General features: G+C 38.2%; 1 long non-coding RNA gene and 2 pseudogenes across 1 annotated transcript, besides 1 other annotated feature; 1 reads left to right on the top strand and 2 right to left on the bottom strand.

Annotated features, from left to right (window-relative positions):
• Positions 1-32,721: 32,721 nt before the first annotated feature.
• CDRT15P7 (CDRT15 pseudogene 7) lies at positions 32,722-33,504 on the bottom strand (annotated as a pseudogene).
• LOC100419925 (uncharacterized) lies at positions 41,201-41,704 on the bottom strand (annotated as a pseudogene).
• Positions 49,370-50,226: an enhancer, noted in NCBI's record as "H3K27ac-H3K4me1 hESC enhancer chr9:68298872-68299728 (GRCh37/hg19 assembly coordinates)". NCBI's record gives its function as "activates a minimal SCP1, AML or CMV promoter by ChIP-STARR-seq in primed H9 embryonic stem cells {active_cell/tissue: H9 hESC(primed)}" and the evidence as "EXISTENCE:reporter gene assay evidence [ECO:0000049][PMID:30033119]".
• On the top strand, positions 49,486-64,631 carry LOC124902167 (uncharacterized). The gene is made up of 2 exons (XR_007061531.1): positions 49,486-49,779; positions 63,807-64,631. It is a non-coding gene; the product is annotated as an uncharacterized LOC124902167 (long non-coding RNA).
• The last annotated feature ends 72,580 nt before the right edge of the window (positions 64,632-137,211 follow it).

The following is a 137,211-nucleotide window of genomic DNA, read 5'->3' as shown; positions in this document are numbered from 1 at the left end:
TCAGTCTGACTCCAATTTATAAGGGCATGTTGAACAGCAAGAATCCTACTTGTAGAGATTCTTCTTCTAGGCATGAGGAATGGTTACTCCAGGTAATGGATTCCTAATTTGCCCTTCTGTGGAACTAGATTCGCATGACAGATGACAGAATATTTGTCACCTTAAGATTCTTAAAAAAATTAATTTAAAGCCATGCTATTTCTAATTGTTTTGGCTTATGCTCTGAAGTTTTTTTGTTTGTTTGTTTTTTGTTTTTTGTTTTTTTGAGACAGAGTCTCGCTCTGTCGCCCAGGCTGGATTGCAGTGGCGCAATCTCGGCTCACTGCAAGCTCTGCCTCCCCGGTTCACGCCATTCTCCTGCCTCGGCCTCCCGAGTAGCTGGGACTACAGGCGCCCGCCACTACACCTGGCTAATTTTCTGTATTTTTAGTAGAGAGGGGGTTTCACCGTGTTTGCCAGGATGGTCTCGATCTCCTGACCTCGTGACCCGCTCGCCTCGGCCTCCCAAAGTACTGGGATTACAGGCGTGAGCCACCGCGCCCGGCCCTGAAGTTTTTCTAAGGCTGCCAAAATTGTAGTCACCAACATGATAGGTACCATTTTTCCATTATCCAGTATAAAATGTATATAATATGTTATATAATATAAAACTTAATGTATCTGCTGGTGCATATAGCTTTAATATCATATAAGCTATATGAAAGCAGAAATATGCATTTAAATTCAACATTTGCAGAATGTTTCCTTTTTTTTTTTTTTTTTTCTTGAGACAAGAGTCTCGTTCTGTCGCCCAGGCCGGAGTACAGTGGTGTGATCTCGGCTCACTGCAACCTCTGCCTCCCGGGTTCATGCCACTTTCCTGCCTCAGCCTCCTGAGTAGCTGGGACTACAGGCCCCCGCCAACACACCCAGCTAATTTTTTGTATTTTTAGTAGAGACGGGGTTCACCGTGTTAGCCAGGATGGTCTTGATCTCCTGACCTCGTGATCCGCCCACCTCAGCCTCCCAAAGTGCTGGGATTATAGGCATAAGCCACCGTGCCCGGCCTGCTTTCAGCTCTTACAATCGAGGGTAAATCTACTTATAGGGTGGATTGCAATATGCATATATTTGAAGAAACCTGATACACATTGCTTCATTTTTTCATACAGCCTTAAGCAGATTATTAAATTTACCTTTTTATTTGAGTACTAACACTTTTCCTACATAGTTAGAGAGAGCTGTTTGCTCAGTTAATGCAGCAAAGGGATGAGGGTAAGAATGTGTGACAGTTAGCTCATTCTGATTTGCTTATTGATTGTTGGACATATTCCCTCAATTACTTGACCTCAGCTCCCATACTGAGGCTTACATTAGGTGAACACCCAGGGTCTCAGGGCTCCACGTGGGTGTTTGAAATCACTTGTCTAGATATATAAAAGAGAACAGAATATACTCACCACTTGCTTGGACACATTTTACTGCCTAAACAGTTCATTTACACTGGCCAGTGATGCATTGCTTCTTGCCCCTAAGCGTTTCTCAATCTGTGTTTTGTATCTAAAATACGCCTTTTTATCCATAATCTTTTAAGTTGTCTTTTTTTGCTAGCATTGCTTATAAAATCTCATTTTCTCCAAGAAATCTCTCTTGAAGCTTAGAAAAACAAAATTGGGGTAATATTTTCTAGGTAAATAGGCACAATTCTATAATACTATATTCCATGATTTGTATTAAATATAATATAAATATCGATACATAGTCTTTGTCTTTCAGAATAGGTATGTTATGTTCATATGTGTCAGGTTGGATCAGTATTTAAATTTTACTACTGACATAAACAAAGAGTTATTAGCAATTTTTAAAAGTTGCTGTGCAATTTGTCATATTTCATTGGGCTCCTTAATGACAAATATGTCCAAGATTATATTGAGAGATGCCATTTTCTGTGCTTTATCCCCAGATTTGGGAATGATACTTATTACAGCTTTCAGAATTTCAAGAAATAGTAGCACTACTTTTAACTAGACTAAAGTCTTTTGTTTTTCTTTTGTATCACTTTCTGGACATTTGTAAATTCACAGGATGTCTTCCTCAAATCACAAAATGCCTATCTTCTAATTCAATTGGGAGGTCAGATACTGGTTTAATTCTGGAGCCATATGAATATTGCCTGAGTTAGTGTTATAGCTGAATATCATGCAAATGTGGAAGAAGTCTATTGAATCAATGTCATTTTATACATGGAAATAAGCAAACAGTTGTAAATAATATGGAATATTAAAAATCTTTCCAGTAAACCAATGTTTATGCTTTTCAATTGTCTTGCTAAAGAAACATAGCTTCTTTAGCAAGATGTAATATACCATGATGGAAAATATTGTGCTGGAAATAAAGAAAATAACAAATTTTGGGTCTCAGCTTAGGTTATCAGTTACCTAGTCTTAAACAAATGATATATCACCAGTGAAATTTAGCTTTTAGACATCAGTAAAGTAAGAAAATAAGCCTTGTTTACCATGAAATTTGATGCAAAAATTAGGTAATATTTAACTGGACTTATAAAGGACTTATTTTTTCAAGAAACAATAAGAAAATGACCTGAAATAGTATAAGTTTTTATTCATAAGTAAAATTATTGCTAATTCACTTTACAATAGTCTACTTTTATTAATGGTGATCCTTGCATATTAAGACTTACAATCCTATTAATAATTGCTCACCTACAAATGACATTTGTCAAGGGATCAAAGTCTTCATGTACCACATAAAATATTATAACAAAGTAAACCAGCTGTATGCCTTTGATCACTACATCAATATCTAGATCGTTTAGTTTCTATTTCTGTTCCATTCTGCCAGCCAAGGGTCTTTATAAAAATACAAAGGAAAATGAACAGCTAGTAACACATTTGATGTGCCACTCTGATGAACTTCAGAATGCTTAATATCGTCTTGTTTAATTTCATGTTTCAAAAAGCTTCTCAATGGCAGGATCAATTACTTTCAATCTCCACATCAATCAGTCTAGATGGTTCTCATGATTTGCTAAGTATAGCTGCAAATTGAACTTTGTGAACCCACGATGCATATTGTGTTAATTCTTGATATGGAAGGATCCTTCTGCAGAATAAGCGGAGCTGAAAAAGGTGTGCTTACTTTCACAAACTGAATGTTATTTAAGGAATAAAAGGTATTCTTTAAAGTGTTAAATCCAGATGAACACTGAAAAATACAGTCTTCAGAAAAATCAAGTGATTTCACTTCTGTATTCATTGCTGAAATGAGAACATCATTTCATTTCTAATTCTAATTTGAATTTTGATTTAAGGTTAAAAACACTTTAGGATTGTTTTGTATTGCAGAATAATCTGTAACTTGTTCTGTAAACACTAGTTGCTAGGCTAAAACAGTGAGTTATATTTCTTTGTGTATGATACTATTCCTTTATTGTCAATTTTTCCTGAACTCACCAGTAGAATATATTTTAATTTGAATAATTTAAGAAGCAATGTCACCAATATGGATAGAACAATAATTTCACTTTTGTTGCTAATTTAATTAAGAAGGTGATTTTTAGCAATATCCATTTCTATTTGGTTGTGTTTTTATCTATTTCAATTATTTTCTATATTGGAAGTAATTATGAATTTTAATTTTCATACAGCTCTCTTATCTTTTACTTAAAAAATTTAATGTTTAATGAATTTGGAGGGAGGGCCAACCTTCATTCTTACATTTATTTATACATTCAATGGGAAAGCAGTACTATTCTCCTGAATGTTCAAACAAGCAATGGAAATTTGCAAGAGAGAAATAATTTAAAATTTTCATCACATTGTATTGAAATTTCTTCTTTGTTTCCATTTTTTCACCAGATCTTGAGTTCTTGAAGATGCATTGCCCATAGATGGTCTTCATTAATTTAAGCAATGTTTTCAGGGAAGTTATTCTGTGAATATGCCTGTAGGATTTAACTGGTCTTTGAATTATGGATATTATTTGGAAAGCTGGAGAGGAGAGTGAAGGACACTATATAGGTGGGCAAACATCTTGAAATTTTGAAACATTGTGTAATTATTTTACACATAACTGGCTGGACATGACCAACAGGTATAAGAATAGAATCTGTTGGTTGCTAAAACTATACATTTTTAGTTAATGTCCAACATGTACCAATAGATGCCACTGAAGATCTTCTATGAAGTTCCTCCTAAGAGTCATAACTGGTGAACACAGTTCATCCATGGGGAATACAGACTATAACTTACTAATGGATTTAGGAAGGAATCTACCTAGCATTTTTGGGAAAATGTGAATAAATCAACCTGATCAATGTGGTGGGTTCCTCTAGAAAATAGAAAAATAGGGTTAGGCTAAGTAATGTGGAGATTTGAGAAGATAGATCTGGGGTGATTGATAGAATATTAGATATAACAAAGGCAGTCTCTTCAACTTTACCAACTTTTTCTTGTCATTTGTGCTGGTGTCTATCAAATTGTATGTGACTGCTTGCTTTCAATATGGCAAATGCATCTTCAGAAACATTATAACTAAGATAACTTTTCCAATAGAGTGCAAAATGTGCATCTCTAGAAAGGTTTACTCAGAGAACTCTGGCAATACAATGCCACATACATGCAGCGTTATGATCTTTAGTTTGATTTCTCCTTCCCTTGACCCGAATAGGACTCTACAGTCAAGGAAGTTGAATGGAGAGGGAATTTGAGAAGTCAGGCTGTGTTTGTTAAAAGGGTTTTATGATGTCTTCTCTTTGAGAAAATATACCGGCTATTGTATTTTCCTTCCTTCCTTCCTTCCTTCCTTCCTTCCTTCCTTCCTTTATTGTAACTTCCTTCCTTCCTTCCCTCCTTCTTTCCCTGTTTCCTCCCTCCCTCCCTCCCTTCCAGCCTTCCTTCTTTCCTTCCTCCCTCCCTTCCTTCCTTCCTTCCTTCTCTCTCTCCTTCCTTAACTCCTTTCTTTCCTTCCATCCAGAATTATTTTTGAGAAACACTGTGATGTGTCAGTTGGTAGCACATTCTCTGGAGCTGGCTGCTTGGATTAAAATCATAACCCTTCCTCCTATTAGCTATGTGACCTTGAACAAGCTACTAGGCTATAAATTAGGACTAATAATGGCATCAATATGATCCTGCTATAGATTGAATTGTATGAGTTAATGTATGTGAAGCATTTTTATATGGTAAGAATTGGATAAAATACAGTTACTATTTTATTTATTGAACACTTCACATTTTTTAGCTTTTTATTTTGAAAAGATCATAGATCCATAGGGAGTTTCAAATACAGAGAGGTCTCGTGTACTATTCTACACAGTTTATTTCAAGAGTTACATCTTGTATAATTTAGTACAATATCAAGACCAGGCATTGACATTTATACAATGTGAATGCATAGGTCTATGCCAACTTTATCACATGTTGATTAATGTGACCATTATTACAATTAAGTTACAGAACTCTTCCATCACTAAAAGTGTCTTCCTCACATTTTATAGCCATATTCATCTCACATTCCCATACCATCACTAACCTCTGGAAATCACTAATCTGTTTTCTATATGTATGTTATTTTATTAAAGTTATATACATGAAATAATATGCCATGTGTCCTTTTGATATTTGCTTTTTTTCACTAAGCATAATGCCCTTCAGATCTATGCAAGTTATTGCATGTGTCAAAAGTATATTCTTTTTTATTTCTGGGTAGTATTTAATCATATGGATATACCACAGTTTATTCAACCATTCACCTGTCCAACATCTTGGATGTTTCCAGTTTTTCTCTGTTAGAATTAAAGGTGCTATGAAAGATATTAAAGATCGCATATAGGTTTTCATTTCTCTTAGATAAATTTCCAGGGGTGCAGTTGCTGGATCTTATTATAAATATATGTTTAGTTTTTAAAGAAACTAATAAATTATTTCCAGAGTATTATAACATTTTACAATTCAAATAATGTATGAATGATACAGTTTCTTCATCATTGCCAGCTTTTGTTGTCACTATTTTTATGTTTAGTTGTTTTAATAGGTGTGTAGTTACCTAGTATTTTGATAAGAGCTGAGGATACAAATTTGAGTTGATCAAGAAATCAAACAGAAAACAATCATTAAAGATTACAATAAAAATAAACAAAGTGAGGAGACTGCTAGTAACCAAGGAAGGAACTTTAATTAAGGTATTTCAGAAAACTTCTTAGCCAAGATTTCAAAGAACAATGATCTAATTTTACAAAAAGCCATCGAAAGCTTATTTTAGAAAGAAAGAGAAACAAGCACAAAATTCTAGAGGCAGAAAAAGGGTTGACATATACAAAGACTGTGGAAATAATTAAGAATGTTTTGGGTGTGATAAGAAAAGAAGGGAAGTGTATGACATGTGTTTGGAGAGGTAGGTAGAAAACATCAAGCCAGGATCTGTGGTCATTAAAAAGAAGTTGGAAATTTTTATTTATATTAGCAGAGGAAAGCCAATCAAGGAGTTAAAGCAGAAAGTAGGGAATGAAGAGTCAAGATCTTGTGTGCTTTAAAAAAAAAAAGCCACTCTGACTACCGTGAAAATAGAGCATTTAGGGAGGAGATGACAAGTGGGGAGGCAGATTTGCAATGCATTGTGGTATTCTGACAGAGAGATGGGTGTGGCTTTGAGAAGTGTTCACGGAAGAAATGGAAATCTTGGAAATGGAGAGTCATGGGGAAAAAAAGAACCTAGGTCGACCTCTAGGTTTTGGGCATGAGTCATACAGGCACAGTGTAGTACCATTTATTGAGATAAGAAAGCTGTTGAAGGAATTTTGTTTTGCTTTGTTTCAGTGTGAACATGTGCAGCAGTCAGCTTGATTTCAGACATACTAAATTTGAGTTTTCTGTTAGACACGCAGGAGATTTCAAATAGGAGATTGGATATATTAGCTAAAATATTGCATCTGCAAGTCTCTTTTTTCAACTGATCTTAGATGGACGGATAAATAAGATAAACCAGTTGAAGTCCAGTGGAAAAATATTCCATTAAAATAAGACCTATTTGGGCTTCTCTTATGATATTTTGCCCTTTCTTATCTCTGTGACTAGAGTGAATAATAATAATCAGAGATGCAGTTTTCTCACCTGTGCAATAGTAATATCTATTAGATATGCATAGTGTGGAAAATTAGGTAAACTCATTCATACAAAGTAACTCTGACATTGAAGGTTCTAAAATTAACAACATTTAGAATTTTAATCTTCCATCTAGTTTTACCATTTGGAGTATATAAGGAAACCTAGAAAGAAACCTTATATCCACTTGTCTATCCTATAATGTTTGCACATTATAGGGTATAATCTCAGGGCATAAATACAACTTTTTATAATTCCTATAGAGTGATACTCTTAGGCCAATATTACTGATCTTCAAAAGTGGGGTATTGAGGTATTTTACTTGGTTGTAAGCCATCAACGCGTTTTACAAATGTGATATTATGTTTTGATATTAGTAAAAAAAAGAAGCTTCAAAATGTCCTCTCTTTCTTTGAATGCAATCACAATCATTTCCTTTTTGAATTTTAAATATAAGTAACCTAAAACTTAATAACTTGCTCACAAGTCTAGAAGCAGACAAAATATCACCCACAAACCTGATTTATAATACTACTTTAAACTGACTTAAGATTTTAGACATTCATAAACATCTTTTAATCTATTCCCTTTTTGCATGGATATGTAAATATATACTCCAGGAGGTATAATTTTTGTAGTTATTGTAGCACTTTTGTAATGAAGAACTAAGTCTATTTTCACAGTGATAGAGAATTGAGTTGAGTTCTTTTGACCCTGGATGGATTTGTCTATTTTTTAAGGTGCTACTTAAAAACGTATAGGAGAAAATAAAAATAAATTATCTCTTTCATAAGTTAAAAATATTTTACATTTCAGCATTCTGAAAGCACAGAGGATTCAACAAAAATGATGGTTTAGAATCAAATACAATAAAGAAACATCAGCTTGAGATCAGACTCTCTGAGGAATGTTTTTTTTTCCTGATGAATCTGAGCCATTCAAGGTCCTTATAAATACATGAGAGCACCTTTGATTTTTGACTTTTTATAGTTAACAATTTCAGTTTGCTAATATAAAAGACCTCATGCCTTTTCATCCAGAAAACAGAGAACACTTTCTATTATGTAAGAGTATTATGTTTGAAGGAATATGTTTGCTTCAACTATGCATGCTATGGTACAGAAAGCAAAACCACCTCCTTGTAGGTCTAAATCCAAGGGGTTTTCAATGTATTTGGGTTAAGTCATGTTGTAAGGTTATAGCTCACTAAGATTTTTACAAGATGCATTATTAAACATGAATCTTCTGTAACGTGTACAGCATATCTTGTATAAAACAATGCAATATTTTCTTCTAAGTATGGGATGGCTTTGGTCACCCATGCTTAAAAAAACTTTGAAGAGACAATTCATCTTTTTCCTATGAAGCAATTTTTATTAACTGACATAATTCTTCAGCAGTCAAGCTATTACTGTCATTAGGTAGTCCTTTCCTTTATTCAGAAGCCCAAGAAGTTAGTAGAGGTTTGTATACTACGCACCTTTCACCAGAAAATAAAAAGGGAGAACTTTAAGTATTTGACATCATCAAAAATTAGGTGTTATGGTGCTATGCTTAAGTTTTGATATTATATATTAATTACATTTCCCTTAGTACTACCTCCTCTGAATTCTTGAGCTTGTCAGTAGTTGAAAACATTTGAACCTAAACCATTTTTGCACATTCAGAACTAAATGTCTGGGTAACTTGAGAATTAATACTCTACAACCTGTGATGGAGCAGGGAGCAGGGTCAGCTGTCCATTAGCATCTCTTGTGAGGTCTCTCCATTTTCATAAAGAGGCTTGAGAAAATCTCCAGATTTGCCTGAGGGTAGACACAAAGCAATGCTCAGTTATACTCAATGTTATCAACCTACTGGACTTGGTATAAAATACTTTTTGAGCACTGTATTGCCTATTAAAAAACAGTAAAGTGTAAAAGATAGTTCTTTAGACAAATAGGGCCACGGAAATGCCAAATCATTACTTTTGGTGTCTGTAATGCCTCACAAAGTTATAAACTTTTATGAATAATTTGCTAAGAAATTAGCTCTAATGACAGGTAGTTTATGTATATACCTTGATAACATCTACAGGTATCTTATGCACATGACATTATAGAAATATTTGTTTGGGTTTTTCTCAACCAGTCATTTTCTACACCATAATTCCAGCTCAGCCCACTCCACTTGCAGTTGCTTGCTCTCATCTTCTAACTCCTGTTTATTCTTCTCAATTTCTGCTGCAATGGCTTCAATTAACCTGCTCCTCTGTATCTTGTATGCTTTTTAGTTCACTGCTTATTTCCTTCTTCCTGCTGGAAAACTTGGCTAAATAACTCATATTAATATTTTAGCCTCATTTGGCTTTAAGATTATCTCATAAGGATATCCTATATAAATGGTAGTTAATATTTCTGAGCACCAACTTCCCTTACTCCAGCTTTCAGACTTCTTCCCATTGTTATGACAATTGAAGGCTTTTTAAATTCCTGTTTTAGGAGAAGTGGCCCAAAATTTGCCACAGATCTATGATGTTTTAATTAATACTGACCTCTGAATGATCTAGAAAATAATGGTAAACCATGTATACATATTTGTGTGTGCACATGTGTGCATGTATCCATAGCATCTGTGTGTGTGTACATTTTATAGATTGTCTTTGTATGAAGAAATATACTGAATATCCAAATAAGCATAATTTCTATACAAGTGAGGTATGTGGGTTAAAATCTAGTGAACAAAATATAACTATACATTCATGATTTGGAAACTTTTTAACATGATTCTTGAGGAATTACTCAATTGTTAATTGTTTCTGCCTTCTCTACCAAAATGACTAATATTTGGACTGAAAAGAAAAAAAGAGAACCTCGGTAAGGAAAAGTGGAATTTCTGTAGGTGGTAACTCTGGAATATCCCACCAAGAGAATGAATCAGATTAAAATAATGACTGTAGAAATTTCCTTGTTAGTGAATATTCAGCCTGGCTTTAAGGAAAATGTAGCTCTCTCTTACTGCTTTGTATCTTATTTCTTTTACTATGTCAATTCTCACCTTAGTAGAAATACTACTAGTTCTAGTACCATGGCTATCATAGATGCAACCATTATATTCCATTTAGTTTCTTCCTCAGGTTCCCTAACAATTGTTTGAAACTGAATATATATGTTTATGTGTGTGTGTGTTCACTTTCACGTATATGGTGTATATGGGATGTGTGCAGTTTTCAGTTTTATATATATTCATATACATACATGCATATATATGTATAATATACTTTCAAAAACTAGGAAAAGAAAACCAAAAGTCATTCTTGCAGTGTCTCTGATTGCACTGACTTGATGCAGAATTGGTGCATTAACATATGTATGCATTACATATGTATACTTGTGCCATGCTGGTGTGCTGCACCCATTAACTCAACATTTAGCCTTAGGCATATCTCCTAATGCTATCCCTCCCCGCTCTCCCCACCCCACAACAGTCCCCAGAGTGTGATGTTCCCCTTCCTGTGTCCGTGTGTTCTCATTGTTCAATTCCTACCTATGAGTGAGAACATGCGGTGTTTGGTTTTTTGTCCTTGCGATAGTTGACTGAGAATGATGAATTAAAATAAAAATGCATGCACTTTCAAATGTACTTAGTGCAACATATTGAACTTACATTCCAGTTTTCCTGGAATTACTTGTGTCTTGAGCTAAAGGCTGTATTTGGTATAACAGGGAAGGAAAGAAATTATTTTTCCTATAAAATTAGTTTAAAAACACATATAATTAAACAAAATAAAAATATTATCCCATCTTTTAAAGAACATTTACTAAGTCACAGATATTACCCGAAGTTTAGAAAATCACCTAAGAACAATTGTTTAAAAATTATTTAGGGAAAATGAAGCAAAATTGTTTTTACAATCTGAGATTTTAACAGCCAGTGCACTCCTGTTCTTCAGCTGAACGTCCCCTTCATTCTGAATGTCTGCAGTAGAATTGAATTGGGGAGCAGTTAGGTTCCAGGAACATATTCACTCCTGTTTTGTTCTCTCCCCAATCTCAGCCTTTCGGTGACTGTTTGGGCAAAGCCTCCCTTGTGGTAGAAGATGCCTCACTTCTGGGGAGAGGAGACTCCTCATCTTGCAGACAAGAAGCAGCACCCACTGGTTCCTGCTCCAAAAGCCATTAACATTATAAACTGGCCAGGTGCAGTGGCTCAAACCTGTAATCCCAGCACCATTTGGGATGTTAAGGCAGAAGGATTGCTTGAGCCCAGGAGTTTGAGAACAGCCTTGGCAACAAAGTGAGACCCAATCTCTACAAAAACTAGAGAAAAAATAGCTGGGTGTGGTGGCACTCACCTGTACTAAGGAGGCTGGGCTGAGAGGATCTCTTGAGCCCAGGTGGTTGAGGCTGCAGTGAGCCAAGATCACGCCTCTGCACTTGAGCTTGGGTGACAGAGTAAGACCCTATCTCAAAAAAAAAATTATAAACTGATTCACAATAACTTTGGTTTTGTCACTAATATGCTGAATATTTTTGTTACAACTAATATGCAAAATGCAAACTGGCTATCACTACCATTCTGATAATGGAATTAGCTGTCCTACATACCTGATGACCTAATGCTTAACCTAATCTTCCTCTTTCCCACTTTGATTTGGAAACTTGTTACAAAAGAGTTCTTTACCTCAAAGTCTTAAGGAATTCAAGACAAGACTAGAGTATGTTAAGACACCACAAAAAAAAATATATATATATATATATAGCAAGAGCTTTCTTGAGTAAGCAAATTTTATACATTTAAAAATAATTTACATGCAAATGACCAAGAGGAAAGGTTAAGTGACTCTGGTGTAAATAATTAGTTTACTGATTCTGCCAGAGCATATTAAGAAAAATTCACTTTGGCAAAATTATATGGATTTAAAGAAGTAACAAGTGGGTTTCTCTAAAGCACAGTTTGGCTTTTTACTAGAATATCAAGTCACTTTTTTGGGTGAGGAGAGCACAATGGGAGTGGGCAGCTGGTGCAAATAAACATTTAAAATTACTTAAAACTTCAACAAATGGGATCTGTATTTAAATCTGTTTTGGTCTGTCTTCCCTTTGTTTTTTCTAATCCATTCCAACAATGCAAACCTCAGCCACTGTCAAGGGCAATCTCAGACTGGAGGTTGCTGCCTAGGGTGAGATTCTAGCAAGACTGACAAGCAGAGCTCAGAGAAAAGTCTGCATGGGAAAACAGAACCAGACTTAGAAGGCATTGCTGATGAATTCCATTTTCTTACTACAGAAGAGCTAGCAAAAACTGCAATATGATTTGTAAAGTCAGTGTAATCTTATGGACATTATACCAAGTCACAACATGAGGCATGAGATACCTCAGATGTTGTTCCCTCTAAATCTCATGTTGAATTGTGATATCCCCAATGTTGGTGGTAGGTCTGGAGGGAGGTGATTGGATCATGGGGGTGAATTTCTCGGAAATGGTCTAGCATCCTGTCCCTGGTGCTGTCCTTGTGATAGTGAGTGAATTCTTGCAAGATCTATTTGTTTAAAGGGTGTGGTGCTTCCCCTGCCTTGCCAGGTGATGTGCCTGCCTACTCCTTCTTCATCTTCTGCCATGAATAAAGCCTCCTGAGGCCTCACCAGGAGCTAGGCAGATGCCAGAATCATGTTTGTACAGCCTGCAGCTATACAAGCCTCTTTTCAAACCTCTTTTCCTTATACATTACCCAGTCTCAGGTATTTCTTTATAGCAATGTAAGAATGGCCTAATACAGAAAATTGGTACTGAGACATGGGGCATTGCTATAAAGATACTTGAAAATATGGAAGTGACTTTGGAACTAGGTAATGAGCAGGAGTTGGAAGAGTTTGGAGGGCTCCTAATACAGGAAGATGAAGGAAAGTTCTGAATTTCTTAAAGACTAGTTAAATGGTTGTGACCAAAATGCTGATAGTGATATGGACAGTGAAGGATAGGCTGATGCGGTCTCAGATGAAAATGAGGAACTTACTGGGACTTGGAATAAAGGTCATGCCTGTTATGCCTTTGCAAAGAACTTGGCTGCAGTCTGTTCATGTACTAGGGATCTGAGGAAGTTTGAACACTCAGACGCAGGAGCAAAAAAATGACTTAAAGTTGGAATTTACAATTAAATGGGAAGCAGACCATACAAGTATAGAAAATTTGCAGCCTGCCCATTTGGCAAAGGAAGATAAAGCATTTTCAGGGGAAGAATCTAAACAGGCTGTGGAGCAACCACTTATTAGAGACATTTGCATAACTGAAAAAGAGCTAGGTGCTTATAGCCAAGACAATTAAAAAAAGGCCTTGAAGGCATTTCAGAAATCTTTGCAGCAGCTCATCCCAGCACAGACCTAGAGGTCTAGGATGAAAGAATGGTTTCTTGTGTAGTGGGATTTTAAAAATTAATTAATTAATTAATTTATTTATTTATTTATTTTGAGATGGAGTCTCACTCTGTCACCCAGGCTGGAGTGCAGTGGCACAATCTCAGCTCACTGCAAGCTCTGCCTCCCAGGACATGCCATTCTCCTGTCTCAGCCTCCCAAGTAGTTGGGACTGCAGGTGAGTGCCGCCATGCCTGGCTAATTTTTTGTATTTTTAGTAGAGACGGGTTTTCACTGTCTTAGCCATGATGGTCTCAATCTCCTGACCTCGTGATCTGCCCACCTCAGCCTCCCAAAGTGCTGGGATTACAGGCGTGAGCCACCATGCCCAGGCTGTAGCGGGATTTTTTAAGGAATCAGAGAGACTGATGGGGTTGAGGAGGATATTTATTATTTAGGTGCACCGGCCCAGTCAGATTAACATCCAAAGGACTGAGTCCTGAACAAAGACTTAAGTTAACTTTTAAGCATTTTGTGGGGTGGTGGAGAGTGGGGAGATCTGTGCAGGGGGAAGCATATTACAGAAGTGAGAAACAAAGACAGTTATTCAATTAATTGAGACATGCATTATATCATTTCTTATTTTTCAAGGAAAAACATGTTTTACGACTTGAGTTTATCTGTCTAGTGACCTTGCAGCTGCACAGCTAGGGAAACAGCATCTTCACAATGCCTGGGAAAGGAGGAGAGATGAAGCTCACTAGCCACAGAAAAACAGGCAGTTAATTTTTAAAGGGCTCCAGCTCTTTCTCTTTCTCAGGGGGAATTGGGTTTTCTCACATACAACTGAGTTTCTGCTTACACATTCTTTAATTTCTTTTAATTCCTGTTCCACTTGGACCAGGGCCAGGGCATCACTGTCCTGTACCACCCCCAGGAGGGTGTTCCTTGCATCCTGGCCCTTCTAGCTCCAGCCTTGGTTCAAAGGGCTGCAGATAGAGCTCAGGTCATGGCTTCAGAGGGTGCAAACTATAAGCCTTGGTGCCATGTGGTGTTAAGCCTGCAGGTGAGCAAAGTGCAAGAGTGAAGGAGGCTTGGCATTCCCTGCCTAAATTTCAGAGGATGTATGAGAAAGGCTGGATGCCCAGGGAGAAGACTATGCACGACTGGAGCTCTCAAAGAGGACCTCTTCTAGGACAGTGCCAAGTGGAAATGTGGGGTTGGAGGCCCCACTCGGGGTCCTGACTAGGGGGGCTGCCTAGTGGAGCTGTGGGAGGGGGGCTGCTGCCCTCCAGATCCCAGAATGATAGAGCCACCAGCAGCTCATGCCTTCAGAGTAGAAGAGCTGTGGGGGCAGAGCAGCCCAAAGCCTTGGGAGCCCACCCTATGCATCATGGGAATGCTCTATGTTCCCAGGATGTGGGACATGGTTTCAAAGGAGATTATTTTGGAACATTGAGTTTTACTGACTGCCCTGCTGGGATTTGAACTCGTGTGGGGCCTGTAGCCCCTTTCTTTTGGCCAATTTCTCTCTTTTGTAATGGGAATGTTTACCCAATGTCTGTACCCCAGTTTTATCTTAGAAGTAAATAACTTGTTTTGATTTTACAGGCGCATCAGTGGAAGGGACTTGCCTTGTCTCAGAAGAAACTGCCCTTTTGAGTGATGCCGAAACAGGTTGAGACTTTTGGGGGACTATTGAGAAGGGATGATTGTATTTTGCAATGTGAGAAGAACATGAGATTTGAAGGGTCAGGGATGGAATGAAATAGTTTGGATGTTGTCCCCTTTAAGTCTCATGTCGAATTGTAATTCCCAGTGTTGGAGTCGGGGTCTGGTGGGAGGTGATGGGGTCATGAGGGCTGATTTCTCATGTTTAGCAACATCCTCTTGGCACTGTCCTTGCAAGAGTGAGTGAGTTCTCATTACATCTGGCTGTTTAAAAGTGTGTGGCACCTCTCCCTGCTTGCTCCTGCTCTGGCCATGTGACATACCTTCTTTTGCTTCATCTTCTGCCATGTGTAAAAGCTCCCTGAGGACCCTTCTTGAAGCCAAGCAACTGCCAATGCAAAGCTTCCTGTACAGCCTGCAGAACTGTGAGCCAAGTCAATCTTTTTTTTCAGTATAAATTATGTAGTGCTTAGGTATTCCTTTATAGTAATGCAAGAATGCCATAATACAAGGCATAATGGTTTGCATTTTAAAAATGAAAATTAAATTTTTGTAATTTATCATGAAAAGATGAAATGAGTTAATAATGAGCAATATCTACATGTTGTCTTAGAGGTGCTGACAATCTGTCAAGGAATTACATGCATTGATCAAGCAGTTTACCTTCAAGTTGAATAACAAGATATTCCTATCTAACATAACAAAATTTTGACATTATTTGGGAGACTGGAAATAATGCTAAATAATATCAGATTGTCAAAGTCAAATAAATATAGAGACAAACATCTGAAATTAAAATGTTTTATTTGAGATACAAGTATTACAGTTTCACACATACATGCAGAATGGGTGTCTTTAGTATGTCCAAAACATAAAGAGAAAGTTAGAGGTTTTATAAAAAAGGGAGACAGAGAGAAAAACGGTATGTATTTCTCTTTGAGAAAGTTCACTGGCACCAGTAAGGTTTTTGAGAGCTGGCAGGCTCTGATAGGTGAGGGACAGTGGTGGGTAAAGCTAGTCTTAGTGTTCAAGAGGTTGTTTCAGTAACCATTTGATAAAACTGGTTTCAGCTTAAAGCAGGTAATTTCAGCAGCCAGGCATGCAGAGAATTACGCTTTTGGAGTGGTGTTTTTGCCCTGAATGCCTCCTCCCCCTGGCTTGTTGATGGTTTTATTTGGTGTGATAAGAATGACCCAATTCATATGATCAATTTTTACATTTACCCCTTTCCATCAAGATCTTTCTCTTAAAGCATCAACCATGTTTATAGTTGTACAACAACCACAAGTTAGGTTTAATCATCCCTTAGTGCTAGGATGGACCTGTCCCAGTTGCTCCGTCCCACATCTGGGAAAGGTATGGAGGTCTACATCAGGTCTATGTCAAGATTTATGGCTTAAAATGTCTATCCAAGGAAAAAATAAAACTGACCAGTAATCCCAGGAGAGAAACATACCTTGGCAAATTCTAAGATATTTCTAATTTTATTTAACAATTTTAAAATTAATTAATGTATCAAAGATTCACCTAACTCATGTCAAATAAAATATGTTTGCACTAATTAATATATATTTTATATGAACATTCCTTTATTTAAACCATCCTTTTTTCCTAGAGTGATGGATTAGGGGCTTTCAGTGTGCCTCAGCCACTTGGAAGTAGAAAAATAAGCATAAAGATAAACTTTGTGAGCTTCAATTCAAGAAGAAAAATAGGAATTCACAGGAATAGAGAAGAACACTCCAGACCCTGTGGAGGGGGAGGTGGGAAAGCAGACTCTGTGATAGCATTTGGTTCATAAAAGGGAGTGAAACTCCAGTACGAGACAAGAGCAGCCAGTCTCCCTCTGCAACTCACCTTTTCACTGGGGATCTGTGCAATCCAGATTAAGGGAGAGCACTCTGTGTCTCCCAAGCCTTGGAGCTAGCACAAAAGTGGCTGAGAGATGGGGAAAGAGGAAAGACACTCAGAAAAGCTGCAGGCATTTCCCCAGACCTGGGACTGAGAGAAGGATGCCCTTTTTAATCTGGGCTCATACAAAGTCAATCATTTTTTGGTGCCTGGCAATGGTGGCCACTGCAGACACTTTAATCTTGGGCTAGGAATTGGAGTGCTTTCTCTGGAGCAGGGGAGCAGCCTCAACAGCCAGAATTGAGTGTTGAGTGTGGAAAGTGCCCCAGCAGTAAGTGTTGGAATTAGGCTCTCTCCTCTTGCAGGACTGTAGTGGGAAGAGAGTTGCTAAAGCAGAGGTTTCTCAAGGATGGTGAGACTTGCAGCCAAGAACAGCTTTGCAACCTGGAACTGGTCTGTGTGTGTCATTGCTGGGTGTCTCAGCCTGCTCCCTTGGTCAGTTGAGAGAGTACTCCATCAGCTCCAAGAAACAAGAGGGAGGTGAACCCCATCCCCCAGGAGACCTAAACTTTGGTGAGGACCAGCCCTAAGGGAAGGAGGAATACAGCTTGCCAAAGCCACCCCTTGGGTCAAAGGAAACACGATCACTATATCAGCTGCTGAAAGGGGCACACCAAAGCCTGGGAACAGATTCAGAGAGGTGGTCATCTCTTGTCCTCTGTCCCCTTCCTAGTGCACTGCTGCAGATCCAGCAGTGGTCATCCTGTTGGGGCCCAAGGAACGTGGGCTGAATGAGGCTGCTTCTTAGGTTTCTCCAGCAGCTCTGCCCCTGCTGAAGACTAGTACACACTGGGACAGGGCACTTTTGGCATTTTGTCACTTCTGCACCTGTCGAGGACAAGTACACAGAGGAGAAGACCCTGCAGCCAGCTGTTACTCTTAAGCACTGTCTACTGGACTGAAGCCTGAATTACACCACCAAACAAAAATACATCACCACACCAAGCCACCACAGGAGCCTATCTGCAACCAAGGAGCTTGTACAGAGCCTTGGTCCTCTGAAAGTACCCAGAAATGAAGCAAAATGATCCTATACAACATAGACCACAGTCATACCCTTAAGAGAAAGAAAGAATGAAAAATTAAAAAAAAAAAACTCCTTCCAAATGATAGCAAATTCAACAAAGGAAGCATCAAGTCTCTCAGATGAGAAGAAACCATCACAAGAACTCTGGCAATACAAAAAGCCAGAATGTTCCATCTCCTCCAAAGGATTACACCAGCAATCTAGCAATGAGTCCTAACCAGAATGGAACGTCTGAAATGACAGGTATAGTATTCAAGACATAAGTGGCCAAAAAAATCACCAAAATCCAACAGAAAGTTGAAATCCAACAGCAACCCCATAACAATGATCCTGGATTTGAATGACAACATAGCCATATTGAGAAAGAACCAAGCAGAGCTTCTTGCATTGAAAAATTTACTACAGGAATTTCAAAAAACAGTTCGCAGCCTTAGCAACAGACTAGACCAAATAGAAGAAATAATAAGAGCTCAAAGAGCAGAACTTTGAATCAACCCAGTCAGACAAAAATAAAAAAAGAATTTAAAAATAATGAACCAAACTTTTGAGAAATGTAGGATTATGTAAAGGAACAAAATCTATGACTTATTGGCATTCTTTTTTGAGACAGAATCTCACTCTGTTACCCAGTCTGTAGTGCAGTGGCATGATCTTGGCTCACTGAAACCTCCACCTCCTGGGTTCAAGCAATTCTTGTGCCTCAGCCTCCCAAGTATCTGAGATTACAGGTGTGTGCCAGCATGCCTCGCTAATTTTTGTATTTTTAGTAAAGATGGGGTTTCACCATGCAGGCCAGTTAGGTCTCAAACTTCTGGCCTCGGGTGATCCTCCCACCTTGGCCTCCCAAAGTGCTGGGATTACTGGCATGAGCCACTGTGCCCGGCTGACTTACTGGCATTTCTAACAGAGAAGAATAGAAAGTGAGCAACTTGGAAAACGTTTTTGAGGATATAATTCAGGAAACTGTCCTCAATCTTGCTAAAGAGGTCCACATGCTGATACAAGAACTCCAGAGAACTCCCGTGAGACTGAAGGTAGGCAGTGAAGCAAATGCTTGCATTCTTGTGTGGCTCTGATTAGCATCAGGATATCTACATTTTACATAGGAAAGGAGGGAGCAGAGGAAACAGTTATGCGTTCCTCTCACATTCAGTAAATCTCCATTTTACATAAGATAAAGTAAGCATGTGAATAGAGGGAGTGGAGTAGAGGAAAACTCAATGATTCATTCATCTCAGGATAGGCAGAGGGATGATTTCTGGTCCTGACCTTGTCCCAGAACTATGAAAATAAGCTGGTAATTGAGATTGTCAGGGTGAAATTGAGCCGACTCACTTTTAGGGATAGTTTACAGGTGGGATGTGCATTCTGAAAGATTTAGGGGTTCACAGCAAATTGTGAGGGAGGACATCTGAGGAGACATGCGGCCTTCTGTCACTGTGGGAACCTGGCTTATGGATGAGGCTATGACACAGGGTTGTGAAGTTATAGCTATGTGTTTGAGAACAAGGAAGGCAGTATTGCATAACTCAGTTCCCAAGCTTAATTTTCCCTTTGACACAGTGAGCTTGGGGTTGGGGTCTCTATTCTCTTTTCTCTCACAAAATCATATGGGAACATTCCAGAAAATGTGAGGTTCTGTGCTCACTATTAAATAAAAATGACCAGGAGAGCCATGGGTAAGCTCCCTCCTCAGTCATCAGGACCCCAACAGAGAGTTTTCCCCTGTGTGAACAGGGTCCTGAATTCTGCAGGATCCCATGGGGACACAAGTGTCAGGATAGAGGCACTCATTCAGCCAGGTACAGTGTCTCCTGCCTGTAATGTCAGCTACACTGGAGGCTGAGGTCACCTTCAGGCCAGGATTTCAAGACCAGCCTGGGCAACATAGCAAGATCCCATATCTAAGAATAAAATTAGCTGGGTGTGGTGGCATGCACCTGTAATCCTAGTTACTTGGAAGAGAGGCTGAGGTGGGAGGATTGCTTGAGCCTAGGCGTTGGAGGCTACAACGAGCTAGGATTACACCACTGCACTCCAGTCTCGGCAACAGTAAGACTCCATATGTGACAACAACCAACCTATCCTGTGTTTTGAGTGTAAATTACCATAGCCTTTGTAACAGAAATTAGGCAGCAACTCTTATCATTCAAAATGCATAAGAAATTTGGCTAAGCAATTGTACTTCTAGATTATTTATTTATTTATTTATTATTGGGACAGAGTCTCACTCTGTCCCCCAGACTGGAGTGCAGTGACAGGATCTCAGCTCACTGCAACCTCTGCCTCGTGGGTTCAGGCAATTGTCCTACCTCAGCCTCCTGAGTAGCTGGGGCTACACGTGCACATCACCATACCCAGCTAATTTTTGTATTTTTTGTAGAAACGGGGTTTTGCCATGTTGGCCAGGCTGGTCTCAAAACTTCCGACCTCAGGTGATCCACCCACCTCGACCTCCCAAAGTGCTGGGATTACAGGCACTAGGTCCCTAATTTAGAGCCACATTGTTTAATGTCTAAAACCACTCTTGCATATTTATTACTGCATTGTTTGAACTTAAATATCCACAACAGGATAACAGGATAATTAAACAGTTAATTGCACTATGGCATATCCATCTGTTAACAAAATGAAGTTGATCTTTTTGTACTGTGGTGGAAAGATTTTCTGAACATAGTTCAGGTAAAAAAATGACCACTGTTGAATAATGCTTCTGGTATAACACAAAGTGTTTGAAAATGTACACAATACACTGTAATATCCAATGCATACATCAAAGTAAATATATTTTATTCTAGGATAATTATTAAAACATTAAGAAATACTCTTTAATCATATATGTTAAAACTTGTAGAAAATCAATAACATACAAGTAAAGAAGTTCAAGAAGCCAAAAAAAGTAATTCCAAGTGTAGAAAGCATGGTGAAAAGTGATGGAAGAAAAGTGCAGAAATTTAAAATGTGAAATTAAAATATATAATTATTAATTAAAAAACATAATTCTTAATTAAAATACATAATTCTTCATTGAACCCCGAATCTGTCATATGTGTGATCTTGGATAACGCATTCAACCTCCTGAACACTGAATTTTCTTGACTGTAAAACGTTTTAGAGAGGTTCCTCACCTGGTTGCATGAAGCAAACCTCTGTGTGTTAAGGCACTTCCCACAGCATCTGCGACGCAGAACAGTGGAAGCTGTGCTCTTCGTAGTCCCTGAACACAGACCCACAGCAGTATATTGTGTGTGTTTTTTTTTATATAAAAGGCTTTGAAAATGTCCCACAACTTCCTCAGTAACTGTCAAAAGGGGCAGACTTCAAAAGTAGAATTCTGGCAAATGTCTTCAAAAGACACAAAATTCTGGCAATGGGCTCATTTCCCTCCCACCTTGCTCTTCTGGATGCATCCATTCTCTCCCACAGCATAGTCATTTTCTTCCACTCCGTTGTAGAAATTGTCCTTCTAGTGGCAAGAGTGACGTGAGTGATATGCGGAAATTTCTTTCCAAGCTTGTTGGAGAAGCTTCCTCTGCCTGCTTCTTTTTGGCCACCTCCTGCCAGGGTAAGAGCAGAGGGCCTCCAGGGCTGCTCTGTCACCCCCAACAGCATGGACCTCACTGCAGTCACTCCGGAAGCTTCCCTCTAAAGGAAGCTTGTGCAGGAAACATCATGCATCGAGCAGCATGGGGACAGGGGCTGGCCAGCTGGGTAGGTCTCACACTCCTGACACTGAGACTCCAGGATACTCCTCTGTCCCCACCCAGGGCAGATCCCTGCCCTAAAATTTTTCCCCCTCATGTCCAGCAAATGCTGCATGGAGCCCTGGATTTCTACGTGGAAAGCTAGGAAGAGGGAGAGCTGAAATGAGGATGTAATCACCCTTTCCAAAGAGGTCAGTCCAGTACTACCCTGTGCTCCTGGGCAAGCTCTCCAGGCTGAGGTAACAGGAGCAGGGGTTATGTCAGGTGAAGGTTGAAGTGAGAGACCTCCCAGGAGGTGTAGAATATTCCACTAGGGACACCTCATACCTTTCCAGGATTAGACCTTGAGGCCTGGAGATCCCCAGGCAATTAGTATTGAAGGTCGAAAGGCCAATGACAGGAATAGGAAAGCCCACTGTGTAATTCACAAAGCACTTCCAAACCCATCACCACAGGTGACCCTCACAACAACCCTGTGAGACCTGCAGGGCAGGGGCTCTCACAAAGGAGGAGTCGGGAATGTCAAGATTTTAACACCTTCTCCAAGTCAGGATCAGGAAAGGCTGTCCCAGCACTGACCTATATTCCCTATGCTTCCTCCCACAAAACAGCTTAGGGTGACTGCCAACTTGTGGGCAGAGACCCTCACTTCCAATCCCCACAAGGGGCTGGGCAGTGGGGAGGATGAGGCCCCCTCCTCTGACTGTCACCTCCAAGACCCTGTTTTCTGAGGAAGGTCACTCTGGGAACTGTTGGCCTCTGCAGATGAGGGCCTGGACCATGTGGAAAGACGATGTGAAGGTCACACCTGGCAGGCACCAGCACTGGAGGGCAAACCTCACCTTTAAAACTCACAGTTTTTTTAAAAATTTATTTCTATTTTTAATTTATATGAGTACATGGTAGGTGTATATATTTATGGGGTACATGAGATAGTTTGACACAGGCATACAATGTGTGATAATCACATCAGGGTAAATGGGGCATTCATCACCTCAAGCAAGGAAAATGCCAGATGCTTATAAAACCATCAGATCACATGAGAACTCACTATCATGAGAACAGCATGTGGGAAACTGCCGCCATGATTCAGTTACCTCTCACTGGGCCACTCCCATGACACATGAGGATTATTGAAATTACAGTTCAAGATGAGATTTGGGTGGCAACACAGCCAAATCATATCACCTTATAAAATGAATAATGTGGAAATAGCAGCAGGCCTGAGTCCTGACCCCTGCAGTGTGATGCCCCCTCTTGAGGAGGGCCTGGCTTCTGTGCCACGCAGAAACTTTCCTGTGCTTCCTGCTGGCTTGGGGTGAGCCAGGTCCTCCTGGGGGAGCTGGGCACTTGTGGGACAGGAGAGTCCCTGGCCTGGGGTCTCCATTTGCCTCCTTATCCCATCAACAAAACACCAGAGGAGCCAACTCAACAAACCTCAATGCACGGCACTTCCTGGACCCTAGGTGCTCAGGGCCCCCTGAGCTACCCTGGGGCAGAACACTGGGCAGTGGCCAGTGCTTCCCCAACAACTCCCCCATGCACAGATGCCTGGTGGACATACTTCCCTTAACCCTGCTCAGCTGGAGCTCAGCCCCTATCCTAGTACCTCTGCCTCCTCCTCCAGGGCAGGAAAAGGAAACCCAACTCCAAACCCGTGGAGAATCCTCATCTTGGGTGAGGCCCTGGCTGGGACTCAGCCCCTTGTCAGGCCCTCGAGGAGCTCCATCTTCCCTTGTTTCCCTGCCCCATGGGACCCTGGGCCTCTGGGAAAGAGTTGAGGGTGTCATCTACTCAGCAGGTACCGCATGATCTTTGGGAAAGATTTGTGTTATACCTGCTCCTGGTGGGATAGGAACCTCTGGAGCTGGGCAGTATTTGGGCTGTAGAAAAGTGAGAAGCCCCTGACCCATCATGCATCAGAGCCCACTCCCAAGATGTGGAGCCATCAGCTGGAAGAGCTGGGCAGTGGCAGGGGACCCCGGACCCTGAGGCCTTCCTCCCTTCCATCAGGTGACCCTACCATGTGGTCTCAGCTCTAGGGAGATGGGCCCTAGCTGGAGGCACTGCACAGCAGCATCCTGGGTAAAGGTGCCAGGAGGGCAGGCCTGCCTTTGAGGCTGTGAGGCAGGGCTGAGGCAGGCAGTGGCCAGTGGAGGGAACCGGGTGGGTGCTGAAGGACTACATGGCCATCTCCTGCACATGGAGTCTGGCTAGGGGACATGGGATGGGCAGACACTGCCATGTTGACTTCATTGGCCCATCTGTGGGCTAGAGGGGCAGCTGGGAGTGTGGCCAGCTGGGAGGTAGGAGGACTCTTGGGGAAGTGAGAGTCACCTGCATGAACTCAGGGCTAGAGGGCTGCGGCTCTGGGACACACAGGGTGGCCGGGGGAACTGCAGCGCCCTCTGCTGTTGGAAATGAAAGTTGTCTGCCTTGAAGTGAAAGGGTCCCTGTTCAGCTCTGGGCCCCTGTGGGACCCTCAGCAGGGATGTCCTGAAGTCTCCTAACAAGCTGGAAAGCAAGGAAGATGCCTTGCCTGGAAGTCAGGATCGCCCAGGCAGGGTGGCTGTCCCATGGCCTGGCTGTGTGAGTCCCTGGGGGTAGCTGTCCACCTACACTGCAGGGAGTGCCTCTCCTCGGCCATCAGCTGATTCAGTGCCCAGAAGGTGTCTTCCTCTGGCAGATACAGGAGGAGGATGGCAGTTAGGCAGCTCATGTCCCTGTAGTAGCCCACCTCCTGCAAGAGCCAGAGTCACCATGGAAGCATGTCACCTGAGAGGGCTGAGGCCATCTGGGAGGACTCATGTCACTGGAGAGGACAGAGGTCACCTGGGAGACCTCCCTTAGGCCCTAGGGGATTTAGGGTGCAGACTCTGCACCCCTCCCCTGACCCTGGGCATGAGGACTAAGCAAGTCCCCCACAACTCAGTTGAAAAGGGACCTGGAGGGACTTCTGCAGTGAGTGTCCAACCTCACATGGTCTGAAGGGGCACAGGCAAGAATCATTCATATCCCCTATCCTGGGCCAGGCTGGGAAAGCCAGTGTGCCAGGACTGGGGCAGCACCTGTGAACTGCACCAACCACAAGGGCAGGTGGTGGGCTACTGATCACCACACAGTGGGTCTTGTGATGGCCCAGGGGCTGCCTGCCAGGCACAAGAGGGCGGCTGGGTCCAGACCACATGTGAGCAGCCCATGGAGTCATCTCAGCCGCTCTCCCTGGCTGGAAGGGTCTGGGAAGTGGGGACCAAGCAGGAACAGCCACCTGGTTGACCTCCTCCCTGTCTACTGTGCTCCTACGGGGTTAAGGCAAAGGGGAAATTGGATCCTTGCCAGGTTTCCAATAAACAGGCTTCCTCAGGATGCAAACTCATTTCATGAAAAGAGCCTGGCCCCATCAGGCACCTCAGCAACTTGTCAAACAGGTCTCCTGCAAGGACTATCCTGTGTGCAACACTGCTAAGCTCCTTGTTTGGGGCGGCACCAGGAGGGGAGGGTCATTTCTTCTTCTGAGACATGGTGGTTGAGTCCAGGCGACATCAACAGTCTGGGCCCTGACCCCTTTCCATCTCAGCGGGACCCCTTGAGACACCAGCTTCCCTTCCTTGCTTGGGTGTCCACGCCAGCAGTTCTACCTACTACGTTATTACAGCCAGATCGGGATAAATGTCCTCTCTCTGGAATAAATGCAACGACCACTGTTCTTTGAGCATTATTTATCTTAAATTATTGTTTTAATTAAAAATGTATCTCACTTATATTAGCCAAATTTCCTTTCAATGTAACCAAATTTCTTTTAAGTGAAAATTAAATATTTACCTTCATCAAGCATTCTATGAATATAAAATGTTTATTTTTTTCAACTTTAGAAGAAATTGAAAATGTCTACATGCTACTAATCTAAAAAACAGGCTCTGGGTTTATATGGTGTTAACCTTTCTTCCAAATTTTAAGGAATAGATATTTAAATGCCATCCACTTTGTTTTAAAATACATAAAATGTTTTAAGCTTTTGACCTCAAAATTTACAGTGGCACAGCTACTCCGTAATGAGTAAACCACAGAATCAAAACAAAGAAGGATTCTACAGACCAGTCTAACCAACAATACAATTATAAACTAGTGGTTCAAATATCAAAAACCAATTTCAATGACAAATGCATGGTATGAAAACCCCGCAAATGTCAAGTAGAATATATTATACTTGAATGAAATTATGAGTTGAGAGTAGGAAATCTATGTGTAACCAAGCAAATTAAATAAAGTTTATGAGGAAATTATACTGCTAATATTTTATTATTTGGCAAGCTATTCAGTGGAACACAAAGATATTCTTAATGAAGTCGAAAATATATTTTAAAATGTGACTGAAGTGGATTAAAAAATAATGAGGATATGAATAACTTTAAAAAATATTCAGGGATAAAGAGAGAAAAATAAATTTAGATTTCATACATACATAAAATATATTTAAAAAGTTGTGTTTTTTGGTTGCTTGAATAAAAGGAGCAGATATTTAAATTCCATGCCTTTCATTTTAAAGTTTAGGAAATGCTTATAGCTTTCCACACTGACATTTATACTAACACAGTTAATCTAATCGAGGGATAACAAAATCAAAACAAGCAGAATTCTCTTGACCAATCTATTTTCTTGATTTTTAAAAGTCAGTGTACTCTCAAAGAAACAAAACTATTATTCATGGATTCTGTTATTTGAAAATATTTACTGATCATTTTTACTTTACACCAAGTGATCTCCAGCTCGTGGAAAAATATGTAAAGTTGCCCAGCTTCATTAAGCTTAAACTCTTCTGAAGGAGAAAAGAAGCAATGGAGTAGGGACATTAAAGGAGGAGTGTGGTGATACGGCTGAGACTTCTACTTGCACACTGTGGTAGCTGTGTGGAGACTGGATTGAAAAAAGGGCAATGACAGAAGCTTAAATTAGTATCAAATATGGCAATCTTATAATTTTAAGGGTCCTTGAAATAAGAATGTATAATAGTTCTCATTATTTCCTCAAGAAATCTCTGCACTTGGCCTTGTGAAGGAAGCGCTATAGTTACCAAGTGGTGGGGGTGGGAATGTGAATTTGGAAACAACATTTGGAATTATTACACTTTAAAGGTAAAGCTGGCAGGAATTCCATACACATCAGATCTGAAAATGTGTGTGTGTGTGTGTGTGTGTCTGTCTGTGTGTGTTTGTGTGTGTGTGAAGCAGGGAAAGAGAGCAAGAGTGAGAGTGAGCAAGAGAGGAGAGAGAGGGAGAGAATCAGACAGGTACAGGAAGAGAGTGACAGAGCTACAGAGACAGAATTAAAAGGGGACACCAAGAATATTGAGCAGAGAAACTATAAAATGGGAGTTGCCATTAAACAGAATGGGGAAGAGCAACTTTGGGGAGTTTCAGTGGCTCCATACAGACATATTAATTTTGAGATTCCTAACTGACATCCACGTGGATAAGTCAGGGAGTGTTGGGTGTAGTGTCCAGTGTTTAGGTGTAATATGAAATATCAGGAAATTAATGACACAAAAATTAGTAAGAAAGCAAAGATAAGAAAGATAAGAAGTGAATGTCCTGAGCCTAATGGTCCTCTAACATTTAAAAAATAGTAAAGATGAAACCTGCAAAAAAGGACTAGGGGTAATTATCAAAAACGTGGTGGGGGGAAAGTAAGTTAAGTGTTCTGGAATTCTATAAAAAAGTTTTACAAAGAGAAGGTGGAGATTGACTGTGTGAAATGCTGCTGATATATAAATTAAGATGAAGGCTGAGAAGTTATGGTTCAATTTATAATTTAACAATATGGATAGCACTTATATTTTGATATGAGCAGCTCGTTGGAATGAGTAGGTGAGAAACCATATTGGAGTGGTTGCTGAGATGAAAGTCTGATCCCTGGATTCTTAAGGAAAAATTTTATTGGACTGCAGAGGCATAAATTGGATTTTTAATTCTGGAGTCAGCATGTGCTCAGTAAACATGTGCCCATCAATGTCTCCTCGCATTTTTTTTAGCTAGGTATTCTGTCATCTTTTAATAATATAATAATTACCTGCAAAACCTACACCCACGTTGCAGCAAACCACCATGACACATATATACCTGTGTAACAAAACTGCATGTTCTGCACATTTATCCCAGAACTTAAAGTAGAGAGAGAGAGAGAGAGAGAGAGAGAGAGAGAGAGAAAGAAAACCCAGCCAAGTGCGGTGGCTCATGACTGTAATCCCAGCGCTTTAGGAGGCTGAGACAGGTGGACCATCTGAGGTCAGGATTGAGAACAGCCTGGCCAATATGGTGAAACCCTGTCTTTACTAAACATATAAAAATTAGCTGGGTGTGGTGGGGGGCACCTGTAGTCCCAGCTACTTGAGAGGCCAAGGCAGGAGAATCACTTGAACCTGGAAGGCAAAGACTGCAGTGAGCTAAGATCACGCAGCAGCACTACAGCCTGGGTGACAGGGTGAGATGGTCTCAAAAGGAAAAACAAAAACAAAAAAACACCCATTTAATTGACAAACTTTACAAAGACTGATACTAGAGGTTGTTGGAGAGGATGTTGTTCCACATATCTTATGAGTTACCGATGGACAAGTAAGATGGTAAAATGCCTTTGAAAAACTGACCATACCTGCTATACTTAAATATTCAGATACCAAACACCCAGAAATTCCATCTTGTCATTTATTTCCACAAGAAAAAACAAGAGACCTGTATTAAAATATCCATTTCTATTAAAAATAATCACACTAGGTTTCCTGAATTTTTTTTATTGGTAGCTCTTGTTTTCAGCAGTACAACTTCTAATATATATGTGTATATATATTTAATATATGTATATATGTATATATATTAGACTGATATATATGTATATATGTATATATATTAGACTGATATATATGTATATTATACATATGCATATATTATATATTATGTATATATGTATATTATACATATGCATATATTATATATTATGTATATATGTATATTATACATATGCATATATTATATATTATGTATATATGTATATATACACACATATGTATATATGTTATATATATCACATATGTATATATGTTATATATATCACATATGTATATATGTTATATATATCACATATGTATATATGATATATGTACACATATGTATATATGTTATATGTGTACATATATGTATATGTGTTATATGTGTGCACATGTATATATGTTATATATGTACACATGTGTGTATATGTTATATATACACGTGTGTATATGTTATATATACACGTGTGTATATGTTATATATACACGTGTGTATATGTTATATATACACGCGTGTATGTTATATATACACGCGTGTATATGTTATATATACACACGCGTGTATATGTTATATATACACACGCGTGTATATGTTATATATACACACGCGTACATATGTTATATATACACACGTGTACATATGTTATATATACACACATATGTACATATGTTATATATACACACATATGTACATATGTTATATATACACACATATGTATATATGTATCTATACATAATATATGTATATATATTAGGCAGAGTTTTGCTCTTGTTGCCCAGGCTGGAGTGCAATGGTGCAATCTTGGCTCACTGCCACCTCCACTTCCCGGATTCAAGCGATTGTCCTGCCTCTGCCTCCCGAGTAGCTGGGACTACAGGCTTGTGCCACCACCCTCGGCTAATTTTGTACTTTTAGTAGAGATGGGGTTTCACCATGTTAGTCAGGCTGGTCTCGAGCTCCTGACCTCAGGTGATCCACCTATCTTGGACTCCCAAAGTGCTGGGATTACAGGTGTGAGCCACTGTGCCCGGCCTATTTGTATTTTTTAATCTACCACACTCTAAGAACACATATTTTAAATCAATTTCTACATTCAGTGCCTAGAACAAAACCAGCATTTTGTAGATTCCAAAGAATTATTTGTTGTATAAATGATGAATAACTTAAATAAGTTATTATTTATAACATCTATATAAAAACCATATATTACCTGAGAATACAGTGATAATATTTGTTATGTATAAAATGATTGCAATCTCAGTTAAAAAATATTTTTTGCATGAGTTATTGTCATATACAGATGCTCACATTGTTTTGTTTAGATGAAAATGTTTGTAACTACTATGCACATTTTTGTTACTTAAGCCTTTTGGTCATGCTGCCGTAGCAAATCCTGTGCCTCTTAAGAACACGAACCTGTTTTACTTCATTCTTTATCAGATTTCTTAATGAAATATATACCATACTATTTTGTTTAACACATAAGCAGACACCCTGTCAGAAGCAAAGAGACATCTACTCCACCATTACCACCCATGCCTCTGCTAATGTGGCTGCTGAAGATGTTACCTAGAGCAGAGGACTTTGTGTTCAACCTAAGCACTTTATATCCTTTATTTTCAATTGGGTAGGAGATAAAATAATTCAGCAACAATAAAAGTCACACTTCTTAAAGTTGCAGTCTTGCCAATGCACCACAATGTAGCAGTCTCTCTTGTGAGGTATCACCTGGAGTTCTTCATCTCACCACCAAGATGATTAAGGGACGGGGACACAAGGGTGAGGTGGGAGTGAAAGTTTAATAATCAAAAGGAGGAAGCTCTCTGCAGCAGACAAGGGCATCCAAGTGGATTGCCGTTTTTACAGTTGAATCAAAAAGCTTTTATAAGGAACTCCTCTCAGCTATATATAAAACTGTCTGCACAATTCCCTTTATATATCCAGCTGTGGGTATGTCTCTAGTCAAGCACAAAGTGGGCTTCTCTTGTTTGTATAACTGTGGGTTTGTTTTAGGTAAGCCCCCCTCCTCCCTGTGCAAGTTCCCACAGAGGCCGCCATGTATATGCCTGAAAAAGGGAGGAAAATTTTACCTGGGAGTTTGCCAATTACACAAAGAACAGAAGGCATCTGTGCTGGACCCTGCATGCTTATCTGTTCAGGGCTTATCTGTAGGTGCAGTAGTTGTGATTTTTCAGGCAGACAGCTTCCCTGAGGACCAGTCTCTTACTTGTTTACCCAACTAATTTTCCTTTCCCTCTCCCTCAACATTATGCAGCAAAACAGAGTACACTTCTCTTTCCCAGTAAATCAGTGTTGGTACTCCACTCTGAATACTTGTATTATTGGATTTCTTAGGAAAAAAATATTTGGGATCATAATTTAGATGCCATCAAACAATGAACAAAAATATGCTACTTCGTTTCCCTTCTCTTCTCTTGTTACCAGACAATAGCTAGTTTTCTTTTCTCTCCAACTCCTTTTTTCTCTGCTTCTACCTGATTTTTAAAAAAAACTTCTACACATTTCCAATCTTAGTATAGCAGACATCAAATATGTGGTCAAACTACATACATAGGAAGAGTTGAATTATATTATTATATTCAAGCATTTTAAAATAATTCCCCTTCAGTTTGTTTTGCAGTTATTTTACATAATCAAATGTCTTCCTGATATATGTCCCAACCGAGTGGTTGTCAAGCTCTGCTTTGTTTTCTAATTGCATCAGAATTATCCACAATTCTTTTTTTTTTTTTTTTTTTTGAGATGGAGTTTTACTGTTGCCCAGGCTGGAGTGCAGTGGTGTGATCTCAGCTCACTGTCATCTCTGCCTCCCTGATTCAAGTGATTCTCCTGCCTCAGCCTCCCAAGTAGCTGGGACTACAGGCATGTACCACCATGCCTGGCTAATTTTTATATTTTTAGTAGAGATGAGGTTTCACCATGTTGTCCAGGCTGGTTTTGAATTCCTGACCTCAAGTGATCCACTGCCTGGGCCTCTCAAAGTAAGAATTATCCAAAATTCTTATGATAAATATGGATAAAACAGCACAACTCAAGATTTAATAAAAATTTCCAAGAGAAGAAACCCAGGAATATGCATTGAAAACGTCTCCCTCAGGTGATTCTGACGTGATATGTGGTCTGAGTTTAAAATGCAAGGAAAATTACCTTCCCTGTCCTCCAGTTGGCCCTTATGTCCAGATGTCCCTCTTCCCCTTTCTCATTGTGCTCTCTCCTGTGCCTTTGTTCTATTCTCCCTCCACTTCTCATCCAGATGCCAAGCCCTCTTCCATCAATTTCCTAAAACTCCAAATGGTCAGTTGCTTCTGTCCCATGAACAAGTTACTCAGGCAAACGTAGAATTTCGGCTTGGACCAAGCTGAATCAAGAGCTGCAATTAAAGATTTCCCTAAGCCCAGAGGGGACCAGCAAATACTTATAGAAGATTTTGGATTTCCTCCGAATGCATAAGGCTCTGGGTAACCTGATGCTATAGACCAAATGTTATTGTCCCCCTCAAATTCAAGTGTTGAAATCTAATTCCATATGTGATGATATTTGGAGGTAGGGCCTTGGGGAATGATTAGATCATGAAGGCAGGGACCACAGGAGTGGGATTAGTAGCCCCTATTGAAGGCACCATAGAGAGCTCCCTCATCTCTTCTGTCATGTGAGGACATGGTAGAAACATGGCTATGAACCACAAAGCAAGCCCACACCAGACATGGAATCTGCTAACCACTTGACCTTGAATTTTGCCATCTCCAGAACAGAGAGAAACAAATTTGTTTATAAGCTTCCTCATCTATGGCATTCTGTTTTGACCCCAGATTAGCTAAAAACACCAAAATATCAACTTGTACACCAAATTTTCAAAATGGATGCTAAAACTTTGATGGCAAAAGGTGACTGATCTGCCTGAGAAATGAACCTACATGATCCCTCTTTCCACAAAGCTGGAGGGAGAGTCAACACAAACAAAAATAGGTCAAAGTCTTCTAAAAGCCATACCTGAAGGGTTTTCAATATCACTTGATCAGATGGTAATTTAATCACCCAAAGAACCACAACAAAACACACAACTATCAGAGGTTTTCAACGTCACCTCAAAAACACCATCTACAATATTAGGGAGTGAAAGAAGTCATGGAAGTTTCAAAAAGTCAAACTTTATTTCAGTGTTGTGGTAGAAATTTGAAATTCTTAGTTAAGCTATAAATAAATCCTTGGGCAGGTGCAGGCATGGAGATTCTGGAGTGCTGCTGCTGAGTTTAAGAGCTTCCTTTGGAGATGCCCCCTGGCCCCCTCAACCCCTGTCCACCTGTCAAGAAGAGGCCATCCTGGGCAGCACATTAGAGGCAAATGGCCCAGATGCCCAGCTGAGGGCAAACCTCCATTCCTGGAGGAGGAGGTCACCTCTGGGAGCAGGAGGACCTGCTGGAACCCCTGCTCACAGGCTCCTTTTCTTGCTCTCCAGCACCTCCTGCAGGCAGGCAAACACCCCCAGCAGCAGTAGCAGCAGGGCCTTCAGCAGCAGGGCTGCTGCTCTGCTGAATGAGAGAAGTCCCTCTCCAGTGAGGCAGAGGAGCCCAGGTTGCACACCCTGGTCTCTGCCTCCATAGCTTCCACTGTGCCCAGGACTGGGAGCAGTGTGGGAGCTGCTGGCTGGAGCTGTGCTGGTCACCCCCTCTCTGCCACCTCTAGCTCCAGCCACACTTTCAGCTCCAGGGCTGAGGCCGGTGGCTCTACAGGAGGTGCCATGAAGTCAGGCAGCTTCTCACTGGGCTGGTCCTGTGCAGTCCCAGGGCAGCGGCAGGAGGGCTCTGGAGCTTCCTCTAGCTCCAGTGCTGTCCCTGGAAGGGGCTCTGCCCCTGGTGCTGGCACTGGCTCAACAGCTGGCACTGGAAATAGCTATGTTTCTGCACCTGAAGCAGGAACTGAAAAAGGAGAGAGGTCACCAATATCACTCACTTTCCACTGGAATTTCCAAACATGAAAACAACCTCACTGAATTTAAAGGAATTTCAGCCTGAAAACATTGTCCCTGGAAAGACTTCCAGACTGCAGGTGACCTCACCATGTGCCTGTGTCTCAATGAGCTCCAGAGGCTCCAGCTGGACAAGGACAATGTGCAGATGTGGCCCTGGTGGGATCACTGGTGAGGCCTGGCCTGGTAGCTCCATCTGGGGCCTGATGTCTACCTGGTGACTCCTGTCCTGTGGTACCTGGGGGGGCCTTCTGTCAAATGGCCAGAGGCATCTGGCGTGAGGGATGAGCCAACAAGGGCATCGTTGGAAAAGAAAGGCTCTCACTCCTGCCATTCCTGAAGCAGGAGCCTTGAGATGTGGGGATGCAACACAAGAACATCTTGCTCTCTTGAGCATCTCCCACCAAGTGAGCTGGCTATGGGGCTAACTCTAGGATGTGGGTGCCCGGTTATCGGGATTCTTTTTTTTTTTTTTTTTTTTTTTTGAGACATTGTCTCATTCTGTTGGCCAGGGTGGAGTGCAGTGGCATGATCTTGGCTCACTGCAACTTGCGCCTATTGGGTTCAATCAATTCTCCTGCCTCAGTCTCCTGAGTAGCTGGGATTACAGGCACGAGACAAGCACCACAACACCTGGCTAGTTTTTTTGTGTTTGTTTTTTGTTTGTTTGTTTGTTTGTTTGTTTGTTTTGAGACAGAGTCTCGCTCTGTCACCCCGGCTGGATGGAGTGCAGTGGCGTGATCTGGGCTCACTGCAAGCTCCGTGTCCTGGGTTCATGCCTTTCTCCTGCCTCAGCCTCCCGAGTAGCTGGGACTATAGGCGCCCACCACTACGCCCAGCTAATTTTTGTATTTTTAGTAGAGACGGGGTTTCACTGTGTTAGCCAGGATGGTCTCGATCTCCTGACCTTGTTTGCTTTTTGTATTTTTAGTAGACATGTGGTTTTACCATGTTGTTCAGGCTGGTCTCGATCTCCTGATTTCATGATCCTCCTGCCTCAGCCTCCCAAAGTGCTGGGATTACAGGTGTGAGCCACCGTGCCTGGCCTGGTTACCAGAATTCTAAGTTCTGTTAGGGTCTGTTGCCAAGGAAGTGAGGTTGCTTCTTTAAAGTTCCATCCCCTCAGCCTCCTCCTTCCAGAAGACCTACTCAGGACCCCAGTGGGCTGCTGACTGCTCATCCTCCCCACAGGTCAACTCCTTACCTGTACACAGTTATGTCCACCCAGGGCCTACTTGGACACCTGCACCTGATGTTCACCAGGGGCCTAGGAATCCACTTGGGGCCTGGGATCCTACAGGGGCCTAATGTTACCCTGCAGATTGAGTAGCCACCTGGGGACCAGGTATCAACCTGGGGACTGTGGTTGACCTGTGGGTTAATGTCCACCTGGGGACTGGTTATTCAGCTGAGGCCTGATGCGTACCTGGGGCCGAATGTCCCCCTCAGGGTGAATTCCACCTCAGACCTGTATGTCCACCTGGGGCCTGATGTCTGCCTTAGATCTATGTCCCACTGGGGCCTTGTGATCACCGGGGACTGGTATCCAGCTGTGGCCTGATGACCTACTGCATCCTGTTGCTCACCTACGGCCTGGTGTCTACCTGGGGCTTGGTGATCGCCTGGGAACTGGATATCAACCTGGGGCCTGGGTGTCCACTTAAGGCCTGATGTGTGCCTGGGGCCTGACTGTCCACCTGGGGACTGGATGTCCACCTTGGGTCTGATGACTACCTGAAGTTAGGTATCTACCTAAGGCTTGGTGTCTACCTGTGGCCTGATGTCCACATGAGTCTGGGGTTCAGTTGGGGCCTGCTGTACATCTGGGACCTTGGTGTCTATCTAAGGCCTGATGTCTACCTGGTGACTGCCATCCTCTTGAGGCCTGATATCCACCTGGGAATGGTTTATCCATGGAAATGGTTATCTCCGCCTGGGGCTGGATGTTGCCCAGGGGCTAGATGTCCACCTGTGGCCCTGTGTTCACCTAGGGCCTGATGTCCACCTGGGGCATGGTGTTCACCTGAGACCCGGGTATTTACATAGGGCCTGATGTCCAGCTGGTGCCTAGGTGCCCACTGGGGGCCTTGTGTTAACCTGGGGACTGGTATCCAGCTGGGTCCTAATGACCACCTGGGTTGAATTATTCACCTAGAGTTTGGTATTCACTTAGGGCTTGAGTGTCAGCCTTGGACATGGTGTCCACCTGGGCCTTGGTTATCAAACAAGGGGTTTGGTATCCAGTTGAGACATCATTTGCACCTGGGGTCTGAGTGTTCGCATGAGGCCAGATGACCACTGGGGGCCTGAATGTCAACCTGGTGTCTGAAATTCACTGGAAGCCTAGGTATCTAGCTGGGGCCTGATGTCCACCTGGGACTAGGTGTCAACATGTGGCCTGATGTAAACCTCTAGTTGAGTGTCCACCTTGGGCCTGATGTCCACTGGGGGACTGATGTTCCCCTTTGATCTGATGTCTACCTGGAAACTGTGTATTCACCCATGGCCTGATGGTCACCTGGGGTTGAATGTCCAACTGTGGCCAGATGTGCACCCGGATTCTGGGCATCCACCTGGGGCCTGATGTTCAGCTGGGGCCTGGAGTTCGCCTGAGGCATGATGCCTACCTGAAGCTTAATGTTCATCTGAGTGCTGGATGTTCACTTGGAGCCTGATATCCACCTGGACCCTTCTCAGGCCTGATGTCCACAGGACCCTTCTCAGGCCTGATGTCCACAAGTTGGCCTGGTATTCATCTGGGGCCTTCGTGTTAACCTGTGGCCTAATGTACTCCTGGGTTCTAGTGTCCTCTTGGGACCTGATGTCTACCAGGATCCAGGTATCCACCTGGGGCTCGGTATCCACCTAGGGCTTGATATTCACCTGGGGCCTAGGAATCCACTTGATAACTGGTGCCATCGGGGTCCTGATGTTCACCTTGGGACTGGGTAACCACCTGAGGCCTGATGTCCACTTAGGGCATAAGTGTTTATCTGGGGTCTAGTGTTCACATAGGGTCTGATGTCAACCTTGAGACTAGGTATTCACCAGGGGACTAGTGTCCAGCTGGGGCCAGATGTTCGCTTGGGGCCTGGTGTCAACTTGGAGCATGGTTGTCAACCTAGGACCTGATGTCCAGTCCAGTGTCCACCTTGGGCCTGTTTACTACCCAGGGCCTGTGTGTCCACATAGACCGTGGTGTCAATCTGGGGCCTGGGTATTTACCAGGCGCCTGGATATTCATTGGTACATTATGTCTACTGGAGTCTTTGTGTCAATCTGAGCTCTGATGTCTACCTAGAGATTGGGTATCCACCTAAGGCCTGGTGTTTACATGGGGCCTGTAACATGAGGTTCCAGATGAACTCAGATGTCCACCTGAGGCCTGATGTCCACCTGAGTTCTGAGTGTTCACATAGGGCCTGCTGTCAACTTGGGACCTAAGTGTTTACCTAGGGCCTGGGTGTCCACCTGGTGCCTGACTTCCAACTAGATCTTGTGTCAACATGGGGCCTGATGTCCACTTTGGGCCTAGGTAACTTCCTGATGACTAATGCCCACATGGCTCCTAAGGACCATCTGAGGCCTGGTATTAATTTAGAGACTGGTATCCACCTGGGGTCCAGGTATCCACTTGGGACCTGATGTTCACCTGGAGTGTAGGAATTCACGTGGGGCCTGGTATCCACCTTCAGGGTGTGTATCCAATTGAGTGCTGGTGTCCACCTGGAGTCCCGTGTATACCTGGGGCCTGATGTACACATGGAGCCTGGGAGTCCATCTAGGACCTGATGTTCAGATAAGGGCTGGCGTTCTCCTGGCCTGGTGTCCACATGGAGCCTGGGTGTACACTTGAAGCCTGATATCCCAGGTGGATACCTGGGCCCCAGTGGTCATCAGATCCTAGGAACCTCTCAGGCCCCAGGTGCACATAAAGCTCCAAGTGGCCACCTAGGCCACAGGTTGATACACAGGATCCAGGTGGACACTGGGTGCAAGATGAACACCAAGCCCCAGGTGTCTGCCTAGTCCTCAAGTGGACACCAGGCACTAGATTGACACACAGGTACCAGGTGGATATCAGGCCACAGGTGAACACCAGGCCCCAGGTGGTTGGGTTACTTATAGCATAGGTGGCCATCAGTTCCCAGGTCTATATCCACTCCCCACTTGAAAATCAGGATCCAGGTGGATACCCATGTCCTAGGTGAACACCAGGTTCCAAATGAACATCAGGCTCCAAGTGAACACACAGGCCCCAGTTCAATACCAGCCTCAGGTAGACATCAGGACCCAGGTGCACCCCAGGCCCAATGTGCATGCCTAGTCTCTTGGAATACATCATTTTCAAGGTGGACACCCAGATTCCTCAAAGACATCTGGTGCCAGGTGGATATCTGGCTGCAGGTGGACATCAGGCCCCAGGTGGAGACCCAGTACACAGGTGTAAATCAGGCTCCAGTATTTCATCAGGCCCCAGTTTAACACTTGACTAAAGGTGTGCATCAAGACCCAAGTTGACAGCCAGGCTTCAGGTGCACACTAGGCCCAAAGTGTACACCTGTGCCAAGGTGGGCATCAGACCCAAGGTGTACACCAGACCCCAAGTGGACATCAGGTTCCAGGTTGACACCAGTCTCTAGGTAGATCCTTAAACCCCAGTTGGTCATCAGGCCCAAGGTGGATACCTTGACCCCAGGGGGTCACCAGGTCTCAGGTCGACACTAAGCCCTAGGTTCAAGGTCTGAGATGGTTTCAGCCCCCATGTGGACTTTAGTCATAAGGAGCTTACCTAGGCCCTAAGTGGACATCAGGCCCCAGGTTGACACAATGAACCATGTAGATGTCAGGCTGTAAGTAGACACCCAGGCCCTAGGTAAATACTTTGGTCCCAAGCCAACATCAGGCCCTATGTGGACACCAAGACTCCAGGCAGATGTCAGGCCCCAGGTGAACACTGAACTCAGGGTGGTCATCAGGCCCTAGGTTGACACATAGGCCTCAGGTAGACAACAGGCACAGGTGAACTTCAGGCTCCAGATGAACGTCAGGCTCCAGGAAGAAGTCTGTGCCCCAGTTAAACACCGGGTCTTAGGTAAACATCAGGCCTCAAATGGATGCCCAGGCCCCAGGTGGATATAAGGCCTCAGGCAAACACCAGGCCCCAGGTAGACATTAGACACGAGATGGACACTCAAGCCACAAGTGAACATCTGTCCCCAGGTGGACATCCACCCAAGGTGGACATCAGGCCAGAGATGTACACCCAGGCCCCAGGAGAACCCCAGGCCCCAGGAGGACACTCAAGTGCCAGAAGGACACCCAGTCCCTAGGTAACTACAAGACCCCAAGTGGACATGATGTTCCATATGGATATGAGGCCCCAAGTGGATACTAGGCCCAGGTGGACCCCAGATCTCAGGGGCACACCAGGCCCCAGGGGAACACCAGGCCCTAGGTAAGCATGCAGTCCCAGGTGGACATCAGTTTCCAGGAGGACACCAGGACCCAGTTGCTCATCAAGCCACAGCTGAACACCAGTTCCCCATGAACACCAGTCCTCAGGTGGGCACCTAGTCCTCTCGTGTGCTTCAGGTGCCAGGCTGACACATAGGCACCAGCTGAACTCTGGGCCTCAGGTGAACATCAGATCCCAGGTTGTCACCCAGGCCCCAGGTGAACACCAGGTTTTAGGTGGACATGAGGTGCTAGGTGGATGTCTATGCTCCTGGTGAACCTCAGGCCCTAGTGGACACTCAGGCCCTTTATAGAAATCTGGCTCCATGTGCACTCCCAGGGCCCAGGTAGACATGAGGCCCCAGAGGAACACCAGTCCTTAATCACCTAAGACTGAATTCCCCTAGGGCTGGAGACTGAGTATTCACCTTGGGCCTAGGAATCTACCTGGGGCCAGATGTCGATCTGGGGCCTGATGTCTACTCAGGTTCAGCTGTCCATCTAGGGCGTGGTGTTTTTCTGGGACCCAGAGTCTACCTGAAATCTTGGTATCAACCTAGGGCCTATGTGTCCACTTGGAGTCTGATGTGCACCTGAAGCCTGAATTTTCACCTGGGATCTGATGAGCACCTGGGGCCCAGGTTTCCATCTGAAACATCAGGTTCTAGTTATACATCTGGGCCCCAGGTATACACTAGGCACCAAAAGAACTCCAGCCCCTATCTTAACATGAGGTCCTAGGTGAATGCCCAGGCCTCATGTCTACATTAGGCCTCAGGTAGACATGACTCCAGGTGGGCATCAGGCCTGATATTGGCTCTATGTCTCCACCCAAATCTCATGTTGAATTGTAATCCCCATGGGTTGAAGAATGGGCCTGGTGAATGGTTATTGAATCATGGGGGCAGACTTCCCACTTGGTGTTCTCGTGATAGAGTTCTTACGAGATCTGGTTATTTGAAAGTGTGTAGCACATCCCCCTTCTGTCTCCCTCCTCCTCCCACATGGTAAAAAGGGCTTGCTTCCTCTTGGCTTTACATCATGATTGTAAGTGTCCTGAGCCCGCCCAGTCATGCTCCCTATTAAGCCTGAAGAACTGTGGGTCAGTTAAACCTCTTTTCCTCATAAGTTACCCAATATCAGGTAGTTTTTTATAACTGTGAAAATGGACTAATACAAGGCCTTAGGATAACAACCATGCTTCAGGCCATAGGTGGACATCTGGCTGCAACTGGACACTATTCCCCAGGTGGATACCTAGGCTCAAGGTTGACATTAGTCCCCAGGTAAACAACAAGCCCCAGGTGAATACCTATGCCCTAGTAGACATCAGGCCTCAGGCTGACACTCAGTCTAACCTCAACATTAGGCTCCAGGTGGACGCCCAGACTCCAGGTGGATACTAGACCCCAGGGGTACACCAGACTCCTGGTAGGCATAAGGCCCCAGGAGGACACTAGAATCCAGGTGTACATAAAGCCACTGGTTGACACCAAGCCCTCAGATGAACACCAGGCCAATTAGTGGACGTTAGGCACATGAGAATACTTGGGCACCAGGTAGGTATCAGGCCCCAGGTAAACATCAAACTTCAGGTGGACATCATTCTCCATGTGAACTCTAGCCCCAGCTAAACATCAGGCTCCAGGTGGAAGCCCAGACCCCAGGAGCACTTCTGGCCACAGTTGAACATCTGTCTCCAGGTGAATATCAGACCATGGATGGATAGCAAGTCCCCAGGTGGACATCAGGTCAAAAGTGAATATAAGTCTCTAGGAAGACATCTGGCCCCAGGTGGATACTGAACTAGAGGTTTACATCAGGCCCTAGGTTGACAGCAAGGCCCAGGTAGACCGCAGGCCCCAAGTGAAGACCAGGCCCTAGGTGGATACCTAGGCCCCTAGTAAACCTCAGATTCTAGGTTGACATTCAGGCCCCCAGTAGTCATTTGGCCCCAAGTGGACACTCAGGCGCCAGGTTCACATGATGTCTTAACTGGACACCAACGGGCCAGTTTGATACCCAATCCTATGTGGGTGCCAGGTCCAAGGTTACACTCAAGCCCCAAGTGGACACCAGGCCCCAGGTGAATAATACAACCCAGGTGGTCATTAGGCCCCAGAATGACACCAGTCCCCAGGTTAACAGGAAGCCCCCAGTGGGTACCTAGGCCCCAGCTGGACATCAGGCCCAATGTGGACAAACAGGATCAAGATGGACATCAGGACTCAGGTGGACATCTGGTGACAGGTGGACAACAAGCCTGGTGTGTACCTTGTCCCCAGGTGGTCATCAGGCCTCAGTTCAACACCAGTCCCTGAGTGGATTCCTCGGCTCCAGGTGGACATCCGGTCTTCAGCTGAACATCAGACCCCAGGTGAACACCAGGTCTTAGGTGGACATTAGGCCCCTGGTGGACATAAAGTACCAGTGGACATCCATGCTGCAGGTGGACACCCAGGGCCCAGATGGGCATCAGGCCCCATTTGGACATTGAGGCCCCAGGTGGATATCAGGCCTCAGGTGAACCCTAGGTCCAACATAGACATCAGGCCTTAGGTTGACACTCAAGCACCAGATGGACTGCTGCACCTAAGCAGAAAACAGACCCCTATCTGGATATCTGAGATACATGTATACACCAAGCCCCAGGCTGACATCCAGACCCCAGGTGGACACCATACCCCAGGTGAACAGCAGGCAACAGTTTGTCACCAAGTACCTAAGTGAAACAAAGCCTTAGGTGATTACCAGGCCATAGGTAGTCATTAGTCTCCAGCTGGACAATAGTCCCTAGGTGGATACCCAGGCCCCAGGTGGACACTAGACCCCAGATTAACACAAAAACCAAGTAAAAAATCAAGCCCCAAGTGGACAACCAGGCCCTAGGTAAATACACAAATCTCAAGCTGACACCAGGCCCTATTTGGACACCCAAGCCCTAGGTGGACTTCGGACCCCAGGTGAACACTGAACTCTAGAAGGTCTTCAGGCCCTGTGTTGACTACCTGGCCCCAGGGAGACACCAGGCATAGATGAACTTCAGGCACCAGCTGTACATCAGGTTCCAGGCAAATGTCCAGGCCCCAGGTGGATATCACACCTCAGATGAACACCAGGCCCCAGGTAGACATCAAAAACCAGGTGGACACTCAGGCCCCTACTGAATATCCGTCACCAGGTGGACATCTGTCCCAAGGTGGACACGAGGCCACAGATGTACACTTAAGCCTAAGGCAGACCCCAGTCCCCAGGAAAACTCCAGGCTCCATGAGGGCACTCAGACCCCAGATGGATGCAGTGGTCCTAGGTAAATACAAGGCCCCAGGTAGACATCAGGCCCCAGTGAACACTGGAGCCCAGGTGGGTACCTAGTCCCCAGGTGTGCATCAGGCAGAAGGTTGACCCAGTCCCCAGCTGAACTCTGGGCCCCAGCTGAACATCATAACCCAGATGGTCACCCAGGGTCCAGGTGAACACATGGTCTTAGGTGGACATCAGGCCCCACATGAACACCCAAGCCCCAGGTAGAGATCAGGCCTTAGGTGTACAGCAGACCTCAGGTGGGCATCTGGCTCCAGATGGCCATAGGTGGATAACTAAGCCTCTCCTGGATATCAGGCCCCAGGTGGGCACCAGGCTCCAGGCGAACATCTAGCCCCAGGGGGACATCCAGCCCCTGGTGGACATCAGGGCTCACATGGATAAGCAGTTTACAGATGGACACCTGCCACAGGTGCCTCACCTCTACTCCCTGAAACCTCACTTTCCCTCATGGGCCTTCTGTCCGACTTGGGGTACCCCTAGCCGCCTTAGGTGCACACTGGACTAGAACCAGGGACACCAGGGTCCCTGGGGCTCAGCGCAAGTGTTCATGGGAATACACTTTCGTCCGTGGGGGACCCAGTCCCCGCTTCTCCGTGGCACAGTTTTTTTTTTCTCTGCCCCAGGTGCCTCACCTTCCCCTCATGGGCCTTCTGTCCACCTTGTGGTACCCCTGGCGGCCCGAGGCGCACCCTGGGCTCGAACCAGGGATGCCAGGGTCCCCAGGGCACAGCGCAAGGGCTGATGGGGAGACACTTTCTTCCGTGGGGGTCCCAGGCCCCGCTTCTCCGTGGCGCGTTTTTTTTTCCTCTGCCCCAGGTGGGTCACCTTCCCCTCATGGGTCTTCTGCCCGCTTTGGGGTACCCCTAGTGAACCCAAGCACATGCTGGGCTCAAATAAGGGTCGCCAGGGTCCCCGGGGCCCAGCGCAAGGGTTGATGGGAACACACTTTCACCCGTGGGGGACCCAGGCCCCGCTTCTCCGCAGCGCTGTTTTTTTTTTTTTCTCTGCCCCAGGTGCCTCACCTTCCCCTTATGGGCCTTCTGCCCGCTTTGGGTTACCCCTAGCAGGCCAGAGGCGCACCCTGGATTCGAGCCAGGGACGACAGGGTCCCCGGGGCCCAGCACAAGGGCGGATGAGAAGGCGCTTTCGTCCTTGGGGGACCCAGGCCCTGCTTCTCTGTGGCGCGGTTTTTTTTTTCTTTTATGCCACAGGTGCCATACCTCTCCTCCCTCAAACCTCACCTTCCCCTCATAGGCTTTCTGCCCGCCATGGGGTACCCCAAGAGGCCCGAAGCGCACCCTGGTCTTGAACCAGGGATGCCAGGGTCCCCTGGGCCCAGCTCAGGGGCTGATGGGAAGACACTTTCTTCCGTGGGGGACCCAGGCCCCGCTTCTCCGCGGCACAGTTTTTTTTTTTCTCTGCCTCAGGTGCCTCACCTACCCCTCATGGGCCTTCTGCCCGCTTCTGGGTACCCCTAGCGGGCCCAAGGCGCACCCTGGGCTCGAACCAGGGTCGCCAGTGTCCGCGAGGTCCAGCGCAAGGCCTGATGGGAAGGCACTTTCGTCAGTGGGGGACACAGGCCCAGCTTCACTGCGGCGCGGTTTTTTGTTTTTTTTTTCTGCCACAGGTGCCTCACCTTCCCCTCATGGGCTTTCTGTCCGCCTTGGGGTACCCCCAGCGGCCCGAGGCGCACCCTGGGCTCGAACCAGGGATGCCAGGGTCCCTGGGGCCTAGCACCGGGTCTGATGGGAAGGCACTTTCTTTCATGGGGAACCCAGGCCTCCCTTCTCCGTGGCAAGGTTTTTTCCTTTTCTCTCCGCCCCAGGTGCCTCACCTTCCCCTCATGGGCTTCTGCCCACTTTGGGGTACGGCTAGCGGCCCAAGGCGCACACTGGGTTCGAACCAGGGTCGCCAGGGTGCACGGGGCCAAGCGCAGGGGCTAATGGTAAAGCACTTTCGTCCGTGGGGGACCCAGGCCCCCCTTCTCCGTGGCGCGTTTTTTTTTTTTTTTTTTTCTGCCACAGGTGCCTCACCTCTCCTCCCTCAAACCTCACCTTCGCCTCATGGGCCTTCTGCCCGCCTTGGGGTACCCCTAGCGGCCCGAGGCGAACCATGGGGTCTAACGAGGGACGCCAGGGTTCCCGGGGCCCAGTGCAAGGGCTGATAGGAAGAAACTTTCGTCTGTGGGGGACCCAGACACCGCTTCTCCGCGGTGCAGTTTTTTTTTTAGTTTTGGCTGCCCCAGGTACCTCACCTTCCCCTCATGAGCCATCTGCCTGCTTTGGGGTACCCCTAGTGGACCGAGGCGCACCCTTGGCTCGAATCAGGGTCGTCAGGGTCCCCGGGGCGCAGCGCAAGGGCTGATGGGAAGACACTTTCGTCCGTGGCGGACCCAGGCCCCGCTTCTCTGCGGCGCGGTTTTTTTTTTTGTTTTTTTTTGTTTTTTTTTTTCTGCCACAGGTGCCTCACCTCTCCTCCCTCAGACCTCAACTTCCCCTCATGGGCTTTCTGCCCGCCTTGGGGTACCCCTAACGGCCCGAGGCGCACCCTGGGTTTGAGCCAAGGTCGCCAGGGTCCATGGGGCTCAGCGCAGGGCCTGATGGTAAGGCACTTTCGTCCGTGGGGGACCCATGCCCTGCTTCTCCGTGGCGCGTTTTTTTTTTTTCTGCCACAGGTGCCTCACCGCTCCTCCCTCAAACCTCACCTTCCCCTCATGGGCCTTCTGTCTGCCTTGGGGTACACCTAGCGGCCCGAGGTGCACTGTGGGCTCGAACCAGGGAAGCCAGGGTCCCTGGGGCCCAGCGCAAGGGCTGATGGGAAGACACTTTCGTCCGTGGGGGGGACCCAGTCCCCGCTTCTCCGCGGCGAGTTTTTTTTTTTTTTTTCTCTGCCCCAGGTGCTTCACCTTCCCCTCATGGGCCTTCTGCACACTTTGGGGTACCCCTAGCGGCCCGAGGCGCACCCTGGGCTCGAACCATGGAGGCCAGTTTCCATGGGGCCAAGCGCAGTGGCTGATGGGAAGGCACTTTCGTCCCTGGGAGACTCAGGCACCGGTTCTCCGCTGCGCGGTTTTGTTTTTTTTTTTTTTTTTTTCTGCCGCAGGTGCCTCATCTCTCCTCCCTCAAACCTCAGCTGAAACTTTTGGGCCTTCTTTCCTCCTTGGGGTACTCGTAGCAGCCTGAGGCACGGCGTGGGCTCGAACCAGTGATGTCAGCGTCCTCGGGACCCAGCTCAAGGGCTGACGGAAAGACACTTTCGTCAGTGGGGGACCCAGGCCCCGCTTCTCCACGGCGCGGTTTTTCTTCTTTCTCTGCCGCAGGTGCCTCACCTTCCCCTCATGGGCTTTCTGCTCTCCTTGGGGTACCCCTAGCGGGTCCGAGGTGCACCCTGGTTTCCAGCCAGGGACACCAGGTTCCCCAAGGCCCAGCGCAGGGGCTGATGGGAAGGCACCTTCGTCCGTGGAGGAGCCAGGCCCCGCTTCTCTGCAGCGCGGTTTTTTTTTTTTCCTTTGCCCCAGGTGTCTCACCTTCCTCTCATGGGCCTTCTGCCGGCTTCTGGGTAACCCTAGCGGGCGCGAGGCGCACCTGGGGCTCGAACCAGGGTTGCCAGGGTCCATGGGGCCCAGGGCAGGGGCTGATGGGAAGACACTTTCATCCGTGGGGGACCCAGGTCCCGCTTCTTTGCGGCGCGGTTTTTTTTTTTCTCTGCCCCAGGTGTCTCACCTTCCCCTAATGAGCATTCTGCCCGCTTTGGGATACCCCTATTGGGCACGAGGCGCACCCTGGGCTCTAACCAGGGTCGCCAGTGTCCATGGGGCCCAGCGCAGGGGCTGATGGGAAGGCACTTTCGTACGTTGGGGACCCAGGCCCCGCTTCTCCGCGGCGTGTTTTTTTTTTTTTTTTTTCTGCCACAGTTGCCTCACGTCTCCTCCCTCAAACCTCACCTTCCCCTCATGGGCCTTCTGTCCGACTTGGGGTACCCCTAGTGGCCAGACGCACACCCTGGGTTCGAAACTGGGACACCAGGGTCCCCGGGGCCCAGCGCAAGGGCTGATGCGAAGACACTTTCTTCCTCGGGGACCCAGGCTCTGCTCCTCTGCGACGTTTTTGTTTTTGTTTTTTTCGCTTTTCCCCAGGTGCCTCACCTTCCCCTCATGGGTTTTCTGCCCGCCTTGAGGTACCACTAGCGGGCCCGAAGCGCACCCTGGTTTCGAGCCAGGGACGCTAGGGTCTCCAGGGCCCAGTTCAGGGCTGATAGGTAGGGACGTTCGTCTGTGGGGGACCCAGGCCCCACTTCTGGGCGGCGCAGTTTTTTTATTTTTTTCTCTGCCCCAGGTGTCTCACCTTTCCCTCATGGGCCTTCTGTCTGCCTTGGGGTACCCCTAGCAGGCCGAGGCGCACGCTGGGCTCGAGCCAGGGATACCAGGGTCCCTGGGGCGCAGCGCAAGCGCTGATGTGAGGACAGTTTCTTCTGTGGGGGAGCCAGGCCCCGCTTATACGCGGCGCGGTTGTTTTTTTTTTTTTTTTTTTTTTCTCTGCCCCAGGTGCATCACCTTCCCCTCATGGGCCTTCTGCCCGCTTTTGGGTACCCCTAGCGGCCTGAAGCGCACCCTGGTCTCGAACCAGGAATGCCAGGGTCACCTGCGGCCAGCGCAAGGGCTGATGGGAAGACACTTTTGTCCGTTGGGGACCCAGGCTCTGCTTCTCCGTGGTGCGGTTTTTTTTTTTCTGCCACAGGTGCCTCACCTCTCCTTCCTCAAACCTCAACTGCCCCTCATGGGATTTCTGCCCGCTTGTCTTCCGAGGCTGCGGTGTGGATCTCGCACTGCGGCCGCCTCGCCTTGGCTGGGGAGAACCTCGGTGGGTAGGATTCAGAGGGGCTTTTGGTTTCCCGTTTTCCACACTGAACCCTTCTAACTGGTCTCTGACCCTGATTATTAAGGGCTGCAAACAGGAAGGATTTTATTCACCATCGATGCGGCTCCGAGTAGTCCCAAAGCGAGGCAGTGCCCCCAAGGTCTGTGCTGAGAACGCTGCTCTGCCTTCGCGGTGACCCCCGGGTCTGTGCTGAGCAGAACGCAGCTCCGCCCTCGCGTTGCCCCCGGCCCGCCCGCCCGGGTCTGTGCTGAGGAGAACATGCTGCGCTTCGCTGTATCTCCGAAGTCTGTGCAGAGGAGAACTCAGCTCCGCCCTGGCAATGCTCTCCGGATCTGTGCTGAGGAGAAGGCAGCTCCGCCCTCGCAAAGGCACACGGCGCCGGCGCAGGCGCAGAGAGGCGCACGGGGGTACCCCTAGCGGGCCCGAGGCCCACCCGTGGCTCGAACCAGGGTCTCCAGGGTCCACAGGGCCCAGAGCAGGAGCTGATGGGAAGGCATTTTCATCGTGGGGGACCCAGGCCCTGCTTCTCCGTGGCGCGGGTTGTTTTTTTTTTCTTTTTCTGTGACAGGTGCCTCACCACTCCTCCCTCAAAACTCACCTTCCCTCATGGGCTTTGTGCTCCCAAAGCTCCCCTTGGGGTGCACTTAGCGGCTGAGGCACACCCTGAGCTCGAACCAGGGACACCAGGGTCCCCAGGTCCCAGTGCAGGGACTGATGGGAAGACACTCTCGTCCGTGGGGAATCAGGCCGCGCTTCTCTGCGGCGAAGTTTTTTTTTTCTCTGCCCCAGGTGCCTCGCCTTCCCCTTATGGGCTTTCTGCCCACCTTGGGGTAACACTAGTGGCCCGAGGCGTACCCTGGGATCAAACCAGGGACGCCAGGGACCTCAGTGCCCAGCGAACGGGCTGAGGAGAAGACAATTTCCTCCGTGAGGGACCCAGGCACTGCTTCTCGGCGGCGCGTTTCTTTACTTTCTCTGCCTCAGGTGCCTCACCTTCCGCTCATGGACCTTTTGTTCGCTTTCTGGTACCGCAAGTGGTCCCGAAGCGCACCCTGGGATCAAACCAGGGTCGTCACTGTCCACTCTGCCCAGCGTACGGCATAATGGGAAGGCACTTTCATCCATGGGGGACCCAGGCCCCGCTTGTCTGAGGCGAGGTCTCCTGTTTTTTTTCTGCCCCTGGTGCTTCACCTCTATTCCCACAAACTTCAAATTCAACTCATGGTCCTTCTCTCCGAGTTGGGGTACCCCTAGTGGCCCGACGCGCACCCTGGGCAGCAACGACGGATGCCAGGGTCCCTAGGAACCAGCGCAAGGGCTGATGGGAAGACATTTTCGTACATGGATGACCCAGAAACAGCTTGGCGATGCATTTTTTCTCTGCCCCAGGTGCCTCAACTTCCCCCCATCAGCCTCCTGTCTCTCTGCGCCTGCGCCGGCGCCGTGCGCCTCTCTGCGCGGCCACCGTTGCTGGGGGATGGGTCCCTGAGACTTGGCGAAGTAGGAGTACTGGACTCGCGCAAAGGCCCTGTCTCGCAGGTTTTCAGGTGGGCTTGGCGTTTCCTCCGCTTTGAGGGGCAGGTCTCCAGTGGCCCCCCAGGCGCAGGCCTGGACATCACTGTCCGTCTCGTCGTCGCCCCCTACGGCCTCAGAGACACAGGCTCACTGCATGTGCTCTTGGGGGACGTCAGTGCCACGTGTGGTCACACTGGCTCCGGCTCGGACTAGCCTCTGTCTCTCTTTGCCCGTGTCGCCGGAAGCCGCGTCGAGATGCCGGAGCCCCCGGGCCTTGGAGATGAAGGCAGGCCCCTGCTCCACCCAGGAAGGAGGGAGGCAGTGGGCTCGTGGGTCAGTGCCTTTGCAGGCGACAGCACGCCTTGCGGCCCTGGGGATGTTTCTGTGCCCCGGCGAGAGCCTTTCCGCCTCACTGCATTGTAACCCCATTCCCGATCACCGGGTGGGATCCATCATCGGATCCCAAGAGGAGTCCGCGCAGCCCAGCCGACACCCCGAAGCTCCTCCTTCACCGGGAACCCAAGCAGAAGACCGATCACGGAGGTCCTGACGACAGGACTCCTATGGGTCCGACCCTGGGTCTCCCGCAGGCCCCTCTGGTAGTCCTCTTCCCACCCGCCGCCTGGGGCTGCGCCGCAGCCGCCGCCGCAACCTCCAGCACCGCCGCCCCAGTCCCCGCAGCCGCCGCGTTGCCGCCATTTTTTAAAGGGTCCGCAGCCTGACTCTGCCGAGTAAGGGGGGGTGGGGGCGGGTGAGTCGGCCTCGCCAGTGCGCATGCGCGAGGCCGGAGCCGCCGCTTTGGTCACAGTGACCGCCACCATTGCCCGGGGATGGGTCCCTGAGACTTGGCGAAGTAGGAGCCCTGTGTGATCGTGCGTCAGAGTCGGGGCTGAGACCAGCCCTGGCCAGGGCAGTTACCAGGACGGTCTCCGGAGGCCGAGATTCGCGGAGGGTCCACCAGTAGGAAGAAACCCCAGGAGGAAGAAACCTCAGACAGATCGCCGGGGAGGCAGCGCGGGATCCCAGCCTCAGGCGTGCGCGGACGGTGTGCGGGTGAATCTCCCCAAAAGTGGCGCCCTTGTGATGTCGAGGACAGGTCTCCCTGTGTGCCCGTGGGCTGCTGTCTCACCGGTGGCTCGTCGTCGCGGAGAGCAGAACCCGGCAGCTTCAGGGGCTGCCTGGGGGTGGGTGTTACCTGCTGTATGTCTGTGTGCGTTATGGGTGTGTGTGTGTGTGTCTGTGTGTCTGTGTGTGTGCGCGCGCACGCGCGTCTGTGTGCCCACTACTGTCTCTTACGTCTCTGTCTCTCTCTCTCTCCCTTCTCGCTCTTTCCGTCGCCCTCTCTTTCTGTCTCTGTCCGTCTGTGTGTGCATGCGCCTTGGGACACATGTTCCCTGTGCGCCGGAGGCTGGGTTTCTTGCACGTCGGCCTTTCTTCTGGTCAGCCTCTCCCCGCGTCTCTGCCTGGGTGTTGTGGCCAGTTGGCAATCGTTTTCCCGGCGGTTCCGGTTTGGGGGTCTGTGAAGGCCTGGGCAATGTGGGCATCTGTGTCGGAGCCGCAGGGGTTTTCATTCCCTCCCCACCCGGAGCAGCCTCTTTGCTAGCCTAGATCCAGACGACCGCTCCCCAACCAAGGACAACGGCCTCCAAGCGCTCATTGTCCACCCGCAGGAGGGTGTCGGCAGACCTTCCAGAAGATGCTTCTCACGCCTCTCGCCCTCTGCCCTCATCGCGAAATCTAGCCACAGCTCGACGCAGGGACGGAGAAGGAAGCCGTCAAGGGGATGGGGCAAGCATCTCTGTCACTCAAAGGCATTATAGAGGTCCACCACAGAGGCATATCCAGTATGGTGCCCACCACCTCATCTTGGGGCTGGGTGAAGGGCAAGTGGCACTGCAGGAAATGGTGGCCTTGTTCTCTGTCCTCAAGTTGTTCCAAGATTGCAGACCACACCAGTGCTTGGGCTTGTGAGAATCGAGGGCTCTCCAACAGTTCAGAAACAAGCAGTCTGCCGCAGGGGTGAGAGGAGCAAAAGACACCCCCACCTATGCTTTTCCATGGAACATCAAGTCCCTCAGAGTATAATCTCTGCTGGATTCTTGCTTCCTTATTTTTCTGTGTTCAAGTTTCTTCTTGTGGTGCTCTAGCACTCTTCCGTCAATATAGATATTGGAATTAACGATTATTTATCCATAACTTTGCTTTCTCTTTCTGAGAATAACTAGAGTCGAATATCCATAGTCAGTCATATTGAAGAAAAACCTCAGAAATATACTTCTTAGTAACTCAACACCCAAGAGCAAATCATAATGGAAATTATAAAATATTTTTAATTAAAAAATGTATACTACATTATAAAATGTGTCATTTTAGAGGAAAGTGTAGAACCTTAAATTCTTATTTTATGAGGACAACAAATTAATATTTAAAATGTTTTGAATTTATTGGAAGAAGTTAGAAATATCAACAGAAATAAAAGGAAATAAAAAATACATGCATAGTGATTAAGAATACAGGGAAAGAAAAGTCAAGAAATATGGCCAAAATTTGTTAGTTGTTGTAGGAGCCATACAATAACAAAACTCTGGAGAAATGGCTTGATAAAATTAAGAGAAGAAACAAGTATGCAATCTCAGGAATCAAAATAGGAAATAATTATACATCAGGTGTCAAGAATTTTTTTTGTTTTTTGGAAAGGATCAGATGGTAAATATTTTAGGTTTTTGGGCTATATGGTTTGTTGCAACTAATCAATTCTATTGTTGTGGCATAAATTGACAGTATGTCAATGAATGAGCATGACAGTGTTCCAGTAATACTTTATTTATAAATACTGTCTGGCTTATTTGCCACAGTTTATTGAGTTTTGTTATAAATAATACAAATATCAAGAAGGTAAATTAGTATAGTATGAAAACGTTTAATTCAATAAATTTGGAAATATATGTAAAATGTGTACAATTACTTGAAACATGCATTTTTCCAAAAGGAACCTAAAGTGAAAAGAAAAATCTGAATTGTGCTACAACAAATGCATGTAATCAGTAGTCAGAAATCATATCATAAAGATAATTTCAAGCCATGATGACTTTACTGGCAAGTTGTTTCAAACATGAAACAAAACAATAATTCCATTCTTACATACAATTCTTTCTGAGCATGAAACAGGAAAGAACATACTCTATTTCATTTTATTATGCTATTATGACTCTGATATTATAACCTGACAAGGATAGTAAAGGGAAAGTAAATTAAACACCAATGTAATTTATGAAAATAATGAAGGAAAACTTAAAAAAGTACCATGCAGAAATAAGCAATGCATTAAAATGTAAGACATCACAGCCAATGTTTATTCTAAGAAACCCTGGGAAGCAATAATGGCCTCATGTAAAGGTATCAATTAATATGATACACCACAACAAATAACTTAACAATATTATAAGCATATTTAATTTTATTTTCTTAAAAAGTCATACATTTTAACAACCCGAAATTAAAAGAGAATCTAGTTTAACTGATAACATTTGTTTTCAAAAGTTCTATTGAAATTATAACACTTAACAATGGAATGTTAAAATATTTCCTTTGTGATTGGGAACAAAATAAACATAGATGGTACAAGCAATTTTATTTATCCTTTTGCAGGTCTTAGACACTGGGATAGGATTGTAAATATTAAAAAAAATAAGAATTATGAAAGAGAAAACAGATTACTATGTTACCGATGACACTAAGTACACAGAAAATTCAAAATGATTGTAAGATACATTATACTAATGAATATGAGCTTTTAGCAAGATGCTTTGACACAAACGTATTATGCAATATTGAAATGCATTTCATATAAGTAGAGAACTTTATTTAGATGTGTCAATGTGGCTTACTCTCACAAACATAATATTTAGTGGCATGATTAAGTCACAAAAGAATATGTACAGTATAACTCAGTTTAAATAAAGTTCAAATAAACATAGACATAACATTGACATAAATATATTCTTGAATTGAAAAACTTTAATGAAATCACTTCTCCCCAAAATTAATCTTTGTAACTAGTGCATCCAAAGTAAAACCCAGTAAGGTTTGATTTAGATATTGACAAGCTAATTCTAGAATTTATGTAAACTCTAAAAATATTAAAATTCAGTTAATAATTTATTGAGGAAGGAAGAATATATTACAGGAAATATTATAAGAATTAATGCAATGTGATATTAACAAAGTAATAAATAATCAATGAAATGGAATAGGTAGACTACAGTAAGGAAAATATAAGAACCCATGATATGTAAGAAAGCTAGTATTATAGATCAGTGGTGAAAAATAAATTTGCCAATAAATGAGAGTGAGAAAACTGGCTATACATATGGAAAATAATTAAAGTGATTCTTTACCTTATATAATATGTAACAATCAATTCCTTGGCGATCAATATTTAAATGTAAAGCCAGGCAAAAATTACAGAAAACCCGACAGTAAAACAAAGAAAATGGCTTGCACATGTGCTTTATAAAATGTAAAATATGTGTCCACCATACATATTTAGAATCACTTTAACATATTTTTAACACAAAAATGCAAATGAAAATGTTTTATATGTACATTATTACTTATACAACAGATTGACCAAAAACAGTCTGACAAGACAGACTTCTGGCAAACATATAGAGCAATAATAATTTCATATGCTTTCTTGGAAATGGAAATTATATCCGTTTTAAAAAGAGGCTTGTATTACCCAGTAATATTGAAGATGACCATATATTCTAATCAGCAATTGGCTTTCACTCCTTATTTTGTATGTACATGGTTGGCCATTAAGAAATGTGATCCAAAATATTTACAGGCTCAGTTAAGTACTATAAGCAATGCAAAGGTTAAACAACAGTAGAATGTGGTAGATTCATACAGTGGAATACTACACTTTAGAAAAAAATAGATAACTTTATTTAGATATGTTAATGTGGCTTACTCTCACAAACATAATATGCAGTGGTATGATTAAGTCACAAAAGGATATGTACAATATAATTCAGTTTAAATAAAGTTCAGGAACACAAAACAACAAGTTGGATTGTTTATAAAAGGTTTACTGGACACTAAATCTATAAAGATAATAACAGAAATTATTTTAACACATCCTTCAATTACCTTTCATTCCTCCAGAAATTTGTTGAAACCTCTTGAATGCCTATGACCTTTCTCATTTCCTCCACTGTTTAATTTCCTTTTATACTTTGTTTAAAACTTTGAATGGACATATGAGAGATGAAGTCATATTTTTCTAAATAAGTTCAAAAATATTTTGCTTTAAAATATAAGTAGTGATTAAATTTCTAAGAATTGAGCAATAGTTGAATGTTATACATTTAGTTTTCATGAATATTTCTCTCTCCACATTTCTTCTTCTCAACTTGCTCATATCCCTTCAAATGACAAAATACTTAGAAGTATTTGAGTCAAGTTAGATATATTTTTGAAGATATTATTTGCTTATTTATCTATGAGAGGTCAACAACAACTTCCATGAATATTAGGAAAGCAAATGTCGGTAGCTCTATTCACTTCAATATTGAATTCACCTATATCTGAAATTTAAATGTCAGTGATAAGACTGACAGAAAGTGTCACACACTTTAGGTAACACAGCACTAAGTGGCAACACTTTAATATTGTCACTATTACATTTTTCAGATATACAATATATACTTTACCAAGAATCCTAGTCTATTATGTTCTAAGGATGAGCTGTCTTTATACAAATTCACAATAAATAGCTGTGTAAATAAGAGTTACCATTTTTATTTTATAGCATAAAATGTATTTCAAATAGTTGTACAAATCAGATATGTTATAAAAGAAACATCTTTCCTATTATTGAATTACCCAAAGTTGCTTACCTAACATAGAATCTTGTGGAGGAAAATAGGCCAGTGAAATTCAGTGATTATTCATTATGATCAAGGTGATTAGTACAGAAATCTCCATGACTATTCTGTGCAGTGTCTTTTCTTTAACAATATTTTATAATCATTCTTATTTTTACTTTCTGTAGACAAATCCTTTCTTGTTTTGCCTCCTTTTAGGTACTTTTGAGATTATAAAAGTATATAGTAAAAACAAATGCACACACAAAACTATTCAGTTGGTATACTTAATTTTGTTAGAATAGATTTAGTCCAGGTATATTCCAGTGGTTTCTTACTGAGAGTCCATCCTAGTCCCCTGATTATTACTTGAGTGTTCACTGATGGTTTTTCCTTCTTGTTAACAGGAAATAGTTTTGGTTTCTGCTAAAAATGGCAGTTGCCACCAGTATGTGTGAGTTTTATTTCTTAGAAAATAACTATATATTTGGTGAATATCTTAGTTTTGCATTTAATTTGCTAAGCAGAATCAATGCAATCACTATCATATTCTATAGTTTTTCCTAATAGATTGATAGAGTAAAATGTATGGTTTTTCTAATTTTTAGCATTTGTGTCCAATAAAATGACTTTATATGATTTTTTTCTTGTTGGTTCATTTTTTTTCTGGTCAAAGTTTCTTCTTTAGTTTCTCATATAATTGATTCAAAACTCCTAAGTGATGATTACAGTAACCTTAGGTATTTCTTAATTCTCCATAATAAATATAGCATCTGAGTCTAATTTCTTCTGGGAGATTTATTAACTTTTAAGACAGCATGTGTCACATAATCTAACAATGCATTTTGCATACTAAAATGATGAAACATTCTTAATGAATTTAAATAGCTACTTTATCAGAAACAGGAGTCATAGGTTGAATTTTTTTGTGAGTAGTAGAGCTAAGAATATTTGTAAAACAGCTCTCCATGATGGGCTCCAACAGGATGAAGTAAGACCACCTACCAAGGAAGTAAGATCAGTCCCAAAATGAACTGTATATGAAATTCTGCTCTAAGATCTTTTTGCTTTTTAACATTTCAGAAAAGGCTAATTTTGGTAATGGACTACAATACTTGTTTTGCTACATAAGCTTTCAGGATTTTTTTTCTTTTATTTTTATTTTAAAATTAATTTTTGAGCAGTATTCTTGACTGCAAGAAAGCTTCTGTCAGTTTCCCAAATTACTCAAATAACATGTATTTTACACTGAAAATCATGAGCTCCTTAACTCAAAGATTTTCCTTGTTGTTTTTGTAACTATTTACCATACAATTACTTGTAAATGAAATGTATAACATAAATATGCGCTAACATAAAGGAAGATGTTTAAATATTTTTTAAACTTCTGAAAAAAGATAAAACTCCCGTTTTTTAAGAACATTGTATCTTTCTTTCATTTTATCCTTCTTTCTCCTCCAAATATATTAATAACTATCCTTCTATTTGTTACATTCTTTTACTTAAAGGGACTAAAGTATAAATCAGGTAATTAATACACAAAGCTTTATTCTGTCCCTTGCTTGTAGCACTACTTCATTCCAGTTTCCTCAGAGTTTATTATATAAATCAGACAGATTTGTAAATAAGTATTTTACAGTCTACATTTATTTGATTATGAAAATGGAAACAGAATAAAATGTGAACAGATAATAAACTTTACTTGTGTGTTTCTCCATCTTTTCAAGTTGATCAGGTATACGGATGGCATTTTAAATAATGTGTTAAATTTAGAGAATACATTAAATAGAAAAGAAAATTGTGGGAAATAGGAAAGCCTTTCCATTAAGGGTTTAGATATAAAATGTTCTATTCAGTTACAAACTAAACCGAAAATGAGAGGTTTTTTTTGTTTAACTGAAAGAGCTAGAGAGTAATTAAAGGTAATTGGCATGTTATTATTCTTAAAAGGTTCGCATTTCTGTTCTAAGAATACCAGGGAACAATTGAATAGATAAAAAGCAAACTATAAATTGCCAAATAGATCTTTTGTATAATAATACATCTCCCAAGACAAAAGATATTTCAGACCCATAAAAAATAAGGGAAGTGTATTTGCCTGACTGGTCTTGCATCTTGCCTGACCACAATGAATTTGCATTGGATTTTAAACTCACAGAATTATAAAATATCTTAATGTGTTAAGAGGGAATCAAAAGTGAATGTGATTAACTTGAAGGAACTAGTTGGCAGACTTTAACATTAGGCTAGCAGAAACTATTTAATAAATAAAACTGAAAGCAGAAAAATACTTTTCTTAAATAATTATTAGTGGCAGATTGATACTGTTAATATTATTGATTCAATCTGGGAAGTCCTCCCTCTTGCCCTTTCTCTACCCAGATCTTGCGTTCTTTTGCAAAATAAGAACAATACAAACTCATTATTATTATTATTATTATTTTTTTTTTTTTTTTTTGGAGACAGAGTCTCGCTCTATCGCCCAGGCTGGAGTGTAGTGGCGCGATCTTGGCTCACTCAACCTCCGCCTCCCGGGTTCACGCCATTCTCCCGTCTCAGCCTCCCGACTAGCTGGGACTGCAGGCTCCCGCCACCATGCCCGGCTAATTTTTTGTATTTTGTTTAGTAGAGACGGGGTTTCACCGTGTTAGCCAGGATGGTCTTGATCCCCTGACCTCGTGATCCGCCCGCCTCGGCCTCCCAAAGTGCTGGGATTACACGCTTGAACCACTGTGCCCGGCAACAAACTCATTATTAAGTCACTTATTTACTACTCTATTCCTCAATGAACTCTTTTGTAGACTTCTACCCCATCTATAACCAATGCAGTGGTACTCCTCCCTCTCATATTTAGTTTCTCAGCTCAAGTAAGACTTCCTCAGAGGTTTAATCTAATTAATCTTAATCTAATTAAAATAGAAACCCTTACCCATTTATTCTGTCCAAAGCAACATGTTTCCCCTCCCCTCCCCTTCCCCTCCCGTTCTCCTCCCCTTCTCCTCCCCTTCTCTTCCCCTTCTCTTCCCCTTCCCTTCCACTTCCTTTCCTTCCCCTTCTTTCCCCTTGCCTTCCTTCCTGCCTTCTTTCTTTTCCTTCTTTCTGTCTTTTCTAATACAAGGCTTGACCACTGGGGTAAAATTGTCAAAATGTAAAAAGGAGATAATTAAAAAATAAATAGTACCTAAGTAGTATGCTAAAATATACATGGGGCAAGATCATCTTTGCATTTTATCCTTGGGTGCATTCTGGACCACCTTAATCTTTTTTTTTCTTCCCTAAGACAGAGTCTCTCTCTGTCATGCAGGCTGGAATGCAGTGGCACCATGAAGACTCACTACAGCCTTCACCTCTGAGGCTCAAGTGATTAATCTTAAATAGTGCAATTATTCTATTTAATCACAAATGTCAGCATCTCTTTTCTTTAGTTTTGGCACATGATTTTCACCTTTTATCCTCTCTCTCTCTCTCTCTCTCCATGCTTCATTATATTAGTTCCCTAGGCTATCACAACAAATTGACACAAACTAAATGACTTCAACAACAGCAATGTATTCTAAAACAGTTCTAGAGGCTAGAAGTCCTAAATACAGTGAGGCCACACTCACTCTGAGGTCCCTAGAGAGAATCCATTCTGTGGATCTTCCAGCTTCTGGGGGCTGCCAGCATTCCTTTACTCATGCCAGCATTCCTTTACCCCAGCTTCTGGGGGTTGCACCACTCCAATCTCTGCTCCCTGGTCACAGGCCGAGGAGGGCGAATAACTTGAGGTCAGGAGTTTGAGACCAGCCTGGCTAACATGCTGAAACCCTTCCTCTAATAAAAGTATAAAAATTATCTGGGCATGATGGCAGGTGCTTGTAATCCCACTCCTCAGGAGGCTGAGGCAGGAGAATTGCTTGAACCTGGGAGGCAGAGGTTGCAGTGAGCAGAGATTGCACCACTGCACTCCTCCAGCCTGGGCGAAAGAACAAGACTCCATCTCAAAAAAAAAAAAAAAAAAAAGAAGAAGAACATTTGTCATTGAATTAAAGACCCGTGAGTATATTTCAGAATAAGCCCCTTCCCTTAAAGTCCTTAACTTAATCACAAGCATTGCCATATAAGGTAATATTCACTGTTTAACGTGTCATTATATTCAAAGATTCCAAGGATTAACGCGTCACATATCTTTTAGAAAAAACTATTCGGCCTAACTAAACTCGATGAGTCTTCATCTACTGACACTCAGGCTGAGTCAGATAAAAAGCTTTACAATATTCCACACCTCTCTCTACACGTGTTAAAAACAAGGAGAAAGAGTTTCTCTTAAAATTTTAAGTTCACTAAAAATAGAACAAAGCAGAAACAATTGAGGTTTTTGTGATTGTTGCTGTTTGTGTCTTTATTTTTAAAGATTCTACTTTGTACCATATATGCATGGTAAATTATTCATTATCATATCTGCTTTTTTTTTTCATTTGAAGTAATCATATTCCATGGAAAATATTTAAATTCCCAGGCATTGTTAGCTGTAGAGCTCATAAAATGTTCAATGCTTCAGTGAGTTGCAAATTGAAAACAGAAATAAATTCTTGGAGAAAAACTTGACAGTATTCTACACACTTTGCTCTTGATTGATGTCATGTGGTGATTCCAATAAATGACTTTTTTCAAACAAACTATAACTGATTTAAGTAAATGGGGGTGCAATGGTTCTTTCTTATAGATCTCATCTGCTGAGATGCTATACACAGAATTTCAATCATCTTACCCTATGATTTTTCAATGTTGTGTAAGAATGAATAATATTATTATTCATTATTATTTATTCTAAAAATAAAAATAATTATAATATTCATTATTCTAAAAATAAATTTTTTATTATTAATAAAATAACATAAGGATACATTTATTTATTTATTACAATTATGAAAATATTTAGAATGTACCATTTTCTAGGTAGTAAACTAGTGCTTCACATATTTTTGTTCATTTAATCTTTATTTTTATAAGTCAACAACTATAGATATTATTTTATATTATTTATACTTTATAACATATAATAAAGACATTTTAAAATATATATCAAATATATATTATAAAGTATTACATTATAAAATACTATATTTTATAAAGTAGATGACTATCGATATAGTCATTATATAGATGAATAAACTGAGGCATATTGTTTCTATAAAAACCTCAAGAGCGCACATAAAATAAATGCTGCAGTCAATGAGCCAAAACATCATACTAAGGATTTTGCTTCCAGAAGCTGCACTCTTAATTACTAGGCTCTAATGCCTCTTTTTATATAAATGATATCATACTGTTTGTTCTCTTTTGATCTAGCTTCTATTAATTAGCATATTTATTGAGATTAATCTATTTTATAGTATGGATGAAAGTTTCATTTATTTTATTGCTTGCAGTATTTCAAAATATGGATATATCAAAGCTTACTTATTCATTTATCTGTTAATGAATATTTGATTGTTACATGCTCTTCACTATTAGCCCCTCTCTCCTATAAAAAAGTGCTGTGAATGCTTTGGTACAAGTTTTTTATGTACATATACTTTCATTTCCCTACAAATTGATTGGCAGTCATATGATAGGTGCATACGTCAAAATATTTTAAAAACTGACAAGCCTTTTTCCAGAGTCATTGTACTAATTTCCATTACCATTAGCAGTGCATGTATGTTGGTTGTCCTCTATAGTTTTGCCAACACTTGGCATGACCAGCCTTTTTAACTTTAGCCATTCTTTTTTCTTTCTTTCTTTTTTTTTTTTTGAGACGAAGTTTCACTCTTGTTGCCCAGGCTGGAGTGCAATGGTGCGATCTCGGCTCACTGCAATCTACACCTCTCGGGTTCAAACAGTTCTCCTGCCTCAGCCTCCCAAGTAGCTGGGATATAGGCGTGCATCACCATGCCCAGCTAATTTTTGTATTTTTAGTAGAGATGGGGTTTCACCATGTTGGTCAGGCTGGTCTCGATCTCTTGACCTCAGGTGATCCACCCACCTTGACCTCCCAGAGTGCTGCGATTACAGGTGTGAGCCACTGCGCCTGACCTCTTTTTTTCTTTTTTGAGATGGGTTCTTGCTCTGTCACGCAGGCTGGAGTGCATTGGCACAACCAGAGTTCACTGCAGACTCCACCTCCTGGGCTCAAGTGATTCTCCCACCTCAGCTTCCGAGTAGCCGGTACTACAGGCATGTGCCACCATGCCTAGCTAAATAGAGACACCATGCTATGTCTCTTTCTTTTTTGTAGAGACAGGATCTCACTATGTTGCCCAGGCTGCTCTCTAACTCCTGGGGTCAAGAAACCCTGCTGCCTTGACCTTCCAAAGTGCTGGGATTACAGGCTTGAGCAACTGTACCCAACTCATTTTTGACAGACACAAATTAATTCCCTAATGACTAATGATATTGAGGATCTTTCCATGTGTTTACTTTCTATCTACATATGTTCTTTAGAGAAGAAGTATTCATTTAAGTCATTTGCCTACTTTTATTAGAGTTGCTAGATTTATTATCAAGTTTTGAGAGTTCTTACGTTTTCTGGACACAACTTTTTTGCCAGACATATATTTTGCAAATATTGTTCTCAGTAGTGTCTTATATTTCTATTTGTTTTACAGTGTTTCCTGAGGAACATATGTTTTACATTTTGATGAACTCGAGTTGTCAATTCCTAGTTTGATGAAACATGGTGTTTGTGTCATGTCTAAGTAGTATTTACTAGCCTGAGGTAAAATGCTTTTCTATATTTTCTCCTATACATAATTTTTCTTCCTTTTTTTTTCACTTTGTTTTTACATTTTACATTTAGGCATATGATCTGTACTAAATTAATTTTTGTATCATGAGTTACGTGTTAAGGTTCTACTTTTTGCATATGAGTATCTAATTGTTCCAGCAGAATTTGTTGAAGGGCTATCTTTTATTTACTGAATTACCTTTGTATCTTTGGAGAACACCAATTTACCAAAATTCTGTACATATATTTCTGAATTTTCTGTTATCTTCCAATGACATTTCTGTCTATCTTTATGCCAGTATCACACTATTTTCATTACTGTAGCCTCATAAGCTTTGGTATTAGATTGTGCTAATCCTTCAAATATATTCTTATTTTTAAGAATTATTTTGGCTATTTTAGACTCTTTGCATTTCTACTGAAGGTTTAAAATTAGTGTGTAAATTCCTATAAAACAATGCCTAATAATATTTTAATTGGGATTGTATTGAATCTATATTTAGGGATAATCACATTTTACCGTGTGAATTTTCTAACCCATATTCATATTACATCTTTCCATTTATTTAAGTCTTCTTTAACTTTCTGCAGTGTTTTGAGTTTTAGTGTACCAGACTCTCACATCATTTGGTAGATTAATTCCTAATTCTTCTACATTTTTCATGATATTATTAATAGTACTTTTATTTTAATTTTTTATTGTTCATTGCTGGTATATGGAAATATTAGTTTAATATGTTGCTTTTTTTCTTTTTTATGTTGCTAACTCACTTATTATAGCCAGCAGTGTTTTTGTAGATTTCAGTGGACTTTCTACATAGACATGCCGTCTATAAATAAAACCAATCTACATTTTCCTTTCCCGTCTGTAATTCTTTTGTTTATGTTTTTTGTCTATTTTACTTGGTAGAACGTCTAGTGGAATGTTAAAACAAAGTGCTAAGAGTTAATGGACTCATCTTGTTCCTGAAATAGGGGGAAATAAACTGATTTTTCTTCATTAAGTATGATGCCAGCTATTGTTTTTACATAGATATGTTTTATTAGGATATTCTTAAATTTCTTCTAGACAGTAATAACTTAGATCTTGTTTTATTGATCCAATCTGCTTTTAAATTGGTATATTTAGACCATTTATATGTAATGTGGTTATGTGTGCATATATATGTATTTTTTTTTCTTTTTTTTTTTTTTTTTGAGACAGAGTCTGGCTCTGTTGCCCAGGCTGGAGTGCAATGCGATGATCTTGGCTCACTGCAACCTCTGCCTCCTGGGTTCAAGCCATTCTCCTGCCTCAGCCTTCTGAGTAGCTGGCATTACAGGTGCCCGCCACCATGCCTGGCTAATTTTTTGTATTTTTAGTAGAGACAGGGTTTCACTATGTTGGCCAGGCTGGTCTCGAACTCCTGACCTCATGATCTGCCCACCTCAGCCTCCCAAAGTGATGGGATTATAGGCGTGAGCCACCGCACCTGGATATTTTTAGTTTTAAACCTATTATTTTGCTTTTGCTTTCTATCTTTCCTGAAGGAATTCAGAACCAGATACCCCCAAACATGCCACTTTGGCATATTGATTTTTTTGAGTTAAAGACACTTGAAAAATAGCAGATGCAAGAAAAACACTCTGATTTTCCTTTAAAGCACTCTGATTTTCCTTTTTCTTAAAAGTAGGAGGTAAAATTTCTACATGAAAGTTGCCCTCTTTATACAAGAAGGAAAGTAACAGTCTCATCACCCAGGATGAGAAGTTGAGGCAAGGGAAACCTGTACAAACAGACCTTGTTAAACCAACCCTTATCCTGTTAATCACCTCTTCACCCAATTAACTACACTAGTTCCAGCTCCTTTGTCTTGTCATATTTCACAATTTACTACTCTGTGTCTACTTCAGAACATAAGTGATTATGTCATGGAGTCTTCCTTCCTTAAAGAATCTCTCATGCCACATGATACATGTATTAAATAAATTTGTATGCATTTTCCTGTTGATCTGTCTTATATCAATTTAATTCTCAGGCTTAGCAGAGGAAAAAAAAAAAACTAAGAAGATGGTAATAAAATTTTGCTTCCCCTACCATCCCATCTGTTTTTTGCTTATTTTCCCTCTTGTTTGCCTTCTTTTCTATGAATTAAATATATTTTATGGTTTCATCTTATCTCCTTTTTTACTTGAGAATTAAAACTCTCTATATTGTTAATTTTAATGGTTGCTTTTGAGTTTGTAGTATACATGTTTAACTCATCACATTCTACCTTCAAATTATAATATACTACTTTACATACAGTATCATGAAGTAACAACATTTTCATTATTTTGTCCTAACTGTTGTTCTGTTATTGTCATGTAATTTATTTTTATATATGTTGTAAACTCATTATAAATTGTTATTATTCTTGTTTAAATTAGAGGTTAATAATGTTGTTTTCTTCTCTCTCTTTTTTTTTTTTTTTTTGAGACAGAGTCTAGCTTTGTACCAGGCTGCAGTGCAGTAGTGCCATCTCAGCTCACTGCAACCTCTGCCTCCAGGGTTCAAGCGATTGTCCTGCCTCAGCCTCCCGAGTAGCTGGGATTAGAGGCACATGCCACCACACCCAGCTAATGTTTGTATTTTTAGTAGATACGGGGTTTCATCATGTTGCGCAGGATGGTCTCAATTTCCTGACCTCGTGATCCGCCCATCTCGGCCTCCCAAAATGCTGGGATTACAGGCATGAGCCACCAGAACCGGACATGCTTTCCTTAAAAGCTAAATATTTTAGGCTTGTGTGCCATTAGGCTCTGTTACAACTACTTAATTCTGCTTTTGTAATTCTATAGCACCCATTGATAATACATAAACAAATGAGCATGAATGTGTCTCAGTAAAAATTTGTTCACATAAACAGGCAGTCCACCCATGAAGCTATAGCTTGCTGACCCCTTGTTTAAACAATCAATTGAATTCAAACAGAAATAAAAGGATCTTATATATTTAACCATGTTGATACCATTTCCAGTGCTTTTCATTCTTCTGTGTAGATCCAAATTTCCTTTTGATATTATTTTACTTCTGCCTGAAACACTTTCTTTAACATTTTTTATAGTGTTGTTTTACTGGTGTTGATTTCTTTCAGGTTCTAAGTGCCTGAACAAAATCTTTATTTCACCTACATCTTGAAAGATAGTTTCTCTGAGTCTACAATGCCCAGCTGACAATGTTTATCTTCCAGTACTTTAAAGATGTTGCTTCATTATCTTCTAATTTTCTTTGTTTCCAATAAAATGTTTGCTGGCATTTTTTGTTCCTCTGTGCAAACCGTGTTTTTGTCATTGGCTGCTTTGAGAATTTTTCTTTATCACTGGTTTTAAGCAATTTTATTTTAGTGTATTTTGTACACAAGACAAGGATGCCCTCTCTCACCACTCCTGTTCAACATAGTATTGGAAGTCCTTGCCAAAACAGTTAGGCAAGAGAAAGAAATAAAGGGTACCCAAATAGGAAGAAAGGACGTCAAACTATCCCTGTCTGTAGATTACATGATCCTATATGTAGAAAACTTTATAGGCCCAAAAGCTTAAGGCCCGAAAGCTCCTTAAGATGAAAAACACCTTTGGCAGAGTCTCAGGATACAAAAAGAACATACAAAAATTACTCGCATTCCCATACACCAACAAGAGTCAAGCGGAGAACCAAATCAGGAATGCAATCTGATTCACAATTGCTGCAAAAAGAATCAAATACCTAGGAATACAGCTAACTAGTGAGGTGAAAGGTCTCTATAAGAACTAAAAACACCAAAGATATCAGAGAGGATGAAACAAATGAAAAAACATTCTATGCTCATGGATAGGAAGAATCAATATCATTAAAATGGCCATATTGTCCTTATTTTCAAGTATGCTATTGCGCTCTATGACTGATCCAAACTCCTGCCAGATATAATTCCAAAAATCTGTTTGTTAATTTTATTATTTTATTTTTGGATTTCTAAATGCTTGGGAATTGGGAGATATGCACAATTGTCTTTGCTTTGTCCACAAAATTAAATGTGTATTTAGGTACTTATAGGACACTATTTGTAAAAACATTTATTTCTTCAGACATTGATGGTCTTGTCCCAGTTATTACCAACATCTACATGTTTAAGAATAAATTTTCTTTGCTATCTACTTCTTATTCCATTGAAAATTACCTTTCTATCCTCCTACTCTGGAAGTCTTTATGATTCTGTCCTAATCATTAGTATCCCATTGCTTCTTCAAGAGATGTCTATCAGTAGAATTTCTCCATTAATATAAGTTCATACTTCTATGAAAACTTTAAATCTCAAGTCTACAGTATTTCTAGTTCTAAAAAATATTTAAATTAGTTCTTTAATTATGTCCATCTTTATGTTTACTTTCCTTTTTTTCTAGCATTTTAAACAACTTTACGTCAACAATTCTTTATCTTCACTTTACCTCCCTTTACCTTTCTTCATTTTTTCCTAGCCATTGGATTCAGAGAAAATTATTCAACTTTTAAACTTCAAACTTGCTAGATCTATATTTAACTATGTCTATTGTTCTCTTCAGAACATCTGTTGAGTTTTTAATCCAAGAGCTATTATCAGTATTTTCTAAAATGCAACCTCCTCTTGCATGTCTCTGAAGATATGAATTACACTTACTGTAATTACATTTGTTTCTTGTCTTAATTCTGATTCTCTGAAATTACTTATTCTGTTTGCTAAGTTTTGTATCTTCTTTCTTGTTTTTCTTAAAAGTTGGGTGACAATATTTTACATGGGTAGTTTTTCTGTTAATCATAGCTTATCTCCAATGATTAGGAAAATAACAACTATGAAGTAGGACAAAGTAACCTGGTTTCTTGTGTTTTAGCATTGCTGCTCCCTGTTCCTTCCTGGTTTTGTTAATTACCTGAGACTCTGCCCTGTTGATGTTAGTCAGATTCTAAGACTCACCTTGCCAAGCAAGCACTGCTTTGTTATTCCAAAGTGAAGTTCATTCTTACTTTGTCTGGAAAGCAGTCTCTGCATCTTTTACCTCATTATTTCCCTCCTTTCATATTATGTTTCTTCCTTTACCAATTTTAATGGAGCTTCCCCTTTTTCATCTCTAAGATCTCCTTCTCTATCTCAAAAACAAAACAAAAAAACATTATCAGCATTAACATATACAACAGAGAGCTTCATTGATGTGGTTTGGCTGTGTCCCCACCCAAATCTCATCTTGAATTCCCATATGTTGTGGGAGGAACCTGGTGGGAGGTAATTGAATCATGGAGGTAGGCTTTTCCTGTGCTGTTTTCCTGATAGTGAGTAAGTCTCATGAGGTCTGATGGTTATTATAAGGGGGAGTTTTCCTGCACAAGCTCTCTTTGCCTGCTGCCATCCATGTAAGACATGACTTGCTCCTCTTTGCCTTCCACCATGATTGTGAGGCTTCCCCAGCTACATGAAACTGTAAGTCCAATTAAACCTTTTTTCTTTTGTCAATTGTCCAGTCTTGGGTATGTCTTTATCAGCAGCTTTAAAACAGACTAATACAGTAAACTGGTATCAGTAGAGTGGGATGCTGCTGAAAAGATACCTGAAAATGCGGAAGCAATTTTGGAACTGCGTAACAGGCAGGGGTTGGAACAGTTTGAAGGGCTCAGCAGAAGACAGGAAAATGCAGGAAAGTTTGGAACTTCCTAGAGACGTTTTGAATGGCTTTGACCAAAACGCTGATAATGATGTGAACAATGAGATCCAGGCTGATGTGGTCTCAGATGGAGTTGAGGAACTTGTTAGAAACTAGAGCAAAGTTGACTCTTGTTATGTTTTAGCAAAGAGACTGGCAGCATTTTGCCCATGCCCTAAAGATTAGTGAAACTTAGAACTTGACAGATGAATTAGGGTATCTGACAGAAGAAATTTCTAAACAGCAAAGCATTGAAGAAGTGACTTGGCTGCTTTTAAAGGCATTCAGTTTATAAGGCAAGCAGAGCATAAGAGTTCAGAAAATTTGCAGCCTGACAATGTAATAGAAGAGAAAAACCCGTTTTCTGAGGAGAAATTTAAGCTGGCTGCAGAAATTTGCATAAGTAACGAGGAACTGAATGTCAATCCCCAAGACAATGGTGAAAATGTCTCCTGGGCATGTCAGAAGTCTTCACAGCAGCCCTTCCCATCACAGCCTCAGAGGCCTAGAATAAAATGGTTTTGCTGGGCCCAGGGTCCCCATGCTGTGTGCAGTGTAGGGTGTTGGTGCCCTGCATCCCAGCCACTCCAGCTGTGACTAAAAGGGACCAAAGTACAGCTTGAGCTGTTGCTTCATAGGGTGGAAGCCCCAAGCCTTGGCAGCTTCCACGTGGTGTTGAGCCTGTGGATGCACAGAAATCAAGAATTGAGGTTTGGGAACATCTGCTTAGATTTCAGAAGATATATGGAAACACCTGGATGCCCATGCAAAAGTTTGCTGCAGGGATGGGGCCCTCATTGACAACCTCTGCTAGGGCAGTGAGGAAGGGAAATGTTGGGTGGGAGCCCCCACACAGAGTCCCTACTGGGGCACCGCCTGGTGGACCTGTGGGAAGAGGGCCACCATCCTCCAGACCTCAGAATGTTAGATCCACCAACAACACCATGTGCCTGGGAAAGCCACAGACACTCAACACCAGCCCACAAAAGCAGCCAGAAGGCAGGCTATATCCCTCAAAGCCACAGGGGCAGAGCTGCCCAATACCATGGGAACCCACCTCTTGCATCTGCATGATCAGGATGTGAGACATGGAGTCAAAGGAGATCGTTTTGGAGCTTTAAGATTTGGCTGCCCCTCTGGATTTCGGACTTGCATGGGGTCAAGAAATGAAAAGCATAAAAATTGAAAAGTGAAAAGAAAAAATATTTTTATTCACAGAACATATATATGTATATTGCATATGAAGAAAATCCTAATATATTTATTTAAAAAGCTGTGAATAATAAGAATCAAATTCAATAATGGTGCAGAATGTGTAGAATGCAAGGTCAATACACAAAATACAATATGGAAAATTAATGGAATTTCTAAATACTAGAAATAAACAATTGAGAATACATTTAAAAGTAAAATTTTAATGGTATAAAAATAGTTAAGAATAATTTAAGTGAAACCTTTAAAAATCTTTCACACTAAAACTTTTTAAAATTTCTTGTAGAGAAACATTACAGAAGACCTAAATAAATGTAAAGATCCACCATGTTCATAGATTTGAAGATGCAACATTGTTTGATGTGAATTCTCTGGAAGTTAATCTTTAGAATCAATGCAGTAGGGGCTGGGCGCAGTTGCTCACGCCTGTAATCCCAGCACTTTGGGAGGCCAAGGTGGGTGGATCACAAGGTCAGGAGATCAAGTCTATACTGGCTAACACGATAAAACCCTGTCTCTACTAAAAAAAAAAAAATACAAAAAAATTAGCCAGGCATGGTGGCACGGGCCTGTAGTCCCAGCTACTCAGGAGGCTGAGGCAGGATAATTGCTTGAATCTGGGAGGCTGAGGTTGCAGTGAGCCGAGATTGTGCCACTGCACTCCAACCTGAGTGACAAGGTGAGATTCTGTCTCAAAAAAAAAAAAAAAAAAAGCATCAATGCAATCTATAGTCTATAGTTTGTAATTTATTGACTACAATGAATTCTATATCTATTTACTGCAACTCTGTAGTAAATTGTGGCAAACATTTTGAGAGAAATTCACAAGCTGTTTCCAAAATTTGTTTGGAAAATTCATAGGACCTAGAATTTTGAGAAAAAAATAGAGCCAATTTTCAGACATCTAAGAAAGCTGCAGTATCAAAGCATCATAACACAAAAATAATAAGGATAAAGAAGGGTTCAAAATTCATAGGACCTAGAATTTTGAGAAAAAAATAGAGCCAATTTTCAGACATCTAAGAAAGCTGCAGTATCAAAGCATCATAACACAAAAATAATAAGGATAAAGAAGGGTTCAAAATTAGACCTCCACCTATGCAGTAAATTAAATGTTTATAAGGGCATGTAGATAATTCAGTGGGGAAAGTAAGTCTTTAACACAGGCTTTTGAAATAAATGCATTCTCATATTTAAAAAATACATGCATCAGTCCTTTGTATACACAAAACTAGTCCAATATTTTTAACGTAGGCATAAAAATGAAAAAGCAAAATTCAGAAAGCTTTTAAAAGAAAAAAATTAAACAATATCTGCGAGCTATTATAATAGGAAAAATATTTCTGAACAGAGAAAGCACTATCATAAGAGTAAAAATTGATAAATTGTAGATATTAATTAAAAATGTATCCTAATAAAACTGCAAAATGTAAGAAAATATAATTTTAAGCCATAGACTGTGATAAATTATTCCATATATGTATGAGAAAAAAATTGCGTGTTCAAAACGCACAGAGTACTCCTGAGATCCACTAAATAGTTATAAGAATCTTGAACAGGTATTTCACAAAACAAGAGATACAAGTGGCTTATAGGAATGTGAAAAGATGCTCAATATTATTAGATAAGGGGAAACACAACCAAAATGCATCGAAACTGGAAAGACTACCATTTAAAATGATAATACTAATATTGGCAAATATGTGGGGAAACTAGAAGTCGTGTCTATTTCTTGTGAGAGTGTAAAATAGAACAACTGGCTGGGCGTGGTGGCTCATGCCTGTAATCCCAGCACTTTAGGGGGCCGAGGCGGGCGGATCACGGGGTCATGAGATCGAGACTATCCTGGCTAACATGGTGAAACCCCGTCTCTACTAAAAATACAAAAAAAAAAAAAAAAATTAGCCGGGTGTGGTGGCGGGCGCCTGTAGTCCCAACTAATCAGGAAGCTGAGGCAGGAGAGTGGCATGAACCTGAGAAGTGGAGCTTGCGGTGAGCCCAGATCACGCCAGTGCACTCCAGCCCAGACGACAGCGCGAGACTGTGTCTCAAAAAAAAAAAAAAAGCAGAACAACCGCTTTGAAAAATAATTCGCTTCTCAATAAGGTCAACATACATCTACCCTATAGCACAGCAATTTCAATTCTAGAAATTTATCCAACAAAAATAAAAGCATATATTTACACAAAAACCTGTTTGAGAATGCACCTAAGTCCTTTATTTGTAAAAGCTAATTCTGGAAGCAATCTGAATATTCACTAACAGACTAATGAATAAGCAAACTCTGACAAATACATAGGCAACTCAGAAATGTGAGGAAAAATAAACAAACGATACACACAAATATTTGGCTAAATCTCAAATATGTATTTATGCTAAAGAAAATAAACCAGATACACACTCACACACACATCCTGTAGGAATTCTAATTATTGGAATTTGAAGATGAACAAAATTAATCAATCATGATAGAAATTATAAGGGTTTAATCCGAGTTATTTGGGATGCTGAAGCCGGAGAATCGCTTGAACCCGGGAGGCGGAGGTTGCAGTGACCTCACATTGTACCACTGTGTGGGGAAAAGCAAGAGAGATCAGATTGTTACTGTGTCTGTGTAGAAAGAAGTAGACATAGGAGACTCCATTTTGTTATGTACTAAGAAAAATTCTTCTGCCTTGAGATTCTGTGACCTTACCCCCAACCCCGTGCTCTCTGAAACATGTGCTGTGTCAACTCAGAGTTAAATGGATTAAGGGCGGTGCAAGATGTGCTTTGTTAAATAGATGCTTGAAGGCAGCATGCTCCTTAAGAGTCATCACCACTCCCTAATCTCAAGTACCCAGGGACACAAAAACTGCGGAAGGCCGCAGGGACCTCTGCCTAGGAAAGCAAGGTATTGTCCAAGGTTTCTCCCCATGTGATAGTCTGAAATATGGCCTCGTGGGAAGGGAAAGACCTGACCGTCCCCCAGCCCGACACCCATAAAGGGTCTGTGCTGAGGAGGATTAGTAAAAGAGGAAGGAATGCCTCTTGCAGTTGAGACAAGAGGAAGGCATCTGTCTCCTGCCTGTCCTTGGGCAATGGAATGTCTCGGTATAAAACCCGATTGTATGCTCCATCTACTGAGATAGGGAAAAACCGCCTTAGGGCTGGAGGTGGGACCTGCGGGCAGCAATACTGCTTTGTAAAGCATTGAGATGTTTATGTGTATGCATATCTAAAAGCACAGCACTTAATCCTTTACATTGTCTATGATGCAAAGACCTTTGTTCACGTGTTTGTCTGCTGACCCTCTCCCCAAAATTGTCTTGTGACCCTGACACATCCCCCTCTTCGAGAAACACCCACAGATGATCAATAAATACTAAGGGAACTCAGAGGCTGGCGGGATCCTCCATATGCTGAATGCTGGTTCCCCGGGTCCCCTTATTTCTTTCTCTATACTTTGTCTCTGTGTCTTTTTCTTTTCCAAATCTCTCGTCCCACCTTACGAGAAACACCCACAGGTGTGTAGGGGCAACCCACCCCTACACCACTGCACTCTAGCCTGGGTAACAGAGTAAGACTACGTCTTAAAACAAACAAACAAACCAAAGAAATTATACAGGTTTGCCTCTGAAGAAGAGAAGTTTGAATAAGCACAATAGTATTTTCTAGATTTAGTGTAATTAGGTAAATATATCAATTTATAAAAAGTACGAAACCACATTTTTGACACGTTTATTATATTTAAAATATAGCGCAATAAAATAAGGTTAGGAAATGATTGCATATTACTCTCTGAGAGGAAGAATGTTATCTGTTGGTAGAATTAATAAAGTTACTCATTTCTTATAAGAAGTAAAGATATATTGGCCGGGTGCGGTGGCTCATGCCTATAATCCCAGCACTTTGGGAGGCTGAGGCAGGCGGATCACAATGTCAAGAGATTGAGACCATCCTGGCTAACACGGTGAAACCCTATCGCTACTAAAAATACAAAAAATAAGACGGGCATGGTGGCGGGCACCTGTAGTCCCAGCTATTCAGGAGGCTGAGGTAGGAGGACAGCGTGAACTTGGGAGGCAGAGCTTGCAGTGAGCCGAGATCATGTCACTGCACTCCAACCTGGGCTGCAGAGTGAGACTCCATCTCAAAAAAAAAAGAAAAAAGAAGTAAAGATATATCTATTAACCTGTATAGGTATATATAAGCTAAAAACAACCATTCAACTTTTGTGGGCATAGTAGTCTGTGTCAGGCATTTTTGTATAAATCATAAACATTTAATTCTCATTCAAATAATAAATATATTATCTCACGGTTATAAAGGTATAATAAGTACAATTTTAAAAAATAGACAAACTTTTCTGAATATTTCCAGTACAGTGGTATATCATTTTTTTCCGATAGAATAAATAGAAAAATACTCAAACCCTGGGTAATATTTTGCAGAAAATGAATTAGTTACACTTATTCAAGTTGAATTATTCTAGTTCCTCAATTTTATATTCCAGAAAAATATATGCTGACTATATTTTTAATGCTTTTTTTTTTTAGAGAAGTTTGTTTATTGATATGTACATCACTTTTACTAATTCAGGTTTGAGCAAAGTGTGACTCTTTATTCAATTTTCCAAAGAGTTCCAAACCAAAACTTGTGGATTTCCAGTTGATCTGTATATCACCTTGCCACCTCTGGCTTTTTTCTCTCTAATACAGGTATAAGAATAACATTTAACAATAAATGATTTGTGAAGCCAGTTGAAAAATGTTCATGCTATATTAATCAACTTGATAAAATGCATTAAATTTATGAATTTCTATAGGTTTGTTAGTGCCTGGAATCTGTAGGTAGAGACACCCATAAAAAAGTCTTATAATATAAGCTATATAACTTAGTGAAAAATCAATAAGGCATACTAATGTTTGCATAGGATGACAACCTGGTCATATTAATTTTTCTGAGAAAATAATCTCAAATGAAAAATCACTTCCCTAAAGCATTATTTGTTTTTATATCAGATTTATTTCAGTTCAACCAACATTGCACGCTCTAAGTATTAGACATTGTGATTGGTCCTGGGAATGCTAAGATAAAAATTTCTCCTTTTCTAACCTTGAATTCACAGAGAGGTAGAAGCAAGAGAAGCATAAACATATAATTTCAATGCAATATGGTAAGTAAAATGATAGTGGTACTTTTTCTGAATTTTCAGATATCAATTATTTATTTATAAACAGTTCTTTAGAGGGTGATTTATTTTCTCTATAGACGTCAACAAGATACACTTGCCTTGTATGGCAAAAATAAATTAATTTTAGCTTTGTGCAGATACATCCTATTGAGTTACAAAGTGATGCTATCAAACACCATTGACAACAACAAATTCAGGATTTATGGCTCTCTTTGTCTCTGTTTCTCTCTCCTTCTCTCTCTCTCTCTCTCTGTGTGTGTGTATGTATATACATATATGTATATTATACATACATAGTTTAGGATACATGTGTATTCATATATAATTTTATTTTTTAGAACAAAATTAAAAATAAAGTGTCTTTAAATGAAAGTCTGTGTTTGTAACACAATCTTATGACATCAGCATTAAAAAGGCTATTCAGAACACTTCCTCAAATTGAAACTATTACCAATACTGAGTTAAATATTTTAGGACTACTTCATTATCTAGGAAATTTGAGAAGCAAATTAACTCTTTTCTCAGAGTATTGTGATACCATATCTTTTCTTGTAAAATAAGATATTGTTTAATTATAAAATATTGTCAAATTTCTGAAAAAGTGTTTATATAAGTGTTAGGAATATGTTAGCCCTGGGAGCCATGTGTTACTTATCATTGTACAGATCTTCTTGCTGACACAACTGGGTATGGTAGACGGCCTGATATGATTAACTGCAAGTAAAGCAGAAATTATTAAAAACAATATTGAGGCCAGGCAAGGTGGCTCATGCCTGTAGTTCCAGCACTTTGGGAGGTCGAGGCAGGTGGATCACGAGGTCAGGCATTCAAGACTAGCCTGACCAAGATGGTGAAACCCCGTCTTTACTAAAAATACAAAACTAGGTGGGCATGGTGGTGGGTTCCTGTAATCCCAGGCTGAGGAAGATAATTGCTTGATCCCAGAAGGTGGAGGTGGAGGTTGCAGTGAGTCGAGATCACACCACCGCACTCTAGCCTGGGTGACAGAGTAAGACAACGTCTCAAAAACAAAAACAAAACAAACAAACAAACAAAAATTAAATTAACTGGATGTTAAATGTGGTTTCTTTACATTTACCAGAATTTCTGCCAAGGTCCTAATGGCCCCAAATAATAGGTGCTACATTATCAAGCAGATATATCAAGAGATTGTGATAATGTTAATGAAACCCCTTTGCTCATCACTCATTTCCAAAATTTATATTTTCAAAGGGAATTTCGTACAGAGTTCCTAAAAATAGGGATCATGATGCCAGTGTATTGCCTCACTGATTGCTGAATGAAGAGGACTATACTGAAGCATTCAAAGAACGTGATGTGCCTCTGGAGCAACTGAAGGATTGCTATCTGACTTATGCATTTAAAACCTTCGAAGTGGAAGTTTGTCTGGAATGGCTTAGGCAAACAGGCTGGGTTGGATTGAGAATTGAATGTATACATAAAATTTGGTTTGGTCAGATGAGAACACCAAATGTGGTAGCTAGCTCACCTTTATTTATGAGATTTTTATTGGGTTGATTTGTCTTGAAAGAATCAAATCTAAGAGAAATGTTTGGAATGGCTAGATGATCCTAACAGAAGAAATCTTACAGGTCTTTACTGCTAAACCTAAGGAGATGAGAGTAAACAGTAAGTGGCCAACTCAAAGAAGCATGGACTATGTTGAAACATGGACTATAGCTGCAATTTCCCAGTGGTGCAGTTTTCAAGCGTTTTACCCCAGGAAAGAAAAAAATAAATAAATGAAAAGTAGCCATTTCACCATTCAGAGGATAGAGACTGTTGCCCAGTGAAAACTGCATGAATTATGTAATAGTTTTATGCTTGTTTCCCCCACTCACCATTCCAAAACTATAAGACTTCAAGATAGAACAGGAGGTATGAAATTTTAACAGCACATAAAAAAATAGTGAACATTCTATCCCCGCACTTCATTGCCATTACTAAGGCTAAGGCAGGACTGAGTTTAGAATGCAGCAAAGCTTTGAAATGTATAAGAGATAATATCTCTAATATTCAAATGCACCATAAACTCAAAACTTAGAATCAATCCTATTTTTAAAATACTGAATGTGACAAGAAACGTTATAAAAGTTTTCAAGATATCAGTATATGATAGAAAGAGATGTATTGCTTTAGCACAAATCATTCTACAAAAAAAAATTCTTCTGAAATAAATTACTTATCCATATCCTACAAATTTTCTTTTTTCTTTTTCTTTCTTTTTTTTTTTTTTTTTTTTTTGAGACAGAGTTTCACTCTTGTTGCCCAGGCTGTAGTGCAGTGGCTTGATCTCAGCTTACTGCAAACTCTGCCTTCCGGGTTCAAGCAATTCTCCTGCCTCGGCCTCCCAAGTAGCTGGGATTACAGGTGCCAGCCACCATGCCCAGCTATTTTTTTGTATTTTTAGTAGAGATGGGGTTTCACCGTGTTGGCCAGGCTGGTCTTGGATGCCTGACTTCAGCTGATCCACCGGCCTTGGCCTCCCGAAATGCTGGGATTGCAGGCATGAGTTGCCGTGCCCAGCCACAAATTTTCTTTTACCTTGGAAAACATATATGCAAATATACTTGTCAACTATCCGACAAAGGTCTTCAGTATGTATGTATGGATTCATTGAACTTTGTTTCTTTTTACATAATGAATATTTTATGATTTTTAGCTTTGGTTTTTTGAAATGAACCAATAAATTGAAGAGACACAAGAAGTAATATGTGTGTAAATACCAGCACGCTTAGCCCCTCAAATAAACCTCTTACAGGTGTCTGACTCCTAAATCCAATTTGATATTTTTTCAGAACTTGTCTTTATCAATTATTTACATTCTGCTTCATTTTCTGATTTGTTTTTTTACTTTCACACTCACTTATCATTGTTTTACACAATAGTTGTTTACTACAGTAACAATTATATCTGACATAAATGTACTGAGGAACAAAACAACCATCTTATGGCATACAAATTAGCAATGGGAGAAGGCTAACCCCAAACATATGCCAAGCCAGGGGCCAGGAAATCCAGGGATGTGGTTAGGCAGAAACTGGGAAGACACTTTATAGCGATTCCTATCTTTGTTACAGACATAAAGGAGATAAATTATAATATGAAAAAATGGCCCTCGCAGTTCTAAAGAGATTAACTAAAAGTCTAGTACCTTTTAAAGATCTGAATAGGAAACACTTGTCATTTATTGTCTCTAAGGGCAGCCACTGTAAGACTTCAAAAGAACCTTGGTCTCCACAGTCTTTTATCTTAACCTGAACATTCCCTTTCTATCAATCCCAGGTCTTGAATCAAACTCAACCAATTATCAACCAGAAAATGTTTAAATTCACCTATAGCCTGGAACCAACCCCCAAACCCCAATACCCTCCCATCCCCCAACCCGCCTGCCAGCCCCAACCCCTCCCACCCCCACTCCCTCTGCTTTGAGTTGTCCCACCTTTCTGGATCAAACTGATGTATTTCTTAAGTGTAGTTAATTGATGTCTCATGCCTCTCTAAAATGTATAAAAGCAAGCTGCATCCCAACCACCTTGGGCACATGTTCTCAGGACCTCCTGAGTGCTGTGTCACTGGCCGTGGTTACTCATATTTGGCTTAGAATAAATCTCTTCAAATATATTTTTTTAAAGAAGAAAGAAGGCCGGGCGCGGTGGCTCACGCCTGTAATCCCAGCACTTTGGGAGGCCGAGGCGGGCGGATCACGAGGTCAGGAGATCGAGACCATCCTGGCTAACACGGTGAAACCCCGTCTCTACTAAAAATACAAAAAATTAGCCGGGCGTGGTGGTGGGCGCCTGTAGTCCCAGCTACTCGGGAGGCTGAGGCAGGAGAATGGCATGAACCCAAGAGGCGGAGCTTGCAGTGAGCCGGGATAGCGCCACTGCACTCCAGCCTGGGCGACAGAGTGAGACTCCGTCTCAAAAAAAAAAAAAAAAAAAAAAAAGAAGAAAGAAAAAGGAAAAACAAATGCTTTTGCAGAAGCCAAGAAGAAAGTGAAGGGAAATAAATGAGAGTGGAAAAATGAGAGATCAATTGTGGTGAGATATACTTTTTTTGGCAATTAATTGCAACCAGTGCCCAAAATGCCAATTATAACATAGTTTGCTATCTACCATTGCTTTATTTAACTGAAGTATTCAACCATAGATATGGAAAAAAGACTGACCTAGTTTAGAAAAGTTCTATCCTGATACATTTAAGCACTAGAGAGTATGCACAAATAAAAACACAAACTTAACTTTTCTTAAAAACTTTTACTGAGTCAAATATTAAAAGAGAACACTAGTTTGTAAAGCATCTCATGAAGTTGATTTTTGATTTTTCAGTCCTTCAGTAACTAATAATCTTTATTTTGACATTGATGGTTATCCAATGGAAGAATAACTGCAAGATATTAATAATAGAAATCATTTGCATCAGCCGGGTACAGTGGCTCACTCCTGTAATCCCAGAACACTGGGAGGCCAAGGTGGGCAGATCACTTCAGCCCACGAGTTGGAGACCAGCCTGGGCAATGTGGCAAAACCTTGTTTCTACTAAAGATACAAAAATTAGCTGGGCATGGCGGCATGTGCCTGTAGTCCCAGTTACTCAGGAGGCTGAGATGGGAGGATTGCATGAGCACACTGCACTTCAGCCTGGGCAACATAGTAAGATCCTGTCACAAAAAAAAAAATCATTTGTGTCAAATGATTTTTGTATCAAAGCTTTCAGAAAAAGGAGTGGAAAGAAAATTTAAAAAGCTTTTGTCCATCATTCTTAGATGTCATATTCAAGTAAATATTTCTTCAGACTTAATAAAAAAAATTGAACAATAATAACAAGTGTGATTGTATTTCCATTAACCTGAAATTTACTGCTATTTCAAATTCTACTCAATTTAGAGTTTTTAAGATTAAAAACAGGAAATATTAAATAGAAGTTACAATATTTTTGAAGTAATTGGTGAGAATTTGTTTAATAATGCCTATGTATTTGGTAATTTGATCTTAGTTCTACAAATTTCACTATCACAAACTCTTCCCTGTCCGTTACCTCAGCTACAAGATTTATCAGACTGTCAATGACAACTATGTCACATATGGTAGTGCCCTTTGCTTTAATGAGGGTGATTAGCTAAAATTGATGTTCATTGCCTTAGTACAGATATGCTATATTTAGATATATTTAACTCTATTACACATACTGCAAACACATACTCTTGTTGTCTTCTACACTATTATATATTTTACTTGTTATAGTAGATATTTATTTTAGATGAATAACTAAGTATAATAAAATAGATAGCAGAGGAATTAATTATCTCACATGGATATCATTTCACCTGATCTTGATGAACAAGGAAATGGGTGATTTACCCAGGAATAAATATAAAGTTCTGTATGGTTTGGAAAGCACAAATGGTCACCTAATTTTGAAACACTTTAGGTAAATTCCCATTCAGAAAAACATTTATCACTTATATAACTAATGAAATGCTTAGGGGAAAGTGTTTTGGCTGTCAAAGAACCATACTTTGCTTTTAGAGACTATGTTTGTATTTGAATATTTCATAAAAACTATTTCTAAGCCAAGGAAAAAAAAACCAAATAAACAGGCAAAGATCTATTATTGAAAGTGAAATATTTACATATAACCGTAGTTAGAAAAGAAGTGGAAATCAGTATGTGATTTCAGATGATTGCATATTTTATAACTATTAGGGTTAAAGTGCATTAGAGCTTCCTGTTTGCCAGTTGCTGAGAGGCTTTGATTCAGAGGTAGCATCTGTACAAAAAGATACTGCCATTTTTATGGTAAATGCTTTTTAAATTGAACTAGAAAGTAAATAGTCACACATTTTGAAAAAAATATGAATTTTTAAAAGTCTGTGTTTGAACATCAATAAAGAAACAAATGTAACTATGAATTAAGAGAAATCTAGAAATACTTTATTTAAACAAAAACATTGCAAACATTTATGTCATAATATTTACTTTCTTAAAATAGAAACAAAAGCAGTTGGAGATTTAATTCACTATAAGAAAGAAAAGCTTTTGTACATAATGTTTTCTAAGGTAGTAAATGTAAACCTAAGTAACATGGCATGGAATGAAAATAAATTACTGAGAATGGCTTTGTATTGATTACGTATGTTCTGAAATTTTTCCGTATTGAAACAAATCTACACAGTGGAGGAAAATATGTACTTAAAACTGGCATCTGATGTGATTAGTGTATTACATACAAACAAATTTGCAATAGTCTCTGAAGAGAAAATGAGATTTCTACCTTTTCCATTTCCAATTCAGTCCAGTCATTTTTGGTGTATTTCTCTGATAGTGTCTCTATTAAAATGTAATTTATTTTATTTTATTTCTATAAATTTATGGAGTGCAACTGTAATTTTGTTACATCCATAGGTTGCATAGTGAAGTCAGGATGTTCAGCATATTCATCACCTAAAAAGCATACCTTGTACTCATTAAGTAATTTCTTATCATTTACTCCCCTCTCACTCTCCCCCAACTCTTCCAAGTCTTCATGTCCAAGTCTCTATCATTGCACACTCTATGTCCATGTGAATGCATTAATTACCTCCCATTTATAAATGAGAACATGCAGTATCTGTCTTTCTGTGTCTGACTTTCATCTAAGATAATGTCCTCCAGTTCCATCCAAACTGCTCCAAAATACATGTTTCATGAGTATATTATTTTTAAAGGCTGAATTGTATTCCACTGTGTATATCATCATATTTTCTTATCTTTAGGTGGAAATCTTTTTTATTATACTTTAAGTTCTGGGGTACATGTGCAGAACTTGCAGGTTTGTTATGTAGGTATACACGTGCCATAGTGGTTTGCTGCACTCATCAACCTGTCATCTACATTAGGTCTTTCTCTAAATGCTATCCCTCCCCTAGCCCCTCACCCTCTGACAGGCTGTGGAGTGTGATGTTCCCCTCCTTGTGTCCATGTATTCTCATTGTTCAGCTCCCACTTATGAGTGAGAGCATGCAGTGTTTGGTTTTCTGTTCTTGTGTTAGCTTGCTGAGAATGATGTTTGCCAATTTCATTCATGTCCCTGCAAAGGACATGAAATCATCATTTTTTATGGCTGCATAGTATTCCATGATGCATATGTGCCACATTTTCTTTATCCAGTCTATCGTTGGTGGGCATTTGGGTTGGTTCCAAGTCTTTGCTATTGTGAACAGTGCTGCAATAAACATATGTGTGCATGTGTCTTCAGAGTAGGATGATTTATAATCCTTTGAGTATATACCCAGTAATGGGATTGCTGGGTCAAAAGGTATTTCTAGTTCTAGATCCCTGAAAAATTTCCACACTGTCTTCCACAATGGTTAAACTAATTTACACTCCCACCAACAGTGTAAAAGCATTCCTATTGCTCCACATTCTCTCCAGTACCTGTTGTTTTCTGACTTTTTAGTGATCTCCATTCTAACTGGAGTGAGATGGTACCATCTCACATTTTCTTTATCAAATCATCTATTGGTGGACACTTAGGTTGATTCAGTATCTTTGCTACTGTGAATAGTGCTGGGATAAGTGCTGGTACGTTTATGATATAAGGATTTCAAATAGACTGTAAGAGTGTAAAAAGTTTCCACTGAACTTTGGACTGGAAATATGATAAGAGAAGATCCTTTCACTAATAGAGGCAGAGCGTTAAGAGATAAAATCAATAACTAATTTTATGCTGCACTAAACAGGGAAGAAAGAGAAAGTGAGTAAAAAGCAAGTTTTGTGGTTGGTCAGGTTTTGGATTACATAACGAAAATAGACAAACATACTTTATTAAGCATATTGCATAACCTATGCTACTTTCAGCTTATTTATATTCATTTAATCCCTCATTCAACTTAATATAATATCCTCTTTTCGTTCCTGGCTTTCTACCTGCCTGTTCTCATTCATTAACTTGTTTTAGCCAATGAGTCATGAGTAGCTACTCTGTTCAGGCATTGTTCTCAGTTCTAGTGATACAGTAGCATACAATTTTAACAAAATATCGCCCTCATGAAGCTACATTTTAGAGGAAGGAACTCAGTGAACACGTCAACAGAAAAATATAAAATATTTTAGAATACAAATAATTGGTATGAAGGAAAACCAGTCAAATGAGGGGTAAGACATATTCAAGGTAGAGAACAATCTACAATTACACTGAGCCCTGAACAAAGAGAGAAAATAAGCTATACATAAATTTGGGGAAGAACATTTCAGGAAGAGGGAAGTGTACAGGCTCTAATGAAATCAAAAAGCTAGTGTATTCCAAAAAGAGCAAAAAATCATTATGCTTGAAATTGAATTGAATGAGCAATGAGAAGAATAGTAAAAATGAGATCAAACAATAATCTAGAGCTAGATCAGAAAAAAGTCTAAAAGCTAAAATGAAGGTATGCATCTTATTCTAGAGTGTGAAGAGATCTGATCAGGAGAACTACATGATCTGATTACTATTTCAAAATAAGGATTCTTGATGCTATTTGGAAAATGATGGCCTACTATAATGATAAGAGATTATTTTAAATATGTAGTAATGAGATAAAATTACATGAATGAATGTTTTTATTTATAATGAGCATACCAGTGTGTAGCCTCTTTAGTACTTGTATACTTGGAAGCAGTTTATTCTCTGAATATTTTTTTTTATTTCTTCTCTAACTTGTTTATTCTTTTTAAATTTAATGTCAATATAATATGTTTTAACTTTAAAAATTTAGGTGCTTTATGAGTGGAATCTCAGTTAAAAAATGTTATTATTCAGTAGGTACTAAATTGAGTTCCTGTTTTACTTTACAAACCAAGCACCATAGGTTATTACAGAAAACCATTATAAGTCAAATTTTTAAAAAGTTTCTTCAGTGAAGTAGACATTACAAAAGTTATATTTAAACACAACACTATGAACTCAAGTCACAGAGGCAAAGAGAAACTATTGTATTTGCTTTGAGCATCTACACATTGTAAAAAAGGTTATTGAATGCAATTCAAATCTAACTTCATCTGAGGATAACCCCAGGCACTTTGTGCCTGTATTTCTTGTAGTTTTGTACTGACTATTGGAAACTCATTCAGTTTTGCCTTAAAGCACCCAGTAACCTATGAACAAAATGCATAAAAACTATTACATGATGTTCAGCCTTTGTAGACCAAACACAACAGGTATATGCAATTGCATAGTGCTGATGACTCACAAAAACAAAACAAAACAAAACAAAACAAAACAAAACAAAAAACTCTGTCCTCAGACTGATTTGTGAAAATAACTATTTAATCTAAAAATAAACTAAAGAGTGAAAATGAGAATTAGCAAATAGAGTTGAAGGTGTGTCTCAAAATGGATTGTATTTTATATAGCCTTTTACTATAATTATTCTTATAACAGGGCTTGTTTTCCTCTATTAGACTGCAAATGTGTTGGTTACTGAGGCGGTTGCACTTGTTTTTGTATCACTTATGAAACCTAGTATAGTGCTTTGTATTATAGTAATCCTTCATTAGATATTATGTGAATGATTTGAATTATATTTCATAGTAGCTCAAAGTTAGTCTTGATGGATAAATGAATGTAATACAACCATATACATTATTAGTAAGGAACTTAATATCATGAAGTATCTTTAACCAAAGTAATAATTAAAAAGTAGGAGTAAACCATAATAAGTTCAAATTTAGAATTTGATAGATAATGGAGATTACTTTTTAGGCCTAAATATTGAAGGATAGATGTTTATGAAACTTTGAGGTTCAAATTATTTGTAGAAATGTTTATTTAATATTATATTCAAGATATTAAAATGACAACAACAGGAAAATGTATAAGAGATTTGTTAAACACATCCTGAAAGCATGGAAATAACCATATATCTTAGCCTAATGCATGAAATAGTATAGCAAATATAAGCAGGATGTTTTCATTTTTATTTTAAAATTGTGTTTATCACTGGATAGGGATAATAAATTTATTCTATTTATTTTTTGCTGTTAAACATATACTTTAATAAACTAAACACATTTGTTTCTGCAGTGGATGGAAATATGTTTGTCACAGGTAAAATTGTCACTTGGGTAAATTTTATCTCAAGCAACTCCTTTTTAGTTTTAATACTTTCTATGTTGCCCAAATCAAGTCTTATTTCCATGAATCACTGTTTTATGTAATAATTTTCTTGGTGAGGTCAATTTACATAGTTTTGGTACTTTCATGTCAGATTTCTAAGGTAGTATAATTTAGTTTAGAGGAAGAATTTCTACACAGATCATGTAATTGTCTCTTCATTATATATCAGGGTAAAATCTATAAAAAACAAAATTGGTTTGAGAACAAAGCTGTCATTACTTGCAAGATGAAAACAGAAAAATTGCATGTGTTTATTAAAACACAGAAGTATATTCCTGTGCAAATTAATGCAGATTCTGAAGTGAAAGACAGGACTTTTGAGAGATTTTGAGTCCAAGGGTTCACCTCTTCAAACACAACTGAAAAAACTCTATTTTTTTTATTTTTAAATCTAATCAGTTTATATATGCCCAGGTCCAGCAAAAAGAAGCTGGGTTGATAATGTGTTTTGCAGTTATTCAAGCTAGTTTGAAAGAGTACCTAGCAGTGATTGTGAAGACCAATGATTGTGCTACTAAGGTCTCTCAATTGCCAGACACCCACCAAGTATTTTTTAAATATGCTATTCTGTTTTGAAACTCAAAACCTTGTATTTTTGTTAATCTAGTTACCTGCCAAATCAAACAGGAATCCAAAGTTTCATAACCCTGCTGTGTTCTCTGGTTACTAGAAATAAGCATATTTTTGATGTTTTAACAACCTTTTAAAATAATAATTTCTAATAATGAAATAGAATATTTGTATTTTAAGTAGCTATTGGGTATATCTTTACATAACTAGATGATTATATTAAATGGGTTTTTTAGATGAATGATGTGCATGCGTAGATAGTTTTAAAATGAAATATGTTTTTTCCTTTTTTACTTAAATTTCTTTTTAGAACATACTGTTATGAACATTAACATTTATTCAAGTCCTTGGGACAATTCTTCTTCAGTTACCCAGTAAAATTTTCATGATCTCTGCAAAACATAGAAATATAAAATAACATAAATTTTAGAATACAGTGAGATGACTTACACAATTTGATAATATTTTATGATTAACCAGTTAACTGAAACCTAAAAACCTGTATTAACTGATTAATATTGCAGCAAAATGTCAGTTCATGTTATTGTATCAATCACTTGTGGATACATGATTATGCTGTCGTGATATGATTTCTAACAATTGTCTTGTCATTTTTAGCTTTTACTATTATAATTTTAATTAAAATATATTAAAGTCACTATGTCATAACAGACTTTATATTGTGCCATGCAGTCCTATTGCTCTTTTGTTTCAAATATCATATAGTCTAAAGCAATGATTCTCATTAAATACATGCATCAAAATCAACTGCAGTTATTACATGCTAACTCAAACTTACAAAATCAAGCTCTCTGTGATCCTGGTTAATACATCTAAGTACTTGAGCTGATAATCCAAGTACTTTGGGGGGTCGAGGTGAGAGGATAGCATGTGGCCAGAAGTTCAAGACCAGCCTGGGCAACATAGCGAGACTCCATCTCCACAAAAAAATGTTAAAAATTAGCCAGACATGGTGGTGCATGTCTTAGTTCTAACTACTCAGGAGGCTGAGAAAGGAAGATTACTTTAGCCCAGGAGCTCAAAGGTGCAGTGAGCTGTGACTGCACTCCAGCCCATCTAAAAAAAAAAAAAAAAGGAAAGAAAAGAAAAAAAGAAATAAAAAGGTATACACATTTTTTTTCTGAGGTGGATGGAAATATGTCATGTCAGAGGTAAATTGTGACTTGAGTAAGTTTTATGTTGAGCAACTCTTTTTGTTTACATTTTCTATGTTGCCCAAATAAAGTCTTATTTTCATAAATCACTGCTTTACATAACAACTTTTCCTGCAGCCCTGGGTATGGTGGCACACAGTTGTAGTCCCAGTTACACTGGATGCTGAGGCAAAAGGATCATTTGAACCCAGAACTTCAAGGTCAACCTGGGCAACATAGCAAGATCCTATCTGTAACAAAAATTTTTTTAATGATAATTCTCATGCAAAATTCAGTTTGCACTGTTTTAAAAAATGAAACACTTATAAGAGCATGGTCATAAGGCAATTCTGACTTGGTGTCAAGCCATTTAAACTTAGATATAACCTAGGATTTAGGATCCTTGCTATTGTTTACATAGTAAGTCCACATTTAATATCAGTAGATTATTGGAAACTGCAACTATCAGCAAAATGGTGAACAATGAAACAAATTTTACCATAGGCCAATTGATACAACAAGATATAAGTTCCTACTGCATATTTCTGGTCACAATATTATCACTGTACTTCTAAATGGAGACTAAAACAACACTTATAACATTCAACACTGAAATAAGTGTGAGGTATACATACATTTTTAAAAAGATTAATAAAAACAAGTAAGATGATTATTTACCCAATTATTCCAGTTCAGAGTCTCGGGTGGCAAGAACCTATTCTTACTCAGCATGCAATGCAGGAATAAACCCTGCACAGTATGCTATTCCATGGCAGGGCACAACCACATTCACTCACATTGGGACACACAGTGGGGAAATGCCAATTAACCAGACATGCACATCTTGGGGATGTGAGAGGAAGCAGGAGTTCCTGGAGAAAACCCATGCAGGCATGGGGAGAACATGCAGACCCTACACAGATGGTAGCCCTGTCCAGGAATCAATATTTATTCTCATCTACATTATAGCAAAACAACATTGAATAAAACAACTTTATTTGAGGACCTGTCTTACTTGTACATCTTTGGGAAAATCTTTCAACTTTTATTACTCATAATGTTCTCAATAAAAGTGTGTTAAGAATACATATTTCAGGAGGTTTTTTGAGACAATCAAATGTGGCAATGCATGCAGAATTAATAGCCCATAAGGCATTTTATACAGTATGTTCTTAGTAATCTACTTTTAATTGATAATTGCTTTATAAAATAATCTGATTACTTTTGGTATAAAGGATAACATATTCCACTAATACTGTGAAGTTTCAGTGATATAAACACTTAGAAATCATCTGCTCTGTTATGGAAAAAAACATCTAGAAGTATCTTTCAGATTGAAAAATGTTTTTAAGGTGCTGGAATAACGGTACCTCTTGCAGATTTGTCTAGCATTACCCAATGCTTGTGATTGCTAGTAATATTAGTGAAATAAGTATGCAAATCTTTTAATAACTGAATAGAATCCTTCCCTGAACAATTTCCCAGGTGTTATTGCTGTTGCTATCTTATTAAATATTCAATGCCATCTATTATATCCTATACAGAGTCAAATAATAAGGTTACATAAACTAATATTTAATATAATACTAATAAATTTAAGATGATATAAAGCAGAATAAAATAACATTTCAGAATAAAAAGACTTTGAAGCTTCCCTGTATTACTTGATAAGATTTAGGTACAGTCTCAAGAAAACATTTTTTTTTCCTTCTTCTGCATCAGCTCATCTACAAACCAGTTTATTTCTGAAATAGGCCCCAGAGGCAGGCTGGTTGGTGACTGTAATGGGGGATATCTGACTGGCCACTCAAGGAAATTGCTATGGACTTTTAATCTTATTCTGAGTAAGTTCTGTGCAGATTGTGTCTGCCAGGCGAGCACTAAGATTACTGTTTCTGAGATCTTTTGGTTGCTATCAGACTGGACTCAATTTTTTTTTTACATTCTCAAGGTTAAGTTGAAACAGTATTACCCATTATTTATAAATGGTAAGTGTTTAGGTTTTGCCTTCTGTTACAAACTAGAATGTTAATAAAAATACTATATTTAACAAGTTGAAAGTTTATGAAAGTCATTGTTTTTGAAAGTAAGTTTTAGATTAAAAAAACAAAAGAAAGGAAAAGAAAAATCTTTTAAGGGGAAACAATGTCTTTATGTGTTTAAAGTTTCAAAAGGTAATTTATAAAGAAATCAAATATAGTTAAAAATAACTAATCAAAGATGAATATTTAGTGTAGAGGAACATGGATATGGATAAACTGTAGGGTATTTTATTTATCTTTTTCTTTCAGCAAAGATCTATCTAAAATTAGAGAAATGATGTGTTTTATTCTAGAACCATCACGATACAAACAATAATATGTTGTTTTTCATCTTGTATTGGATAAACACTATTAATCCCATTAATCCATTCCTCTTTGCTTCTTCAATTAAAATTCTGTGTATTATATAAATACCTCCCTCTACCCTCTGCAGTGTAGGAGAATCAGGGAAATCTCATCCCATCTGCCGAAACAGAGATGTATCCTGTATGTACCTTGCCAATGATGGCAACTTCTTTTCTTTTGTCGAGATATAATACAAACCCCAGGTTGACACCATTTAGTTCATGATATCACTTCCAGATTGATATTGGTGGAAACGTGACTTAATCTGGCTAAATCAGATGCAAGAGATGGACTTGTGTTCTATTATTAGAATATAAATTTCTTGTCTTTCTGTATGTGATTAGCAAAGCATGCTGCAACAATTGTTCTTATCAGCAAAGAAAAATTCTGATAAGCACCTGGAAATACGGCACCTGGAAGCCCTCATTCCTCAGGACTTGATAAAAGAATTCATTATTATTAAAGCAAGTTAAGAGCCAGGATTACTGTTACTTGTCTTGAAAGCATGTTGACATCTCCATTGTTCCACATGCCTTGTCAGAATGATCTCTGGCTTAGGGAAAACTTTTCAGCTATCTGCTCTAGCACACTGGTGTGAAAGATGTGTTAAGGGAGAGGTGATAGCTTGATCCTTAGTGCTGTCAGACATCAGGTGGGTCTTAGATAGCTCGAATCATCAGGTCACTTTTTTCAGCCATGAGTAGTATGCTCTACAGCAGTTATTAATTTATATAAATGCTGTAGATTTAAAAATGGTAGTGAAGTGCTAAATCAGAGTATTTGATTTATAATTCAGAGCAATTCAATGGGTCATAGTTAAGTTGGCAGAAGTATTCTAGTTATCTCTCCAAATATAATAATTTTAAATATTGTTCACACAAGGAAAAATCCTAACATCTTTCTCCATATCCTTAAAACTCCAGATATGAATTTGATCATGCAGTGCTTGTCTTTCTGTGCCTGGCTTATTTCACTTAACAAAGTGTCCTCCAACTTCATCCACATTGCTGAAAATAACAGCATTTTATGGCTGAATATTGTTCTGGAGGGGTGGATAGATAGATGATAGATAGATGATAGATAGATAGATAGATAGATAGATAGATAGATAGATATACATTTATACACCACATTTTCTTTATCCATTTGTTGTTAGATGAGCATTTAGGCAGATTCCATATCACGGCTATTTTGAATGATGCTTCAATATCCCTGGGTGCAGATGTCTCTTTGACATACTAATTTCATTTTTTTTGATTACGTACCCAGTAGTGGGATTGCTGGGTAATATAATAGTTCTCTTTTTTATTTTTTGTGGAAACTCCATACTGCTTTTCATAACAGCTATACTATTTTAAATTCCCACCAACAGTGTATAACATTCCTCTTTCTCCACATTATCGTTTCCATTTGTTATATTTTGTCTTCTTGATAATATCCATCATTTAAACTGGGATAAGGTAATAGCTCATTGCGGTTTTGTTTTGCATTTTTCTGAGGCTTAATGATGTTGAGCATTTCTTTATATATTTTTTGGCCATTTGTATGTCTTCTTTTGTCCATTTTTTAATCAACATTTTCTTTTGCTATTGAGTTTTTTGAGTTCCTTATATATTCTGGATATCAAACCTTGTTGAATACATAGTTTGCAAACACCTTATCCTGTTCTGTAATTGTCTCTTCGTTTTATTGATTGATAAGAAGTAGGTTAATTGTGCTATATAAGTGCAAACTTTGTCTAAAGGAGAATATGTGTTCTTTGAAGACAAATGTCCATTTGTCAAGCCCCCCAGTACTTTCTTTTATGTAGGAATGCCAATATAGGACCTTTCCGTTTTGAAGCTGTTTGTGAGTAGATTTTTCTCTTCCCACCAACTGGAGGCTAAAATGTAAACCAGAGACCCAAGAATAGCCACTCATTCCTTGCATTTTTAACCTTGCAAGGTAAGAAGTAGGCAGAGAGTCTGAAATTATTCCTGTCAGATGGATAGATTTTTTGAATCCAATGGTAAAGTGGGAAGTGACAAGCTAAAGCAGAGCCCAGCAGCATTCCAGAAAATGCCTGTGCATGCTTTGCTGGCAGTGGCCAGCGGTCATGACTGACAGGACAATAGCCACATGAAAAGCAGAACTTCCTTTTTCTGATATTGGTTCTGACTTGCTCTCTGATTCCTGCCTGAGGCTGGTTCACCTACTTTTTTTTTCAATTCTAAGAGCTGCGTTGTGCTTTTCCAACGCATTCATTTTTGCTTGCTTTAAATTCCAAGTAATTTCTATTGTCTTTAAACAACTGCCTACCTAAAATAATTATTAAATATATAGCTAAAACACTAAATTAAATAAACTTACATTGTTTTCCTTGCTGTAAGAATTCTCTAAGCCTTTCTTATTTTAATATGCATCATGAACCACCAGTTGAGGCAATGTGCAACACATTTTGAGAGACATGATCTACCTGTTGGAATCTTAACATTTAGAACAGATATATTGATCAGTGTATAATTTTTGGATTATCAAAGATGGGAATAAAATTGAGCTATAATATATAAAATAAGAGGATTTATATATGTTTGTTTTTTTACTCCCCATCTCACCTGCTACTTCTTTATGGATAACAGTTATCCCACTTGATGGAATTTTTCTCTTTTCATCCATTACTTTTTTATTTAAAGTATTCCCTCTCCTAGGATGTAAGTTTCTATAGACTGAAATGTTGTTATTTAATGGTAATAAGCCTTATTTTCAGGCTGCTTTACAGAATTTTGGCTTTGCCTTTTGTTTTCTTCATTGTACTTTTCTTACTCCACTCAGAATTTGTTGACCTTCTTAAATCTGCTTATATCTGTCTTCAATCAGTACTAAAAACATTCTCTATTATTTCCTTAGTTATTGCCTTTGTCTCTCTTTTCCTGGTAAAGTTTAGACATATATTAACGTGTAACTCTATCCTTTGTATCTTGAAACTTTTCTTCAATAATTTATTTTCTTTCTTCCTACTGCACTTCGTTAATTTTCTAGTAGTTCTCCGTTACTTCTAGCAGGTATTTCCTTTCTAAATCTACCATGATCATATTTGTATTTTCCTGTGTGCATCTTTAAGCCTATGTTTTGTTCTTTAACTTCTGTCTGATAATTCTATTATTTAAATTGTTTTTCTTGTCTGTCGATTTGTTTCTGGATGTTGTTATCCTTAACAATATACTGATTCTTCTCTGTGTATGTGTGTCTCTCTCTCCATCTCTCTCTAAACACATGCACACAAACTCTCTCTCTCTCTCTCTCATGTATGCTATATTGCATACAAATGATTTACCAAAATAATTGACTTTATTTTTAATACAGACCTACAAGTTAGTTACTTTCATATTCACGTTACAGTTGAGGAAACTGAGACTCAAAGGGAAAAATGACTTGGCCAAGTTTATACACCCAATTAGTGTCAGGATAGTTTAAGATTACCTTGTTGTCTACTATGGAGGTAAGTTCCTCCAGAAGTTTTGCTTATGCAAGCATTACCCATATCAGATCATCTTAAATCAGGGTGAAAATATGAGTATCTGAACAACTCAGATTTGGTCCCAGACTTCAAGTATGCTCAAGAGCTGGTTCTTGTTTTCTCCTTCATTGGAGTGTATTAACCTTATGATTCTAGCTTAGAATAGCAAAAGTCTCTGGGCAGACTCTCTATATTTTGTCAGCCATAGACTATAATTTCTGTCTTTTTCATCTGAGAATTCTATCTGAATAAAAGTTAACTTGGCTTGCAAGGAAAAGTTCCCCAAATTCAGTGACAGTTTTCCTCTTTGAGCTCCCATCTTCTTTAACTCTTATCATGTTTTTCTGGTAGCTCTGTTCTGCTTCTTCGTTTGACTTCCATTGAATTGGGTAACTTTTTTTTTCCTCTTCCCGATGTACATAAATGACTTAAAGTATATCAATATCACTATATTCTCTATAACACACAAATAACTAGCATAAATACGTTGCATTTAGACAGTATAGTCTAAATACAAGTTCCCTGTCCTATTTTGTAGGTCTTTGAATGTTGTTTAAAAAAATGCAACTAAGACATGTTAAATTTCACTAAGTTTATTTGACCAAGAAAAAGGTTTGAGAAGTAGGCACCATCCCAGAACAAAGATTGTTCAGAGTGACTCCACATCCAGAGTGGTGAGATGTATTTATAACCAGAACATATAAAATTATATTCAGAGTTTCCCTGATTGGTGCAGTTAAATATTTGCCTTATTTGGGCATAATTTGGCAGCATTCAGCCTAGGATTGACTAAGGGTCTGGCTCCTATGATTGGTTGAGTCTCAGTTGCTTGGTTACAAGTCCATATATCTACATTAGCTTACAACTTATCTACACATTAAGTTAGAGTACAGTCACTATGTATGGATGCTGCTTTGGGCCAAACTTAATTAGGCAAGTACAATGGGCACTTTGAGCCAAACTTAACTCAGCTTAACAATGTTCTCTAGTATTTGTTTTACTTTATTTTATTTGTTTGATTCAATATAGCAAATGCTTCTTTAGACTTACCCACATGTTTATATATATATTACTGTTTTGCCTCCGTTGAACATGCCTTCTACTTCCTAATTTGTGCCAGAATTGACTAGTAGACGCTATGAATGCATCATGCTCTTTGGCCCATTTCGAACACTCAGGTATGTCTGTACTCTTAGTTCATCTATTCATCATTGTTTCTACAGTTCCCTCATGCTTTAAAAAATATATGGCTTTTATAATTTATCCAGCTTTTTCTTGTCATTTTAATAAGAGTATGTGTCTTATACAACTACTACATTCATCCCAGAAGTAGAAGCAAACTATTATAATCCCATTATTTTTATTCCTACTATTCTCTTTTCAGAATTTCTTTTAGATATTCCTTGGATAGTTTTATTCAATCCTCCATGGCTTTCAGCTTATCTTATGTTCTATCTTTTGGTTCATATTCTGCATTCTGGATAATTCTTCATCTTCACTTTCTAGTTTGTTGATATTCCTTTTGGTGACTATAAGCTGCTCTTTAAAATGGTCAATAATGCCTAAGATGTTTATTATCTTGCCCTTTGCAGAAAAAAATTTTCAGCTTTTGCTCTGGAATGATTTTGCATCTCTTCCACCAAACTTCCAGTGTATCAATGGCCAGAAAATAATCTACATGTTAATTTGTTAATTTGATGGTTCATGGTTCAAGGCTGTACAATTTAAAAGTTTGAAGTCAAACAACACATGATGGATAATCCTGATGTTACAGATTCTCAGGGGAGAATATGTATTTGTTTTTTTCTACCAATTGTTCTAGTATTTACAGACAAACTTCTTAATTATACTGGGTTGGTTAATAAGTATTTTTCTTTACTCTTTCAATCTAGGTCCAGCTATGCATCACCCCTTCGCTGATGAGCATTAAGAAAATCCAAATTTATAAATTGCTGGGTCCATCTCTCTTGCCATCCAGAAAAGTCAGAGCAACTGGTCTTGCTGGTTTTAAGTGTTGCCTGTGTTTCTGGCATTGGTAATTTTCTTTGTTTTCCTGTAGTTTTAGGTATACATATATAATGACATCTCCAAAATTCATCAATATTAGCATTTGTTATGAAGATTTTTCAGGCAACTGTCTTACCATATGGCCTAAATCTGATTCTAAAGTCCACGTTTCACTTTCTCAAATATAAAAACTGTTTGCTAATAAGCACTAGAAAAATATTTCAAAGAAGAACATTTTGATAGATATGATTATACAATATTCACTGCAGTAAATAACCGTTGCATACTCAAAGGAGTTTCATTTGCATATATAACATGAGATGAAAACCAATGATAAATGGTGACTTTTAATAAAATAGATCAGAAATAGTATCTTGTGCAAATAACCTGATGCGAGAATAATTATCCCTCTAATTAGTAAAATTCAATAAGAAGGTAGAATTTTCATTTACATGTGATCAAATAACTTTTTTTACAATACCTTTGCCTTTTGAATTCTTTAATAAAATACATCAGAAATAGTATCTTGAACAAACAATCTGATGTGACAATAAGTTCCCCTCTAGTAAAATTCAGTGAGAGTGTAGGATTCTCGTTTACATGAGATTGAATACCTTTTCTTTTTACAGTACCTATTGCCTTTTGAATTCTTTATTGTTTTCATTTAAGAAATGTGGAAATCTGAAACAAACTATATTCTCAATCATGTTAGATAAAGTATATGTAATATGTATTTTTTAAAGTCCAGTGGCTAAGAACTTAGACTGGGTTTTGAAATAATAATTTCCTAACACAGTTTCTCAGTATGTTTCCTCTAGACAAGAGAAAACTCTGTAATTATGATTCTTAATTTACCCTGGTAATTTCATAAGAAAAATGATTAATTACTTTGAGCAATTAGTTATACAGATAATCATGGTTCTTTATTTAAACCACAAAAAATAGAAAGAAAGCAGAGAAGCTTAAGCATAAAATATAAAGAAAAATTCAGTCATTTAGTAAAAATGAAATCAGTGTTAAAATATTTCTTTTGACACAGTCAGCTAACATCTTTCTATTTTTGCTGAGTAACTATTAATTATATTTTAAGTTCAACTAACTCTTGACACAGCAATGGAATTTGAAGTGAATATACTACTTTGAAAAATAAATGGTGTATTTAGAGTGTTGACATTTAGAAAATGGTAGTTTTGTGAAATTTGCAATGTGTTTTAGAATTATAAATGCTAAAGTAAATGAATGCATGATTATATTTAATAGAATAAAAACAGAAGAATTTTTTAAGTCTTGACGACCCAAGGCAGGGTTCTGTTTTAAGTATTCCCCTTTCAATCAACGTTACAGCTATCCTAACTTAAAACTGCTTCAACTAATAATGTGTATTTATATTAAAAATGTAATCCATGGCTATGAACCCTGGCTTCCTAGTAGAATCACATGGCAAGATTTTAAGTAATACTCATTTCTTGGCTCTACTAAAGTCCAATTAAAACAGAACTTCAGTTTTTAGAAAGAGGTGTGGGTAAGTTTGAAATGTTCCACATTATTCTAAGATGTGGGTGAGATTAAGAACCAGTAAGCACACCAGTCAGAATGGCTAGTATTAAAAAGTCAAAAAATAGCAGGTGCTGGTAAGGTTGCAGAGAAAAAGGAACACTATACACTGTTAAAGGGAATGTAAATTAATTCAGCCATTGTGGAAAACAGTGTGGTGATTCCTCAAAGACCTAAAAACAGAACTACCATTAGACCCAGCAATCCCATTACTGGGTATATATCCAAAGGAATGTACATTGTTCTATTATAAAGACACACGCACACATATGTTCACTGCAGCACTATTCACATTAACAAAGACATGGAATAGACCTAAATGGCCATCAATAGTAAAGACTGGATAAGTAAAATGTTGAACATATACACCAGGGAATAAGATGTAGCCATAAAAAGGAATGAGATCATGTGTTCTGAAGGAATATGGATGGCATTGAAGGCCATTATCCTTAGCAAATGAATGTAGGAATGAAAAAACAAATGCCACATTCTCTCACTTGTAAGTGCAAGCTAAATGATGAGAACACATGCACACAAAGAAGGGAACAACAGACACCGGGGCCTGCAAGAGGGCAGAAGGTCGGGGGAGGGAGACCATCTGGAAAAATAACTAATGAATCATAGGCTTAATGCCTGGGTAATGAATTAATCTGTAAAACAAACCCCCATGATGCAAATGTATTTATATAACAAACCTGCACATGTACCCCTGAAATTAAAGGTTAAAAAAAAGAAACAGGGAGCATTGCTAGGCTATATTAAGCACCAACTGCGCATACTTAACCTATAAAATGCCTAAAATATAGATAGTAAAAAATATGCACAAGAGTGACATAAAACAAGAATTCAGATATAGCAGTTGTTTTTATTTGTTTAAGAATAAATTCAAAATTCAGAATTATAATTGTATACTCTCAGAAGAGAAAACACAATCAGATTCATTTTATATAAAATATATTGTGCTAATTTACACACTTTTTGATCCCTAATAATAAATACAACTCTGTTAGATACCTTAAAAGCAATCTTTACATTGCTTAGAGAACGTTAAATATCAATTGTGTATTTAAATTTTCTACTTATATGACAGTATGCTATTTTTCCTTAACTTTGGGTAAATAATTTTATGGTGTGATTAAACCGATCTGACATTTTGAAAAAGGGTATGTTTTTTAATGAAATATAAAAGAGTTGTAATTTTAGTTATTCACTGTTGCACAAACCTACTTTTTTGGCTTCATTTGCAAAAGGTTGTTGGATAACCTTTATCTTTTACCACTAACTTCTTACTCTGATCCAAAATATTTGGCTTTTAAAATTCTCCTTATTTCATTATTTGTCTTCATATTTAAAATATCTTCTGTGATATTTCACTTCTAATTTTTTAATATTTTTACATAAAAAGAGATGAATACTGATATCCCTGATTTTTAAGAGAGGATTTTTATTGCCCTGTTAATTTGGAAATAAACATGCGATAATATGATTTTAAAATGCTAAAGTGGAGCTCTAGTAATTCAACTGAAAATAGCATTATGAATAAACTATACTGTGGCAACTCTTTAACATAATAAAGGAGGACATCAACAGAGCAGAAAATTGATGAATTTTGGAATATATGAAGCATGTTGTATCAAATTGCCAGAGAAAGTAATGATCTTCTGTTACTGAACTCAGGTCACAAAGCCTACTGCCTGCTAATCGGCAAGTGGACCTGTTTCTCTAACAATGGCCGGAAACTTCACAACATCAAAGGAGAAATCATTGCCAGCAAAAGCATTTCCGGGCAGTAGGAAAGAATACAAGTGAATAACATTAGTCCAGAAGTTTTAATAATATTCTTTGCTGGTTGAAATTCATGTTTAATATGATGTAAATTACTTGATAAGCAAATTAAGAACTATGCTACTACAGACTCCAAATAAGACGCAAGAAAAATGAGAGGAAATACATTAAAGGAAAATCTTAAAAAAAACAGCTGCACAGGAGATAAATTATTTTTCCAGGAGTTTTAAACATAGTTGCTTTTGTTTGTTTGCTTTGCTGTTTTTTCTTAATAATTGTTTTAGTAAGCTCAGGCTGCTATATAAAAATAAGATAGGCACTGGTCTGAACAATAGACATTTATTTCTTATAGTTCTTGAACCTGGCAAGTCTGAGGAGGGTCATCTTCTGGGCTTTCAAAGGGCTGCCTTTTTCCTATGTACGTACATAGCGAATAGAAAGCGTTAGCTCTCTGGTCTCTTCCTGTAAGAGCACTAATCCCATCATGAAGACCCCATCCTTATGGGCTCATCTAAACCTAATTACTTCCAAAGGTCCCACCTCCAAATGCTAACACATTGAGAGTTAAGGCTTCAATATATTAATTTTGGGGAAACAAGACACAGTCCATATCAAATATATATATATATATATATATATATATAATATATATGTATAATATATATGTATACTATATATGTATATAATATGTATGTATAATATATATACAAATATATATAATATATATTACATATACCAAATATATATATTATATATATTTGTATATATAATATATATATTTGTATATATATTATGTATGTTATGTAATACAACTATATACACTCTACAAAGGCAGTGGAATATAGACATACTTCAATTGATTGTGCTTTGCTTCACTTGGCTTCACAGATAATGTTTTACACAAATTGAAGGTTTATGACCACCCTGCATCAAGCAACTTTATTGGCACCACTTTTTAATAGCATGTGTTCATTTGTATATCTGTGCCATATCTAGGTAAATCTCACAATATTTCAAACTGTTTAATTATAATTATATTTGATATGATAATCTGTAACCAGTGACCTTTGATGTTACTATTGTAATTGTTTTGGGCACCATGAACCACATCCATATAAGACAATAAATTTAATCAATAAATGTGTGTGTTCTGACTGCTCCACCAACTTAGACAATTAGTTTTAGATCTTTTATTTAGACGATGAGAAAATTTAAACTATAAATAGGCCAGGTCTGGTGGCTTATGCCTGGAATCCCAGCATTTTGGGAGGCTGAGGTGGGAGGCTCACTGGAGGCCAGGAGTTCAAAACCAGCCTGAGCAACATAGGGAGACCTCAGCTCTACAACTGAAAAAGAAATAGCCAGGTGTGGTCATGGTGGCACCTGTCTGTATTCCAGCCACTTGGGAGGCTGAGGCAGGAGGTTTGCTTGAGTCCAGGAGTTTGAGGTTGCGGTGAGCTACACAATGAGCTATGGTGGCACTACTACACTCCAGCCTGGGCCATAGAGTAAGGCCCTGTCTCTAACTGGAAGTCCAAAGAGGGATCTACTTCCAAGACTATTAATTTAATAGATCAATAAATTAATCAAAAATATGATTTTTTTCTCATCTTTCTCTGTAGTCATATTTTATACAGACTTTTTGTTTAAGTAATCTCTCTTTATGGGCAGACAATGATTTCAGAAACACCACAAATTATTCTCAAAGAGAAAAGACGAGGATTTTTTTTTTTTTAGAAAATGTAACTCTTTTCAGTAGCTCTTGGCAGACCTACCCTCACATTTTCTTGACTAAAAACAGTCATTAAAAAAAGTCAGTCAGAAACAGGTGAATTTAAATTATCATGGTTTACCTATGCTTAACAAGCTTTATCCTCAGAGGTAAGGATAGGGTTACTTTCCTGAATTTTATATATGTGGAAATATTTGGAGTTATGTCAATAAATGAAAAAGTGTGATGGATATAGTGCTTGCCATGGAATATACCAAATACAGATATTCTGAAAACTTTAAGTTCAGTAATATGCCAGGGGTTCCCAAGACCACTTGAGACCTGGTAATTTATTGGAAGTCTCTAAGGGAATCAGAAGCTGTAGTACTCATTGTTACAGTATATTACAGTAAAAACAGTACAGATAGAAGTCAGCTAAGAGAAAAGACAAATGAAGTGAACTCCAGGAGAAACCAAGTCCAAGCTCTCAGGTGTCCCCTCCCAGAGCAGTTGCATGGGGACATGTTTAATTATCCCAGCAACAATATGTAAAGTACAAAGCATTGCCAACCAGGAACACTCGCTGGAGCCTAGTTGTCGAAGGTGTTTACTGGGATCAGTCGCATAGTCATGTAATGCCCATATGATTGACCTCAGCTCCATGACATTTAAGCACAACTTTCTTCCTACACCCAGAGTAAAAACAGATGTTCACATAAGTCACGTTGATAACATAACCTTTTCTGGTCGAACTGGGAGAGTATGGCCCAAGACTTCAGGAAAACAAGAACACTTTTATCAAGCAAAATACTCCAAGGGCTCAGAGATGAACTCCTAGTCTAAGGTCTAGTCCTGCAGAGGGACCCCTCTTTGGAATGTATAGTATTTGAGCAATTCAGGCCAGTCAAGTTAAACCTTTTCACCCATGCCTAAATGCTATTTAATAAATGTAAATAACAACGATGAGATAGTTTATTAAACATTTTTATTGAAATCCACAAATAGTATATAGTTAATTAATTTTAACAAAGTGATTGTACATATTTCACAATAAAATTCCCTTAAATTACCATCTGCTCCATCTGCAAGTAATTATTATTCTGATTGCTAATAACATAGACTTTTTTTAACCTATTTTTGAACTTTTATAATAGAATTAAACAATATATATTCTTTTCTGGATGGCTTCTGTTACTCAGAAATGTATTTAGGAGAGTCATCAAAGCTCTCTTGGGTATACCATTTATCCTTCTTGCTTGATAATACTCCATGTATGTATATATATGCTATGATGTGTTTATTTTACTCTTGATGGATAACTGCAAAACTTCCAATTTAAGCTGTTGTGAATAATTCTTTAATAAAAAATTTTGTACATTTGCTGAATATGTTTATGTGTTCCTGTTGGATGATAGTAGCAGAATTATTGGTCACAGGGTATGCATATACTTAATTTTAACAGATAAGGTCAAATACCTTCCAAATTCATTTTAACAATTACAGTCAACCTGCATTGTTTTAGAGCCCCGATTGCAGAGTCATTTTGGATTAGTTTGTCTTTCTCTTATTGATTTTAATGGATAGTGTTAGGCTGTAAATAAAGTTATTTACGCATAGTAAGAACTTTCTCAACAAATTTTACTCAGACTTCTGCTCTACGCTAAGAACTAGCTCTGGAAATTAATTCACAGAAAGAACATGGTTAGGGGCCATCCTGAGGGATTTACCTCACTAGGGATATATATTTACATTTCAAGAGAAGATGAGACCCAGTAGATGCATCCCAGAAGTTACAAAGCCGGAGAGTCTAGTGTTATCTTTCCCCTAGAGAGATTTATTTTTATCCAAATGGTTAGAGTAAGAACTCAGATTTTTTTCCGTTTTGTGACTATGGAGACACACTCAGAAGGGGGTCAGAGCAACTGGGTCACTCTTCCACAAAAATGCTCAGGTTCTTTTTTCCAGAGTTCTTTGCCTACAGCAGATCCCCTTACATGTAGGACATCTGGTTCTCACCACATCACCACCACGGTAAGAATTAGTGGAAAGGAGAGCTAGGTTAAGGGCAGCTGTTTCTTTCCTTCTCTGCAGCCTCTGGTACCAAGTACTGCATGACATGTGTCTCACAACATTCCTGCCTCTGCACCTCTGTGCTACGACACTGGATGAATCTATGGAGTGAGCAATAGAAAGTCTCTGAACTGCCAGAAACAACTTCATTTTACATGGAAGTGGCTTTAAATCAAGCACATTAACCTCAATGAACTGAAATTAAATATGTCTCTATTCAACTTCCCCTTAGCTGAATACTAAAAGTGCTGTAGGCTGGACCCGCACTACCTGACAGGGAGATAAATGACTAAAGGCAAATGGGAGTCAAAACAGGTGTGGCTTTTCTTATTTTTAGTTAAGCATCTTACATAGCAAATTTTGCAAAACTCGTATGACCCCGAGAAAGACCCATACACATGAAAGGTCTTAAAGATTTAACTTTCTTAGCTTTAACGTAAGCTTTCCACTGGATTTTCCCATTACACTCATTCCATAAAGAAATGAAATAATCATGTATCTCATTATATAATTATACTAAATTGATCTCGACACATTTTCTTAGCAATATATACCAACATTGTTTCCAATATTGTTTATTACAAATGATGCTACAGTTGAAATCTTTATATCTGAACGCTTGTGTGTGTGTGTGTACCTATTCTGTGTATAACACTGATTTTATTTATTTGTATAGGCCTGGAAGTGGAAATACTGTGACATAAAATAGAGGCACAGCAAATTATTCAAGATGTTGACAAACAGCATTGTTTCCAAGTTTTTGTTCCCTTACAATCCTTGCCATTGGCCAATCTCTCAGAATCCCGTGTTGCTTAACATTTAGTAGCTTAGTAAATATTTTAAATCTCAGAGATTTTACCTAACTGATACCAGGGTTTTTAAAATTTGTTTATATAGATTAAGCATCTTTGAAGAAATAACAATATGCAAAAAATATGGTTGGTATTCTTCATGTTAAAACTATCTTAAACTCTTTTCCAGAGGAAAAAATAACAAAATAGAAACCAATGAAGGTCTTTTGCTTGGTGATTACATATATTGATTACCTGTGTAAGTTAAACAGATTGGGAAAAGGAAATATCCAAAATTGTGCCTAGAGTATATCATGACATCATGTATATATGTAAATAAGTTAATTTTTGCAATCGCAACATAGAGAAAAATGTTATTTTAAATGAATAAAAATAAATAGAACATAAAGTAATATTTCAGCATATTAAATTTAGGAGTAAAAACCTTTGACATCCCTGAAAATCTTTGGTAAAAAGTCCAGATTATGATAACTTGGCTTTAATGAACTAGGAAATAGATGGATAATAGCACACACATTTTTAGCATTGTAGGGATTATTTTCACTGGTTGTAGGATCAACGCACTTGGTTTAAATAATGGTTCTGAGAATTTAATTAATTAATTTAATTCATTTTTGTTAGGAAAATAAATTCATTTCTAGACACAGGATATTTTACAATTGGATCATATTTCAAAAAAGAATCACTGTGTTTTTAATGAACAAATGTCACATAAAGAAGTCTTTTCAAAAAGTGCTTCAAAAACTTAAATTTGAAATATATGCAGCGGATCCACAAGGTATCTAATAATTTTTATTTTTACCAAGCTCATGAGTAAGTTAGTTAGCCCTGAAACAGTTTCGGAGAAAAAAAAAGTGTTTTAGTTTCTTCATCTGTAAAATATTTATGTTGCAAATGATTGAGCAAATATATAAATTTAAGCAGTTTGATCCTAGAACTTGTTGTGTTTAAGAATATGGATTATTGAGAAGTACTTCACCATAGTATTTATCACATAGTATGTCCTAATTGAAGATTAAGTATGGTTGTAATCATAATAAAGTATTTTGAAAATTCTTTTGAAAACTGTTTTAATGAATTATAGATTGAACACTGAGATAAGATGGAGTTATCCATGATCTTTAAGACAGCAAAATTAGGTCTTGAAATTAAAATTGAAATGAATATAATACACATATATTGATTTTATGTCGATGTTTTATAATCAAATCTGATTAGAAAAAGGACATTGGTATAAAGGTTCTCCACATCTTCTCAGTCACCCTACTTCATTTTCTAAGGGAATTACATTACGTACTTTTATTTTATTTCTTGTTATATAGCTGTATCCTTTCCTTGATTTCTTGGCTTGCTTCTGCTCTCTTCTGCTATGCCTATCCATCAGTTTCCAGAGCTCAGAAAAACAGTTTTTAACAGCCTAATATATGTATTTGGCAATTTCCTCCCATAACTGTGATTTAATATTCATGGCCACATAAAGGGTATAAAATATTTTGCACTCGGTGTATACACATTTTCTTTATATCACTTTATCTTTCATCAATAACTCAATGGAAATCCCGTTAAGAGAATATGAATAGCTCTAGTTGGTATTCAATGTCTGCCTAACATTTCATGTTGACAAATTATCATAAACTATTCAATAGAAGAATTTTACTAACAATATATCGTTAACATTCTAAAATATTTTTGTATAATCTAGACTTTGGTGGGAACAAACCTTGGAACAAACTGGTTCCAAGGTTTCTTGGAGGGGAGTGGTGAAAAAGAAATGGGGAAATTTATGTTTTTTGAATTTGTCAACTTATTGAGGAGGGGTAAGTAGAGAAATTGACTAATTTGCTAAGACAATAGAAGGCATCTTTATTTCAAATAGTACTTGAAAATTATGCATCTAATTGTGAGGTCAAAAAATTGAAGATACCCCTTAATAAAGAAATAAAGGATAGATCTTCCAAAATAACAAGGATGTAGTGGAATGAATAAAAATGTATCAAGTCAGCAGCAATAAGGTAAAAATATTAGAAAAGTAATGTTAAATAGTTGTCAGATGGAAGGATATATTTGAGCAAATATTTTGTTAAATAGATGACAAAAAGGTAATATTTATACATTACATATATGTGTTTGTATGTATGTATGTATGTATGTATGTATTTATTTTGAGATATAGTCTTGCCTGTCACCCAGGCTGGTATGCAGTGGCACGATCTCGGCTCACTGCAACCTCCGCCTCCTGGGTTCAGACAATTCTCCTGCCTCAACCTCCCGAGTAGTTGGAACTGCAGGCGACCGCCACCACACCTAGCTAATTTTTTTCTTTTTAGTAGAGACGAGGTTTCACCATGTTGGCCAGGCTGGTCTTGAACTCCTGGCCTCGTGATCCGCCTGCCTCAGCCTCCCAAAGTGCTGGGATTAAAGGTGTGAGCCACCGTGCCCAGCCTCACAGATGTCTTAAAATTCACCTGATAAAGTTAGGAGCCTCAAGAAAAATTAGCAGAGGAAAATAATAGGTAGTTACTATTTAGGGTAAACTAAACTGTTCTAAGGAATAGAAAATAAAAATTCCATGTCTTCAAAAATAATTCTTCCCTCTCAATCTCTCTGAATATCTCATAAGAGTATTCAGGCCACAGAAATAACTACCATTTAGCCACTCAGAGGCTTATAGTAGTTCTACTAACTTTAACATTTGGCAACCAAAATTACTCTAAGAATCATCACCCAAGTCAGACAAACAGGTAAGATAACAAGAAAAAGTGCTTGTATAAGGATTTAAGACCAAGGCTCAGGGACAGCAAATATTCTATTTGCTAAAACTAAGCCACATGCACACACCAAGCAAGAGAGCCAGGGAAGTGGATAGGCACAGGCAGTCAGTCCACAGAAGAATGAATCAAAGTGCTGAACTTTCATAGAAAAATCTGTTAAGATTCATGGGTGGTAAAGAAAATACAAATTAAAATAACACAGGAATGTCACCAGAAAAACCATCAAATAGGTAGCATTTAAAGATATCTATAGGACTTATTGTTTCTAGTGTTCTCTCATATATTTCTGGTGAAGAATAATTTATTGTAGAGCTTTTTGAAACAATCTGACAATTTATATTGCAATTAATTGTACTTATGCCATCTGACCAAACAATGTAACTCCTAGGCTTTTTGCCAATATGACTAAAATCATATGCACAATAGTGGTTATTACATTCTTTAGCCCAGTAGCCATTAAATTCCTTGTGCCCTTAAAACCTAAAAGTTCACAGGGAGAAGACCTCTTACTGACTTGTAGAATCTCAATACTACTTATCTTGAAATTTCAGTAAGTGTTAGGTAAAAGAGTTCATTTGGGATAATCACACTATGATAGTCTTTAGCTTTTGAATTGGAATCCAAATTTTAGTTTAGAACAGCAAAGTTTGCGCCTAAAGATTTCATGAAGTAAAAATACTAATTGTGATTATATATCTAAATATTTGCACATCTAAAGTTGTCTTTTACCCGTAACCAGAATAAATGATACCTTTTTTTTAAAAAAAAAAAAAAAAGAAGAGTAATCTATCTAGAAAATGAAAAAATTAGGCTAAAATTGTGACAAGTAATTTAAATGGATATAGATTTATAAAATTAAACTATTTCTCAATTTTGAGAGGAAAAAATCAAGGAAATCAAATATACCTTCTCTTTCTTTTGTCAACAGATGTATGCTGTCTTAATTGATGCTTAATTTATTTTTCCATTACATAATTTTAATATTGTAATAATTATAACAACAGACACAAAATGAAATTTCTGTATATTTATGAAAAATGCTAAAATTGTAAAGTAATTTAAATATATAGGTTTAATTTATTCATATGATTTAAAATTTTATGTCATTTTATTTTATTTCTTAATTGTTGCTATAATTAAATGTTAATAAAATAAAGTCTTTAAAAATTCTGATTTGGCCTTGCAATATGCGATTAGAACACCTGTAAAAATGCAAACATATAAATAATGCAAAAATAATATTTGAAAAATGTAATCGTTCTTAATGTTATTGAACATCCAAAATTATTGACGAAGTATTCAGAAGCATTTTAGATTATTGTAAAATATTATTTAAATTATATTTAATTAAAAAATGATATACATTACTCAGTAAAAAGAAAAATAGATAATCAAGAAAAGCAAAACTGAAAAGATGAAAATGTTTTAATATTCAAGAAGCAATCCTGTCTTTTTTACTGAATTAAGGGCCTTCCCTGCAATAAAATCGATTATGCTCACATAATAAAGGTATATCTTAATAATTTAAGTGAAGAAATAAAATCTGTCATCACTTTCACTTTCATCTGGAAAATAGTACCTCGTAAGTTTTTTCTGTTGCAGACTATAAACATAGCAGCAAATTTATTAACTTGGCACTATTATATAAGGTGCATAATGAGAATTTGTAAAATGGCAAAATAGTTTTTTCTAGTCCTATAATCAATTTATCATCAGAATAGCCTCAGACTCTATACAGATTCATTCTATAAACAGTATTGGTGAAAAATCAGATGTGTTTCTGTTTTCTGTTTGTTTGTTTGAGACTATCATTGTTGAATATACATCAAGCAAAATAGTTAAAGTAAAGCCTTTGGGGTAACGTGGTAAATTCAATAATATGTATATGTGCACACACACACAAATACACATCCCAAACAACCACAAGAAGAGTAACAAATTTATAACCCGGGTGGGCGCGGTGGCTCATGCCTGTAATCCCAGCACTCTGGGAGGCCGAGGCAGGCAGATCACTTGAGGTCAGGAGTGAGACCAGCCTGGCCAACATGGTGAAACTCCATCTCTACTAAAAATGCAAAAAATTAGCCAGGGCGTGGTGGTGCGCACCTGTCAGCTACTCAGGAGGCTGAGGCAGGAGAATCGCTTAAACCCAGGAGGTGGAGGTTGCAGGGAGTGGAGATTGCACCACTGCACTTCAACCTGGTTGGCAGAGCAAGACTCTGCCTCAAAAAAAAAATATTATTACCAAAAACCTCACTAATTCTGTACGTCAGCATTTATTAAAATAAGGATAAGAGAGAGCTACTGTAGATATCTCTAAGAAAATAAATAAATGATTATTGAATGTGTAGTTAATATTCTTTTTGTTTGCCCATTTCTCTTTAGAGCCATGTGCATGAATTGCATTTGCGAGCTGGATTACCAAGGGCTTCTCTGAAATGGCAAAGAAAATAATGTTTGATTTCAAAATGCAATAATAGTAGCTATATGAAAACATGACCTTTGAGAGATTATTCAGCAAATAATACACTTAATGAAACTTGTTTTTTAAGAAATAGATATTTCAGAAAATATGGTACTACATATGATTGTTGCCAAATCATTCTGTATACTTAATGGTTGTTCAGCACTTTCTGTTTTATAAAGTACTTTCAAATATATCAATTCAGTTAGCTAGTACCCAAATCCTTGATGTAATCACTGTCATATAACATACAAGCAAACTGTGTGTAATGAATCACACTGCAGTTGGAGTACAAGAGTAGGCATCAGGAAAGTGGCAGCTGTGTCATTTTGAATAAAGGCTGTTGTGGGAAAGGTTCCTTCAGACAGATCCCTCTCCCTAGGTATTTATGTGGTGAGAATAGCAGGTGGGGTTTGTGGAGTAGAGTCCGGGGCTTGTGCATCCTTAATTCAAGTAACAGCACTTGAATTAAAGGTTTATCCTAACTATAAAGCTATACATTTTTCTCATGATGTATTTGAATATATTCTTTTTAAGGAAAGAAAAAAATGTAGTCATATAAATGTTCAGGTCCTGAAGTATATGTATGTCACTTATTGCTATTCTCTTCTGTATTTTATGTGAATGCCACAAACATTTTTAAAATTTTAAAGAAGTAAACATATATACAACATAGATTTTTAAAATGAGATATATGCTGAAACAAAGTTTTGAGGAGGTATAATGTTCCAAAATGTAATTAGATGACAAATTATTTCTGGTACACATTTCCTAGCACTTATATTTTTCACCCACTCATAAAACAATGTGAAGTAGGTCATACTGAGTCACCAAATTAAACATTCAAATTATTCTACATCTCCAAAAGTAGCCCATAATTAAAAGGAATTTCATATTGGAATAACTGGACCTAATTTGCTTATTCATTAAATTGTGTCCAAGTGTAGTCTCTGAATTATATCAATTAGGGAACGAGAAGGCATACTTAAAAAGAGCTGAATTAACAGTGCAAATAAAGTAACCACTGTGGATACTTTTGAAAATTCTAGTGTTAATTTTGTTAGTCAATGCAATGGAAATACATCAGTAGCATAGTAATAAAAAATATTTCTTTTTATAGCATCTTTGATAATTATAAAATTAATAAAGATTTATTATTTAAAAAAAAGAATAATTCCTACATCATTAAAATCACAAGTAACTCCACTGTCTAATTACAACAACTATTGCGGTTTTTATGTATTTTCTTATCATTTTATTTATTTATAATTGATAGGTGAGTATTAAAATATAGCCTGACATTATTTTATGATTAATAATTTATTTAAAATATATTATATGATTAAGTGTCTATTTAAAATTAAGCCTGTTAAAAATAAAACTATTGATCTTTCCTATCCTCTAATCCCAAATTTGCTCCTTCCAAATTTAAACCCAGGTGAGTAATTCCAACTCTGTTCCTCCCATAGTTCAGGCCAAAACATTGCCAATATCATGGACTTTTGCCTCTAATATACAGGGTTCAAATATATCTTGTTTGCATAGAACAATTTCAATTTATAATTTACATAGTTTATAGTTTAGAACAGCTTCAGGAATAGTTTACACGATAGTTTCCTCACTAATTTCCCTGTTTTCTCTTTTGCTATGCTATGGTCTATTTTCACAGATCAGTCAAACTGTTACTGCTAATTCTTTAAAGAGGCGATTGCTTTTCTGTTTAAAACCCTTCATGGCTGCCAATTAAATAAACAAAAGTTCTTACCATTTTCTAAGAAGCTTTATGTGACCATCTCCCCATGGAGTGTGACCTCATCTCCTCTGCTGTATCACATTGGCATCCTTAGTGGAACCTCACGGGTGCGTTCATACACCAAGGCCTCATTTGCTATTTCTGCTCCCTGAAAATATGTTCTCTCAATTATGCTCTTGGCTCATTCTCTCATAACTATTCATTGTATTCAGATGATACCACCCAGTGAGGCTTTCAGCAACCATCTTGTTCAGTATCCAGCACCTCTTGTGCCCAGAACTCTCTATTCCCCTTCTTTGCCACATTTTTTAGAATAGTACTTAAACCCTCTGGCATACAACACATGATACTTTGTGGTATTAATTACTGTTTTTCTCCCAACACTGGAACAACAGCTCTGTGAAGCCAAGACATTCTGAATGTTATTTTCACTATTTTTTCCCCAGTCCCTACAAATGGGCCTAGAATATACATAGTAGATGCTCAATAATTTGTTGGGGAACAAATGAAAGTTGATCCTCAATAATATTTTATAATGAATAGGCTTACAATTTATGAAAAAGCCATAACTTATTTAGCCATCTCCCTAAATTTGCATGCTTTTGTAAGTAATATCATGGTTGTGAAAACAATTATGTGTGTTTATACGTATATGTATATAGGTATTTTATGGCAATGATATACATACATGTATAGTCTTCTGTAATATTTACAGGTGCTTTTGTTTTGCTTGCATTATGCAGCATATATGATTTTATAGCTAGTATTCTGGATGTCCATGAAACGTCAATTAAAAAGAAACTAATATTATTAAATAGCAGACCTGTTAAAGTGGTAGTCAAAATATTCTTTCCCCATCATATACCTCAGAGATTTCTGATGAACCCTTTTGAAATCTAATAGTGGCTGTAATCATAATAAATTTTTTCTAGGTAGTTTTACAAACACTTTTTAATCTTCAAAATTCAAGGCTAATGTATGCATGTTGAATGATTATGGCATTCATATATAAGCTATGTTTGGAACCAGAACTTACCAGTGCTTATATTTATGTGTAGGTATGATAGACAAAGCATAGGAATAACAAGATATCATTAGTTTATTATTCATTAAAAATATGAGTAGAACTGGTTTTGCTCTGTAGTTTTTGCTATGATAAACCTTAGCCATGAAAATAACCTGCTATTGAGCATGTGTGTCATCCATCTTATGACTCACCAAAAATGGGGAAATGAGTCTAGAACCATCAAAGCAGTTGACAACAGAAGTGAGATTTCAGCTTGGATGCATTTTATTATAAAAGTAGTATAATTATATTCAAGAATTTGTTAACCTTTTATCTCACTAAATAAATTTCAATATTCATTATAAATAACAAATTCAAGCATTTAAATATTATTTATATATTCTTAATTTTTGTTGTTTGTTTTAATTACACATGTCAATCCTGTTATGGAATGACATCAACATCCCCTTGTCAAGAGGATATTTTTAAATTTCCACATGTACATTTTAAGAGTTTGATACAACCCTATTTATCTATGATTTTCTCTTTCCTATAATTAGTAATTTTCACTGTAGAAGACTCACTTATAAAAGTGTATATTATTATCATATTTGGATGATAAACTAAAATTTTGAAATATTTAGAAGCATTGTTATGAACTCATTAAAATTATCAGAATCAATTCATATAAAATGATATTTAATATTTTCTTATACATAAATTAGTGACATTAATTGTTTTATACTTTAATTTGATTATGAAAACTTTCTATGTGTTTTTGAATTTGTGTAACCTTAGACAGATTGCTAAGCCCATTTCATCATGCATTAATAGAATAGGATTAGATAATCTCTAAGGGTCCTTTTGGCTCTAAGATTATATGATTGTAATTAATGGCACTGCAGATCTTGTAGAGGGACATTAAAATGGACCCATACCTGAAGTTACTTTTCAATTGAATTAGTACTTAGGGAGTTGAGACAGTAGAAACAAGGAAGGCAAAACAGTCTTTCATAACAGATCATAATAAATTTGCTAATATTATAGAAAGGTCATTGGAAAGTGTTTGTCCTTTTTTTTTTAATAGGACCTTCCCATTTTCACTTACAGTTTTGAATACATTTATACATTTCCTTCTTCAAGCGTCATTTAAATTAAAAGTGTTTCTATTTTCTCCAGATGGAGTTTCAATGCTCATAAACATTTACATTAAGAGAGAATATAGTACCTATTATCTAACTTAAGTTGAAAAAGAATGAAACTGTAAAATATATTTACCAAAATAACTAAAGATTTACTTATCTTCGGTAGGCCTGAATTAGTTTACCTTTAAAAAGCATTCATTGATACAAATTTTAAAAATCCATGTAACAGACATCAATCAAATGTGATTTTTCTCCAGTTTATTATTTTCTGCCAGGGGAAATAAAATGCAATAATCACATTTTAAATATACATCTTTTTAAATGATTCTGTTGTTATACATATGATTGTTATTAATATTTTTACTATTATTGAATGCCCCTGTACTGACCTTTCCAATTTGATAGTGCAGTAAGAAATAAACTTTTTTTTAATATTGAGAATTAGAAATGACCTGGTAATTTCTTTGTACTAGAGACCACTAATTGTCCATATAATGATTCTTTCATTTTGTTTAGTAATAGAATCCTAAGTACATATGACCACAAGCAGGAGATTACCTTCTATAGTCTCTTATCAGTGATTAATTTTGATCAAATATAATATAAATTATATTATGAGCATAAATTTAAGTTAATCTCCATAAAGACAAAGCTGATTGTTTTTACATCTCTTCTTACACATTTTACTGTCTGGAATGCAGAAGTATTGCTGAACTTAGCCATGAGGATGAAACACTAAGATAGGATTATAAAGAGAATACAAGATGAAAATCTCCTGGGGCCCGGGATGAACTCATGGAAAAAACATCCCCACCAACTCTCTTAATTGTTGGAGAGAAATATAAGACTACAATAAGGGTCACTCCTTATACTCATTATTTTTGAGTTAGAGATATTGACAAGTGTATCAAACTATATATTTTCTCCCACAAGACATTGAGGGGCACACTTCTTTTATTCTCCAAAAGTAACAAAAAATGCTTTGGTGTCTAATTTTTAGCCTGCAAGGGCTGTCATAGTGTTGTTTTCAAAGACTTACATGTTTTATTTCCTTACCTCACTGCAACATTATAAATTTATCTTCTGTGCTAACATCATGATAGCATCTAATGGTTCCAAGAGTGAAGATTATCACTAGTTTATGAACCTTTGTATTCCCCAAAAGAGAAAGAGATATTACATAACCAAATTCCAAGTATGATTAACCAAGATTTTTCTAAAATGTTCCACTTCTCAATTCTGTCTACTAATTTGAAATAACTGAGCAAAATACATTTGCAACATGATAATTCTTCAAACTCGGCTCTTATACCAAGCAGTACTGATGATTGGGGCATTAAAAAAACCAATAAAATTGTTTTGCAAAACAACGAAGTGAAAAATATGCTCAGCTTATCTTACACAATATTGTTTTCTATATCAAAAATGGCTAGATAACCTTAGAAAAAATGGCATATACATTATTTACCTAAAAGTTATAGTAATCTGGGTAGAAGCTTAAAGTGACCTATCCTGTCATATAGTTGTCATTAACTAGGATATTAATTATTCTTAAAAGGATGCAAAATTTTTCCAAGGGATGTGCATCTGCAGACAGTTTTAAGGGACTATTGTCAAGAACTGTGAAGGATCTGAGCTTACAAGTTAGCCTGCTTCAGTTTTATGGATGTTGGCAGAAGACACATAACTGTTTGGTCAGAGACAGAAAGACTTCCATTATTTGCAGCACAGCACAGAGTTGCACGAGCTTCATCTTTGCTCTGGTTCCTGTTTTCCCTCAAGTTTACGGGAGATGATGACAAGGAGTTCAAGTTGATGCTACACACAGTTTGTGTCACAGATGAAGAACTCCAAGTAAAGGAAACTTAAATCTTTAATAAATGAGCAGTAAGCACACTTGTCTGATGTTTTCTGTGGAGGAAACACTATCTTCATTTTACTTGAAAATAAACAAATCTGTTCTCTCATCCATAAACAAACAATATCTTGATCTTCCAGGGCTATCCGCTATATAAAGATCTTTAAAAAGGAAAACCTGTAATAAATGTGAAGCTAGTGCCTTTCTATTTGCAAGATGCACAGAAATGCATGAGACCAATTGAAAATTGCCTGTGAACAAACACGCTTCCAGATTTTTAGCTTGCTCTTTTCTAAACATGAAAATTCTCAGAAAGTACGTGTTCTCAAAATTCATGCCATTTCTTTTTTCCCAAGTTCCTTTATCACGACCATCTTATTTTTCACATTACCAAATAATGCACTTCCCTAAACTATCCAAAATTTTCCATGGTGTTATAGTTTCTAAGGTACTGAGAAGAAACTCATAGGTGAAGCATATTTATAAATTGTTTACAACATAATATTGAATACATATTTTCTCCTTTTCCCTGTCACTAGTAACTTTTTCTCTGCTTGATTAATTCATATCACATATTTAATAGCCCAATTTATTCAGAACATACTGAGAGGTGAAGCCAGCTGGACTTCCTAGGTGGAGTGGGGACTTGGAGAACTTTTTTGTCTAGCAAGAGGATTGTAAAATGCACCAATCAGTGCTCTGTAGCTAGCAAGAGGATTGTAAAATGCACCAATCAGCACTCTGTAAAACGCACCAATCAGCAGGATCCTAAAAGTAGCCAATTGCAGGGAGGATTGAAAAAAAGGGCACTCTGATAGGACAAAAATGGAACATGGGAGGGGCCAATACGTGAATAAAAGCTGGCCACCCCAGCCAGCAGCAGCAACCTGCTGGTGTCACCTTCCATGCTGTGGGAGCTTTCTCCTTTTGCTCTTCACAATAAACCTTGCTACCGCTCACTCGTTGGGTCCACACGATCTTTAAGATCTGTAACATGGGAAAGGTCCGTGACTCCATTCTTGAAGTCAGCGAGACCACGAACCCACCAAACCCACTGGCAGAAACCAACTCCGGACATAATACCACATGGCAAGCTCTGTTCTAAGCATTGATGTGTACAGGTTATTTACTCCTCATAAGAACACTGAAAGATAATTGCCACTTACTGGCTCCTTCTTAAGATGAGTAAGCTAGAGACAGATACTCATGATTTGCTCAAGACTTCAGAACTTGTCTGTGGCAGAGCAGAGATGAGAATTAAATTTGCTAGCCACCATTTCTTGGAATTTAAACACATTGTTATGCCACCTCTTAGTATATGTAATTAATGACATGCAGTTCACAGAATTATGTTATTTAAATTATATTGGACAGAAATAAAAAAGTACGGTTGATACTTGAGCAACATGAGCTTGAGCTGTGTGCATCCCTTATATAGAGATTATTTTAATTAAAAAAATCAGCATCTGCATTGAAATGTGGATCAAAATACAGTAGCCACAGGATGAAAAACCCGCAGATATGGAGGACTGACTTTTTGTATACTCTGGTTCCACAGGATTACTTGAATATGTGCTGATTTTGGTATCCTCTGGGGTCCTGGACCCCGTCTCTTGAGGATATCAAGGGACCACTGTATTTTTACTTAAAATGACAAGAGTAGAGAATATATGCAGATATATCCCGAGGAACATCTTTTAGGTATATGCTTTTCTATTTTAATTCCTCTTAAAAAAACACACACATCTTAGAACTTACAATGTATCGATAAAAAAATGTGGCCATTATTTATGTAGGAAAAGTTTATATACTCCTCCGGAGGGTAGGAAATGAGATTGCAGTGCACATGGGGTTCTGCCACTCACAATGTAGGATGTTTCACCATGTCTTCCTGAAATGATTTGCAAATAGTCAAGAACAAATGACTGTGGTGATAGAGATGTATTTATTGCTGCCACCTTGTTCCCACTTCACCGTTGCATATTTGTACACAGGACACATATTTATTCTTTTAAGTTTAGATTTTACTGAGAAATGAGGACCTTATCTGGACTTCACTGGGAGAATTATGAGTGGCCAGAGATACTACATTTTGAGCTGGATGCCAGACCTTGAAAGAACTCTGCATTTTTCATTTTGAGAGAAGTCGGTGTGTTTTATAATGGGAGGAAGATTAAAGCAGGTATTTTGGCATCAGAAGGACTGACCTTGACAGAGATTGGTGAGATAACATTATTTCCTTCTTTGGACCACAAGGAAATGCTGTATTTTTCAGCCTCAATTGCAGGTAGGATGAGACCATTTCACTGGTGAATGAAATGTAGGTAGAAGTTATATTTCCCACTTTTAGACTGAGCTATAAGATACCTCACGCAATGCTTCTCATACTCCTCTTTATATTAAATGCAGAGGATTCAGTGAAAACCTTTAAGGAATTTCAGAAAGTTAATCCTCTACTGAATTATTATATGAATGAGAATAAAAAAATTGTGTTAAGTCACAGATATTTGCAGTTTGGTTCAGAAACTAATATTAATTGCCCTGACTAATATACTGAGATACTAGTGATGATTCTGCAATGACTGCTTTTACAGTGAAAGTGACCACAGTAGCATGCATGGATAAATTTAAGGTGATAAACATTAGGATTGCTTACATATTTTTTGGCTTCTTCATGCACATGGTAGGATATAGCTCACTGCCCTGTTTACTTCAGTTATGGAATGTGATTTCCTTTTGCTTATTGAAATGTTAGTAGACTAAAGTGTCTGTTTCCTTCTAGAGGCAAAAATTCAGAGCGTGCCTCACAACATTCTTTTTTTCCTTGAGTACAGTAACTTTCAGTGTTCTGGAGTGGCTGCTTTGTCCTCTAGATCCTGGTATAAAGGTGACAGTGACCCATGAGTAGAATCATAAGCAACACCAAGGACATGTGAAATGAGCAACTTATGATTGAATTGATATAGGCTCCTGACATTTAGAAATTGTTTTGTTATCACTCAGCTTAGTTTTTCTGATGTAATTTAATTGCTCTAAGGAAACAGTATCTGCTGTGATTTGTTACTGTCTCTTACTGCCCAGTGGTTGGCAAGGCCAAAAGTTCTAGACGCGGCAGTATTCTGAGAGTTGAGAGCCAATATATTTTCTTGGCAGTGCTCATGCTCATGGTGCACTTGAAGCTGTGTCGATGCTGCCATAGGAACACCACAAGCCAACCTTGTTTCTTCCATGGTTGCACTCTTTATGTATTCAATTACAGACCTCAGGTGTGTCTGACATGAAACAAACATATGCAGGCATCATGACGGTAATCAACTGATTGCTTCAATGTGCTGGTCTTTGTAGGTCTTGAGAGTATCAACCTGGAAAAACAAGCTTTTAACTTTAATAATTTCAGCAAGTTAATATAAAGGGAAGTTCCACATATAGGTCTGGATCAAGTTTTTCTATGAAGTAGTTGCCAATTAGAAAAGTTTCCTAAACAATTAACCCTAGCAAAAAATTGTGTAAAGATTCCATTCACTTATTACACAAAACAGTATATTTTATGAGTGCTACCTTCTACTTTGGCCATTAGATAAAAGGTCTCTTCACCCTTCTTTTGTCGTGTTTTGCTTAAATATTTGGGCATATAGCTATAACCCATCATTCCCTTTTGAAAACAAAGAATAATAACCAAAGTAATATAATCTAAACCTGCTTTAAAGTCCGAGTGTAGTTTATGTTATATGTTCCTGTAATTATTTGTCATCTGTGGCTCAAATCCCTTTTACTAAAATACTTTGCACTTCACCATAAACAAACTTGTGCAAACAAACAAGACACAGAAGCGATATAAAACTCCCAAAATCAAGTTACTAAGTTTCAGTAACAAATAAACCTGAATGTGTAATTAAATAGATTATAATAATGCTGAAAATTCTGTATTTTAGGTTCTTTGTGATCTAGAGTTCTTCACATGTATTTAGTAAACCATTCCAAGTGCTATATTTCTTGCTAATAAAACCAAATAACAATGTTCAGGGTAAATTTTAATGAATTAATGCTTATAATGCAAACTATGCTTTCATCAATTTTATTCAGAAGCACACGATTAATTATACAACAGATATTTTATATGATTGTTCAGAGTAAAGACTATTTTTATTTGCTTGAATGACAACATAATTTATTAAATGAATAAATACACGGATTCGTCTTCTCCATCACCATTTCAGGCATGTTTTTGTGACATCTACCTTCTTCACCATGAACTCCTTCCTAACCAACCATTATATCTAAAATAAATTATCAGCAAACATAAATAATGTGCTATTCCAGAACTACCTCACATGAGCTAGATGATGGGAGGCATAATTCATAATAAACAGACCCTACCTTTAAATTCTATAAAGCCACAGCATTTAAATTATAACTATGCCACAGAGCAGTAACCTATTTTCCTATTAATTATATCCCATAAAAGCAATATACCTTCACTAATTAATTATACTTGAAGTAACAACTATGGCTTAATTAAATGAACCATTCCTAATAATGAAACCTTAAAATAATTGGACTCTTCTGTCTAGAGGCAGTAACAATTATTGTCATTGGAAAGGATTTCAAACATGGCTATGCTAAGCAACGCTGATTCATAACTGACATTGAACCTGAGATTTCCTAGAGCAGTAGCTCTCAAAACCTTTCGTGAAGGGCCAACTATTAAGTATTTTAGAATGTATGTGCCATGTGATCTCTGTCACAAGTACCAGTATTTGCCATCGTAGTGCATAAGTAGCCATAAACAATATGTAAAATAAAAGGATGTCACTTTATTCTAATAAAACTTTGTTTACCAAAATGCATCAGTGGCCTGATTAGCTCTGTGCTTTGTAGTTTGATGACCTCTTATGTAGAATCGAATTATTGAACTCATCTCTACTATGTTTCTAGATTTGCTAGTATTGTATTCTAGGTTTCTATCTTTCTCATCTATCCATCTTAATGGTTAAGTTTTACAAACCCTTATCATATATAATATTATTTAAATTATATTAATCTGCATTTAACACACATCTTTCTCTATTTTGTAATTTAGCATTTTTGAGCCATTAAAGTTTAAATTACAGTAGAGATGTAGACATTATGTAAAGGTATATTACTTTGTTGTATATGTTCATAAAAGACAATAATGGCCACATTGAAATGACACAATACGATCCACCAAAAGCGAGTAAGGCAGAGATTGTGTACATAAGTAACCAAGTACAAGTTCTGTCCTTCAAGTGAACCCCTACATCATTATTATTCCCTTATGGTGGAAATTCCAGAAGTAGATAGCACATAAATTTTACATCTTCTTATCTGATATATGGATACCTTTTTTATCAAGTATTCCTTTTTTTTTTTTTTTTCTTTTTTCTGAGATGGAATCTCGCTCTGTCACCCAGGCTGGAGTGCAGTGCTGCGATCTCGGCTCACTGCAAGCTCTGCCTCCTGGGTTCACACCATTCTCCTGCCTCAGCCTCCTCCCGACTAGCTGGCACTACAGGTGCCCATCACCACGCCTGACTAACTTTTCCCTATTTTTAGTAGAGACGGGGTTTCACCCTGTTAGCCAGAATGGTCTCGATCTCCTGACTTCATAACCGCCCACCTCGGCCGCCCAAAGTGCTGGGATTAGAGGCGTGAGCCACCGCGCCCAGCCCATATGCCTTCTTTTATTCATGGTTTACTAATTATAATATTCTATTTATATAATTGAGAATTCCTTATTCCATTTTTCTTTCTCATTTTCTTTCATCCCAATCATTTTCAGTCAAAATGTGTATATATATATATATGTGTGTGTATATATATGTGTATATATATGTGTATATATATGTGTGTATATATATGTGTATATATGTGTGTATATATATGTGTATATATGTGTGTGTGTATATATGTGTGTATATATATATGTGGATATATATGTGTGTATATATATATAGATGGGAAAGAAATACAGAGCAATCTAGGAAACATTGTGAAAAAATGGTGTGAACGTATGCATCAAAAAGTAATATTACAATTTTATTCAGTATCCCATCCAAACTTTTCTCCTGCAGGGCTTTCATGCTTGCTATTGTCAAATCTTCTCCCTTCTGCATAACTTTCATTTATCTTCTCTATTATTGCTATTGTCACATAAATGTGCTTTTATTTATCACATTAGAAAAATAGTCATTCTCAGTCTACATGTCTCACAAATATAGAACTACTTTTTTTTCTTCTTTAGAGCAAACTTTCTCAAAAGTATTCAGAAAAGTACAATGTGTAAAACAAGCAGCAAGAGAGGACATCTGTGTTAGGCTGAATAATGGTCTCAAGAGATGTCAGGTCTTAATCCTTAGTACCTGTAAATGTAACCTTTATGGCAAAGAGACTTGCAGATGTGAGTAAGTGAAGAATTTTGTGATGGAAGATTATCATGAATTATCTTGGTGGGCTCTAAATGCAATCTTAAGTGTCCTTATAAGAGTGATGGAGAGGGAGATTTGACATAGAATCTAGGTTGTGTGATCATGGAAGTGGAGAAATATTTGAAAATTATACGCTGCTATCTTTGAAGATAGAAGAAGGGGCCTTTGAGACAAGAAATGTAGTTCTAGAAGCTGCGTTTCTGGAATAATTTCTAGAATTACTCTCCCCTGAGTTCTCTGGATAAAATAGGGTGCTGATCACACCTTGGTTTTAGACCACTGATACTGATTATGAATTTTTGGACTTCAGAACTATAAGAGAAAAAGTCTGTGTTGCTTTAAGCTACCCATTTTGTGGCAATTTGTTACAGCAGCATAGGAAAATAACAGAGAATCTCTTCCTGTTCCCAGGTTTAAAAGCAAGTCTTCTAACATTCCCACATTATTATGTCATAAGATATTGTTTATAGGATTTCAAAAGATACACTTTATCAACTTAATGAAGTGCCTTTTAAATCCTAGTTTAATAAGAGCATATATATATACAGTAAATTAATGATGAATTTTATCAAATACTTCTTTGTATCAATATCTGTTAGGATACAGATCTTATGTATCTGCATCTACTGAAATTATGTGATTTTTCTCATTTACTCTGTGAATGTGATGAATAATCTTTTTAATTGAATCTCAATTATAGAGAATTGAATTAATCATCATTTTGATTAATGACATACTTTCATCTTATGCCTATTCATGGTCATCTTTTATATGTAGGTAATTAAATAATAACTTTTACAGGGTTGGAAGTAACCAGCATATAGCACCCTGCATAAAAGCTAAAACCTGAAGAATGACCACATTTAGCCATATATTTTCTCACTCCCATCTCATCCTCTATAATTACCAGTGTTTGAACCACAACCTCTTTCTTCTCTAAACCATTAGCTGAAATCTAAACTCAGCACTCCAACCTCCCATTTATTGATTTCTGCTAGGCTTCTTGACGTCTCACCTTGTGCATACATATCTTTGATACTGGCCACACTTAAGGGGCATTTGTATGCAGATATTCAGGCTCTCTCTCTGTGGTTACTTCCTTCTTGGAAATTTGTCTCATGAGCCCCATACACACTAGATACTCTGAACTCTAATCTCTGTCACCTCAACACAGTAAAATTTCACTTTCTGTGTATGCTTTCTTTCTTCACATCAGTATTTGGGAAATGTTATTAGAGGAAAAACGTCTGAGTGAATGTAACTTATAGTCTATAATTATTTCTTTTTAATAATAATCCCACTCAAGCTCTGTATACATTGATTGTTCTCCAGTGTCTTCCAACAGTTGTCTAACATATTTTGCCCAGCTTTTATAGCCAACTTCAGGGTGTGAGTTTGTGCTACTTTATCATGGCCTGAACCTGAAATCCTCTAATTTTATTGAAATGGATGGTTATTATAGTTCATGTTGCATTTCTTGTGTTTCCAATAAGTTTTTAGATTTTCTATTTCTCCACAATTCTGGAATTAAGAATCCATTTGCTTCATTCTAATCTAGTTTCTTATACATAATGCTAAAGGGAGTGTTGTTTCAGTGACTGTCAACAACTTCTACGTGGGCACCATTCACATTTCCCAAAGTCTCAGCAGCATTTCAAATTGTTGAAAATTTCTTCCTCTTCAAAACATTATTCATTATAGAGTTTTTTAGAAATACGCCAACCTTGCTTTTCTTCTTGCCACCTCAGCTTTTTATTCCCAACTCAATTGCAACACATTTTTTTCAGCTCATTTGGCATTAATTTCTATTGTCTGTTTCAACCCTTCCTTGATGATTTAACAATAAAAATAAATAATTCCTTTAAAAGGCTCATAAGTGTCGGTAACTCCCATAGCTTTACTTTTACCTTTGACTATTCTCCAACCTTCAGACTTAGACACAAAGTTGTTTAATTACCATGTTGCATTTCTCTCATGCCAAACGTCCACATGACTGATAGTCCTGTTATTTCTTTCTTCAAAGTACATATCAAATGCATTGACTCTTTCCATCGCCATTGCTACTATTACTGTTTTAGTCAATTCTGACTGCTATCACAAAGACCTATAGACTAGGTGGCTTAGAAATAACAAAAATCAATTTTTTCACAGTTCTAAAGGCTAGAAGTCTGAGACCGTGGTACCAGAGTGACCAGGTTTCAGTGATATCTCTCTTCTAATTTGCAGACTACCATTTTCTTCTTGTATCCTCACATGTCAGAGAGTGAGAGAACTCTCTAGGGTCTATTATATAGGGGAACTAGTTCCGTTTAGGAGGGCTCCAACCTCATGATGTAACCACTTCCTGAAAGTACCACCTCCTAATACCATCATATTAAGGGTTAGGATTTCCACCTATAAGTTTCAGAGACAGGGTGGCAACAGCCATGCAGTCCATTGCAATCACTATCCAAGACATCACCATCATCATTATCTCCATTCCTTTATTATTATTATTATTATACTTTAAGTTTTAGGGTACATGTGCACAATGTGCAGGTTAGTTACATATGTATACATGTGCCATGCTGGTGTGCTGCACCCATTAACTCGTCAATTAGCATTAGGTATATCTACTAAAGCTATCCCTCCCCCCTCCCCCCACCCCACAACAGTCCCCAGAGTGTGATGTTCCCCTTCCTGTGTCCATGTGTTCTCATTGTTCAATTCCCACCTATGAGTGAGAATATGCGGTGTTTGGTTTTTTTGTTCTTGCGATAGTTTACTGAGAATGATGATTTCCAATTTCATCCATGTCCCTACAAAGGACATGAACTCATCATTTTTTATGGCTGCATAGTATTCCATGATGTATATGTGCCACATTTTCTTAATCCAGTCTATCATTGTTGGACATTTGGGTTGGTTCCAAGTCTTTGCTATTGTGAATAGTGCCGCAATAAACATACGTGTGCATGTGTCTTCATTGCAGCATGATTTATAGTTCTTTGGGTATATACCCAGTAATGGGATGGCTGGGTCAAATGGTATTTCTAGTTCTAGATCCCTGAGGAATCGCCACACTGACTTCCACAATGGTTGAACTAGTTTACAGTCCCACCAACAGTGTAAAAGTGTTCGTATTTCTCCACATCCTCTCCAGCACCTGTTGTTTCCTGACTTTTTAATGATTGCCATTCTAACTGGTGTGAGATGGTATCTCATTGTGGTTTTGATTTGCATTTCTCTGATGGCCAGTGATGGTGAGTGTTTTTTCATGTGTTTTTTGGCTGCATAAATGTCTTCTTTTGAGAAGTGTCTGTTCATATCCTTCGCCCACTTTTTGATGGGGTTGTTTGTTTTTTTCTTGTAAATTTGTTTGAGTTCACTGTAGATTCTGGTTATTAGCCCTTTGACAGACGAGCAGGTTGCGAAAATTTTCTCCCATTTTGTAGGTTGCCTGTTCACTCTGATGGTAGTTTCATTTGCTGTGCAGAAGCTCCTTAGTTTAATTAGATCCCATTTGTCAATTTTGGATTTTGTTGCCATTGCTTTTTGTGTTTTACACATGAAGTCCTTGCCCATGCCTATGTCCTGAATGGTAATGCCTAGGTTTTCTTCTAGGGTTTTTATGGTTTTAGGTCTAACGTTTAAGTCTTTAATCCATCTTGAATTAATTTGTGTATAAGGTGTAAGGAAGGGATCCAGTTTCAGCTTTCTATGTATGGCTAGCCAGTTTTCCCAGCACCATTTATTAAATAGGGAATCCTTTCCCCAATGCTTGTTTTTCTCAGGTTTGTCAAAGATCAGATAGTTGTAGATATGCGGCATTATTTCTGAGGGCTCTGTTCTGTTCCATTGATCTATATGTCTGTTTTGGTACCAGTACCATGCTGTTTTGGTTTCTGTAGCCTTGTAGTATAGTTTGAAGTCATGTAGCGTGATGCCTCCAGCTTTGTTCTTTTGGCTTAGGATTGACTTGGCAATGTGGGCTCTTTTTTGGTTTCATATGAACTTTAAAGTAGTTTTTTCCAATTCTGTGAAGAAAGGCATTGGTAGCTTGATGGGGATGGCATTGAATCTATAAATTACCTTGGGCAGTATGGCCATTTTCACAATATTGATTCTTCCTACCCATGAGCATGGAATGTTCTTCCATTTGTTTGTATCCTCTTTTATTTCCTTGAGCAGTGGTTTGTAGTTCTCCTTGAAGAGGTCCTTCACGTCCCTTGTAAGTTGGATTCCTGGGTATTTTATTCTCTTTGAAGCAATTGTGAATGGGAGTTCACTCATGATTTGGCTCTCTGTTTGTCTGTTATTGGTGTATAAGAATGCTTGTGATTTTTGTACATTGATTTTGTATCCTGAGACTTTGCTGAAGTTGCTTATCAGCTTAAGGAGATTTTGGGCTGAGACAATGGGGTTTTCTAGATATACAATCATGTCGTCTGCAAACAGGGACAATTTGACTTCCTCTTTTCCTAATTGAATATGCTTTATTTCCTTCCCCTGCCTAATTGCCCTGGCCAGAACTTCCAACACTATGTTGAATAGGAGTGGTGAGAGAAGGCATCCCTGTCTTGTGCCAGTTTTCAAAGGGAATGCTTCCAGTTTTTTCCCATTCAGTATGATATCATTATCTCCATTCTATATTTGGATAATAGTCTCTGACTTTGTCTTCTTGCATTTATTCTTTCCCCCTAAAGTGATTCTTCAAAGAGTAATGTCAAAGAGAACCAGAGCCAGAGGGTAATTAAAGCAGTAAAGAAAGATTTTATTCAGAAATTATTGCAATGCAGGAAAAGAGACTTTAGTAGAGAAATGAGCTCAATTCCAAATACAAGCACACATGGAAATTTATAGCAAAAGAGCAGTGTGAGGGGGTCAGTGGATGGAAAATTACTAAGAGGAGACATCAAAAGTAGGGGAACTCTTGCTAAAACACATTAACAGGATTCTTGCTGAAGACAGCTCAGGGTGATCAGATATCAAGAGTCTCTCTATATGGACTTAAGGATTCTTGTTAAAAGTGAGCTATGGAGACTAGGCAAGGGGCCTAGGTGAAGATCTAGTTGAGAGGAGAGCTCAAAAATCTGACTAAAGTTTGATGAAGGAGAGAGTCTTTGTCAGTATTTGTGTTAATTTTTTTTAATTACTAAAAGTGAGGCTTATTTGCATTCTTCAAGGACTTACCAATTAATAAGCTATGTTAAAATCTCCAGTTTTAATGTCTATTTCTTCTTTCAACTTCTGTTATTTCTGCTTTATGAAAATTGTAATTTTGTGTATGTTATTAATATATATTTTATTTTTAATGTAGAATGAAGCATGATTCCTTCTGTAGAATAAATTTCCCTTCCTTATCCTGTTAAATTTATTTTGTCTTAAATTCTATCTTGTCTCATAGCAAAATTCTGACAACTATTTCAGGTTCTTGCTATCATACAAGATCTATCTTTGCTCTTCCTTTTACATTAAACCATTCTGAATTGCCTTGTTCAATATGTTTCTTGCACACAGAATAGATTGGATTCTGCTCCATTAGCCAACCTAAAAGTACACCATTTAATGGTGAGTTAAGCCCATTTGTGTCTTTGATATACCTGTTATGCTGGTGTTAAGTTCTGTTATGTAAGTTTTTGCTATATAAATAATTTATATAAAATCTTGCCCTGTATTTACACTTTAATTTGAGGGGCAGGATATACTCATTTGGTATTTATAAATGTTTCTATGTTTATTCTTTTTATTATCTTATAATAATATTATAATAAAATATACTAGTCCTCTAGTGTGTTTTAATACTTTCTATTGATTTCTTCAATGAGTAGTAATACTGTTCTCTAGTAAACTCTCTTTCCTTTCTTCTCTCTTTTTGCTTAACATTTACTTTAATTCCATATTTTTTTAATGGCAGTTAGATACTCCTGAGATAGTCATTAAGATTCGTCTACTTTCTTTTTCTTCTCCTTTTTTATGTTTGTTGTTGAGTTGCATTATTTCTTCATGTTTAACACACTTAATAGCATCATGTTTTGTCACTTTAATCCCCATTACTTGTTCTTAATTATAAAATTAAACATATTTAGTCCTTATCCAGAAGCTTCACATGATGTTTGTCTTCTTGTCAGTAGGTAGGACATTTCTAAAAAAGCCATCACAGGAACAATGTTTTTTAAAATCATGAATATTCATGATGTTCTACATACCTTAGACATGATTCATAGTTTGGATGAATAAAATCTCATCTCGCTACTGTGTTATCTGTTTCATAATCATTAAACCATTTCTTGATTACCATCCTGTATAAAATGTTGCTATCAAGAAGTCTATTATCAATATAAACTTCTTATCCTTTTACCTTCATGCTCAAATAATTAATATTATTTTTTATTTTAATTTTTGTTCTTAGAAATAACCATTACATGGGTATTACTATTCTTTGCCTAAGTTCTATGCTTAGAAAATTTTTAGATGTTTTTAATCTCTCAATTTCTGTTTTTTACTCTTATTTTTATACTCTATATCTCTTACTATAGTTTGTACCACTTCTATTTGATTTTATGTACCTTCAAATTATTTTCTTTTCTAAAATTTATTTTCTAAAAATTATCTTACTTGTCTCAGATTATCTGATTCTCTGATTAATTTTGATTTTGTTCCAATTGTTTTTCTTCAGGGTAAGTATTTTTCTTTTGGGAGTGAGCATTATTGATGATTTCTTGTTGTAGTTTATTGATATTAAGATCTTACAATACTTCCTTTTATCTTCATTTTATCTTTGCCATTAACTCCAGCTGGTACTGGCCCTATGCTGCCAATGATTAGGACAATTACTCTTGTATTCTGGGTTTTATGCTGATTATTTGTCACCTGTTTTAGTTGGTGATGTCACCCATGGGTTTTTCAGTTACTTCTCCTAACTCCTCTGCCTGGTGTTTGGTACAGATCCAGACATAAATGAAAGAAAAGGAGATAGATAGACAGATGGATAGATAGATGATAGATAGATTGATAGATAGGATAGATTAGATAGATAAATAGATAGATAGATACATATTTACATATGTACTTACATACCATAGTTTGCTGCTGAGAGTCTCTCCAGTTTATTTTATTTAATATTCTCATAATCTAGAAGCTATTCTTTACAATGATAAAATAATTCAACTCTCAGGCAATACTGAGCAAAATATAGCGTAACTAATATCTCAACATACTTGACCCTATATTTTATATGAAAATAAATGAGGCCAGGCGCAAAGGCTCATGCCTATAATCCCAGCACTTTGGGAGGCCGAGGAGGGTGGATCACTTGAGGTCAGGTGTTCGAGACTAGCTTGACCAACATGGTGAAATCCCGTGTCTACTAAAAAAACCCACAAAAATTAGCCAGGCATGTTGGTGCATGCCTGTAAGCCCAGCTGCTTGGCAGGCTGAGGCAGGAGAATTGCTTGAACCTGGGAGGTGGAGGTTGCAGTGAGCCGGGATCATGCCATTGCACTCCAACTTGGGCAACAAGAGCAAAAAATCTCTGAAAAAAAAAAGAGTAAAACACTGGTTGCTCTCTGTTTTAGTAATATGTAATTTATTAGGTAAATGTGATACATATTAAGTAAAGCGGGATTTTTCTTAGAGAGGATATTTATCTCTATTGGGGTAGCAAAATAAATATGTATAGATTGAATGAATTTGTCTCCCTTTAGGTTTAAATGAGAAATGGGTGTGTGTTTTTTTTTTGGCCTATTCTTATTTTTCCTGGCTTATTCATATTCTAATTCCTCTTGTTTATATAATTATTCACTTTGATCACCTCATATATTTTATCTTTTTCGGGTGGCCTAAAAGCAAAAATATTCTTACAGTCTAGTCAGCATTTGCTGTGCTTTCTTATTATTGTACTTGTTTAGCACAAACTTGATGCTGATTCTACTTCTCATTCTTCATGACAAAACAAGTGGAAAAAATATCTGGGAACTGGCTCTATGACATGGCTAAATAACACTAATATGAGTCTTGTGCTCTTAATCTATAAAATGGGAATAATAAAAATAGCAAGTCTGTAATCACTGCTGTATGAAAACCCCGAGTTTTATGAGTGCTTCTGGGAATACCTAGTAAAGAAAACATATCTGTGTGCTTTATCTTTTAATAGTTAAAAACAGTTTTGACAATAAGTAGTTTATATTTATTAGTTATTATAATACATATAATTGTAAATAGTTTATAGGTATTAGTTATTATAATATACATGTACATATAACACATTCATATAAACTATAAGTAGTTTATACGTATTAGTAATTATAATACACCTATTATAATAACTAAGAATAGAAAGGCAATGTAGAAACTAAGAGTTATATAATACCCATAGTAATTAATCAATAAGCAAACACTATTTTTAGTATTTTTATACTATTTGTATATGTATTCATTACTTTATGTATATAATTCTTTATATAATTCTTAGGTTCTATAATACCTTTATTCTGTATATTTTGAATTATGTATTTAATAGCCTAATATATTTCTAATTTGCAGAAAACAAGGAAAATTGTCTTCCTTCAATTATTATAAGTAAGCATTTCTTTATCCAGGGAGGCTAAAAGGCAAGATCATAACAAGCTATTATATGGAAAATTATTTCTTCAAAATATTCCTTTTAAAATTGAGGCAACAGAATCATTTTTCCCTCTCATTGTATGTTTAATTTAAAATTGTTTCAACAACAATATGTAGATTGCCAGTACAAGTTCTCAGGTGTAACAAGACTCACATTTCTTTGTTATACAATACAATATAAATATAAAGTAAAACATTATATTAAAATGAAAGTTTTATAATATTTAGACATTAATATCTCAGCCTTTCATTAGCATATTATTTGAAGAAAGGCATTCACTTTTTCACAGGTTACTTCCTTGCTCCTGAAAATGACGATGTTCTATTTTCTACTATTTCTGTCTAAAAATTTAAACAGGTTAGTATATCCTCTGCATAAATGCTACAAAATACAATGCACAGTAATTTTGTTAAAATTACTAAATGTTAGTAAAAAATTTGATTAGTTTTCTTAATAATTGTTTCCTTATTTTTCATATCTATATATGCAATCATTCTAAAGTTAAGAACTGACTACTCTCTTGATAATGGAGAAATCTTTCAACACACAAAAACAAAATTTTTATTGTCTTTTAAATAGGTCCTGAGAAGAGGATTAGAAAAAGGCAACACATCAAAAAGTTAAGAGGCAGAAATAGCTTTTATCTTGCTGGTAAATTTAATGAGATCTTAAGTTATTCGACTGGCAAGTCTCATCTCTTTGAGCATCTCAGTGAAGACTGTCAGAAATCATCAAAATTCAACACAACAGAGTAAAAGCTAATAGACTTTTTGTTATACCAAAACTGAAAGGATTGGTAAGACTCAAAATGAATGCTATTACTGAAAATCTTCTTTTATCTAATTCTTTGTGCAGTGAGTGAAAATTGAACAAATACATATCCTTTTTATGGTGTTAAAATGAATTCTGACACTATTAAACAAATATTCTTTGGTCCTAAGACCTCCTCAATACTTCTTTCACAAGCAGTATTATTAGAATATCCTATGTGACTCTAGTTCATAATATTCTGGCTATCATTTGATTATTTTCTGTGAAATAAAAATGAAGCACTCTATTTTTTAAAAAATACTGTGTTTTGATGAAAGAAGTTTTTGAGTGGTTATCACATTAGATAAATTTTTATTGTAATCAACCTTTGATAATTTCTGACATGATTAATATTTATCTTATTTTCTAGATATTCTTAAGTAACAAAAAGCAATAAAGATAAAATACAGGACATCAAAGATATCACATACATTCATATATCTCAAGAAATGAAAGCAATGAAAGAGCTGTGCTATGATCCATATTTTTTGTTTATTGACAACTAATGCAAAATTCCAAACAATAATGAAGCAACTACAGATTTGGGGAAAATAGTAAATCAGAAAGAGCAATTGAGAGAGCCTTTTAGAAAAAAGTTTTCTCCTTTGGAATTATGTTACATTTTGAGTAATTATTATGATATTCAACCATTAATTTATACATTTGTTTTTAATTTAACATATATTTTGAGTACTAAATATATCAGGCACTATTATAGGTGCTTGTGCTAATTAACAACCAGTTTTCTAGAATGTGTAAAGTGCCATAGAAAATACCTCTTGGGTTCTATGCTCACTACCTGGATGATGGGTCCAGTCATACCCCAAACCTCAGCATCATGCAGTATACTCTGTAACAAACCCTGACATATATCCTCAAATCTAAAAGTTGAAATTAAAAAAAATAAAAATAAAAAACAAATAATTATATTAAGTATATTAACCAAAACAAAACTAAGTGATTCCGTTTTAGAAAAAGAATTTAGAAATGAGGGGCAGTGGAGACTAGAATAACACTTATGGTGTTCAATCAGAATCAAAACTATCAATATATACTTAAGTTTACTTTTTTTCTACGTTAGATAGAAATTGAAAAGAATGTGTAGATATATAAATAGACCTAGATGCACATGTTTGTGTGTGAATGTGTATATATATATATATATATATATTTTTTTTTTTTTTTTTGAGATGCAGTCTTTCTCTGTCGCCCTGCTTGGAGTGCAGTGGCCCGATCTCGGCTCCCTGCAAGCTCTGCCTCCTGGATTCATGCCATTCTCCTGCCTCAGTCTCCCAAGTAGCTGGGACTACAGGCACCTGCCACCACGCCCAGCTAATTTTTTTGTATTTTTAGTAGAGACGGGGTTTCACCGTGTTAGCCAGGATGGTCTCGATCTTCTGACCTCATAATCCGCCCATCTCGGCCTCCCAAAGTGCTGGGATTACAGGTGTGAGCCACAGCGCCCGGCCGAATGTGTGTATATTTCTTAATTTTAACCACTAAGACTAGAAGCAATAACATTTTAATAGCAATCAGCACATCTAGCATTCAAATCTTGGATTCACTTTTTTCTTCTTTAAAAGGATACAGAGCTCCTTGGATCAATGCCTGATCCTAGGTGCATGGGGCAGAAAGAACAAAATGGGTCTGAGACGTCTGTTGTTGTTAAGAATATAAGGAAGTCTCAACTAATGATGGAGACATGCCAAAGAACATAGGAGCTAACTAGAAGTGGCTCTCAGTGACCCAAACTGAGATAAATTGAGCAAGGGAATAAATAATGATGGCAATAGATTATTCAGATTAATTAAACCAAATACACATGAATCCACACTAATATAAATAAATAATTGGATAAATAAGAAAAGTGGGACAAAGGAAAGCTTTTCCATACAGTAGAATTCTAATCAATAAATACAGAAAGAATAGTGGAAATAGATTCTCATTTCTTGGCAAATACCATATAATTGTTGCAGACAAGTCTGCTAAAATTAGTGGATACGATTATGAGGAACAAGATATTTACATAATCTCCAAGTATCTCTCAACAAAATACTGATTTTAAAAATGGTAACTTTGAAGTGGAGAAATGTGGCAGACAATATCTTATTCAAGTGATCAGAGTTAACGTCAACAATATTAGGACACAATGATATCATGTGCTTCCTGATATGATGCAATGAGAAGGACAACCTCCGCATTGTGGCATTCTTGCCAAAATATATTATGTGAATTTAACCATGAAGAAATATTAGAAAAAAAATCAAACTTCAGAATAATCTACAAAAAACAAGTATCAAGGGCATGAAAGACAAAAAGAAAAGCTGAATTTTCTTTTTTAACATTTTTTTTTTTTTTGAGATGGAGTCTTGCACTGCTGCCAAGGCTGGAGTGCAGAGGCGTGATCTCTGCTCACTGCAAGCTCCGCCTCCCGGGTTCACGCCATTTTCCTGCCTCAGCCTCCCAAGTAGCTGGGACTACAGGTGCCCACCACCACGCCAGCTAATTTTTTGTATTTTTAGTAGAGACGGGGTTTCACCATTTTAGCCAGGATGGTCTCCATCTCCTGTCCTCGTGATCCACCCGCCTCGGCCTCCCAAAGTGCTGGGATTACAGGCATGAGCCACCGCACCCGAGTAAAGAAAACTAAAGAAATGTAGCAGATAAATGCAATATGTGACCCTGATTTTGATCCTAGTTAAAAAACATTAGTGGAACCATGAACAAAATATGTAAATAAGGTCTGTAGGTACGTAACTAATTCCATATCAATTTCCTAATGTGAGTAACTGTACTCTTAGATATGGTGTTAGCAGTCAAGAAGCTGGGTGAATAATATATAGGAATTCTTGATTTTTTAAAATATATTTTTGTAAGCTTTAAAGTAGTTCAAAATGAAAATTTTAAAATAAAATGAATAAAAAAGAAAAAGGATAGTGTGGATCTTCTGAAGTATTTTGCTAAATATGAAATTCATGGTCCATCCCTGAGGTCTTTTATATTACAGTGTTTAAGATATAAAATAAATGTAAAGAAAACCAAAGAATGATCAATAGTGATGAAAGTTATCACTATTTCTGGATAAACCATGTTCTACGATAGCACATAACTGGTGATAGCTTGGAGTCATGCGAAGACCTCTCCAAGAAAATGAAATGTAAAGTGATGACTTAAATATGGAAAAGGAACCATTTGATTAACAAGCCAAACTATGAAGCTTCAAAGACAAGATGTTACCTTGTGCAAAACCCTGACATGGGGAAAAACTGTGTTTCAAGAGTGGAAAGAGCCCTGTCTCATTAGGAGTGAGGGTCTTGAATGGTGCCTGTGGCTGTAGACAGCAGAGCAGAGCTTTAGCATCCTGGAGATTTGTAATTGTACTCCACAAGCAACTAAAGGATTTAAGGCAGAGGAGGGAAAGAATCTTGCTTACATTACAAAAAATAAAAAAGAAAAAGAAGAAATAAAAAAATAGAAAAAAATGTAATATATATTATTATTATTACATTGGTTTATAGTAATTGGTTTATATCTAATTTGTTTCCCTGTGTTTATAATACATATATATCTCTGCCTCTTAAACCAAGAATAATTTTTACAGGGACAAGAATAAACACAAGGAAATGAATTAGAAAACTATTAAAGTGAAAGGACAAGAAGGTGGAGACCTTGTTCAAAATAATGAAATACATATTTAAGATATGTGCAAGTTTGAAGAAAAGAGCTACTGATAGGGTTTTGGTGTATTAGATAAGATAAAATCAATGGGAACACCAGCTGAAGTAAACAAACAAGCATACACACACAAACTGGGAAGCAGAGAAAATAACAAAACTCTACTTAAAACATTATGAATTTCAGTTGTCTATAAAACAATCCACATTTGATATTAAGTAAGTGGATGACTATGCAAAGCTCTAACTCAGAGAAGATACCAAAATTGGAAATATTCTGAGATGCTATCATGTAACTGGCCTTTAAACCCATGAAAATGCTTGAGAACACTCAGGGGAAAAAGTGAGTAAGTAGAGAAAAAAGAAAGTACTCAGCTAAGTGGGTTGAAGACAGTACAGGAAATATTGAAGGAGACTGTCTATTGTTTGATTGATTTCTTTCAAAGAAAGAATACAAAGTAAGTTGATAACTGAAGGACAACGGAAGGTCAATGTAAACTTTTAACAAAAAGGGAATTATTCATTAATGAGAATGATAATACTAAAATGAGAGGGAGAGCTAAGGGACAGAATTTACTTAATATTGGGAGATCTAATCAATTTAGCATAAGACGTGGTAACTTTGTAGAAGTTTATTGTTATGAATGCTGTGGGAGTGAATGCATTGGGAAACTAAAATAGAATGTTTGGCACTGTTGAGTATCCTTTTAAGTTTTGTAATGAATTGAAATCATGTTATTAGTTACAACGTGGATGAGCCTGGAGGACATTATGTTAAGTGAAATAAGACAGGCACAGAGAGAGAAAAACCACATGTTCTCACTTATATGTGGGAGCTAAAAATGAGCTTATAAAAGTAACAAGTAGAATTGCAGTTATCAGAGGCTGGAAAGGATGGGAATAAGAAGAGGATGGAAAGAGGTTGGTAAGCAAAGTTAACTTTGTAACAAAGTTGTAGCTAGAAGGGAGGAATAGCTCTAGTGTTCTGTAGCACTGTAGGGTGAATTAAGTTAACAATAATTTAGTGAATTTTTTTAAAAACCTACCAGAGAGAATTCTGAATATTCACATCACAAGGAAATGACAAATGTACAAGGTGATAGATATGCTAATTACTCTGATTAGATTATTTCATATTGTATACATGTATCAAAATATCACTCTGTATCCCATAAATACATATAATTATGTGCCCACTAAAAATAAAGAAAAAATAGAATTCAAAATATAATCAATCTTCAACAAAAGCTTGTTAAATTAAGACAAAGAAACTATTGAAAATGATTTTTAATTCTGAATTTAAATTAAAATAATCTAGCTTAATTATGTCATTTCCCCCCAGAATTCTTAAGCTTTTTGGATGCTAGCCCATTAAAAAAAAGAAAAAATTTGGAATCATATTGTTTACTCTAATAACCTAGTCTAAATCATGATTCTAGAGAGAAGTGGTAAAGACTCAAATTGTTATTATTTAGAAACTTAGCCTTCTGAAGGCAATATTAGGGAAAAAGAAATCTAGGCCACAATGAGAATGAGAGTAATTTAAACAGGAAAAGGAAGAATCATAGAGATTATTGAAAATGCCATCAACTAAGCATAATTCAAACAGAAGACAACATATATATATATATATATATATATATATATATATATATATATATTTTTTTTTTTTTTTTTTTTTTTTTCACCTAGGATTAGTAAATCAAGAAAATTGTATTACAATTTTATTGGATGGTGAGTTCTATAATATAATAAGTATAAAAAAAGAAGTAAAAGACTTGACATATACCATAATAAAATATTTAATAAGAACATATCTAGTAAGTACATAGAAATATATAAATAAAAACAGCTTTATTCAATAAGTATTTGTGACTATTATATATCTTATCTCATTTATCTTCACATTATTTTTGTAGGATAAATATTACTAATTTGATGTGTTGGTTGCAAAAAGGGTAATGTCACTGAAAGAAGTCAGATAGCCTGATTAAGGTTTTACATTCAGTCATTGTGACAAATATATAATGAGAACACAATTTCTCTTATTATATCAAACTACCTGCTAAACAACAAAAGGAGTTTGATGATTTAATTACATATACTTTATCTTAATTCCCAAAGTGTATTAATATGGAAGGGCATTCTTTGTTGGTACTTGATGAGGTAAGAATTAAGAATTTAAAACTTATTGGTATAAACATATACCTAATTTAAATCATTTAAGTTATGATATATTAAGCTAATACATGCTTGAATTTGTTACTACTTTTGAAAAATTCTGTGTCTCCCCACACCTTCCTCATTCCACTTCGCTAGTTATTATGTTTCTTTTTTAATTTATGAAGATGGAATATAATGCCCAATTCATAATACTGTTTTTCAGGTACAAAGTTGGCATAGACAATACTGAAATACATGTGATGACATTTACAGTAGCAATTCAAATTAAAAGAGAAAAGCATCTTTCTAAACCATCTTCAAGTAAACACTTGCCATTTATTTCTACTAGCAAATATTTCTATGTATCCTAAAAATTAAAAGTGATATACATTGAGTAAGACTTTACAGTACTCAGAATACTATAATGGAAAAATATGTATTTGATATGTTTTCCTGCCATTTCACTATCTAGAAATTGTCCTAATCCTTAAAAGAGATCATTAGTTAGCCACTGAAATCTCAGGGGAAAAGCTGTTAAAACTGACAGCTACATTTTTTAACACTACACATATAGACAACTCAGAGTTTAAATGCATTGGATTTGTAATCTCTCTGTTATTTAGAAGAGGTGCTGTATAGGTGAAGGACTCATTTTGTGAACCTTTCTTAGTATATCAGCTAATTTATTCTTAGAACATTTCTAGAGAAAGAAAAACAGCAAGAGATCATCAGAGAATTAAAAAAGGGTATTATAAAAATGAGTTAAAATCATTTAAAGTAGCAGTTTATTTTTTCAGAAAAGAATTTTAAGCCTCTACATATTTATGAAGAAGAATGGAAACTCTTGAACAACAGTCATGAAAATTTAAAATACAGATCTGATAAAAAATTCCTCTGCCTGTTTTATCAAATGTGTTTAGATTGGAAATAAATGGGGAGTTTGTTTCATAGCTCCCCTGGGTTGGAGGTAAAAAGTTTCTATTCCTTAGGAAATGGAATAAAATAAATTGGTTAAAAGAACTTTTGAGATTCATTCGTCCATAGCATTCTAAAATAGGAATTAGCTTAGAAAGGTCATCGATGACCAAAATTATCTGAGTTTGGTGGAGATAAAAAAGCAAGACTGAAAGTTATATATTTTTTTCAAGCAATGTTTGAATGGATAAAGTACAGAAGGAGAAAAATGGTTGCATTTCTATGCATTGAAAATGCTTATTTGGTTTTCTTTTAAGCTTGTTGTTTCAAATGGCCCACTTAAATTTACTGACCCTATACCAAATAAATTAATCTCACTTTTCACACTGCTATCCCTCTAGTTTCTTGCCTCAATTTATTCCAGAATGACATTCTACATTTATTCAATAAGTACTCAGAGGGATGTGTTATGTGCATGGCATTCAACTAACCATTAGTTGGACAAGACAAACTAAGTAAAGCATATCTTTCCTGCCTTCTTAAAGTTTGCAGTTTAATTATCTTGATTTCGAGCCTCATTCTCTTACATTTTCACTAATTTTCCATATTTTTTCTAAGTCTCTGAAAAGTTTGGATAGTGAATTCCATCACTTTTATATTAGCTAAGCTCTCATTGGCTTTCTAACTCAATTTATCACATGGATATTGACTTTCAACCATGTTTTCTTTTTTTTCTTTTTTTTTTTTCTTTTGAGATGAGTTTTGCTCTTGTTGCCCAGGCTGGAGTGCAATGGCGTGATCTCGGCTCACTGCAACCTCTGCCTCCAGGGTTCAAGCGATTCTCCTTACTCAGCCTCCCAAATAGCTGGGATTACAGGTGTGCACTACCATGCCTAGCTAATTTTGTATTTTTAGTAGAGACCATGTTTCTCCATGTTGGTCAGGCTGGTATTGAACTCCTGATCTTGTAGTCCCCCCGCCTCGGCCTCTCAAAGTGCTAGGATTACAGATGAGAGACACTGTGCCTGGCCTCAACCATGTTTTCAATTCTGAAAACAACTAAGAAGTATATGACCGTTCTTACCTTCAAATAAATACAATTTTAGTCTAAATCATAAAAGGACTCTATATAGGTAAATTCATCATAAGTTAGGAAGTACAAGTGGAATGAAAAGTTGAAAAAAATGGCATAGTACGTGAGTATGAAAGGATACGGAATTAAAACCCATCTAGAAGATTCAGTAAAATATATGGCTTCCTTTTTATCCAAATAATTTTAGAAATTTTCCCTCCAACTTCCACACTTCTATGGCATTCAATTCCCATCTTTATTTTATTTTGTCTTATATTTTCTTTTACCTTCTGTCTTTACTTTCCCTTCTTGTTGAAGTAATTATTTCCTAGAAACATAGATCTTCATAAAGGTTATTATTGATTTAACATCTAAAGTTATCATATAATAGGAGCTAGATTATGTTATCTAGCAATTTATCAATTGCAAAAATTTCACCCAATTGTAATTTAGAAAAAGTGTCAAACCCCCTAATAAGTTGCAAGAATAACAAAACTAATATTCAAATGCATGCAACTCAATCCATAATCCATGTTTGTGTGTGTAAAGTTTTTTTTTTTTTTTTTTGAGACTGAGTTTTGCTCTTGTTGCCCAGGCTGGAGTGCAATGGTGCAATCTCGGCTCACTGTAACCTCCGCCTCCCAGGTTCAAGTGATTCTCCTGCCTCAGCCTCCTGAGTAGCTGAGATTACAGGCATGTGCCACCACACCCAGCTAATTTTGTATTTTTAGTAGAGACTGGGTTTCTCCACATTGGTCAGGCTGGTCTTGAACTCCCGACCTCAGGTGATCTGCCCGCCTCAGCCTCCCAAAGTGCTGGGATTACAGGTGTGAGCCACCACCCCAGCTAAATTTTTTAACTTATTCAAAAATCAGTTGTATACATCACTATAATATATATACATATATATACATATGTATAATATGTATATATCACTATAATATATCACAGGGATAAGCAAATTATTTCTATAAAGAGCAATATAACAAATATTTTAGGAGTGTGTGTCTGTGTGTGTGTAAACTTTTGAGCTTATTCAAAAAGTAGTTGCAAACATTATTATGAGTCACAGTGTCAGCAAAGTATTTATTTCTATAAAGGGTAAGACAGTAAATATTTTAGGCTTTGGGAACATTGTAGAAGTCTCTGTCACAACTGCTAAACCCTGTTGTAACAAGAAAGTAGACAATATGCAAACAAATGGCTGTGGCTACAATATTATCAACTTTATTCATAGACACAAATGTTAAATTTTGTTAATTTTGTGTTACGAACTATTATTCTTCTGTTGATATTTTTGTATTATTCAAAAAATATAAAAACATTCTTAGCTGCAGGTTGTACAAAAACAGGCAATAGGACAGGTTCAGTGTATGGGCTGAAGTCTGCTGAACCCTGTGGTTCAACTATAAATATTACAGTATAT

This window comes from Homo sapiens, chromosome 9 (assembly GCF_000001405.40).
Source record: "Homo sapiens chromosome 9, GRCh38.p14 Primary Assembly".
NCBI classification, from domain to species: domain Eukaryota; kingdom Metazoa; phylum Chordata; class Mammalia; order Primates; family Hominidae; genus Homo; species Homo sapiens.
Note: the sequence above shows the minus strand (reverse complement) of the source record. Positions and strands in the feature narration are given on the sequence as shown.